Source organism: Cryptomeria japonica, chromosome 3, assembly GCF_030272615.1.
Source record: "Cryptomeria japonica chromosome 3, Sugi_1.0, whole genome shotgun sequence".
Lineage (NCBI taxonomy): Eukaryota > Viridiplantae > Streptophyta > Pinopsida > Cupressales > Cupressaceae > Cryptomeria > Cryptomeria japonica.
In genome coordinates this window covers 893,825,605-893,969,783 of record NC_081407.1, presented here as the reverse complement: position 1 = coordinate 893,969,783, position 144,179 = coordinate 893,825,605, and the positions used below count along the sequence as shown (strand labels likewise).

Sequence of the window (144,179 nt, the reverse complement as noted above, 5' to 3'; positions counted from 1 at the left end):
AAAACTTGGCTTCTGATATCAGGTCTAGTCAACAACTTTTACTAGTCATAATACATATGTCGTGGGTTTTTAGCCTCAGCTCTGAGTGGAAGTGGGCAATCAAGATCCAAGTTCCTATGTGTTCTATTCTATATTCCCATATTAATTTCATTATGTATCCAAGACATCAATGCTTTTAACTGAATCTCACCAATATACAGTAAGGTATTCCATTCATTGTCAGAAGAGATACCATAATTATGCAAATAAAATTCACATAAAAAATTCTTAATGGTTGTAGAAGAGTTTTGGTAAACACTATAAAACTCCTGTGGAGTATTCAAAGAAGGGCTAATATCCCTAACAATGCATTTGAGTTTAAAACATAGATATTGTTCCTTCAAATATAAAGCATAAACTCTCGACGGAGCCCTGCACTGCATTAACTCAAGAACCATGTTTGCTATAGTATCTACCTTGGTTTGCAACTCAATAATTTGGTTGCCCCTCTTTTCAATTTCTTTTTCTTGCTTATCAATTATCCATGTAGCCTAGCCTTTTCTATCTCCCACTGTCTATAAAATGTGAGTGCAATGGATAAGCTAGTGAGATATGAAGGGATCCTGTGAGTAGTTACCTGAGGGCTTGAGATTTTATCACCTGGTTCTTCAAATTGCTATGCTACTTGTGCCAAATTTGACATGTTTTCTACTCCATGCCCTTCCTACAGTTGACCCTCTTTCTGAGTTTTGTGCCCTAATTTTGACAATTCCACATAAATGACTTCACTCACATCTCCTATTGCTTGAGTTATTTGTTTAACCCGATGACTCCTTCTTAATGGCATTTTTTGAGTGGTTGTAGGAGGTTCTACTATAGTAAAGTTCTCCTTCATTTTTTTCTTTTTAGTTGCAGGAGAAACTTGTGCTTCTTGAGGCCATTCTACGGTTTCTTCCTCTACATTGCCTTTTTCTTTTTCTTTACCTTTTCTTCTAGAAGATGCAACTTCACTTTGAGTTTGAGTGGAGGGTTGCCCAATATTTGGCTCAACTACTATTTCTTCTGAATTAGGAAAAGCTTCTTCGGCAATAGGAGGTTCAGCTACTGCAGGAACCCCTAGGAGACGAGGGTTCTCCAATATTTTCCTCTTGAAATGCTATTTCTTCTGCAGCAGGAACATCTTCTTCCCCAAATTGCTCTATATCCTCGAACTCTCCCCATGACATCTGTGAGACATCTCTAAGAGACCATTCTACCAAAAGTTTGATTAATCCATGATGACTAACTGAACAGTTACTACCCCTTTATGTTTCCTTTGCAATAAAAAAGATAAGATAATACAAGAAATTCAGAATATTCATCCTTCGGCCATGCCACAGATGACTCAATAAATAGAATGCAGATTGGAGTACCTACCATCACATGTTATATATTTCATCACATAAAATGCAACATGCGGTCATTCTCCTAGAAGAGATGTTCATTTAGTTCCTTGCTTGTCCACACTTAGAGGTCTATCAGCTAGGTGAGTAAACTCTGCCCTTGCACTTCTTGCATCTTTTGCCTCGGGAAAGAGTTCTCCATCCTGCAGCAACTCGGTGACTTCGGCTATTTGTTGCTTTGTGGCTATGATCCATAACCCTTTGACAGAAGCCTCCCCTTCACTGAATGTGTTCATGAATTCATGCGCAATTTTGCTCATTAAAATCTGTCAATTTTAAAATATAATCAATCCATCCATAGGTCCAGAAGTAATGTTCACATTGATTGTCCTGCAGCAAGGTGTCACAAATCACATGCTCATGACGGATAGGTTCTCCTCCAATGGCTAACTTGACATTCAAAAACAATCACCACAGCAAAATGAAAGACTGAAATATCCTACAAAATTGAAAATTCATGCCCCGTAATCTTTTATTTATGCTTCAGTACCTTTCATCAACTATGGTGGCAGGAAAGGTATACTCACTCATGCTACAGGCTTTCACATTAAAAATGATATCAAGAAAATTTAACACATTATGGACAAGGAACGTGTCCACACATGTGAAAAAGGATAGAGGGAAGGATATGTGGATTATACGAATTATATTAGGTAATAATCATAATGAAAGAATAAATGTATAATTAAAAGAAAAATAAATAATACACATACCTGTAGTCGTACTAATTAATGTTGCAATAAAATGATTAGTTATTCACAATATGAGATGAGGTGCATGAAGTGAATGATGTGACAAAAATAGAAATGAAATGGGATGAGGTGAACGAGAAAATTATTAGTGGAGAATTTTTTTTCCATAAAGTATGGAAATGGTTATTACAAAGGAACGCATGAGGAATTTTAAGACTTGAGACCAAGAAGGCCCCCTGCAGAGGTTGCAGGAACTGTGCCAAGAATGTCCTCTTCAGATGCTGCAAGAACTATGCCAAAAAGGTCCCTTGCAAAAGCTGCAGGAACTGTGGCAAGAAGGTCCTTTGCAGAAGCTGCAAGAACTGTGGTAAGAATGTCCCCTGCATAAGTTGCAGGAACTATGGCCTACACTTGGTTGTCAAATTGCTGCAGGAACTCTTCTTTTGTTGTAGGCTTATGATAAAGGTGTAGTCGATGACCATTGACCAAGAGTTTGAATCTGACTGGGTCTATTGTTGTCAACCGAACTGCTCCATTTTGAAAAACTTCATCTATTTCATATGGGCCCAACCAACATGTCTGTAGCTTCCCCATTGTATCCTTATATCTGAAATCATATAACAATGCCCAATCTCCAAATTTAAATTTTCTCTCCTTGATATACTTATCACGCCATTTAGCTCGTTGATGTTGAATATTTTTTGTATGTTGGACAACCATATTTCTCAGCTCATCTAGAGCATTCAATTGCATGATGTGGTCCTTTTGTTCTTTTGAGAGAGTCATATCCAATTGTCGAGCTGTCTTAAGAGTTTTATGCTCAAACTCAATGGGCATTATGGCTATTTTTCCATACACCATTTTAAAATGTGTAAAACCAGTTGTTGTCTTCCATGTTGTTCTATATGCCCAAATGGCTTCAGGAAGTCTATTTGACCAATATTTCTTATGAAGAGCTATTATCTTGGTAAGAATAGCTTCTAAATCCCTGTTTGTAACCTCTACCTAACCATTTTCTTGAGGATGGTATGGAATAGATTTCTTGTGTTTGATATTATATTCATTAACCAATGTTGCAATTAATGTGGAAGTAAATTGTGGTCCTTGATCTAAAACAATCTCTCTTGGGACTCAATATCTGGTACATATTTCCTCATAGATAAATTTGGCTACCTTATTATCTCTTGCATGTGTCATTTCTCTTGCTTCCACCCATTTTGTAACATAATCAGTGCATACTAGAATATAGGATTTTTCATTGGAAGGAGGATCAATTGGTCCAACAAAATCCAATCCTCATTTGTCAAATGGTGCAGCCAATATTTGGGGATACAATGGCATTTCATCAGATCTGGTAGGCCTACCCATTCATTGGCATCTATCACATTTTCTAGTATATTAAGTTACATCTTTATACAAAGCTGGCCAATAATATCTCATGTTAAGGATCTTAAGTGTTGTTCTTTTAGTAGTAAAATGTCCTCCACATGGCTCATCATGACATGCATGAAGAATATCATATGTTTCATCCTCTCTGACACACCTTCTTAAGACCTGGTCAGGTCCAATATAAAAGAAACAATCAACAATCTAAGACAAATTAAAACTTTTCTCAACTAACAACCTTCCTTCTTTAGGAGAAAAATGAGAAGGCATCTTATTAGCAACCAAATATCTTTCAATATCAGTATATCAAGGAGTGTGAGCTTTTATCAAGAACAAATGTTCATTTGGGAAAGCATCATCTATAGCTTCAGGATTATCCTACGATTGAAGCCTAAAAAGATAATTTGCAACTACATTAGCTTTACCTGGTTTATCAACAACTGTAATGTCAAATTTCTGCATCAATAGTAACCATCGATCCAATCTTCCTGTAATTGAAGGCTTGTTCATGAGATATCTACTTGTTGTATGATCAGTATGCACATAGATTTGATATCATGTGATATAATGCCTGAATTTGTTAAGTGCATATATTGCTGCCAACATCTCCTTTTCTGTGACAGTATAATTAAGCTCAGGTCCCTGCATGTTTTTGTTGATGAAATAAATTGCATTCTCCAAATTATCCATCTTCTATCCCAAAACTGCTCCTATAGCATAATCTGATGCATCTGTATGAATACGAAAAGGTAATGACTAGTTCAGACTCTTGAGCACTAGTGCTTGAGTCAATGCATGTTTGAGCTTCAAGAAAGCTTCATGGCATGCAAAAGTCCAATCAAACTCCATATCCTAAGTCAAAAGACAATACAAAGGTCCTGCAATTTTACTAAAATCTTTTATAAATCTATGATAATATCCAACATGACCAAGGAAACTTCAGACATCCTTTTTCTTTGTGGGGGCAGAAAGGTTTTGAATAACTTCAATTTTGGCTGGGTCAACCTGTATTCCAATTATAGAAATATGATGACCAAGAACTATGTCTTCCTGCATCATCATAAAGCATTTTTCATTGTTCAAGGATAAATTGTAATCTTCACACCATTGTAAAAAATTCTTTAAATTCTCCAATGCCTCTTCAAATTTTGAACCATAAGTGGTAAAATCATCCATATAGATCTCCATGTTGTCCTGGGAAATATCTGAAAAATATGCTTATCACTGCTCTTTGAAAAGTAGTTGGAGAATTACACAACCCAAAGGGAAGAACATAATATGCATATGTTTCCCAAGGGAAAGTAAATATAGTCTTTTCCTGATCCTCGGGAGCAATTTGAATCTGGTTGTAACCACTGAATCCATCCAAGAATGAAAAGTATCGCTTCCCTGCCAAGGAATCTAATACTTGATCCACAAATGGTAATGGAAAATGATCCTTCCTAGTTGCCAAATTCAAAGCTCTGTAATCTACACATACCTGCCATTTACCTCCTTTCTTTGGAACTATGACTAGAGTTGACACCCACTGACTATCTGATATAGGATAGATAAATCCAACATTTAATAATTTATGTAGTTCCTCTTTAACTATCCTCCTTAATGCAGGATTGATTCTTCTCTGTGATTGTCTGAGTGGTCTACATTCTTATTTGATATAAATATGGTGTGTACAAATCATAGGATCAATTCCTTACATATCTTTGTAATCCCACGCAAAAGCGTGTTGATGACATTTGAGCAATTCAACTAGTGTTAGCCTTTGAGTCTTTGTGAGTTGATTGTTGATATTCAAACATTTATTTGGATCAACTTCCACCTTGACAGTAAGATCGACCTAAGCTGCTTCAAAAAGACAAGAAGTGCGGACTTCCTATGGTAACAGAGTATGCAATATGTCAGTGGTTGTAGGAAAATGCGATGTTGTAATACTTGATGTTAACTCCTGCGACTGTTGCTCCAGATTATACTGATTTGCTAGAATTTTAGAAAGGATAGAATCGTCATCCTGGAGTCGTATGAATGATTCTCTATTAATCATCATAAGATGATTGAAAGAGTTGACTTCCTCCTCTAATTCTTCCCCCGCGTTAGGCCAAACAACTTGTTATTGATCAAGTTGGGGATGAGAAGGTGAATACAGAGCTAGAGTTTTAGTAGTATTTCCATCAAAAATAGTCATGTCCCCTGATCGATATCCAATATATGCATCGGCTGTAGCAAGCCAAGGTCTCCCTAAGATAACCGGATATCCCCCCAATGTATCTTTAGGAGACAAGATCATAAAATCTATCGGATATTCCCAGGAGTCTAAAGTAACGACAACATCTTCAATCATACCATCAGGCTGAACCGTGGAACTGTCAACAAGCTGCAGGACCGTAGGAGTAGGCTTTATACTGGTTATGTTAAGTTTTTGCATAATGTCTCTTGTCATTACATTGATGGCTGCTCCTAAATCTATTAAGGCATTTTTTATCTGAGTGTCATTGATGACTATTTTCACAATAGGACTACCAGGGTCAAAATATTTAGGAATTGAAACTTTTCCCAGCATAATATCAACCAGTTGACCCATTACATGCACTGTTTGCATATCATTTTTCTTCTTGCCAGGTTTTCTTAAACATGCCTCTTTAATTGCCTTACCATAAATAAGAACATCCACAATAGCTTGAAATAATGGAATCTTAACACATATGTGTTTCAGTTGATCAATGATATCAAAATTTATATCCTCTTGTTGAGGAATCTCTTTAGCTTTCAACCTTTGAGGAAATAGGGGTATTTGTTGACTCTGGGGAATTTGGGTTGTTGGGCTAGATATTTCCTTTTCCTTTTGTATTTTAGTTATAACTAGAGGGGATGGGTTAGGCAAAGTTGTCATGGATCTATGGTGAATATCACTTATAGAAAGAGAATACGTTGGGTACTGATTAGGATCAGCTGAATAAACTTCTTGATGTTGTTGAGGCTTGCTATTAGGATTTGGTATGGGTTGAGTGGGTAGCTGAGTGGGTTTAGGCAGAATGATATTAGTAGCAGGAGGGGGCATTATAGCAGGTTGTTGAGACTTTTGAGGTTGTTGATAACTAGAAGACTGATTTGTCCATTACTGACCTCCTCTCCATTGAGGAGTAGGTTGCCAATTCCCTTGGAATGGTTGCTAGGGTCCCTGAGATTGAGACCAATTTCCTTGTGGTTGTTGCCACTGTGGAGTTTGATTGGCAAAAAATTTCCCTTGGCCTTGAGGATTATACCAACTTTGACAATTTCCAAAATTTTGAGCATATGGAGGTTGTCATTGATTATTTTGTGCATAGGAATTTCCACTATAACTAGAAAAAGAAAGTGGATCTGGAGGCATACCTTGTCTTGGAAAATTTGGCCTTCTTTGAGAAACATATAAGACTTGTTCATCATCTCCTTGTACTTCCTTGAAATTAGGAACTTCAAGATTTGCAACCATCTTACATCTACAGTCTCTTTTCTTTTGTCTACAATTTGCACAGAATTCTGCAAGCATTGCATCAGCTTCCTCATGCTTCTTCTTAGCTTGAAGTGTGTCTAACTGAGTAGCCATATTGTTTATTATATCCTCTTTAAAATAATTCAAAAGGTGACTGAGATCCATTCGCGAAACTCCATTATTGGACATTGATGAAGACATTCCCGGTTTGAAACACCTACTCTTCTTAGAAGAAGATCTAGAATACTTCTGACAAATTTGACCAATGGCATTCCATGTTGCTTGAGTTATATCACCACCTCCCATAAGGTCTAAAGCATTCGTGCATTCATCACTGATTCCCCTCAGAAATATCAACTTAAGAGAATCTTCATTTAAAGTACTATGCTTGGACTTCTTAACATTGAATAGAAATCTCTCCAGATAATCTTATAGACTCTCATCCTCCTTTTGTGTCATTCTAAAAATATCATCCCCATGGCGGTTAGTCCCACTACAATAATCTTTATATTTCACAAGAAATAACTATTTCATCTCATCCCATGTAGTGATTGTACTACTCCCTAGACTAATAAACCATCTCAAAGCTAATTCTTTTAAAGTGGAAGGAAATATTTTGAGTTTATGGGCATTTGTAGTATAATCATAACTCCTATAGAGGACATCAAATTCAAACAAGAAAGTATCAGGGTCCTCTGTCACCAATCCATAAAATTTAGGAAGAGAAGAAGCTAGAATGTTCTTGAGATTAGCATCATCATGCAAATCAGAAATGGGGAATTCAAATCTTGGGTTCACAATTGGAGGTGGGTTATTCCCATCGGGGGGTGGATTTCCTTGCATTGGTCTCTGAGGAGGAGTTACTGGACAAGGGTCCTCTTCAAGAGGTCCAAAGAGGAAATGAAGGTTGTTCTTAGAAAGTTCAAATTCAAGTGAGTTCAAATTATCTAGGGCTTGGTAAAGTGCAGCAAAAGGGTTTACATCTGGTGCTTCATATGGATTGATTCATGTATGATTAGAATGGTTAGGAAGGAATCTACCTTGAGCATCTCTTCTTCATCTATGCATGCAGATTCATGAGAATTACTTAAAACAAATTGAGCTATCAAAACCAACTATACTGAAAACTTTTAAAAAAATCATAACTATGACAAGTTCTTAGTTTGACACCATCCCCAGCAACGGTGCCAAAAATGTTTGCCTAGCCAATAGGAACAATAACTAGAGCTAAAGTCTTAACCCAAAGATTGGTCATCCATTTTGAGTAGCTATCATTTCCATGAATGAGTTTCATTTACTTGTCAATACAGGGACGTATTACTTGAAATGGGTCTGCATTGTATGTGCACTAAGTTCCTGTGATAGTCATTCTGCACTATTGCAACAACTAAGTCTATTTGAAATAAACAAGCAAAAATATAACAACTAAATGGCTAGAGGAAATCTTAACATTAATATAAGATTCTAACTAATAATTGTTAACTAATATCAGAGCTAACAAACAAGAATTACTCTATCTACTTTGCCTGCAGGAATAGTCACATGATCTGGTTCCAGTGACTGCAGGAACAGTCAGTCGCTAGAACATCTACTACAGCAAAAAGGAAACTTAATCTAACAAACACACAAGAATACTCACCAAGTGGGCCCCCTTGGATGAGTGTATCTAGACTTAAAAGACGATTCTATATACTCAGAATAACATAGCTTTTATTCATTATTTCTAAAAGTTGATACAACACATGGGATAAGAGAAATGCTTCTAATTCTGGAAAACGTCGCCTAACCTCTAAGAAGAGGTGCAAGTTTTTATGTATAATAAAATTATAACAAACTTCCTATTACTTAAATCATGCCCATGAAATTAGGCAGAAACATTTATGATTGCAAGGAGAAGAAGTTAATCCACAGAAAACGTGGAAGTCAACTAAACCGCAACCAAGAATATAGCATGTCGGCGTTTACTAGATTGATGCTTGTTGGAGACAAACATAAATAAATTTAGTATCGCCTCACTATTCCTTTGCCAGTTCTCTTGCACACCATCTTCTCTGTTGTTTTAAATGATCAACCACCCTGAAATATCTCCAACTTCATGACGTGATTCTCCATTTGGCTTAAAACAACTGCTTCTGCAACAACTTATTTACTCCTGCATTAAAGGTTAAAACATACAAGCATACATATATATCTATTTCCATTAATCACAATATTTATACATCCACACATGATATTACCTATAATAATCTACATGGCGATAGGAAATGAAGTCAAAACAATACAGGGTTCAGTGGTTTTAGCTATCATTCAGTATGCACATAGTCAAACTTTAATACATCACATGACTCAAACACTGTCCCAATATGCAGCTTAAAACATAGGAAAAAATTATTAGTTGTAGAAATAAAAGAGCTATTATTTTATGTCATCAACCACTAATGTCCAATTTAATATATTTTCTTACATTAGAGTTATAGGTTTTAACAAGGAACCCTATAAGCTACCCTATTACCCAAGTGACAAAATTATATTGTTGGAGCTTTGTGTTTGAAATATGAGGTTGTATGGTTGTCATTGGTATCAAACTTGGTTTTCCAAATGGATTTTGGTCCAGATATGCTCCTAGTCATTGCAGTTGAGTTTCTAGATATGCTCCCGGTTGTTGTAGTTGTGTTTTGGGTTGTAGATTGAGTTTGATATTTTGGTGTTGGTTGTGCTATTTTGACTATGCTTTACAAAAGTTATTTGTTTCTATTTTCTGGTAGTACACGTGTCTATCAGACTAGTCTAGAAATGGTTTAGTGGCCTTCATATATCTTGTAGTTTGTGTTGTGGTTTAGTGGATGTGATCTTGTGGCTTGTATATTATTCTCAGTGTGCTTCTCTGATGGATTCTATGTTCCGCGAGAGAGCTATGTTGATTTGTGTTTGGGATATTCAGTTGTGTTACAGTTTGGTGTGTCTGATTGGGTATCTTGATTGGATCATGTTCTTAGGTCTGGATATGCATTGAAGAATGAGCTAAAGTATTGTTATGCATCTCACCATGGTGTGTGGAGATTCATGTGGCATAATATGCATTGAAATATGTCTTTTGACTGATTGTTTGATGTGTTCTATTGCCTATCTACATGTTACGTTCAATGGTGACTTTGGAGAATGAGTTAGCATGTGAAAATCATTGGATTCATCTTGGAAGGATGTGTTATGACTTTTTTAAGTCCTCTCTTTCTCCTGGAGTGGACCGCTTTGAGTATTTTTGGTTCGGGTGGCTTATTTTATGCAATATTGCTTATTTAGATTATGGCCAACTCTCGATTAAAGTTTTTGATTATCTATCTTATATTTAAGGAATAAGATTGAATGAGTTGTGTGTGGAAATGTGTGTGAATTGATTAGAACTGTATGCAAATTATTTGCAAGCAAATTTGAGTTTATGAATGTACAAAAATCAGTTTGTAAAGAGATTTGAAGAAGATATATTCATGAAGACAGTGTGCAGAGACAATGATAGAGTTCATAGATGTTTTCCATAATATTGGCTGCTTGATTCTGATGCTCAAGGGAAATTGCATTTTTAGGAGATCTTTCTCATATCATTTTTTATATTTCTTCTATTGTTGAATGATAGTGGGTACTTTGGCAGTATTTTGTATCTTTCCCTGAAGTAGTGTGCCTCAATTGTGCAAGTCCATGTATCTTTCCCTAAGGTGGCGTGCCTTAGTCTACAAGTTCTTCAGGTGTTGTTGCTCCTTGGAAATGAGCTTAAAACATTATAATCATTCATATTCATATTGTGAGTTAGATTCTCATTGTGGTTTTTCCCTGTTTGACTTTTCCACATAAATTTGGTGTTCTTGTGTTGATGGTTGATGTGTTTTTAATATTATTGTTCATTGGTTAAATGTTATTTATAAATTATCTATTTTGAAGTTTCAGATTGATTCAACCCCATTTTAGTCCTACCTTGGGTTCAATAGTTGGTATCAAAGTGTTGGTTCCTCTTTGGAAAGATTAACCACTTGAGGTAGATCCGAAATGGCGCATAAACTTCATCTTAAAGCATCATTGTTTGATGGAACAAACTTCTCTTATTGGAAGGATACAATGGAATCCCATTTGGAGGTTGTGCAGAATGGAATATGGGATATTATCAAGACTGGTTATACACCTCCATAGAATGGACCTCAAACTACATATGAAATTAATAATAATGAGACAAATGCAAGATCTAGGACAATAATATTCAACTACTTTAGTGATGCGATATTCGATAAAGTTAAAGGATTGAAGGAAGCTAAGGAAATATAGAATAAATTATGTTATGCATATGAAGGAGATCCAAAGATAAAGAAATCTAGGTTGATGAATATAAAATAGAAATATGAATATTTAAGAATGGTTGATGATGAAGGTGTTGAGAACTACATACATAGAGTGAATGATGTTGCAGAATTTATCAGAGTTGTTGGTGGAACATTAGAATAAGGCAATGTCATAAGGAAGATTTCATTGACACTGACTAAACCCTACAAACCTGTGAGACATGGACCAACTCTGATACAATGTGAGATTTTACCAAGATCAAGAGGCAATGGAAAGCACATATAAGAGAGAACAAAATAGATGATAGGAATAATCTGTATTCTATCAAGAGAAAATACTGATCAACTGGATCATCAATTGTTTGTTGTTCCATACAATGAATATGAGCCTCCTTATATAGGCAAGGCTATATGAATATGTGAGCACACAAACATGACATGTGGCTCAATAAGAAACAAGCGTAGGTAGGAAATAGGTGTGGGTAGGTAGGAGAAACAATATAATATTCCACATGAGGTGGATCACCCACTGAATGTGGAGTGCAACAACAAGATCAACACCATAAAAGGTGGAAATTCTCCTACACACACTATCCCAATGTGGCACAAACACCCAAGTGTCTCATACCCAAACTACTATGAAATGCATTTCCTAAGTAAACTTAAGTAAAGTGTAATAATATCCATGATGAATAATTATTTACACCAACACCCCCCCTTAAGTGCAACTTAGGGGAATGCACTTAAGTCTACAATGCAACTAAGCAATGCAAGATGGGTCCCGGCTACGAGGCCATGTTAGGTACCCATGTACAAATGCAAATGCAATCTCCCATAAACGGGGAAAGAGAGAAAAACCCAATGGGAAAAAACCCTCCCCCAAAAGAGAGATGAAGAAAGCACACAATGCTCTCAATGATGAATGAGAAGAACAAAACTGTGTCCCCCCATAAGAGAGAAGAAGACACCATGAAGCCCCTCCTCAATGTTGAATCTCCTGCAAAGATGGTCCAATGATGATGACCAAAATTCCTCCCCATAAGGAAGAAAGAAAGCCAATGTTGCACCAATAATGTCAAAGTGTGACAAAACCAAGTACCAAGTCGATGACGATGAATCAATCGCTGCAACAAAAAGAAGATCAGGCATGGAGACAACCTGTTGTGAGCATCATCTAGATACTCTGAAATAACAGAAATACCAGTACAATCCAAGTCTCACGGGAGCCATGCACAAATGTGTACAATCTAAGTCTCAACTAGAGCCATGCACCAAGTCTCACAAGATATTCCTAATCTATGTGTACAAGAGGATTACATCAAATATGTCAACAATGACAAGATACAAAGAGGTGTGGCACTTTATGATAGTGCGAGTACAACATTGCTCATGCAAGAGCATACAACATGATAGTGCAAATCTGGAAACATGAAGATGATGCCACCAAGAAGCCCTGTAGAATATTGCAGAAAAAGATGCCTCTGATTGGGATGTGGCCAAGAGATATAAAGGAGCAAATCAACCCCTCCCCTTGACTGCCAGTTGGAAGCACTGCAAGACAGGTGTGAAGTGACAAAAAAAAAAAGTGTTCCCAATTTGACTTATTAAATGATGTTTGTGTTTTTAAAAGATTTTAAAAATCTAAATAAAAACAATTATCATGCCCATGCGAAAAAAACTTTATTAAAAAATAAAGAAAAAAATGCAAAAAAAGGCGATAGTCATTTTTTTTTCAAAAAAATGAAATGAAAATAAAACTTTAATAAAAAGTTATTAAAGAGAAAAAAACTTTATTTTTTAATTATTAAAAACTTATTTTAAAAAAAAAAAAAAGGTACCCCCCCACACGGGGAGGGGCTCGCAGACAATTGCGGGACCACCGTAGGTACACTGTGGGGCCGCAATGCTTGCGGTTACCCGCAGTGACTGCAGGGCTGCAGGTACACTGCGGTTACCCGCAATGAATGCGAGACCGCAGTACTGCGGTGACCGTAGGCTGCGTCACCCGCAGCACTGCGATGACCCCCCCCAAATTTTTATTTTTTTTTTAATTAAATGAAAACAAAAAAAGCCCCCTTATTTTTTAAAACAAAATTTTGAATTTTTTTTATTTTTTTTATTTTCTGAAAATAATTAAAAAATGGAAAAAATAAAAAAAATATTTTCAGACTTGTACCTACAAGTTCGTACGACAGGCTAAGAGGGGAGATTTTTTCAACTCAGGGTGACGAAGGCCGATTTTGACGAATTGACAGTCAATCTTGGGGTTTTTGGGCCTTCTGAGCGCAATGGCGATGACGGATTTGACCAAAAATGCTCCAAAATTGCAGATCGCTGTTGGGACAAGTCACCACCCTCCACCTTCAAACAGCTCTAGATTCGGCCTCGGATGTCGGGTTTGGATGAAATAAAAGGCGATTCTTACTTTCTCAAACCTCCTCAATCCAATGGTGACCTTAGATTTGACCCAACAAGCTCTAAAAATAACCTGCAATAGAAAGCTCCAAAATGCAAACCCCAAAATTCTCTCAATTGGCAAACCAATGGCACTCTAATGGCTCTGATACCATGTGAGACATGGACCGGATCTGATACCATGTAAGATTTTACCAAGATCAAGAGGAAATGGAAAGCACAAATAAGAGAGAACAAAATAGATGATAGGAATAAACTGTATTCTATCAAGAGAAAATACTGATCAACTGGATCATCGATCGTTCGTTGTTCCATACAATGAATATGAGCCTCCTTATATAGGCAAGGCTATATGGATATGTGAGCACACAAACATGACATGTGGCTCAATAAGAAACAAGGGTAGGTAGGAAATAGGTGTGGGTAGGTAGGAGAAACAATATAATATTCCACATGAGGTGGATCACCCACTGAATGTGGAGTGTAACAACAAGATCAACACCATAAAAGGTGGAAATTCTCCTACACACACTATCCTATTGTGGCACAAGCACCCAAGTGTCTCATACCCAAACTACTATGAAATGCATTTCCTAAGTAAACTTAAGTAAAGTGTAATAATATCCATGATGAGTAATTATTTACACCAACAAAACCTAAGAAGTGTGCAATTGAATAATGTCATGACCTGAATAAATATTCGATTGATCAACTCATTGGAACTTTGTTTGCCTATAAAATTGGAGAGATGAAATAAATTGAGAAAAGAAAGAGGTTGGATTCAATGTTTCAAAGCTAGTAGTATATGAACCGGAAGAAAATGAGAATTTGGATGAGATTGAAGTGAACTTTGTAAGAAGACTAAAAAGAGGAACTGGAAAGTACAAAGGTAAGTTACCTGTGAAAAGTTTTAATTGTAGTAGAATTAGTCATTATGCCTCCAAATGTATGTATAAGGAGGATTACAAAAGATTTGATGACAATGAAAATAAAAGTATATATAGAAGACATGATTTTAAGAAAAGTACATATGATAAAGGGGAAATGAATGTATGTTATATACAGATGCATTCATCTGAAAAATCTTTATTGTTGGCTATAAAAGAGAAGAACCAGGATAGGTCTGAAAGATTAGAAGGAAAGGAAAAGTTGACAAGAGATAAGACTGCATAGCATGCTAAAGTAGAGCTGAGATCTTGGATAATTGATTCTAGATGTTCAAATCATATGATTGGTGATAAAGATAAGTTCATTAACCTTAATAAGTACAATGGTGGAACAGTGAAATTTCTTGGAGAAGAAGCTACACTTATTTGTGGAATAGGAAGCATCACAATTGATGGTAAGCATAAAACTGATGTTTATTGTGTTGAAATTTTGAGACATAGTTTATTGAGTGTTAGTTAGATGTGCAATAAAGGTTATGAAGTTTTATTCAGTAATACCGGATGTGTAATTAGAAAAATTAAAAATGAAAGAATGGTATCAGAAGGTATTAGGACAAGTGGAAATGTTTACTACACCAAGGACAAGAGTAGAAGCAAATGTTTTCTGACACAAAGCAGTGAATGTTGGTTATGGCACAAGATGATGGGACATGTCAATTTTGAAAACATGATAAAGATTAGTAACACTGAAGTTGAAAGAGATCTACTTAGGAAATTATCAATCCTCCAGATACTATATGCAGGGAATGTCAACTTGGAAAATAGACAAAGAGGAGATTCAAGTACAAGGAATATTCTACTTCAACGCCCTTGGAGCTAATTCATACAAATCTTTGCAATCCTACAAGGACAAGAGGATTTAATAGTGAAAGGTATTTTATGTTACTTATAGATGACTATTATAGGATGACATGGGTTACATTCTTGAAAGAGAAGTATGAAGATTTTGAAAGGTTTAAAGTGTTAAAGTCAATGGTTGAAAATCAAGCAGATGCTAAAATCAAATGTTTAAGATCTGATAGAGGAGGAGACTTTACTTCAAATGAAATTGATATTTTTTTGTGAGAAATATGGAATTAGAGGGCAATTTTCTACCTCATGAACTCCTTGACAAAATGGAGTTGTAGAAAAGAATAATATAACTGTTATTGAGATGGTTGGGACTATTTTGAAAGATGCCAACTTGGCTAATGTATATTCGAAAGAAGTTGTGCATCCTACTATTTACATTCTTAACAAGCTACAAATAAGAGTAAATCATACTAAGGCACCATATGAGATGTGGAATGGAAGACCTCCTAATACAAAGTATTTTAGAATCTTTGGAAGTAAATTCTATAGTAGAAGAGATGAAGACAATCTTGGAAAGTTTGATACCAAAGCAAATGCAAGAATATTTTTGGGATATGCTATGAACAACAAGGCTTATTGGTGTTACAACAAGAGAATAAACAAGATAGTGGAAAGATGAATGTGAAATTTGTGAAGAATGGGATCAAGTTGCTCTTGAACCTATACAAGAGGTTGATTTTGAGATTATTAAAGTTGCTCTGGAAGAAAAGAGTGTCTTGGAAGATGGCAAAGAGAAAGAGGTTGAAGAAGAAAAGGAAGTACTTGACATCTCCCCCTATATATGCTGCAATCTCGCCTCCTACTTCTTACAAAGGGAAGTAATTGACATCTATTTTTCAACCCAGTATACCTTCTCCTATTCCTCCTCCTTTGAAGGAAGAGAAGAAGCATATGTCCATTGATCCCAAACCTTCACAACCCTCGACTAAAACTAAAAGAAACCATTGTGCAAGAGAACGCTGACAGAGACATCATGCTAAGGCTCATTAGCTTGCTTCTCAACCTATTTCCTCCCTGGAGACACCAAATGTTGACTTAGTCCTTTTTGTCCAACCTTCTCCTAACCCTAGGGAGGAAGTTCAACCTAAATAACCAAGATTAAAAATGCTTAAGAAAGATGACGGTTCATGTTCTATTCATATTAAAGATCCTATTTTTATTAATCTTGATGAAGAAATGGATGATAATGATGATCATGTTGACAATATCAATTATAATTATGATGAATATGAGCTTGTTGATGTTGACAGTGATTTATCTAAACAATTTTCAAAACCATTAATCCTAGCTCCTAGTAATAGACAAAGTGACTCATCATTAGAGCATGATCCTTGTTTGGAACTTGCAGTAGCTCCATCTACCATGCTCAAAGTTTCTCTTGCATCTTTGTCCACCTTCCCAAAACAATGTTCAACAATACTGGGAGGTGGATGATTTTCTTTATTAGCTTCATTCGTGTCATAGATTCTCTTTCCCTCTCCTCTCTTGCTTGTTTGAAACATTATTCTATTTGCATCTCACTTCTTCTATTTGTTGTCCCTTGTGTTGTCTACTTGGGGACGATGCAAAGCATCAAGATTTATTTTAGTCTCTTCCATGTTAACTCAAAAGACACGTGTACCTTTCTTCCATTTTGGTTCTACTTCCTCTGGGGGATAAGGTCAGTTCAATGCAAATATATTTTCATGACATACATTATTTATCATAAGAGCATGTTGACCACAGAGTTAGTAGAACCCTTATGTGCTTTGTGACTATTATCCTTTGATTTTTCCTTTCTTGAGGGCATCTTATTGTGGTAATGTGCTTGTCTTTTGGATGCATGCTACCTTAAAGTAGTTGATCTCGATAAGGCATATTCAATTGCTTTAATATGGGGGCATACACTCCGCTGAATGTTTCATTTTATGCACACACTATCAGATATCTCAATACTCAAGTTACTTGGAAAATTGAGCCTTTTTCTTTGTAATTTTGGTATTTTTCTTTTCATGACTCATAGTAATCAAACCTTACTAGGCTAGTAGTCATGATATTCTCTCTCTTTCTATTTTGATATACCTTTTATCTTGATGTTGAAGTAGTAAGATCATAAAGCCCACTGGGGGCTTAGTATGAATTATCTCCTTTGATGTCTCGATGAAAGATTTTCAATGCAAACCTTTGTACTTTATTGAGAGTATCCTTAGTCTCATACTCCCACTAAAGTGGGGGCTAAATGTAGCATCCTAAATTATACTCCCTTACAATTTCATCCTCATTTGGGCCCTCACCTTGGCGTTTGTCTCTTGAGGCCTGATCAGAGCCTTGATTCTACTCACACCATGCACTAAACTTAATTTTTCAACATACACACTATCTCCCCTAAGATTTTTGTATCCCTAATTGGTTTAAATAGAGCGCTAGTGCCCTGGTCCTCCCTATCAAGGCCCATTTTGGGGCCTCTTAATGGTCATTTGAAATGAGTAGGAATCTTGATCTCGTGTTGGCTCATGTCAAAAAATTAAGTTATTTTTCGACTGACACTTGTATAAAAGGAGGTCTAACCCTCTCATTTTGATATATCCAGAAAAATTAAAGGAGGTCTACCCCTCTCATTTTGATATATCCAAAAAAATTAATCACACATCCATCAAGCAAACAAGCATTCAAATTCAAGTGAGCAAGTAATCAGTATTCTTTCAAACATTGGAGAAAAAGTGAAGTCAAGATTCAAGCATTGGAGATGGCATTCATGTTCAATGTTTTATGAAGACTACATGAAACCCCAATTATTTGTGAAGACAATCAAAATTTCATAAAATGGTATATTATCAGTGTTTCAAATGTTTTCAACATCTCCCTTAGAAGGAAATCATTTCCATTACAACAATTCATTTACATTTCATTTCTATTTCGCGGTTAAGTCCAAAATTGGGGTTTGACCTAAGGCAAACCCCTATTCCCAACCAATTTCCCTTCTCTACTATGTGTAGGAGTAAGTATGCAGCTATAATTTTTAGGATCAACATTATTCACATAGACAAATAGATTCTCTTTTAGACAACAAAAAGTTTAGTGGACTAGAGAAACAGGCTTTCTAGTCTCAACAATTCAGGATGACCTTTTGGGAACATATCTGAACACTCATTTATCACTTAGATCTAGGTTTGTGGCTCTGTTTGACGACTGCAACTCATTGTTTATGCATAATTACTTCAATTTGCATACATTTACCCTAATTTCAACATTTCACAATTCAACTTAAAAGAGGGAATCAAAACTTAACCAATGAATCTAATTAGAATTCTCAAGCCTATCCTTGTTGATTTGAGGCTAGATCTATTGGATTCGCCCCTTTTTAATGTAAATGGTCCCTAACCAAAAATTAATGGTTTTACTACATCATTGAGTGAGACCCTAATTTTTCACCATTATAGTTCCTTAATCCCTTACTATTTCAGTAGCTTACTGATTCATATCCTTGCTTCTTTAATGTACAATCAAGTTAGCAAATCACATGTCCATGCATCATTGTACAAAAAACACATTATTTAAAGGGAACCACACTTCTTCTGTTCAAGCAACACTGCCATCTAACACAATATATTGTCATTGAATATCAAAATACATCATAGTTACTCATCAAACATCATTGTTAAAAGGATATAAAAAAATGTTTGTTCCATTTCATAGTTACACATATTCAACTATGCTTGGTAACATATTAATTTTACTTATTGCTTGTAGATGACGAAGGGAGATTGAAGAAAGAAGAATGTTGTAAAGAAAAGAGCATCCACAAGGTTTCCTCCTCACAAACCTTGTAGAAAATAAAACCCCACCTCCAAGTGTCACTAATAGACAACTCGTAGTAACAACAGTGAAGGTTATTACACCTTAGAGGCCGCCAATAATTTCAATGCAACATAAGTTGTGCTCTACCAGTGACATGGAAGGGGCACTCAAAGGTGTTCAGGATAATGACATGTCAGTAAGGGTCACCTCAAAAAAATGGCACATCCCAACCATCACACTCTCTAAATGGCTAGGTGGTCTCATATCCACATACAAGAAAGGACCCTCAACAATCCTCACTAGCAAGGAAGGAGATCCAATTTTTGAATGGTGCTATGAGATAGAAACAGTTGGTCATGGATTGGAGATTGTAAACTTGAAGGCAGAGGTTGCTCAGATTTACCAAACTAGACCCAACCCTTTCAAGAACAACCTACTTGGGAAGTCTTGGTGGTCAGGTTTTAAGGCCCGACATTGAGAATTCACATTTCAAATAGCTAAAGGCCTTGACAAAGACAGGGCATTAAACCTCAAGCTAGTAGTTGTCTCTGCTTTCTATAAGGCATTGTCAAAAGCATATACTGTAAATCCATATGGTCCTACTCACATATAGAATTGCAACAAAATTGGTGTCCAGGCAGGCAAAAATAGGGCAGAGGGTATTGGGTAGAAGAGGAAGAAGGAGTACCTCTTACATAATTTTTAAGAGTCGAGAATGGATTACAATATTCTTTCTTGTGTTAATGCTTCCAGGCAAAGCATTCCAAGATTCTACAAGGGCAATAGGCAGTTACAAAATTACATCTCCAAATGTGAACCGGGTGCTTGCATGGCAGCCTAGTCAAATGCATGGATGACAAAGGAACTATTCATGAATTGGTTGCACCATTTCAACCACTCTGTTCCAGGTGGTGTTTCAGCCACCAACAGGCACTTACTAATTTTCATTGTCCATGGCAGCCATGTTGCACTAACAACCATCTAGGAGGAAAGGATGTTAGGTTTGATCTACTAACATTTCTGGCCCACACCTCTCATAAAATTCAACCCCTAGATGTGAGTGTTTTTTCCCCTTTCAAAAAATACTTCAAATTAGAACGGGCATCATGGCTTGCAAGGTTTCCCAATGTTGAAACTAGGAGGGTAGAACTTGAAGAAGTGGGCAACAAATCATTGACAAAAGCAATGACAATTTATACCATTATAGAAGGATTTAGAAGGACTAAGATATGGCCCCTCAATCCTGATGTGGTCGCAGATGACATGCAACCCACAAACACATTCCAAATTAATGATGGTGAGGGTGCTTCAGCAATACAAAGCATACTTATCCTATCTGGAGTTGTTGTTTTAACAGAAGATGTTGCACAAAACATTGCTCAAAATAGTCATCCACCAATTGATAACATGATGGAAGGCCAGGTAGAGAATTCTGGATGACACTCCTAGTCTTCTGTCAGAGCCAATACCTCATAACATGGTGGAAGGTCAAGTTGAGATGGATGACAGTCTTGGTCTTCCCTCAGAGCCAATACCACTATCGTGGTTGGTGGATGGGGCGATGAATCTAGGTATTGACTTGCAAGTATAAGAATAATGGGGGACTTTCACTTTCCCATCACCACCCATAGCTATCCCACTGAAGCTAGTCCATCGCCACGTTGATTCTAGCATTTCACATTATTGAAATGATGCAGATTTCATACAAGAATCAACAACATTTGGCAACCTCGAAGAGGAGAATATAGAGACACAAGTAACGGAAACCTAGGCTTCTCAATCAGCACTGAGAATCAACAAATTCTTAAAGCTACCCCTGCACATTGTGAACCAAAAACACAGCATGGGGAAGGATAATGGAATCAACTCAAACTGACAATCTCATCTTTTAACATCAAATGATTACACAAATCTTTAGATGGAGTAGGATCTGAGGAAGAAAGAACTTGAGGACATCAAAAGCTGAAAGAAAGAGAAGATGATGGAGAATAAGGTAGAATGTGCTTTGGCAAAGGAAAAGAAGGAGCAAATGAAAGAATATAAAAGGAAATTGTGTGTAAAGAGAAGGAAAGGATCACAGAACAACAAAAGAAGGATAAGGAGGCCAAAAAAGAGCAAGAGAATGCAATGAAGGAACAAGAGGTAGAGGAAAGGGCCATTCAGGATAAGACAACGTATTTGGAAAATAAAAGTTGGTTAACCAATATGTTCACTCTATCCACTCCCATCCCTGAAAACCATGGCGTAATGCAAGATATGATCATCATCAACATTCCTAACTTTTTAGTTGCAATGAATTATCTAATTGGTTTACAATCCCTTAACTTCTCTGCTCCTATGAATTATATTGTAGGGCTTCCATCACAACTGACCAACATTGGATATTGCAACCCAACTCTACCGCAAGTGATTAGCACTGGATATTCCATCCCATCTCCAAATCAACTAAGTAGTACTCCATAACCAACATCAGGGGCTGAGAATATGGTTCCCATTGCATCATCAAGGACCCAACATGCATCACTGACCACTCATTTTCCTCGGTGGATGAATAATTGAAACAACAATGGAGGATCTATAGAGGCATACTCTAATCTTTTTGGTTTTTGAAATATACTAGCAGATTTAAACTACAACTATGTGTTTCTTATGTATGGATAGGACATGTTTTTTGTTCCCAAATATGTTGAATTTCTCTCACTTATATGTGGATGTAATCTGCAACCCCTGAATGGATGATTCGACCAAGGTGTCAACAAGTGAACTATTTGTTATGAATTTATGTATAGGACATGCTTTTTGTTCTCAACTATGTTGAATTTGTGTCAACATGTGCACTGTGTTATGGGATAACCTTTTTTTAAAATTTTTTGGCTTGTTTGCCAGTTATGACAAGATGATTCGTCCAAGGTGTCGAAATTTTGCCATTTTGGGGTGATGACTGAAACTAGCCATGGCTCACCCCGTCAACATGCGTGGTGTACCCCCTGAAATGGACATGGTGGCCGCATGGCATTCCATTACATGGTCATCCTCCTATCCCAATTGTTCACATTTAGTAATTCCAATCACCCTACACTCTTCCTTGCAGTGGCATTAACCCTGCATCCCTCCTCCTTATGTCCACCACATAGCTCAAAAATTTTGAGAAGAAAAACATTCAATGCTCCCAACTACTCGCCATTTGAGCCAACTTTCCTTTCATTATGTCTCCCCATGAGTAAATTGTTGGACTCATTTCACACCATAACACATTCACCTAGGGTTTGAGAACATGCTCGCTTCAAAAACCATGCAAACTCTTCGTGTATATGGTACACCCTCATTGGTGGGTAATTGACATCCATTGTGAAGTGGTGGTGCAAGGAGAACACAAACACGTGTTTAATTGTGTAGACACCCAAATCCGTCCACTTAATTAAATGAATACTTAGCATGTATTTGATTATTTAACCATCAATCAACTAATATTTAATTAATTCACCCTAACCCTCTTCTCCTATTAACTAAATAAATTATTTAATTTATTTGATTTAATTCATTTAAACCATATTCTGACTTTTAATTAAATAAATCATATTTATTTGATTCAATCCCCTTTTCACATGTAATTAAATCTACTTTTAATTAAATACCCTCTTCACATTTAAATAAATCAATATTTATTTAAATATCTATCTAAATGCAAGTTGCACTAATAATTTAAATAAATAAATTTTATTTCAATTAAAATCCTAAAAACCCTTCCCACTTGCATGCTTAAACCTCTTCTAGATTCTTCCAATCAGTTCCTATTTGCCTAATTACCCCTTAAACATTTGCACATTCCTTAAGAAAAGGGTCACTTCTCAAAAACATGCAAAGTCTTCAATAACCATTAAAGGCTTTATTCCTTCTACAAGCTAACCTCCAAAGTCTTCAATAACCATTAATGGTTAATTCACCTTCTACCCTAGGTTAGAGACTTTCGTCTAACTTAACCATCCTTTTAACTCATGGGTCTCTTCAAGCATTCATTTCTTTGACCATGGTTATCCCTTTAACTCTTGCACATTATTTTATCCTTTGGATAAAAAGATTATCCATTAACTCAACCTTAACCAAACCCCCTAGAGTAACCCTCATGTCCCCTCAGACATTTAATGCCTCTTCTCTCTCCTCTCAAGCCTTCTTATGTTGACACTTGTCAACATAGGATTGGTTTGAAAGTGTCACTTGGATTGATGATCATTCCATTCTAGCCCTTGATAAGATAAATCCATATCAACCCTTCATTTGACCTTTTACTCTATAAACATAGCTCATTTCTTCATTGTTGAGGACATACACACACACACATAGGAGTTATCCATGCATTATCATTGTTACTTAGAATTTGAGTGTTTTTTAGGAAGTCATTGTATTAGGTTCTAGCTCTTTTGGACTTGTTGGAATTGTTATTTAACCTATAATACTTCATTTGCATCCTCATTCAACACTTGACACAATTAACCATCTCCCATCCTCCATTTGACATCCCTTTTGTGCCAAGTACTCAAACTGGAGGAATACTCAACATAGTAGCAGGATCTTGGAGAGGAGGAGGATAAGAGCCATGGCATAGGGAGCATCATGCGGAAGTTAATTTGGTTTTGTTCATTCCCTAATTAGCTTCTTGTTTAACTAATCTTTCTTGATATGTTTTGAAAGGGTTTGAGTTCATTATGTTTATGGTTGAGCATGTTGTCCAAATGATCTCATATTGGTTTCCCACTAATACCCCTTTTCATGGCATCAAATTGTGTTGTAGACCACTGATTTACTAGAAGGCCTTTTAGTGTTCAAATGTTTTGTAGAGCTCACCCATTCGGTTTGAATGGTTGAGTATAGCACAATGAAATAGTAAAAGGATATCAAATAACTGCATGTTCTCATCGTGATGTTGTATATGAAATAAATCTTGTTGGAAGTGTTGTCCACATGTCTATGTGTCTACTTCATATAGATGCAGTATTGTCTATCTCTCCTAGGCATTTGCAACCTTAAGGCCCAACCTAATTTTAGAAGTGCAACAAGGACACAACCATTTGAAAGTTCTTATAGTATTAAATTGTGTTGTAGAGCTCCCCCATTCATTTTGAATGGTAGAGTGCAACAAAATTGAACACTATAAGGGTTTCAACTAACAACATGTCCTGGTTGCCTTGAAATAAATGTTGTTGGAAATGATGTGAACATGTGTATGTGATGTACCACAGACATGTGGATATGATGAAATCAGATATATACTTTCAAATGAGATACCTACTTTTAGTTTTGTTTGTAAGGTTATGTCTATGTGTACCTGTCTATGGTTTCTTTTTGTTTCCCAATTAAAATCAGATATGTGCACAATTAAGAACAATTTCAATTCAGATTAGATATGTGCACAATTAAGAATAATTCAAATTCAGATCAGATATGTGCACAATTGAGAATTAATCAAATTAGATATACAATTGAAATAAGATATAGTCATCAAATCAAATTATTGTTTCAAATCTACATGTTTTCATCTAGATGGATAATGAAAATCAGATATTCAAGCACAATTAAGATTAAATGAAATTAGATATACAATTCAAAAAGGACATAAAATTCAAATCAGATTTACATTTTGAATATGTTTGAATGTTTTCATTTTGTTGTGCAATTCAATTCAAATATGAGCACAATTGAGAATAAATCAAATCAGATATACAATTCAAAAAGGATATACAATTGAAATGAGATTTACATTTCAATTATATCTATGCTTCATTTTGTTTCGCAATTCATATCAGATATGTGTACAATTAATATTTTCTTAAATCAAATATACAATTCGATTAAGATATACCATTCAAATAAGATATACATTTCAAATATGTCTGTGTTTTCAATTTAATGCAAATGTGAAGAATAAACGGATGATGCCGATAATTTAATGGTAGTTGTCAATATGGACACAATTTAGGTATTGTGGATTTGCCAAATGGTTATCCAAAGATAGAGAAGTTACCAAAATACAACGAGTATATTGTAACGTAAATTCCCATGGAAACTGTTTGCCAAATACAATCACCTGTATGTATAAGGTTTACAATTCAAGTCAGATATGAACTTTAGAAACAGTTACTAACAACTTTTGGGAAAGTACAATAGTTTTAAAATAGTAATGATTTCGAAATTTGAGAAGGAGATGAACATCAAGAAAAGAATAGAAAGAACATTTCCTTCAGACAATAAGAAAGGGTTTAACAAACTAATACTATTAATCAAATTGAAAGGTAACCAATGATATTATTTCATAGTTATACATATATGAACATACATATTCAAATGCATATATGCACATACATATGTGTATACACACACACACACACACATATATATATATATACATGTATACATCTATATGTACATATACATGTATATGTATACATACATATACATGTATATATGTATATGTATATGTACATATACATTTATATGTATATGTACATATACATTTATATGTATATAAGGTTTGGACGTTTCTTCTAATTTGTGGTTACTTGTTCAAATAGGTATATGTATATAGATATGTATACATTGGCCTGACAACATTATACATATGTGTGGGTGTCAAATTGGCAACTTGTTGACACCTTGGCAGAATCATCATATTACAAGTAGCAAATAGCATTGTAAAGAGGGTCTTTGAAGATATTGCATTTTGGATAGTTGAAGTAGGGTGTGCACGTATAGGCTCCCAACCCCCACAATATATATAGGGTGTGCACGTACAGTTTCCATGGGAATATACTTGACAATATAAAACAATGTAAGACTATAAAGCAACAAGGACAATAAGGAAGGGTTTAAGAGAGTAAATAAAGCATGTAGATGAAAAATGGCAAGGGCTTAGAAATCCATAAATATATACATGGTTTAACAATGTAAGACTATAAAGCATAAAGGATATAGAATAGTAAGGAAGGGTTTAAGAGAGTAAATAAAGTATGAAGATGTAAAAGAGAAAGGGCTTATAAATCCAAATACATACACACACAATATATATGTACATACATACATATGTATACACACACACACACACACACAGACACATATATATACACATATGTATGCACACACACACACACACCCACACACACACACATACATATGTAAGATAGTAAGGGTTAAACAATGTAAGACTGTAAAGCAGTAATGCAATATATATATATATATATATATATATATATATATATATATATATATATATATATATATATATATATATATATATATAGTAAGGGTTTAACATTATAAGACCATAAAGCATAACTGAAAGCAAAGTGCAGAAACATAAACCAATTAAAAATGCAACCATAACACCATAATTTTTATGTGGAAACCCAAAAGGGAAAAACCATGGTGGGATTTGAACCCACAATATTATTATACTATGGCTAGTAGTAGAACAATATTACAAAAGGGGAATGCACTTGCATAGGCTCACTACCTAGAGCTCACTGCTCAAATACAAAACAGGGCTACAACTCTAGAGGACTCACTATCCTACAAATGAGATATATAAGAAAATACAATGTCTAAACTGGAATACAATGTCTAAAAAATGACAGGAATTAGTTCCGGTTAAGCTCAAAATGACCCGCTACCTCTAATCTGGAAAACTACTCTATTCTGCTCTGCTGCCAAATACTGGATCATCAAAACTCAAGATGTGCACGTGAAACTACACTTAATCTCTCTAAAAACAATTTCCCACTGCCAAAATAGATCTCCAACTAGTTGGCTTCTCAAAACAACAAATGATGAAACGTGTAGTGATGTGACGACTCAATCTTTCTACAAATCTGTATTTCGAACCTAACATATGATCACAAGCTTCCCATAAGTCAGCCCAATCACCTCGAACTCATCAACATCCACCGAAATCACCTCAAGGAATCTGGACCACACGCTACACCATCAAACATGAAGATAACCTTGTTCTTCCTTCAATATCAGATACTGGACCAAGAAACTTGCACTAGAATCAACACCGGAGGCTAGAATTGCATGATAAGTTGCCTCACACATCCAATCAACTATTCCAATCACTGCAACAAGAAATTAGTCATCAAAAATGAATAATTCTTACCGAATCTATACACTGTGTTCCACCAACCAAACTTATGCTACATGAATAACCAAACTTACTTAAGACTTCCAGTAATCCTAATCTCCATATACTGGATAGGATTACTAGGTTGAGTTGCCATCAATGACAAACCCTAAGTAATTTCATGCATCAAACATCATCAATCTTCACTGGAGCATCACCGAAAAAGTCTCTTGCCAACAATCCTCCCTTTGGCATTGATGGCAACACTGTGAAAAATGACAAGTGTCCAACACTCCAAAACTGCAATCAATCAAAAAATATGAAAGTCTGTACACTCAATTGGATCCCACTAAGAATGTGCACCATTTTTCACTACTCTCTCCCCCTTTGTCATCAATGGCAAAGGCAGGGATCCACCAAGACTTATGTACAAAAGTGTATGCAATAATTTACAGGAATTTGAAAATATCTGCATAAGTTACCTAAGTACTTCAAATATTCATTATATCCTCTTAGAAAACTCCAAAACATTGATTAAGGCACTAAACATGTATGCATGAATTTCAATGCCTTTGAGATCTGATGGTACCAGTTTACCCAAAGCATTAACTACATCCTACTGGGCTCCAAGAAAAGTGTCGAAATGGGGAGTGATTAGACTCCTCAATTCTCCCACTCTGCTTATCATCTGATCCTTTTCCTTATTCAAGCCCTTTATTTTATCAATGAGATCCATTATTTGGGCTTCAAGGGTACTTGGAAAGACTAAATGCGGGATAAATGATTGTGCTATATTGACTAATTACCCTTCAAGATCTCTTATTTTTAAGTCAATGTTTGCAAAAAACTTAGGCAAAAAGAGACATGACTTGAATATCTTACTGCCTTCATCTAATGCATCTTCTACACTCTTTACTGCAATCTTTAAATTGACTCTATCTCCCTCAACCACTTTCAAAATTGCTTGGTATTCCATCTCATTAAATCTTTTCCTAACCAATTCATCTGCAATCTTCTCTAAAGATTCGACATGGGATTCAACAACATTCAACATATCCTTAAGCTTATCGAAGGGTGAGTCAACGAAATCCTGCTTGAAACTTGGCAAAATTTTCTCTATCACATTGGTTGCCAGAGATATCACCTCTTTTTCTTCAGATCGAGACTTTAATAAGTCCTCACTTGCCTTGATTTATGCAAGGGTGGCTAATTTCAGTGCTTGAAGAGGGGATAGGGTACTCAAATATACCAGACCATGAGAAAAGTCATCCTCATCATCTGTAATCTACTTTCCTTTGTCAGGAACAGTGGCTTTTACCATGGTCACTAGAGCCTTATCATTCTTCTCTTCACCCTTCTCCTTCACATATTCTTTTGTATTTACATCCTTTTCTCCTTTCTCACCATCGCCTTCACCCTTTCCTACATCACCTATCTCCTCAGCTATCATCTCTGCAATGATTTCTATCTTTGAAGGATCTTGTATATCTTCACCGGAGTTGTCAACTGCGTGATTTGCAGTGGAGTCATCTACAACTTCCTATCCAACTGAATCAATCTGTACAGATGGTTGATCCTTCTTCTCATCGAGAACATCTTTCAGTACTTCCAGAATGGAAGTGTCTTCAGGTGCTTTCTCTTCCAGATGAGTGGGCTGATTGACTTCATACTATTTTTCCTTCAAAAACTAAGTCAAAATTTCTTTGGTTTCTTTACTTATTTCATCAGTTTTGCCAAGCATGATTTTATTTACTCTCCTTTTACTCCTAAACCTATCATTTGCAACTAAAAGGAGTCTTTTGACTTTATCCCTGGAAATAACTGAACATATATTCACCAATTCATATTCTTTTATTCTCTCATCCTCTAGTGTAGTTGTAGGCCTCCTTGCATCCAAAACATCATACAAGCTTTTGGGAATCAATGATGATAGTTCTATTGAGACTTTACTATAGGTATTCATATACTTTACAACTGCGTCTTCTAAAATCCTTTGCTCCTTATCATCGCAGTTCTCATAATATACAAGCATATTTTTCAAATTACCCTCCTTTACAATTTCATTTACAACCTTATCTAATGATTTCGGGGGTACAATAGTGTAAGGTCCTTCAAGCTTACCAGATTTAAGAGCTTCATCTATCTCATATTTCTACTTCTTTCTCACTCTTGTTCTACCAAATTGCTCTCCTTGTGTTTTTGGATTCTTAGCAGATATAGCATCACCGAATAGAGGTTTTCTGACTACTCTAGCAAATGTAGTAGTTTTCTTCACCTCTCTGACCTCTTCATTTGGTTCAATTTCTTCCTCTCCTGCTACATACTTCCTTGCAAATTTTTCTTTCTTCCTCTTCTTTACTCCACCAGTTGATGTTGATTGTGGCTTAGGTGGAGGGATTGACTTCTGCACACCTGAGGTAGGTGCAGACTTGCTTTGCTTGGCCTTGGATTGCTTGGGAGGAGAAGATACTGGTTTAGATTGTGGCTTCACCATATCTTCCTCCTTCAGTATATTTTTCTCTCTGGCCCTTTGATGTAGGAGCATCCCCAGTCAATGAGTAATCTTGCATCATCCAAAAATATTTCCTTTCAATTTTGTTCTTGTCTAGTTCTTTATGTCATTTTCTGTTTTCTTACCGATTAGCACTGGTAGTTGCTTTATTTTCATGGCAGATCTTATTTTTGGTTTCCAGGTGGGTTCATGTGCTTAATTCCAGATTTCCAGTTCATTTGGGTTCTTTTTCGATCAATTATTGCTTCCGGTTGACTGTTTTTGGGTTTCGGGATAGTCCTTGTGCTTACCGGTTGGTTTTCCTTCATTACCGACGCGATTATTGGTGTGTGGGTCCATCTTGGGTCTTGTTCAATGTTCTTTGGCATGTGGCCGACCTTCTTGCTAAACCGCACTTTGTGGTTGTTATTTTATGGAAAGATTTATTTAATTCTTAGGGCTGACCTAGTTACACGTTTCATTTTCCTACTTTGGTAAATGTAATCTTATGAGGCCGACCCAAATATGTTCCGGTGGGTATGAATATGATGTTATGTAATCATTTGTAGAGGCAAAGGAAGTAGAATTGAGAATAAGGATTGAGATTTACATATTGTGATTTGGTTGATTCTTAGAGTCTCAGATTGGATTGTATCTGGCTGATAGCCTACATGTAACCGGTTAATTACTAGATGTTATTTGATGATTATATGATGATTTTCAGATGATTGCCAAAAGTTCTAAGGCGTTAATATGATCTGTTTATGTAATCTTCTTATGTTTTCTTGCTAATTTTGTTGTGTTGCTCTTGTTGCGTAAGCCGATTGATTCTCATTGAGAGTTTCACTGGTTATGGTTGCATCACCCTCTGCACTGCTTCTTAGGTTATGCCCATTTGTTCAACAAGTTCTTCAACTTCCTTTCTTACTTTTCTTTTTCTTCTGTGCCCAGTGAATTTATTATGCAAGTCCAGATCCTTTTCCTTCAAGGTGCCAAATCTCTCCTCTTTCTTGTCCACTAGTTGGCTCAACAAGTGTTGAGCATATGCATCAAGTGTGACTACATCCACCTCATACCCCATGGGCATGATCCATATAGTTCTTGGCTCAATTGCCTCCATATGACACTGATCCTTGTCAACCATGAAACAAATAGTTTTCTCATATTTTTCCACACTGTCTTTAGGAATTCTCTCTCTGCTTTTCATAGTGGCTTGAAAAGTTTTAAAATAGCCCCATAAAGCTGATTTTTGCATTACTTTGTCACCCAAACCCAACAATCCTTCCTTGATTAGTTTATCATAAGCCCATTGGACTTTTCCAATTCCAAGGATCTCATTCATGAAGTAAAGTGCTAAACAGACAATTAGGGATCCAAACTTGAAGACATGTTTCTTATCTTGATTTATCTTCTTCAAGTTGATCATTAACTCATTGAGGAGTACTGCACAAAGATCATACCTTTTGTCTTCCTTTAGCATTTGGTATGCGGTGACTATGGCAGTACCGGAGACCGAGTTTTGTTTGCTAGACTGGTACACCTTGTATCTCATCACCATTGAAGCGAATCTAACATCATGCTCTATAATGTCATTGATTGTCATTGGCTGATTGTCATATTGGGAACCGGTAATGGCTATCACAGTAGTATTTTGAACTTTCCTCAGATTGGGGATCTCACCGGTTGCATTCAAACATGTAACTGATTGGATGGATAGCTTTGTTATCTTGTGAGGTTGGTCTAACCATATGAATTCATCATGAACTCTGCTCAGAATATATCAGACCCATTATGATTCATCGAGCATCAAAAAATGAAAAAATTGCACAAAACCCTTATCCTGAAGTGCCTTGAATTCAAGCTTTAGATTTCCCAAACTATCTGACATATGCTTGTTGTAGAATGATAGCATATCCGCATTACCCAATTATTCAATGTTACAGTGGATATAAGCCCTAATATCCTCGTTGTAAAGAAAACCATACGAGACTGAAGAAAATGCACCTTCCAAATCATCTTCAACAGATTTAAATGGATGCCTCTTGAATATAGGCCTTGCTCTCTCAAAAATTTCCACCACCAAAGGAGTTGCAACACCAGATGCAAATGCCATGTCGAATTTAGGGTATGAAAAGATTGCTTGCAAACGGATAAATACCTCTTTTGATCTCAACTAGATGTTAGAAATCTTTGAATGATCGCCTCTAGCTCGATTATCACAACTCAAACTTGTTCGCCTTGCTCTTCAGCTCTTACTCTTCATTCACAATATGAAAAATGAATGACTGAAATGCCCTTTTTAACCTAATTTTGAGTTGTAATAAATGCTCAACATTAAAGTCTTCTGGATACACTGCTTTTCATCATTTCATTCACCAGATTATCACACTGCCATAAAATCTTTCGGTTATCAACTGCATAACTGAACTCCATCATCTGCAACCATCCTTGACCGATTGTAGATCTTCACAAGGGGGTTCTAAAGATTTGCATGATAACCTACCCCCTAAGGCAAAAATGCCCTAGTTACCGGATGAGGTTCCAACATCGGATTCAGGTGTGGAGCCATTTTGCACATTTGAATCTTCCTTTTTCACCCACATCTTCTTATGCTAATCTTTGATCTTTTCTACTTTAGCTTTGCCCTTATCATCTGATTTATTCTTGTTCACCGGAGTATTCTTTCTTCCGCAATATCTTGCAGTATGACCAAACTTGTTACATGCATGACAAACAACTCTTCTTTGCATAGGTTTGAAGTTCATCTGATTTGGTCTCATCTTGCATTGGTTAGATATATGTCCAAACACCCCACAAGCATAGCATCTCTTATTCTGAACGTTATTTATCACTGTTCTACACATGTTTGACTTATGACCAGAGTTGTTGTATATGAAACATTGACCGGTAAAGGTAGGACCATTATTCATCACTTTATTCATCATTCCATTATTCATCCTACTTTCGCATTGACTTTCTATATGACTGAATCTATTGCAAATAAAACATCTGCCATTGAATTTATAGGCATTAGGCTGTCTTACTAGAGGTTTCTTGTTCTTCTAATAATTAGGTCATGCATTGCTTTGTCCAGAAATGGAGGATTATCCCTTTTCAAATCCAAGTCCTCATGTGTCTTTTCCGTGTCTCTGATTTTCTAGCATCTCATCAAGCCTTGTTGAGCTAGACTTGAATTTTTCTTTGTATTCATTAGCAGTAGTAAGTTCATCTCTCAGAATTATGACTCATCTCTGAAGTTCTTGTCCATCATTCTTAGATTGTACTAATTCAAGCCTCAATTGATCAATCTCATAGTTCAGTATGCAACATTTATCTAACCTATCTTTCAATGATTGAGTCAAGCTTTCTTCATTCTTCTTCCGGTCCTCAATCTCCTTTGTTAGCTTCATCACAATGGATTGCATCTCATGCTTCAATACTACATTCTCTCTAGCAAGCTTTTCACATTCATCTGATTTGCCTTGACTTTAAATGCTTTGCTCTTCTTTCTCCTTAAGTTTGTCCATTAGCTCCTTTCTCTTTTCTCTAGAAGTGCTCACTTGTTCTTTCAACGTCTTAATGAATTCTTCAGCTGCACTTAGGTTTCTCTTCAAGGAACTTACTTCTTTTCTTGTTGCATCAAGATCTTCGAGTGCCACACTAAGCTATCTTTGCAAACCGAAGTCCATTGATTCAATCTTTTGGATCTTCCTCAAGCTGTTAGGCTTCCTTGGAGGAACTAGGCTTTGATACCAATTGTTGGAATCAATGAACACTGAGAGGGGGGGGGTGCTGAATCAGTGTTCTGCAATTTACAAATTTATTAAGCTGATTCTTTAACTACCAGATGCAAATAACCGAAAACAAAGTGTAGAAACATAAACCAATTAAACATGCAACCATAACACCATCATTTTTTACGTGGAAACCCAAAAGGAAAAAACCATGGTGGGATTTGAACCCGCAATATTATTATACTATGGCCAGTAGTAGAACAATATTACAAAAGTGGAATACATTTGCATTCAAGCTCACTGCCTAGAGCTCACTACTCAAATACAAAACAGGGCTGCAACCTCGGAGGACTCACTGTCCTACAAATGAGATATATAAGCAAATTTACAATGTCTAAATTGCAATACAACATCTACAAATGTCAGGAATTAGTTCTGGTTAAGCTCAAAATGATTCGTCGCCTCTAATTTGGAAAACTACTACATTTTTCTCTGCTACCTAATACCAGATCATCAAAACTCAAGATGTGCACATGAAACTGCGCTCAATCACTCCAAAAATAATTTCGCAAATCTACCATCCTCTAAAATGATCATCCAAGTTAATCTTATATATACACACTGCCAAAATAGATCTCCAACTAGTTGTCTTCTCAAAACAACAAATTACGAAACATGTAGTGATGTGACGACTCAATCTATAATGCCCCGCCAGGAACCCCAAAGGAAAACCCATAACAAGGGTGAAACATTTTTATTCATTTTTAAGTATAAACATAATAGGTGCATAAAACACAACATGCACGATAACACAAGTGGAAGACTTACACTAGAATTCCTTAAGGGTTACCAACGAAGAATTAAAATGAAAAGACAAATTCCACAATTAAGGTTACTCCATTAACTCAATGATCACAAGAAGCCATATGCAATAATATATTACACCATTGAAAGCTTGAAAGGATACGATATAATTTCTCTTCAATAAGCATGTACACATAACATAAAGGAAACTGATAAATAACATCCCAATCTAAGGATTACATTGCTCTTCCAATACATGGCTTCTCAATATACATAGAAAGATACAACTTAACCAAATACAAGGTTACAAAGGATCACGATACAATGAACAGATAGGTCTCCAAATAACAATAATCTCCAAAACATGAGATAAGCATGAACCACGATCCACAGAAACACCTGCAAAGACAATCCTTACATGAAGGTACGAACAAGAAGATCCAATGGGAAGTGGCACTACCACCCAACCATGTAATTTCCAAAATGGAATCACCCCACCGTGTTAGGAGATAGCTAAGGACCCTCAAGAAACAGAAGCATGACATGGTCGACAAAACAATACGACTCCATGACAACACCAAGAGACTCCACAATAATCCAGGTGACTCAACATCACAAATACACAAGTGAACCGACATCACAAAACACAAGTGACCCTAAAGAGAGAGTGTCATCACATAGCTTATGATGGTTACCATGGTCGGCCTCCATAGGTCTTGACTCACTATCCTAGTAACCTTTCCCAAACCTCCGGCTCCAACTAAGTCTCATGCAGACCCTACCAACCTTTTGTGAAGACAAGGTGGTTAGTTTGCCATTCCAGGCCTTCTCACTACATTATGAGCCTCAATACAAGCACTCACCTATGCGTGAGGTGCAATATCTTTATTAATGTTTGAGAACTACCCACCTAATCAATTAATTAGATTATTACATATTATCTCACTTTCGAAGGCTCATCCTGCCAACCTCTTTGGGCGCAACCCCCATTCAAAAGCCACTCTCTCAAAGGACACTAAATAAACATGGTCACTCCATGAGGACCCTATGGCGAAGCAGATAGCCATAACACCACTATTCATAAACAAGTGGCCAAAAAAATGATATATCAACTCTTGGTTAACCATAAGGCAAGACACTACATGGTTAAGACAACGAAGACATCATATATCACCTGGTCAAGGTACCAAATACGCCACCACATGATGACTGAACCACTGACCAGAAATAACACAATATAAGTCTTGCAAGGAAAGCTAATTTCACTAAGTCTGCACTCAGACAATCTTTGAGAAAATCAACATCATAAGCACTTGCAACCTCATTGATTGAAAATTAAATAAAACACTCTTTTAACATTCACATCTATTCAATTTCCAAATCAATATTCCATCAAGGATAAAATTCACGTCAAATACTCAACCGAATAAAAACATGAATTCCTAACAGGCATTTAATTCATTTCCATAATTTATATCCAAATTAACCAATTTGAATTACTAATTCATGCCTTGATTTCCAAAGATAACTTTATTAATCCACCTAATAAAAATCATTATTTTATTTAACATAAAAACCACTTTAAAAACAATTTATTTAATAAAAAATAAATTCATAGAACATATTGGTTTGTACTGGTAAGGGCACAAGGTCAAGCAGGGGTCAACGCCAACCCGCAGTAGTGCTGCTATTGAGGCCGCAGACACTACCTGCTGGTAGTACTATTGCTGACTGGTACCAAGCCTACTGACCGGTAGCAGTCCTACTGACTGGTAGTGCTGGTACCGCCGGTAGCACTGCTACCGACCGGTAGCAGTCCTACCGACTGGTAGCAGTCACTATCGACCTTCATGGTGGGAGTATCCCACCACAGGGCAAGGTAAAGTCCACGATAAATAAAAATTCATACTTCTTAAGCATTCAGAAAAATAAAATGATACTAATTCGTTTAAACATAAAAACGATTCATTTCCAGATCATTTCACGGGCACACACACATAATGCCAAGATCCAAAATTCAAATGGATATTTACCAATACAGTAAATGGTGAAATACAATCACACAAGAACCCAAAATCTTGGGCAATAAGATAATAGGAAACACACAACCAAATCCAAATCATTCTATTCCAAATAGAAGAGGTAAACCAAGGAGTTGATTTTCATAACAAATAACAAACAACAAATAGAGAAATGATCCATTTCTTTCCTATAAGCAAACACATGATATAAGCTTCACAAAATCAACAATAACAGGAATTTCTTCTTCCATTCCAATTATTCCACAAGATTCTACAAGAAGATTTGCATTTCTTTCATACACAAGAAGCAATTGAAAAATCGAATTTAAATTTCAAAACAAGAAGAGATTACCCAACCTTGAAGCAAACTAGAAGCAAAATGGTGGAAAATCCCAATCCTTGCAAACCAAATCAAATTCCAGCTCCTCTTCCAGAATGTTTTTCCAAATTTCTCTTCCCAATTTTTTGCCTCCTTCCCATGAATTTCCAGGAATATATGGGAAAAATAATTTCAACCTAAACTTTCTAGGTTGAAAGTTTTCTCCACCAACCAGATTGAATTATTTAAAAAGTAAATAACAATAAGATTTTCCTCTTTTCCAACAATTAAAATGAAAAAGTCAAATGGAGAGGTAAAAAGAAAAGCTTTTAATTTTACTTTCTATTTTCCATAATACTTTTCTTCAACACAATCATTTAACATTTAAATGGCTGGGCAATTATTTATTTCCTTCCACAATATATATTAATACACTTTACACAATGAAATAAGCCATTTAACCATTTAATCTAGAAAATCATTAATTTAATCAAATCAATAATCTCAAAGCATAATAATTAACTAATTACGCCAACATAATAGCATTATCCATTCAATTAAATAACCATTCAGATGAATGAAAGCACACAAAATGAAGAATGATCAAATGATGACTCACAAATGACCAAACCAAAGCATTATGACTCGCATACTAGCCAGACGAGAAAGACAACCGAATGACAACATTCACACGAGTGTAACTGCAGGTCAAGTCAGGGTCCAACAACTATCTCCTCCACTCCCATCGGACATATAAGGCACGCTCAGACCTATGAAACTGTTGGCATTGTGTTGTCATTGATGTCAACTAGTGTGGGAGGATCATCGGTAGAAGAGATGTACGTGCAACACTGTTATGAAGGAGTACAGGATGTGATATCTTGGATATCACCTTGTGTTGCAGAACACCGATAAAGATAAGGAAGACGACCTTCAGGAGTCACCAATACACAAGTCAGTGCCTGACTTGTGTGATGAGATAGAGAGGTGTTTGAGCGGTTGTTTGTGATGAAGAGGCAAAATGTTATCTGAATCACATCAACACTGGAAGAGAAGAATGAACCGGTGTGCTGTGAGGTTGCAGAACTACAGGACCCTCACCAGTTGAAGATGCAGTCATCATGAGAAGCAATGACTAAATAGTGAGTGTGTCCACACCAGATCACATGTGCATATTTGAAAATATGCTACACAAACATTGAACCCACATGAGCAGATGACAAGGTGTTACTCCACCAAGTAAGTGGGGCTTATCTCCTATATGCATTAAGGCATTATAGTTTAGTGAGATAAGAGTGAAGAGGTAAAAGCAAGGACTTGAAGGATCACACTAGATCCACCGGTGAATCGAGGGAATGTCTTAAGTGCATGAGATCAGGGTTATGCACTAGACCGACAGAGAAGGCATGCTGAAGAAGAGTGATATGTTTGTCATTCAAACAAATCAGTTGAGCAGATACAGTCAGAGGAGAAAGATCTGATCGATGAAGAAGTCTAGTAAAGGTTGATGACTGGTGTCATCAAGAGTGACAACCAATATGTAAGCCCACTGGTAATATGAGCAAGGTGCAGATGCAGACGACTCTCCACCTTGGGGAAATGAGAAAATGAGTTTGCTCAAAGAAAGACATGTCTGAGGACTGGTCAAGGTGTTCCACCCACAGTTCAACAGAATACAAACATGATGAGATTACCGGTTGAGTGGCTGGTCGGTGATCCCATTTGGATCAACATGAAGTGCCAAGCTGGCAGTTAGTTGATGTGGATGTCACATGGAGTAAATGTGGCAAACTTGTGTGTTGGATAAAGATGGAATGTACATTGACAGGGTTGTTGTAGGGTTGGTCGATTTTAATGAAAGGTCACACAAATCACAAGACATGCTGCAGAGCAATTGCAGGGGTTTGAGGCTCGAGGTCTGGAAGACAACTACGAGTCAGCTAAGAGTGATTGAGAAGATTGAGACGACAAAGGAAACAACGTGACAGTTCTTTCATGATTGACCGAGGGATAAACTATTAGGGTAAAAAGCAAGTCGTCAGAGATGGAAGGTGTGATCTAGGAGATGCAAATGTGGTGGAGTTGTGCAATCGGATGTCAGAAAGATCAGATCATGTAAGATCTAATTGGATTTGGTTTGCCTCAAGGATGGTGAGGAAACCCTAACCACCTAGATTTTGAATTGGTTTTTGGAGGGAAAACCTGGCTATAAGTGTGGGGGTTGAAGAGAATGTTAGGTGTTGCTGAATAGTAAAGTATTGTGTGATTGCGAAGTTGAAGACTTCTGCAAGTAAGAGCAAATCAACCAAGTGCTCAACAAGAATCTGTGAAGAGAGTGGGAGTGAGAGAGAACCTGGTTGAAGCATTCAACTGGTTGGAGAGAAGAACCGGTAGTGTTCATACCGGTAGTGCAGAAGTGAAAGAGGTTGTAGAGAAGATAAACAGAGAACTGACAGAGAGTAGAATTGGTGAAAAACAGAGCAGTAAGGAGGAGATTCAGTGAGAGCAGTACATAAGAGAGATAAACGGGTAAGACTTACTAGTAAAGAAGCAGCAGGTGAAGAGCAGCAGAGAAGTGAGTCGGTGAAGCAGAGAAGGTATGTCGGTGAAGCAGAGAAGGTATCTCATCGATAGAGTAAGATATATATAATGGTTGCAAGATTCACTTGTAACAAGATAACCACTTATGTATTTGATGTTTACATTGTGAACACTGAGTTGTAGCTCGGTGCAGGGGTTGTAGCTCCTTGGGTTGGTGCCCTAAAGTCAGGGGTTGGTGCTCCTTGGGTTGGTGCCTTAAACTTTGTAACTGTGTTTTATTGTGAGTTTGGATTGGAGCAGTAGACTCCAACAACATTGCTCAGTGAGGTTTTTCCCATCTTGGGTTTTCCTCGTATATGTTGGTGTTATGTGATGTCCCCTTGTGAGTATGTTTGCATTTAAGTTAGTCTCCTCCCTAATTGGTAGGCTTGCATTAAGTTAAATCTAGGAACCAATATGCTCACAAAGGACTGCAAAAGAGAAAGAGATTTGAGAACCACTGATTCACCCCCTCCCCCTCTCAGTGGTGCATTGTGTCTAACAGAAACCAGCTGGAGTCGATACCCCGTACCTACCTGATACTTGTACTTGCAATGTCCTGCACCAAAGAACCACACGTGCATATATATATACATGACACGCACACTGATGAAGGAGAATCATGACGTTCCCTGTCTCATCGGAGTGAGTGAAGGAAAATCATCTCCTCGCACCCCATACACATGCAAACACACAACACATATAAGGTAAGAGTGTCAGTCCATGATAATGATCCATAAATAACATTAATCGTAAGCATCGAGATACTGCATAAAATCATACACCACAAATCCAAATAAAGCATGAAATAACATCACATAAAAATCTGAATCCATATACAATAATGTTCCACTGAAGTCAATCAAAACATACAAAAAGAGTATGAACAAGGAGGGGTACTACACAATCCTTCTACAAATCCTTATTCCAGACCTAAAACATATGATCACAAGCTTCCCATAAGTCGGCTCAATCACCTCGAACTCATCAACATCCACTGAAATCACCTCAATGAATTTAGACCACACGCTACACCATCAAACATGAAGATAACCTTGTTCTTCCTTCAATATCGGATATTGGACCAGGAAACTTGCACTAAAATCAACACTAGAGGCTAGAATTGCATGATAAGCCGCCTCACACATCCAATCAACTATTTTAATCACTGCACAAGAACTTAGTCATTGGAAATGAATAAGAGAGAGAGAGAGAGAGAGAGAGAGAGAGAGAGAGAGAGAGAGAGAGAGAGAGAGAGGGTTTAACAATATAAGACTGTAAAGCATAAAGGATGTAGAATAGTAAGGAAGGGTTTAAAAGAGTAAATAAAGCACGAAGATGTAAAACATAAAAGGCTTAGAAATCCAAATACACACGTATACACGTACACACACACGCTATATATGTATATACACACACATGCACACACACACATACACATATATGTATGTACATATATACATATGTATATACACACACATACACAAATGCACACACATACATACACATATACACATATATGTATGTACATATATACATATGTATATACACACACATACACAAACGCACGCACACACATACACATATACACATATATGTATGTACATAAACACACATAACATATGCACATACACACACACACATACACACACATAGTATATATGTACACACACACACACACACACATCTATATCTATATATTTACACACACACACACACACAGAGATATATATATATATATATATATAGAGAGAGAGAGAGAGAGAGAGAGAGAGAGAGAGAGAGAGAGAGAGAGAGAGAGATGTACACACACACAGATATATATATATATATATATATATATATATATATATATATATATATATATATATATATATATATATATATATATATATATATATATATATATCTGTGTGTGTGTGTGTGTGTGTGTGTGTGTGTGCATATAACATTAAAACAATAAGGATGTAAGACAATAAGGGTTTAACAATGTAAGACCGTAAAGTAGAAATAATGTAGAACAACGAGGAAGGGTTTCAGAGAGTAAATAATGCATCAAGATGTAAAACACCAAGGACTTAGAAATCCAAGGAAATACATATATACATATATGTTATATAAATATATGTATATATGTATTTTGAGTAACGATGAAATTGAAAAATGTAGTAAAAGTAAGGGAAAGGGAGGTAGAGTTAATGCTAGTGCAAGGAAGAGTGTACGGTGAAGGTGACTAATTAACCCTAGTTATATCATTGTGACCGATAAAACACAAAAACAAAAATCAACATAAACCCTATCTCATTAAATAAAACCCTAAAATTAACATTGATCCTTGAAAATCGATAATGTTTTTTAGAGATTTCATAAATAAACCCAAAAAACATAAATAACAGTGAGCATTTTTTTAACCAACAAAAATATAATGTGTAACCTAACAATGAAGCTTGAATAGAAGAGGCATTTTCTCTTTGTGATATATGTGTGTTTATGAACACAGATTGTAGTGTTCATAAACACAAAAAACACAAAATGTTTGCAGAACAAGCACCCACAAATGCCGGGAACATTAGAGCTACAAATAAACAAAGTGCGGAAGTTCAAAATTAGTCAGAACGATAATCCAAACAAAAACCCACAAATGTTCACAAAAGTAATCAAAACACAAAGTGGAAAACCAAACATTGCAAATAAAAGAAAATAAAAAGGGGGCCTTAGTGAGGAATAATCCTCACCTGGGTTGAATGTTGGCACCCAAAACACCCACCGATCCTCCTCCTCGGGGTCGTGCAAGCTCCCTCTTGTCGAAACTTACAAGATGCAAACGAGAGGAAGTAAATGCATCAAATGAAGTAAATGCACATAAAAAAGAACCGATAGCATTTATATGAGCGTGTTTACCTAAAGGGTTTGTAGGGTGTAATGATCGCTGAAACGCTGAAGTGTCATCCTCGCTGAAGGTGTCACTTCCATGGTATTCGAAACGAGCATTTTCTCAAACCCAGGTGACCATCTTCTGGTGTGAAATGAGACATACAATGGCGAAGAAGCGGGAAAGATTGGAAGTGAAGTTGGCTCAAATGGCAAGGACTTGGGTGCTTTTAATGTTTTACTGCTTGAAATTTGTGAGCTATGCATTGGATGTAAGCCGAACGAACATGAAGTTAATGCGACTGCAAGGAAGAGTGTAGGGTGGCGATAGTTACTAAATGTGAACAAGTGGGATACGAGGGTGGCCATGTGATGGAATGACACGCGGCCACCATGTCCATTTCGAGGGGAAAATCATGCACGTTGATGGGGTAAGCCAAGGCAGGGTTCGGTCAACGCACCAAAATGACAAAGATTCAACACCTTGGATGAATCATATAAAAACATGTGACAAATAGGTACAATCTATGTGAACGACGAAAAAAAGACCGAAGATCCACGTGACCTCAACATGACCCCCAAAATAAGGTGCACATGTATTGGCTCCTCTCCCCTACCATGACCTTAAAAAAGTTGTAAAGAGTACTTAGAAGTACTTTGAGTTTCGACATTTTATCTGGTTATGGACACTTCGCCAGGTGGTGAAATCCAAACCATCAATAAACTATCAAATGACAATCGAAATAAAGCGGAAGTCCAGACCAAAAGCTTTGTTCGCAGAGGATTTGTGTTGCTCGGTACGAAGAAGCAGCTTTAAGCATTTCATGTGCGCAAATATCCAAGAGCAGTAAGTTATATTACAATAAAAACCTGATTAAAAAATTTGCGTATACTTCCCTGTACGAAGTTTTCAGATTGAAATCGTCAATGAGTTATTTGTCTTCTGGTGTTTTATAACATGATTAATTTCATAGAAATTCAGCTATTTTCAGCTCTTTGCGATGGCTGAAACGATGTTTTTTTTTATAATTTAGGGAGAGTGTTATTATTTCTTTATTATTGTTTTTAAATCTTTATTATTAATTAAATATTATGTAAATTTGCTGCGAGATCTTTCTTTCTTCCTTGAATTACCGTCGTCGTTTGACCGACAGACGTTTACTTCTTTTGACATTCCATTTAGCATAATCTTGCTCCTCACGAAATATTCACAAAGAATATTGTTGAACTTTAGGCACTGGCCTTGTAATCTTTGGCAGCGATAAGGTTGTCATTTACTGTTAGGGTTTGCTGAAGCATTTAAGTGCGAGGCAAGATTGTCTTTAAATCATAAAGTTTATGCAGTTTTCTAATTTATAATCTTGTAGCTGTGTTATCATTGTGTGATTTCCTTAAGTTTCTTATTCCAAGTATTTGCCGGGAAAAAGGGCGTATAATATTTATATCCGTTGAATTTGTATGGTTCTTGCCTTTCTAATTAGATTTATGTGCTTTGTGCAGTATTTTGTCGAGTTAGGCTATCGATCAAGAGGCGTGGCAGCGATACAGTTGATTAAGGTTTAAGGGGTTTTGGTTGGAGTAATCATGTTCAAGAAGGCCAGCGATGTTAAAGCTCTACAAAGGCTATCTGGTGCGGACCGAAAGAAGCTGAGGCGGAATATTCACGAAAGATTACCATTCGCATCAGACGCAGATTTTGACGTCATTCTTCCGCCCAAGGTATGCACCGTGCATTGCCAGAGGTTACATTTGATTGTATGACGAATTCAGGGTATAGGGATAATATTAGCAACAACACCTAAAAGTGCTATTGAATGGCTGATAGGCACAAATATTTACAGTAATTTTTTTTCAGAGTATTCTGTGCAGTCCTTATCCGGCAGGGATATAAATATTTGTGCCCATTGATCATTCAATAGAACTTTTAGATATTGTTACCAGTTTTATTATTCTCCCCCACTACTGCCAGTCCTACTGGAGACAACACTGCAATTTTACCAGTTATTCAAAATATTCCAGCAGTGTTTCTAGTTTGTCACAGTATTCAATGACCAGATAATCTGATCTTTGAGCTTTTTAGAATCGATCAAGAAGACAATAAAGTGCTCAAATGCTCCACACTGTTACAATAATCTATTCATCTTCTGAATTTAACCATTCATATTCTATCACGGCCATCTGGCTTTCATTATAAAACAAATAAAAACAATTTTATTTAGACGAAGCTTTCCTCCGATATCAAGAATGTTGATTATATGTTGGGCTATTAGCCAAATTAAACGTTAGATCAAAGCAAATTGAGATCTTTAAGATCGTAAAGATAAAAAAAAAGCATGTTTAAATATCAATTTCACATATTCACAAGAAATTTAATTTGTTTTTTATTTAAATATATTATTTTTTGGGGGATTCTATTGGGGCTCCTGCCTAAGAAGAATGTATGCATAATATTGATATTGGAGAAAATGACCATAACGGTTGACAAATGAAGCCCAAACCAAAAACTGGCTAACCACCTAAAACTATCCATCACCCCAATAAAAACCAACTACGCACATGTAGGACCAGAAAGGTCACCACCCTGCAACGAAAAAACACCAAACACAAGCAAAAAGAGTCCATAAAAACCTAGCAGAAACCTTTCAACATCTGCCACAGATCAGCCTGTAAGATCTTCTACTGTCACTGAATTCTGAAATTGACCTGCAGAGAAAGAATCGCCAGATGCCATTGCATCCAGTGTTGGGAAATTGATGTCATGTAATGTAATAAGATCCCTGCTGGTTCTAACTCTCCTGAAATACTATTGCCGTTGTGTTTTTGGATTTTCAAGGTTTTTGAACAATTTTAAAGCAAAAATAACATGTGCCAGGCAAGAATTGCACATAGGACCAAATAGAAATGAAAATGAGAGCAACTCAAACTATATTATGAATAAGATAACTGCTACAATAAATTCTACTGCTAATTGCATACCTGTAGGTCCTTAGCTAATTTTAAATGAAGAATTCTGGTGTTTGCCAGCCAAAACTGGGAAACTGACTAAAATTGGTGTACAAGACCAGAAAGTGATTTCTCTGAGCCAGAAAGTTGATGGAATAGCCTGAATAGGCTAGGCGTTGGGAACTGTGCACTCAGAATACAAATTAGGGAGGCGTTTCAGCCTCCAGCCAAAAACGTCCTTCCTAGAACTCCCACGTGGCAAGCTGAAAGTGTATGGCCAGCAAAGGAGAAGTGTATGACTGCCTTTATTGAATTCAAAATGTTGCAAATGGGATGTCTAAACTTGAATGCCCCTCTTATTATTCAAAATCTGCAAATAACTGAATAAATTAACATTTGATGAAGCACAATTAGACTCCTGAATGAAGCCTTCACAATTGCAATAATTCAGTTGATCTTCCACAGCCTCACAATCATAGATCCATGAAGAATTTCCGTTCTCCAATGGCCAAACCTCTGAAACCCTTGTCAAGGAATTCCACAGAGCAAAATAGAAGCAATGTCAAATAATCAATAATGAGTTTGAATTGCCTTCAATTCCCTTATAACCCCAAAAGCACAAATTCCAAGAAAGTACGCCCAAATGCATTTTTAAATACATTAAATGTATTTAAATCACTTTTCAATAGTTTAAATTCATCTTGGACGCACTTTTACATTTAAATGATTTAAATTCACTTTCAATATTTTAAGTGACCTTTTAATTTTTTATAAAGTCACTTTATAATATTTAAGTGGCTTATAATTTTAATAAAGTCACTTTATGACTTTATAATATCCATATAAGTTAATATTAATATCTCCCTCAATATTCAGTCTTTTGACGTGTTGTCAGAAGCTGGGGTCAACATTGAATAACCCCCATGTGTCCAGGTGCCCTGACTAAAAATATCACAACTGCCAGATTCTCTCAACTAAGCCCCCATACACTGACTACAAAGGCCCTGGAACTGGAACCAAGACTGAACTGAAGAAGTGGAACTACCATTGAGACTCTCTATCCCTAATGTTAGCCTACGAGAGTCCAAATAATAGGCTAATCCCTCGAACTCTGATGCTCACGAAAACGGGGACATTACATGTAACATTCCCTGGCACCTTTGCCATCTGAAAAGCTTCCCAGCACTGAGGTAGGAATCATAAAAGCACTTGAAACCGGTGGCCTTTATTGTAGGACACCATTCAATTACCCATGACTTACCCCACATCCTCACAGTAAGCCACAAGCACCAGCAGCTTGTCAAAACCAGCTGTTATTCTCTGCTTTCGTTGGGTCTCTCTGCCAAAGGTTCCCTCCCACTTGTACAATTTTACTCATAGGCTAATCCACACTGTCATCTTTCACAGGCACCTCTGGACCTCAGCACCTCCATATCCCCAAAATAACCCTTAAGCAGGAGACTAAAAGCTATAGTCTCTGCACAACATTTGGCACTTCATCTGCCAATTTAGAGACAAAATCCTCTTGAATGGTAGCTTTCAAATGGGGGGGCCTACAACTTCCAGACTATTCTCACCAAGCATGGCCTTAACAAACCCTAATGCAACCATCTTATGGAAGTTAAAAATGGCATACAGATGCTTATCAGACACTTTGTCATGCAGATAAGAGTTGCTTTCTTTATGAGACTGCCTACGATGTATCATTCTGAAACCAAGCAAGCACCCTGCCAGGATCCAAATTGCACACCTAGCTACCCAAAGCCAATCTACAGGAAACCTTTGATCATATATATCACAAAAGACCATCCACCAAAGCATCACTAATATCTGCTGCTCCTACATGTCATCCAACACATGGAGGCACCATACACAATTCAGATGAAGGATAATTAAAAGTACTCCTTTGCTACCTTGGGAACTAATGACTGCTTAAAAGTCTGCATGCCAGATTTTGGGATGAGGACCGAGTGTTCCAGGGTTTAAATTTTTTGTTTGTTTGCAAGCCTTAGTCAAGGAGAACTAAGTTTGCTTTATTGGTCTGCCCCACAGTTAGCCAGAAAATCTGCTTCTGCTTTAAAAGCGCTACAACAATTTTAAAATATATCTTCCTTGAATTTGTGGTTTAATGACTGAGTCTCCTCCAAAAATCTTAGAACTGTGCACAAACCTTCCTTAAGTGTATTAATCACTACAAAGGAGTCCCCCTTAACAACTAGCTGCAGAATATCTAAAAAGGATGGCAGTTCAATTCCCACAATGCCTTCACATGCAGTTTCATTATTGGTGCAATGTCCAAGGAAGAGATCGTCTGTTTAATCAAACTATCATCTTCCTTATGTAGAATAACAACTGCACTCACACATCCTTTGTTACTCCTAGAGGGGGGACACCAAAGCCACCTTCTCATGTTGTCCTTGCTTCCTATTAGCTCAAGGAAATGATGAGTATTTATTTCTCTCTTAATTCAAGCCTCCTTACCCTTTAATGGGGAACATTCAATATATGAAGCCCCTCTCCCTAAAAAACCCAACAAATCATTATCCAAAGCAATACTTAGACGTACAAACCAAAAAGAACTGAAAAATTTACAGTGGAAGACAAGTTGCATCAGGCCAAGAACAATTATTCTGGTAAAATGTACATAAAAAAATATATAGGAAAATTTGAAAATATAGCTAGCCAGTTTCCTAAATATTTCTAGAGTCCAAAACAGCAAAAAACTTAAATACTAAAATATTCTGTTTGATTATGGTAAGTTATACACTTGGATTCTTCCTGGGGAGAAGCCCATTCTATATATGATTTTCTTTCTTGGGCCTTACCTGTCATTAATAAGGTATACCTACTGCCTTTGCAAAGCTTAAAATTTGGATACAGGCGGTAGTTATGTATAGACACCAATGATCTAGTTGATTTTAATATTTTACAATTTACTTTCTAAGATAACATTAAGGTAAATGATCACTTATACTGTTATACATTTTGCATATTCACTATTGACTGTAAATGATAAATGTACCATTTATGGAGAATAAACCTAAAACAGATATGGTTGTAACTGCTTCGCTAGTGAAAAGAAAAAACAGTGAGAAGTAGAGTTAACTGATTCGGCTGAGTCTTTAATCTGTATCGTAGTGACCAAAGAAGATAATGGATAAAATTGAGAGTGTTGAATAACAGAGAAACCAATAGAATTGATCCAGGTGGTTTCTGTGGTGATTTTCCTTGACAGCCACCCCGCATCATCTCCAACATGGCTGGATTTGTGGTTCACCAGGGATGTGAGCACTGAGCTTAGAGAATAGCCATGGAAATAGAGGCCCATAAACTTTAAAGTAAAGGCCAGGTCAACATAGTCTGTTGAATTTGATACCCTGATCATTTCTTGTCCCTCTTCTAGTACTGCACCTTAATCCAACAAATACCCATGAAGGGACCCTCCTTGATTGTTTGGCTCCAACTGCAGCTGCAACTTGAGCCTTCTCAAAACCTGTGGTTGCTGCAGATTCCATACTATCTGACATCTTGTTTGGGAATTTATTTTGTGGAGAGATCCATCTTTGTTGTAATTCACTGATTGGCCCATGTTACTCCATATGAATCACTACAGTAAAAAATGGGAGCCATCATGAATTTCTCTGTCAAAGTGTGTATGTGAATGAATGATGATTGTTTTGTTCTGTTTGGTAAAGGTCACGGGATAAATATAATGATATGCTGCACCTCCATTTCTTAAAATAGTTGTCATACCATTGACAACATAGTCACCATCGTGACTGACAAAGCATAGAATTCATTGGAGCCCATTGAAATTGCTGCATTAAACCATGCTGCAACAACCTGTTGACGTGTATTTTGTACACAATCATACACAGAATAAAATACCCAAAGGCATCTTATCCTCTCTTGAATAAAGTCGCTAACTGCTGAAGATTCGCAAAAAGGATCAGTTAGGATGACTCCAATGTTCTTTTTGGTAGGGTCTCTACGTGTGGATAAGCACCAGTGGTCGTTGTGATTTGCTGTGTCATCAAGGGGCCTTACGTTGCCAAAATTTTTGCTGAACTAAACAAGCTTTTCAAAAAAATAACAAAAGGATAGGGTCTGCAAGAGGTCTAATCTAGCCTAACCCTAAGAATGACTTAATGTGGACAAGGCTTGGTGAGATTCTACCAACTTCAGTTTTGCCATAAGCTAACAACTCAATTGAAATTGATGCGATCTTCTAAGGTAACAAATGATTTTCAATACATCAAAGATCAAAGATACTACCACGAAGGTACATATCCAAGATACAACAACGATTGAAGGTTAAGTGATTCAAGTATTCTTCAGTCGACCACGCAAGGCGTTCCTACAATCAGCAAGAAGCTAGTGGTTTGGAAAGCGAATCCTACCAAAGATCAAGTCCAACACTTCGTCCTTCGAATTAACACACTACTTTGATTGAGAATGATTCAAGAAAATTGAACAACCATGAAGATAACTTAAGAGACTTGCAACAAAACACCATAACTTCAATATTTCATTGATCTCAAAGTCATCATGTACAACAATTGTTTGAATTCTTTCTTCAAAACTCAATCTTGCTACAAAAGTAAATTGCTTCTAAACTCTAATCTCTCTAATACATCAAACTCTCTCTCTTTCTAATCTCCTATTTTCTAATTAATAAAAATGAAATGAAATGAGGGTATAAATAGCATCCTCAATTACAATGAATGGTCCAGATCAAAAGCAGATCAACGGTCAAGATCATGACACCTAAACCCTAATTAGGGTTTGTTACAAATAGCCTCCTTTTTACTGAACAATATTAAATGCATAGCCAAATATTAAATTTGGCACAAAAACCTAGGAGACATAGACCAATGACAATTAAGGTGCCATGTCATCTATAACAACCTTTCATCTAGAATCTTATTCCCTTTCCAATGCTCCTTTTTAGCATATGCAATGAATCTTGATACGATTCCTTCGATCTCAGCAATTGGAATCTCGAGAAGATTCTTCATTCTTTCTTCCAAATGGATGACCTGATCAAATGCCTCAAGAAGAGCTACGTCCCATTCAGGTTCATGTTCCTTAGTCTTTTCAATCAGGAGCATAGTAGCAAACATCTGGTCCTGTTGCTCATCTGTGATATTAGCGTCCTTGCAAAAGATGACCTTGATTCTATCCTCCAATTCCTGCAAATCCACATCTGTCTCAACTTCGATCCTCCTGCCAAGAATGGTACGAAGTACCTCAAATACTCTGTCCTGGATCGGGTTGATCACCTCCTCAACATGGCCGCACCTGGTACTGATGTCCTCAAAGAGAACACTCTTCATCTGGAGTAAGGTTGACCACTGAAGCAAACTGTGAGGTCCTCCATCCATGATCTTTTCCTACGCTGAGACCTTTCTCGATGTTTGTCTGACCACTTTCAAGACAGGAATGATAACATCTTTGGTATGAGCAAAAGCGGTTACTGTTATCATCAAGTTGTGGATGATCTCAAGAATCTGGATAGCTCTATGAATAGTCTTCATCATCCTTGTTGCAAATTCTACGGCAACTGTATGAGATTTGTCCATCCAAGTACTCATACGTTGGACCATACTCCTGAATCTCTCTGCCTCATTAATTGATTGAAGGGGAAGTGCCTGTACTGGTGATCTTGTTGGATCCTGACGTCCTAAAGGCTCATTGAGATGGCTGAAATATGTTCTCCATGCACCGACCTCTCTCTCAAGCTTTCTATTCTTCTCCATTTCTTCTCTAAGCTTGTCTTTCAAGGCCTCAAATGAATCGGTGGCATCGTCCATCGTCTGTTCGGTTGTGGATGGACCTAGCTCAAATGTCTCTATATCATATTCCTCTGCTAGGATCTCCCCTTCATATTTGTCCACTGCCGGTGTAGCTATCTGTAATTTTCTGGATCCAGTCTCATCTCTAATCATCTTGGACATCTTGGTAGCTTTCCTCTTTTCTGTCACTTCCTGAGAACGTCCAACAAGGCTCTCCAAATCAATTACATTATCTTCTTCCTCAATCACGATCACCTTAGTTAATCTTTCCTTCAACCAATCTGGGATGGCCGATCTTGTCTCTTTGACCTGTATTTCCTTATGCAATGTTTCTTCTTCTCTGGGAGGAGATGTTATTTCATTATCTTCTCTATCTTCATGTAGCTCATAATCTTGGAGAGATCCATCTGGTGACCCTTGCGGTGCCTGTCCTTCTTCCTGCCTATCATTCTGTACCATCGACTCCATAGATTCTTCCACTTCAAGTGTTCTTTTCTCTGGTCGAGAAGATGTGCCGGATGAACGATCTCGGTTGGCCCCTTGCTTCTTCTTGGAAGATTCTCTCTTTTCAGGTCTCTCTTTCCTCTTTGAACCTCTTGGATGGAGATTGCCTTCACTTGCACTTCGAAGGTTGCCTTCAATTGAATTTCTGGGATTAGGATTGCCTTCGCTTACACTAGCTCCACCTTCGGCTGGTTTCTCTTCCAAAGTGAAAGTCATAGCTATGCCTTGTTCTCTCAACTTCTGATGCTGCACATCGACCCATCTGCGAGTACAAGACAAAACTGGAGCCATCAAAGCATCTGGATCCATGACCTCAGGCTCATTCCAATCTAACCTTATTGATTTGCTTTCTCGATCATAGGATGATTGGAGATGTCTGCCACTATCCTGAGCTTGGTCGGCCACTCTGTAAATCTTGCATTTCCTGATGAAATCCAAAGGCAATCTAGAATGCATCTTTCTTTTCACTTCAAGATCGTCTAAGAGATTCATCATAAAATCTTCTATCTGGTACTCATGTTTAAACTTCCTACCGACTGTCTCCTCTATATATCCATGTGGATCAAAGCTCTCTCTCAAAGCAAAGAATGAAAAAGAATACAAAGCTAACTCCCTCTCTGCGTCATCCATGGCTAAAGCATTAGGACATACCTCAACTGAATTGCCCAATATGATAGGTATAGGAATTCCATTTCCATGTCTGTGTCTGAATGCCTTCGCATAAGCTGCCAACTGTCTTGTTACTTCAAGTAACACAATTCTGTCTGTCGGATATCTCGGCAACATGTATGGAGGTGAAGGACATCCATGAACTCTGATATAAGTAAACTTCGGAAATTGGATAAACCAAGCACCGTACCTCTTCACTAGTTCCTGTGCATCCTGAGATAATTTGTTGTGAATCCCACCTTGCAACGTCCTTGTGATGTTCATCGTGAAGGTATCATTAACTAGCTTGTAGTTGCTTCCTAGCGGATGATGCAAGTGGACATAGGAATCACAAACTCTGACCTTGCTGGGTCCTCTTCCAATCACTCCTCTGTGAGGTAGTCCTGCGTACTCAAAGCTCCTGATCAAGGCATATATGATGTATGAACTCATGTAGAAGGACTTAGTAGCTTTGAGTCTCCTCAACTGTACGTCCAAGCAATGGCTAATCATCCTAGCCCAATGAATTGTTCCTTTTCCCTGAACTATCACCTGGATAAAGTAAAACATCCACTTCTCAAAGTAGAAGGCCTGAGGGGTTCCTGTGACTCGGTTGAGCATCGTAATCAAATCTCTATACTCCTCCTGGAAATCAATCCTATGTGGTGTGTTCGGGATCTTGCTCAGGCGAGGACGACTCTTGAGTAGCCAGTTCTTGTTGATGATGCTTAGGCAAGCATCTGGATCATCTTCGTACATTGACCTGGCTCCTTCTATGCTCTTGTATATCATATCCCTGTGCTCTGGAAGATGGAAAGCCTCACTTATAGCTTCCTCTGAAAGATAGGCCAAAGTGTTTCCTTCCTTGGACACGATCGTTCTGGACTGAGGATCATAGTGACGAGCACACTCGATCATCAACTCATGGCACTGTACTGCTGGAGGAAAGCCGGCCGCCTTAATGATGCCACTCTCAATTATTCTCCGGGCGATAGGTGATGGCTTGCCAATGTAAGGGACCTCTCGAAACTTCTTCATGCTGAAGTTGCCCAAGTTGGTATCTCCAATGTTGCTCCACTTCGACACGATCTTGGTCTCCACTTCTTCAGTCTTTTGATCTTCCTTCATGAGAGCTGGACGGCTGGTGGATGCTCCCGCCTTCGGGGTCGCCATACCTACACAACATTTCATAATAAGTAACTAGACTTTGTAATGTATAGCATAGATTAGATTAATTTTAAGAAACTTCATGATAAGTCCTTGAGTTATCATTTCCTAAAAAACAATTGAGCTATTGGAATTCAAAATTTTAAGGCAATGACGATCAGCAATTCAAAACAAAAACAAAAATTCGCCATACCTCACTTGAGAGCTAACTCTAAAATGCAAAATGAAGAAAATCGCCTAGGCACAAATCAAAATTTGATGTCTTCAACGTAATCTTTCTCAAGCGAATGTCCACCTTAGCAATTTCGCCACCCTTGGGGTCCTTGAAGTAGTCTTTGGCAATTTCGCTCAACTCTAATCTCAAGTTCGCACTCCCCTTTGAAAATGTTTCACACCACTTTGATGAAGTTCGCACCTTGTATCTTCTTGGTGAAATTCGCACTTCCCCAAAATCGCATATGAAAGATGATAAAATGATAATGTGAAAATGAAAATTTTCACCCTCCCTTTATAAGCGCTCACCTCTCATTACCATATAGGCCGACTTTTGCAAAATAAGGTAATTGAAAAAAATAAAAACCAAGGCCGACTTTGCAAATCAAGCGCTCCAATTCGATTTTCAAAATAATAATTAATTAATAAATGCCTTTATAATTAATTTTTTCGATTTTTAATAGGCAAAAATAATTAATAAATGTTTTGCGCTATATTTAAATGCTATTTAATTGAATTTTTCAATTTATCGATTTTTCTAGCATTTAATAAAATTCAAAAAATTGTGTTAGCGCCAAAATTGGGAGAGGTGGAAAGATGCAAACCATTATCGCCCTGGTCCTTAACTGAGGGACAGGAGCGAATTATCCTTTTATCCTTGATTTTTTTACCTTTGACGTTCAAAACCTCCATCTTCACATTGAAACTGGCATTTTTGTTAGGAATTTTGAGCTTGATCGTCTTGTTCTGTGGATGAATGCCTCTTATGACCATTATCGCCCTGGTCCCTTGGCGAGGGACAGGAGCGAACTTGATGTTTTCTCCTTGACCTTTGTTTCTATGATCACCAAATTTCATCATGAGGAAGAAACAACGTTAGCCTTTCATTCCATGCTTGTTTCTCTTGTCTTTAACAAGGCATTTTGATGTTTGGAGGATTATCGCCCTGGTCCCTTGGTGAGGGACAGGAGCGAACTTCATGCTCTGGCCAACATTTGCTATCTTTCAACCTTTGCTCCTTGTTCATCGCCTTGCAAATGATATCTTTGACCTTGTGTAACTTGGCTTTGACGTGATCTTGAAGGATAATGAGTGATTTAATAAAAATCGCCCTGGTCCTTGCCTGAAGGACAGGAGCGATATAGTTTCTTGGTTCAATTTGATCACCTTTTGATGTTTGATTTTCTCTCATATCATCTTCTTAAGATACCTTTGACACTTTGCAACCTCGCACAACCTTGACTTAGCGTGATTTTTGAATGAACTGGCTAATAAAATGAATATCGCCCTGGTCCTTGACTGAGGGACAGGAGTGAACTAGGACATAGGATGCAATTCCTTCGTCTTTAGCGGTCCTTGTAACTTTGTTCTTCGTCAAGATGCTTCAAACATCATTGCCACCTTTTATCCTGACTTGGAGTGATCTTAAATTTGGGTGGAAGGCAATATAACCAATATTTTGCCCTGGTCCCTGGCTGAGGGACAGGAGCGAATTTGTTCTTGTAGGCTCCATCACACTTTGCTAACTTCCAAAATTATCTTCAACGGTCTTCTTGTGCACCCTTTCATTGATCCTTGGCCTGGAGTTGGTTCAAACTTGGCGAGAAATTGACCTAAGGCAAAAATCGCTCTGGTCCCTGACTGAGGGACAGAAGCGCCTAGGCCAATTTGAGTCTCCTGTTGATGTCTTGTAATCTTCAATTTGTCTTCAACGGATTCATTTCACCCTCCTTTCTTGCCTTCAAACTCAAAACTTGCTTGCTTTTGCTTGAATTTTGCCCTATGAAGAATTTCGCTCTGGTCCCTGGGAGAGGGACGAGAGCTACCACTGAGTTCGCCCTGGTCCCTGGCTGAGGGACAGTAGCGATTTTGCATTTTTGGTCCATTTTCCTTCACGAAGGCACTTCCAAATTATATTCAACTGATGAAACATATCTCCTTGGTTCTCCTCAAATCGTCAAATTGTTCAAATCCTGCAAGGACAAGGCAATGTTTGATTTTGAGCTCCGGTCCTCCACTGAGGGACAGGAGCGATTTTTACTCCTGGCACATTTCCATGCTTGTGAAATTCTTCAAATTATATTCAACGGAAAAATCATGCCTCCCTTTATCACTTCCAATTCGAAATTTGTCTTGATCCTGCAGAGACAGTAAGATTTTGAAAAACAAGCTCCGGTCCTTCACTGAGGGACAGGAGCGATTTTGCTCCTACAGGCCAAAATATCAAAATTTTATGGGTTTAATCACTTCACAAGGCAAAAACAAGTCATTTCCAATGCCTGGGATCAAATATCAAAATTCTCAAAATTTGGTCAAAATCACTCAATCGGACAAAAATCAAAAATCTCATCATTCACACTTAGATAAAATCGGAGTTGCGCTCAAAATTCCAACTGAAACTAGACAAACTCACTTAGCCTCTGGCGAATTCACTTTATTCAAAATTGCATCCTACGAGAGGAAGCTCAAAAAGCTCTCAAGATTGACTGGATTCTGGCCTGAAAATGACAAAACGGGAAACCCTAAGGCTTGACCCTAATCCAGACAACTGACAAACTACCAAAACCCTAAAAAGCAAAGCGAAAGGCGAGCAAAAACGAGCAAAAAGAGGGGGTCCCCATTTTAATGGGGCGATGTGTGAAATGGTCACAACACAACCCCAAAAGCATAATTCAGAGCAAATTCAATCATTCCTAATGCATTCTTTTAGTAGATTTTTATAGGTCTCCTTGTTCAATCCAATAGATCAAATTCGATTGGGTTCTGGTGATTCAATTCAATCAAAAGCAGGGAATTGGGCAACCTAAGATTGATTATTATCGAAGGAAGGTCACTTGGAGACATGGGGTATGGGTATCGGTACGGGGACAAGGCCTCCATTCAAATCAGGGTATGTGAATATGTGAATCAGGGTAAGACTATTTAATATAGTCTCCAAATGTAGGTAAAGGAACATTGATGTTGTTCTTGAAATGAAATTTGCAGCCATGATAAGCTATTTCCATATAACCTCATGAGAGAAAAATATAGAAACAAGCTTTCAAAATTTACAATGCAAAAGAATAGACAAACATACCATCAAGGTGACAAAAAATGTACTCTAGGAAAACTCTCATGAGGGAAAAACCTAGTGTGCAAAAGCACTCACACACTCAATGTATTATCTCATGAACAAAAATTACAATACACTTGCAGGGTATTTATCCAAAGCTTCTGAAGCATCAAGCTCCCTACTTGCATTCCATGTGAACAAGCAAACGAGATTCATATAACCACACATCCCAATCCCTGTTTCCTCTCCTCACATATGCAACTTACAAGAGATTCTCAATCCAACCTTAGCTAACAAGCCAAAGGTTACAATAGCCAATTAGCCAACCTTGACAATTACTTATGTGCTTGCTTCTATAGGAATAAGTTTCAACAAAACCACCAAGTGGTATTACATAAACCATGTGTCCAATACCAGGAACTTACAAAACCATGCTTCCCTCATTTATTTTTTGGTACTAATTTTTTTCAACATTAAATATTTTTCTAAGGTGCAACCCAAATTAAAGATGTATCCCAATGTTACATACAACATACAAAGTGACCCCAAGAATGTCTAATCCATATGATGCATGCATCCCTAGATCCCTTGGGTGAACCACAAATAATGCTGATTTTTACATTATGCAAGGTGAACAACACCTTTTCCCAATAGTCTCCCACTCGTTGTATACTGAGATGTCCCTCCTATTAACTTAACTGTTATAACTATTTCTGCTAGAATAATTTTCTGTTATATTCCTTCTGTTAGGACCAATATTCAATGATAGAATTAACAACCCACAAGCTTTGAACCAAGTCTGAAAGAAAACATATATAATATTTGCTGCTACAACACATTGCAAGTTTGATTCAATCATACAATACGCAGATCTGAATACAACTCTAAGGGTTTGTGATGTCAAATTTACATTTACTAGTAAACTGTATTCAAATCAGAACCAAACCCTACACACATGAAGCCTCATTTTATTCACAAACAGCTTGTTTTTCTCTTAGGGGGTGCAAGGAGTGCCCAAATCTGAGTATGGGTGGTTGTATGTCATGATCCTTTCCTAGCTGGATTGATCAGCAGCAAAAATGGGGGTGTTTTTTAACACCATTATAAAAATAAAATAATTAAAAAAGAGAGCAAAATTTGAATTTCCAGTTTGGGCTCTTGTGCCCTTTTCTTGTAAGAATATACGTTGTTTTGGTGGTTTAGCATAGTTATTTTGTCTTGGCATGGTTTTTGAGGTACAACTCAAGATGCAAACATTAGCTGTCTAACCAGGTCAGGATGAAAACCTTGATTTGGGATTGTACTTAATCCTCTCATTCCTTGCTGTTTTACGTTAAATTTTTAAAAAATTGCAAATTCAACCCTAGCTGCCTAAACAGGTGGAATGCTACTGTTGGAGTGAAGTTACTAGACAAGTTTGCTTGGCGGTTGGCCGCTAGGTCACTTGCTAGGCACTTATATCAGTAGATCTAGGCCATTGTAAGCAGGTACAGACCTTCCTAGGGTCTTGGCTCTTACATATCGAATTTTGTGGGGGTTCTGAAGCTTCCACAGTCCATCATCAGCTCAATGAAGAGTGGCGCAGAGATCAAAACAGTGCTTAGACTTGGAGGGGATCGACAAAAACATGCTGCCTTGAATGGTTTCATGCACATAGGGAGGTCTGGGCTAGGTGTTTTTGTAGAATTAAGTGGACAGTGACAACAAATCTACAAAGTTTGAGACCAGACAATAGGAGAATTATGGCACCGTGCAAGAGTAGTGACCCAACACCAAACCCTAGATGCCATCTCTTGTCAACATAATTGCCATTGTCAGATTTCTATATAAAAACTATAATTGCAGCGCCAAGTTGACCAATGAGAAATTTACATTTGGGGATTGTTGATGGTGTTTTAATGCACTATGCAACACAAAATAAAATACTAAGTATTCTATCCTCTCTTGAACAAAGACTCCCAAATGCTAAGTTTCGTGATCATGTGGGACGACTCCAAGGTTCTCGAATGTCAGGTCTTGACGTGCTCTTGGATAGACTCAGTTGTATATGATGTGATATTGTTGGGATTACAAGGTGGGGTTACGCTGAATGCTTGAATGCTTTGAATGATTGCTGGAATGTGTGATTTCACTTGATTAAAAAAAAAAGAAAAAGGATAGGGGTTTAGGAAGCTATTCTAACTCTAAGAATGTAAGAGCAATGGACAATTTTTGGTGGAATTTAACTAAGTCTTGCTTCGACATGCAACAAACATCTCCACAAGGCTAGTGCGATCTTCTAAGGATAGCTCGATGATTTTCAAATCACCACTACAAGCATAGACACCATCAAGGTGATGCATATCAATGAAGAAGCGATAATTGAAGTTAAGCTTGGCTAAGATGAATCTAGTTGACTACGCAAGGCACTTTACCATCGGCAAGGTGTTAGTAGTATGGATATAAGAATTTCACCATTGATCATACATAAAGTTCTTCCATTCATCTAAATATCCTGAAAATTAAATGAGAACTAGAGACCATGCAAATTGTTGAATCAACATATCAATTTCACCATATCTTCAATGAAGTTTACATGTCTTTTGCAACAATGTTTAGGCAACAATCTTTGCCTTCTCTTCCTACTCTACTCTAATTATTTGTTTGCTACTACTTTTATCACTATTCTCCCTATTCTTGAACTACTACTACTAACTTTACAAATGAAGGAGTGGAGCCTTATATAGTGCTCTCATTACAATTCAATGGCTCAGTATGATTCACAATCAATGGCCAAGATTGAAAGATAGAAACTCATTGCGAAGCATTTAATGTTCGACCAATGATAAAATTACATTTGATGGGATGCATTTCCTTCTTTGAAAATGCAACCAATAGATGACGGCGGTAGGTGCATCAAACTTTGTGCCCATGTGGTAGTTATCTTCTTTATAGGATGAGTCAGGTTCATTGAATCTGGACGCCTTATCTTGAAATGATATGATTGGATAAGTGATAATTGGGCGCCACCTCAGCTTGCTCGATCTTTGTAACTCATCACAAGTTGTAGTTGTAAATGAATGAGACATATCTCTTGATACTCAACATTTCCAAGCTCTTGATGTGATGATGACTTTGCTCAAATCAATCTTCTAACTTTGATTAACTCTTCTTGTCTTGATCACTTGCATTCTTGAGCTTTTTGTTTGGCTATACTGGCAATGATTCTTGGATTCCGAAGGAAGTTCAAGATTGTGAAAAATTTCCATCCTTGAATGCTTGATGTTGATTGCTACCCTTTGTCTTGATGTTACTTTTCCATTATTCCTCACACTGATTGCTTGCATCAGACCCTGTCATTGCCCTGAACGCGTTGTCATTGTCTTGGATAGATCTCGTTCTTGTCTCGAACGCCTTGTTCTTATCTAGGACGCAGTATAGCGCAATGTCTTCCTTTATGAGGATTTGTCGTGCTCCGACCATCCTTCACTTGTAAGAGTTGTTTAAGTTAGTTTTGTGAAATGATATGAATGAATGCTTGCAAAGTGAAAATTGATAACCTAAGGTATGAATTTCAACTCTAGAGCTTGATGATTCTTTGAAATTCTAACATTGCCTTAACCCTAGATTGAAAAACTTGAACACAATCCTCCAAATTGATAAGTTGCGCCTCAAAATTCATTTGAATGATTAAAATGTGATAAATTGAAACCTCTTGTGTGAACAACTTCCTAGATGGAATAAGCAATGAATTGGATCAGTCTGGAAACATAGTCTGATTTTGGTAAAAATGATCAAATAAGTCTCATTTCAGACCTGCGAATTGCCTCACAACAGACTGAATCTTTAGTTTGGTGGTTCTTTTGGCCAAATTGAACGTCCTTCAAGTGAACATACCCTTGATTGATCGCTGGATTCTATCAGATTCTGATGTAATTTCAATAGTCTTATGTCCACATTGCCTCTTGATAGCAATTCGCTGTGATCAAATGATGGTGATTGAAATAAATACACTGGAAAATGAACACAATTTTCTGTCCTTGGTGATTGCTGTGACTGTGAGTTTGATGCAAGCTTGATCACAGGCCAAAAGCAGGATTGTTGTTCTTGGTTTGAATTGCTGCCAAGACAATGCACCAATTTGAAGTGTTGGATCACAAATGTGAATTGCTGGACTTTGATGCAGAACTAGCGACTTCTCTTGTCAAATTTCGCTATTGGTTAATGATGAATTCACCGATATTCACAATGTCACTGTCTTCCTATGGCAAACTTGCTGATCAAATGGAGTTAATTGGCTGCCATTGATGACTGATTTTGACTCCTTGATGATTTTGCTTTGATGACATCACCTTGGTTGCCAATGAATGCACTTGATATCCTTTCAAAAAGCAAACTCCCTGCTGATGCTGATCGGATTCGCTGGTGTTTGACAGTTGCAATGATGCTGTGCCCAATGACAAATTTGCTGACTGGAAGTATCAATTCATTGCAAGCATTGATCTATTCCTACACTTTAAACAAATTCGCTCCATTGTAAGTCCAACTCGCATCTTCAATGGGTTCGCTGTGACTATGTGTAATTCGAACTTGGGCTGGATGATGACCGAATACTAACTGCACTTTGTCCTGATCAAACACAAATCACTGATCCTAAAATCAGAATCGCTTTTTGCCCACGAACTGGTCATAGCTTCAATAAGGATCGCGCGAATTCAATATTACTCTAGACAAACATAAATCAATGCTTATAATGAGTTTGCTCATCAACCAATTTGCTGATGAAAGTGTTGAAATCAAATGGAATCAGAAGCGATATAGATAAGTGTTGATCAAATGAAATAATCAACACTTGTTTATAGGGATTTAGAGAAATCTTGGTACATCATCACGGGTGCCTGGCAATTTCATTCAATGCATTGTAATTAAAACAGTTGGCGATTTGGTTGCACTCATTCAATGCTTGCATAATCATCATTTTCGAACTTTAAATGAGATCACCCTTTGTCAAAATCGTTGTGCATTAAAAATGTATTTGTTTTAAATCTCCACTTCCATTAAATGCATTACAACTATATCACAAGATGCAATTGCCATATATTAAATGTGTTGCAGCTGATACCAATAAAGGATCTCGACTTTTGCAATCTAAATCATCAAATGTGATCACTTGGCTCCATCAAATTTAATGCGTTGCATGGATCGGATCAATTCATTGTCATCAAATTGAACGTTTTCTCTTATGTAATGATTTCCACTAAATGCGTTGCAATCAATATTTGGAATTAGTTTTGAACTTCTAAACTCAAACTAAATGTGTGTATCCAGATTGTAACTTGATGTGGTGTCAATCACACTTGCATCGCACAAATAAACTTCCCAATTCACATGTATAGCTTGCACTTATTGAGCATGTCATCGTTTCCTTGTTCATTGCATTGATTGAATGACTTGCATTGTTTTGAAGTTTAAGGCGTTATCCTCTTTCTTCATTCCAAGGCGAACTTAGTTTGCTAGGAAAGATTGCTCTACCCATAGATCATCATGGTCAAACGACAAGGCGTTCTAGCCTAGAACGGATAGCTTTCTAGTTTAGGACAACTGATGTTCTAGCCTAGAACGGATAGTGTTCTAGCCTAGAATGGTCTGTGTTGTTTATAACTAGGTAAGAAGGGTTCGGATTGCCTTAAGGCAACATCCGAACCCATATAGGACTGGGTCCTATCCTAAAAGGGTAACGTGTGTGGTTTGTAACTAGGAAAGAGGGTTCGGATTGCCCTAAGGCAACATCTGAACCCCTTCCCTTAAGCATAACGTGGAGGACCGGCCCCAAAATGGGTTAACGTGGCCCTAAAACAAAGACCAGCCCCATTCACCACGCCACATTAAATTGGCGCCAAAATGAATATGTAAATGGAGGCCGACTTAAAGGGTATGTGGGTTAAATGATCATATAAATAATGATCATTTACCAAACACAAACACATTCTTATTTCCCTCTTGCAAAGCGAAATACCTCTGCAACTAAGCATGCGATATTGAGAAGTAAAACTGGGCGAACTCATCCAAGAAGGTCAAAGGCATTGGTTGTTCCAGAATTCTGTTAGAGAGCAGATTTGATGCAGACTTAGAATATTTAGAAGGGCAGATCTGACCATTAAACATGCAGATCTGATAAGAGGCTGAAGAGTTCAGCTAAGTATTGTATTGGTACAATTCAGATTGAATACATAATCTGACCTGTGGGTCTTTAGTGCTGGGTTTTTCCTCCTTGGAGGTTTTCCCAGGGTATTTGTGTTTGTCTTGTATGCACTTACTTTCATTCTGTCATTACTTTACTTAATATTAGCAAATAATTAAATACCGATAATCTGATTACTAATCTGGGTCACAAAAATTAACAACGTGCCCCCAAGACAGGACCAGCCCCATATCTCCACGCCACACTAAATATGTACCACGCCACAATTAAATCAAATTGGCGCCAAAATGCATTAAGGCTGACTTAGGAGTTATATGGGTTAAGAGCTCATATAAATAAAGATCAAATGCAAACTCAAATCATTCATTCGATCTCCTCATGCAATTAGTGAAATAGCTCTGCAACTAAAGGTGCGAAATATAGAAGAGGACTGTGCGAAATATAGAAGAGGACTGTGCGAATTAGTTCAAGAAGATAGAAGGCATTTGGTATTCCTTGATGTAGACTTGGTGTAATTAGAAGGGGCAGATCTGATATGTTAGAAGGGAGCAGATCTGATATGTTAGAAGGGAGCAGATCTGACGAGTCAAGCTAAGTATTGTATTGATGCAATTAAGATTAAATACATAATCTGACCTGTGGGTCTTTAGTGCTGGGTTTTTCCTCCTTGGAGGTTTTCCTAGGGTATTTATGTTGGTCTCTTGCTCTCTTGTTTTCATTCTTGCATTTACTTGATTATGGTTTACTTAATTTTAGCAAATAATTAAATGCTACAAAGCTGATTATTGAACTAGGTCACAAATTTAACATGGTATCAGAGTTAAGGTGTTACTAACTTCAGATTTTAGTAAATCATTTGTTGCATATAGTTGCTGTTTGTTTTCAGATTAAAATGTTAGGTTTGAGGGTTGAAGATAGACTTGATAGAGCCCTTGATTTTGCTGCTTGGAAAGTCCGTATTCTATTGATCTTTGAAGAGAATGATCTGCTAAAATTCGTAGAAGAAGAAAGGCTGTCCCCTCCTGAAGATGTTGAAGAACTGAAGCAGTTCAAGAAAGACTCCCTCAAGGCTAGGAAGATCATAGTTGAATCTGTCAAGAATCATCTTGTCACTGTCATATCAAAACTTGCCTCTGCTAGGGAAATGATCAAACACTTGGAAGGGATGTATGAAGTCAACAACCTCAGCAGGGCTCTTGCTCTAAGGCAGCAACTTCTTCACATGAAAATGAGAGAAGAAGACTCAATCATGGCCTACTTCATGAAGATCAATGAACTAAAGGACAAGCTAAGTACTCTTGATTGCCAAATTTCGGATAAAGAACTTGTTATGATTGCATTAAATAGTCTACCTGATGAATGGGAACCATTCATTCGTAGCATTGGTGGAAGAGCTGATCGTCCCAACTTTGAGCGTCTTCAACTTGATTGCATTGAAGAGGAATCTCGAATTGAGGTAAGAGGAAAACTCAAGAATTCTCACAAAGATGATAATCATGTTCTCTTAGCTAAATCTAGGAAAGGTGGACATTGGAAGAAAGAAAAGAGAAGCAAAGATTTTAGATTCTCCTCCTATGATCCAAGGAAGAAGTCAAAAGATTCCTCCCACATTCGTTGCTTCAAATGTGATAAGTATGGTCACTATGCCAGAGATTGTCAGAATGATCCCAAGGAAAGGGAAGTCAATTTAAATGAAGTTGCTGAACAAAATGAGGACTATCTTCTTATCTCTGCTCTATCAAGTAATGCTCCTATAGACACATCTCAGGTTTTCGTGAGCATCTTTCAGATTTGATAGAAAAGAATACCAACCTTCACGTGGTAATCGGTGATGATGCTCAATACTCAGTAAAAGGTTCTGGTACTACCTCTTTAAAACTAGATTCTGGTATTTCCTTACAACTCTGTGATATCCTTTTTGTACCTGGTATTAAAAGAAACCTTATTTCCATTTCTGCCTTAGAAGATAAGGGTTTGCAAATAGCCTTTTTTGAAGGGAAAGTACTTGCTTGGTCTAAGAAATCTAATTTCAAAACTGCTCGTGTTATTGGAAATAGATGTGATAGTTTATATAAGCTTGCAGCTAATCCAATTCAAGCTCTCATCCATGAGGCCCCTGAATCATGCGAGCTATGGCATAGAAGACTTGAACATCTACACTTTCAAGCCCTTCCCACTCTCGGTAAAATGGTTAAAGGTATGCCTAAACTTAGTTCATCTCATGATGATGCTTGTAAGGGTTGTGCAATGGGTAAGAATGTAAAGAACCCTTTTCATAAAAGTGATAGTAGGGCTAAAGAAAAGTTAGAGCTCATTCATTCAGATTTATGTGGTCCCATGTCTGTAGCATCTCCTAGTGGCTTCCTTTACTATGTTATCTTCATAGCTGATTTCTCTTGGAAAACATGGATTTACTTTCTTAAATTTAAAGAGTCTGAAGAAGTCCTAAACAGATTTAAAGAATTTAAAGCCTTGGTTGAAAACACTACTGGAAATCAAATTAAATGTTTAAGGTTTGACAATGGAGGTGAGTACACCTCAGGTAGTTTTTATGATTTCTGTATTAAGGCAGGAATTAAGAGGGAGTTCTGTGTTCCCTACAATCCTCAGCAAAATGGAGTTGGTGAAAGAAAGAACATGACCATTGTTGAAGCTGCAAGAGCCATGATTCATGATCAAGACCTGCAACCCTTTCTATGGGTGGAGGCATCCAAAACAACAGTTTACATTCAGAATAGATGTCCTCATCGAGCTCTAAAGAATGTAACCCCTGAAGAAGCCTTTACAAGAATCAAACCTGACATCAGCCACCTAAGGATATTTGGGAGCCTTGTGTATGTTCATGTGCCTAAGGAAAAACGAACCAAGTTGGATCCCTCTGGAAAGAAAGGCATCTTAGTGGGATACAATGAATCTTCCAAAGCCTTCAGGATCTACATTTCAGGTCAAAGGTATGTTGAGGTAAGTAGAGATGTAACTTTTGAAGAAGATATTGCTTTCAAAAGATCTAAAGGTTCATTATCTGATAATAATGATATGGTGATTAAAAATCAAGACTCAAAAGTTGATGCTAACCCTGAGATACAGAAGGAGTCCACTGACCTCCCGGATCAGGAAGTTTAGGATGACCCAGCAGAACCCATCGACTCTACAGATATACCTAAGGATATTGTGGTCTGCAAGAAGAGGCCACTTTGGGTTAGAAACACTATTCAAGATGCTGAAGGATTTGTTGCTCCCAGAGGAACCTTTAGAGATAGCAAGAGACTCCAAAATCACGCCAACTACATTTCTGTGATGTGTAATATCATTGAGTCTGAACCTCTCAATGCCGAAGAAGCTATGTCCCATCATGCTTGGAAATCAGCCATGGATGAAGAGTATGGGTCTATCATCAAGAATGATGTCTTGGACATTGTGCCCAGACCCAAAGGTAAGTCTGTTGTTTCTTCTAAATGGTTGTTTAAAATTAAGCATAATGCTGATGGTAGTTTTGAAAAATATAAAGCTAGATTTGTAGCCCGTGGTTTTTCTCAAAAGGAAGGAATAGATTATGAGGAAACTTTTGCTTCTGTTGCTAGATATACTTCTATTAGATCCATAATAGCTATAGTTGCAGCCAAAGGCTGGGAGCTGCATCAAATGGACGTTAAGACAGCCTTCCTCAATGGTGTCATTGAGGAAGAAGTCTATATTGAGCAACCAGAAGGTTATGTAATCCATAAAAGAGATTCTCATGTTTGCAGGTTGAAGAAAGCCTTATATGGGCTCAAACAGGCCCCTCGTGCTTGGTATGAAAGAATTGATAAGTACTTACTAAGCTTAGGATTTCGTAAGAATGATGCTGATGCTAACATTTATTTGAAGATATATAATGATGATATGCTCATTTTGGTTTTGTATGTGGATGATTTATTTCTCACTGGTGAAAATAAATTAATTATAAGATGTAAGAAAGAATTAGCCTCAGAATTTGAAATGAAGGATTTAGGTCTAATATATTACTTCCTAGGGTTAGAAGTATGGCAAAAGCCAAATGAAATTTTTCCAAGTCAAGGAAAGTACACTATTGATATTCTGAAAAGATTTAGAATGATGGATTGTAAACCCATGTCTACTCTTATGGAATCTAACTTAAAGAAGTTAAGTGTTTCTGCAACTAACTCTGATTTTGCAGATCCATCTGAGTACAGGCAGTTGATTGGATCCTTGATGTATCTAGTCAATACTAGACCAGATATCTGTTATGCTGTGAATGCCCTCAGTCAGTTCATGTGCTTGCCTAAACTTGTTCACCTGGTTGCTGCCAAACACATTCTAAGATACCTGCGTGGCACTATTGGTTATGGGTTGAAGTATTTACTTAATACCTCAATCTTCTTGGAAGGCTATTCAGATTCAGATTGGGCAGGAAGTGTCAAGGACCGGAAAGTACTTCGGGTATTTGTTTCAATTTGGGCTCTGCAGTAATCTCTTGGGCATGTAGGAAGCAATCTTTGGTAGCATTAAGCACTACAGAAGCTGAGTACATTGCAACATTTGTTGCATCTAGAGAAGCAGTGTGGCTTCACAAACTTCTTGTTGGATTATTTGGTCAATCTAGTGGTCCTACCACCATCCATTGTGATAATCAAAGCTGTATAAAGATGTCAGTAAATCCTGTGTTCGATGACCAATCCAAACATGTGGAAACGCACTATCACTTCATTCGTGATATGGTGCAAAGAGGCACCATTCAACTAAAGTATATTAGCACAGATGAACAGGTTGCAGATATTCTTACCAAACCCTTATCCAGAGTGAAGTTCGAATACTTCAGAGACAGACTTGGTATTGTGGAAAATGAAACCCTGGTTGAGAGGGAGCTTCAATCTCAATGACTCTATCTGCAGCGTTTTGATCATTCTTTGCTTGTGTGCAAGAATGAAAAATATCCAATCTATGCTTGTGTGCTAGATGGAAAATTGTAATTATGTAAAGACCCACTTGTGTATTACACTTTCTATGCTTGTGTGCTAGATGGAAAATTGTAATTATGTAAAGACCCACTTGTGTATTACACTTTCTATGCTTGTGTGCTAGAACCATCCTATGCTCGTGTGCTAGGTGGAAGATGTAATTCTATGCTTGTGTGCTAGATGGAACTCTAAAGGTTCAGATTATGTATTCTCTTTTTCCCTAGTTAAGAGGGAGTGTTGTTTATAACTAGGTAAGAAGGGCTCGGATTGCCTTAAGGCAACATCCGAACCCATATAGGACTGGGTCCTATCCTAAAAGGGTAACGTGCCCCCAAGACAGGACCAGCCCCATATCTCCACGCCACACTAAATATGTACCACGCCACAATTAAATCAAATTGGCGCCAAAATGCATTAAGGCTGACTTAGGAGTTATATGGGTTAATAGCTCATATAAATAAAGATCAAATGCAAACTCAAATCATTCATTCAATCTCCTCACGCAATCAGTGAAATAGCTCTGCAACTAAAGGTGCAAAATATAGAAGAGGACTGTGCGAATTAGTTCAAGAAGATAGAAGGCATTTGGTATTCCTTGATGCAGACTTGGTGTAATTAGAAGGGGCAGATCTGAAGAGTCAAGCTAAGTATTGTATTGATGCAATTAAGATTAAATACATAATTTGACCTGTGGGTCTTTAGTGCTGGGTTTTTCCTCCTTGGAGGTTTTCCAAGGGTATTTGTGTTGGTCTCTTGCTCTCTTGTTTTCATTCTTGCATTTATTTGATTATGGTTTACTTAATGTTAGCAAATAATTAAATGCTACAAAGCTGATTACTGAACTAGGTCACAAATTTAACAGTCTGATCATGCAATTGTATAAATACTCTAAGTCAAAGGACAAAACGGTTCTAGCCTAGAACGACTGGTGTTCTATCCTAGAACAAGAAGCTTTCTAGCCTAGAATGACTGGTGTTCTATCCTAGAACAAGAAGCTTTCTAGCCTAGAACGACTTGATCATGCAATTGTATAAATGCTTCTAAGTGAGAGGATGAAATGGTTCTAGCCTAGAACGAATGGTGTTCTAGCTTGGAATGACTAGTGTTCTAGTCTAGAGTGACAAACTTGTTTTCCATTCCTTAGCCAAATTTTGGATTTCATTTCAATAAGAGCGAGCAAAGATGTGAAACATTCACTTCTAAACCATGAAAATTGACTGACCACACTAGAGCCAAATTTTGGATTTCATTTCAATTAGAGCTAGCGAAGATGTGAACCATTCACTTCTAAACCTTGAAAACTGACTGACCACACTGGAGACAAAACTTGATTGGCCCTTGACCAACTACATTTCTTCAAATGAAAGGCAAATAGCTAAAGGACTCGAAAACTATTCTAGAAAGCAAAAAAGTGGGGGTCCTGTTGACGTGTATTTTGTACACTATCAAACACAGAATAAAATACCCAAGGGTACCTTATCTTCTCGAGTAAAGCCTTTGATTGCTGAAGATATCGCGAAAAAGGATCAATCAGGATGACTCCAAGGTTCTTCGTTGTAGGGTCTCTACGTGTGGATAAGCTCTCTGTGGTATGATGTGATTTGCTGGAATCACAAGGGGACTTACATTTGATGATTGAACTTCTAATTTGCTTTGAATATTGCTGGAACACAGGCTCTTACTGCCTTAGATTTGAAAAACGGAAAAAAGACGAGGGCGAGGAGAGGATCTAATCCTAATACTAAGAATGTAGGAACAATGAATGATCTTTGATGAAATTCTAACTAAGTCTTGTTTTGACATCGCAGGACCATCTCCACAAGGTTAGTGCAATCTTCGAAGGAAAGCTTTATGATGTTCAAATCATCACTGTAGGCATAGACACCATCAGGCTGATGCATATCAATGAAGAAGCAACAATTGAAGTTAAGCTTAAGCTAAACGATTCCAGTTGACTACGCAAGGCAAGTCTGCAATCAACAAATTGCTAGTAGTATGGATATACGAATTTCACCATCAATCAAGCATATTTCTTCCACTCATCTAATAACATGAAATCAAATATGAGAAGTATAGAGACCATGCAAATTGTCGAATCGACCCATAAATTTCACCATTTCTTCAATGAAGTTACAAGTCTTTTACAACAACATCTTGGCAACAATCTTTGCCTTCTCTCTCTACTCTACTCTAATTGCTATTCTATCAACTAGCTAATCACCTTCTAACTACTCTCTATCTACTAACTGCTTCCAACTATTTCTATATTATATTACCTTTACAAATGAAATGCCAGGGCTTATATAGTGCCCTCAATACAATTCGATGGCTTAGATCGATTTGAGATCAATGGCCAAGATTCAACAATGAAAACCCTAATTAGGGTTTGTTACAACCATTACATAACATTTAATGCTTGACCAATGATAAAATTGTATTGCTTGGACACATGTCCTCTTTGGAAAATTCCACCAATGAATAGCCGGGGTAGGTACATCGAAGTATGTGTCACCTCCCGTGAGTTAGGTACATTGAATCTAGACATGCTGAGGTGGACCACACTGACTGGAGAAGTGATGACTAGGATGCCACCTCGTCTGACACTTGTAACTTGGTAGATATTCAACTTGATGTTGTTGAGAAGCTAGCTTTAATTAATTCATCTGGAACTATCTGCTTCTTCAATGAACCCTTGTTCTGACTTCCTTTTCTTTGATGTGCAGGACAATTGATGTACCTTGCCTTGGAATACTGGATTGGAGAAGTCGCCCTTGATGACGTTACTCCAAAGAAGGCCGTCCTTGTCGATGCTAGACTGGAGGAGGTCACCCCTATCTTGATGATGCTGGATCGAAGAAGGTCATCCTTGTCGATGCTTGATCGTCCTTGATCTGGCTTGATTTTCCAACTTCGGGATCTCCACTTGATGCCTACACAAAATATTAAAGTTAGTCTTTTGAGCATCAAACCTTAAAGCATGAAATTTAAGACCTTTCAAAGGTAAAACTTAAGATATTAATCTGAAAAAAAGCCATGATGAATCAAGAATTACACATTTTCAAATTAATAATGAATGGAATTTGGATCTTCAAGACTTAGATTTTACAAAATTGCAATGGGATCACAATAAGTCTTGAATAAGAACTTCAAAAATGATTCTTCATACCTCCTCCTTTGAGTATTTAAGTACAAAACCTTGAAAAAATGAAGGAAGAAAACCAAATTTTGATGGACAAGCTTAGATTATAGTCCTCCCTTGGATGAATTACGCCTCCTCTAGCTTGGAAAAGAACAAATTCCACTTGCCTCCTCAAGATCTGGAAATTCGCCTTCAAATGTCTTCAAAAAAATCTGGAAATTATCCTCCAAACTAGCAAGAAAATCGCCTCTCCAATTTGCTCCTCCAATTCGCATTTTAAAACAATGAACGAATGATTTGCATTTGTCTACAACACTCCTCTCTTATAGAGCGCTCACCTTCTTCAACCATGAGGCCGACTTAGCAAATAAAAGGTGAAATAATAAATAAAACCTCAAAAGGAGTAGGCCGACTTGTCAAATAAAGACAAAATAATGCCTTGTGCGCTCCACCTTTAATTTTATAATTTCGCAAAAAAAATTAATTTTAAATGTCTTTATAATAAAAAATCGATTTTCTAATGCTCAAAATTAATTTACTAAATACCAATGCGCCTTTTATTAAATGCCAATTTAATTAATATTTTCAAATATTTCGAAGTTGGCAAATTTGGCATCTAATGCGACTTGGAGGATATCAATGTTGGAATAAGGCAAAAAATAATGAATGTCAATAACTTCGCTCTGGTCCCTTGGAGAAGGACAGGAGCGCTCTTGCATTTTAAGCCTTGCATTCCTTGCTTTCACGTTCAAAACCTCATCCTAGGCGTCCACAATGGCATTTTTTATTGGAACTTTGAGTTCAATTCACTTGGTCTTTAGAAGGAGCGTGCTTTAGGACATTTTCGCCCTGGTCCCTTGGTGAGGGACAGGAGCGATTTTCCACTTTTGTCCTTGATCTTTATCTTTTAAATTGCTAATTCACGTTGTGGGGTAAGCAATGATCCCCATTGTTCATTCTATGCATGTTCAACTTGTTTCTGCGAGGCAAAATAGGCTCTCCCAAGATTTTCGCCCTGGTCCTCCAGTGAAGGACAGGAGTGCCTTTTACATTTGAGCCTAGGATTGTCAATTTTTGGAGGCAATTCCTTGTTCACCACTTTTTAAAAGACATTTCTCATCTTGCACAACCTTGTCTTGGTGTGATCTTGGAAGGAGATTTGTAGATTTTGTAAAAATCGCCTTGGTCCCTTGGAGAGGGACAGGAGCGCTTTTGCCCATTGTCATCAAAATTTGCAACTCTCGCATCTCAATTCCACCTCAAGGCATTTTAAACATCATTTCAAATTCGCGCCTTGGCTTAGATTTGTCCAAACTTGGCGAGAAGGACTGGATATTAGGTTTTTCGCCCTGGTCCCTTGGAGAGGGACAGGAGCTATTTTGCAAATCCAAGCTTATCCGTCCTTTGTTAGCCTTCCAAATTATATTCAATGGATAAATCATGTTTTCCTTGGTCTCTTCAAATCATAAAATTGTCTTGATCCTGCAAGAACAGTGCAAATTTGAAATTCAAGCTCCGGTCCTTCAGTGAGGGATAGGAGTGAATTTTGTCTTCTAGGCCAAAATGCTTCACTTTTCACCATGAAATGTCTTGGCTAAGGAAGATATCATCTTGTTACACGCCATGAATAAGAGTTCAAGTCCAAGAAAGGTCTAAAAATGTGTATATAAAGAAAATCGCTCTGGTCCCTTGGTGAGGGACAGGAGCGCTTTTACCTTTCTAGACAAATACTCCATCATTTCATTGTCTTTGATCAAGTTTGGATGCTCTATCATGCTCATTTTGTCCTTCACCATGCCTTTGATGTTTCAATTTGACCAAACAAGGCCAGGAATGACTCAAATAAGCCCTTTCGCCCTGGACCCTTGGTGAGGGACAGGAGCGATTCGCCTTGGACCCTTGGAGAGGGACAGGAGCGCTTTTCGCTCTGGATCCTCAGTGAAGGACAGGAGCGAAATTTGACTTTTTGAACTCTCTATCAGGATAATTTTTATGGAATATAACATTTAAGTATAAGAACTTATACTTTAAGTTATATTCCATATATACTTTCAGGATGTTTGAGAGTGGTTTCAGACCTCCAGGAGTTATATAGCAAAATCTAGTTTTTGGAGGTTTTTCAGTTTCCAGACTTAGTCAAATTTCAGGATCAGGACATTCAGACTTAGCCAAAATTTCAGGATCAGGACATCACTCAAGCCGAACTTGCTTATCCATGTGATCCCTTGGGCGACACTCAAAATGCAAAGGCTAACTAACAAAACCCTAAAAGACCAAAAAACAAACCCTAAAAAGCAAAAAAGCAAGGGTCCCCATTTGCAATGGGGCGATGTGTGAAAACATCACAACAGGTCCCCATTTGCAATGGGGCGATGTGTGAAAATGTCACAACATGGACACTTATCCTTTTGAATATAAACCAATAATAAAATATTATGTGCACCTAGAAGCTCTCTTGGATAAGTCGGGTTCATTGAATCTGGTCATGTCGACTTGAATACACGTGATTCGCTGATGAAGGTGAGTAGGTGCCATGACAACATGCTGGGAACCATGTAGACTCAGTAACTCATCACGGGCAATATTCTCAAATTGCATCATTTTGTGATCAAGGTTCTAACTTTGCTTAACTTTTCTGAAACTATCTCTCCTTGATCATCTTCTTCCTTGCATGTACTTGCTTGGGAATTCACCTTCTTGAAATGGATGGACTCCCTTGTTGACAATTCTGTCATTCTTGAAATCTTTCACACTTGAACTTTCTAACTTTTGATTTTGGATTTCTGGAGGAAATTCTTCCTTCTACATTTGTACTTGAACTTTGATCTTTGAGGGCTTGAACCTTGAATGCCTTCAATTGGATGTCTTGAATTAGACTTCTTCACCTTGGGTCTCCATGCTTCCTAATGTCCTTATGTTGTCTTTGGATTGATTTTATCATTTTCTGACTTGCCAAGAATGCCATGTTTTATCAAAATATCTCCTTAGGACCTTCAATTGTATGTCTCCAGTCATTTCTCTTCCATGGGTGCATTTGAGATAGCCATAGAGATTATGTCTTTAGATGTGAATCCACTTGTCAAGGGAAATTGCGCTCCTAGGCGCAATTGAGCAATGAAGGAGGATTTTTTTTTCCTTGAGTTGTTTATCGCTGACACATGTGAAATTGCACTCCTAGGCACAAATGAGAGTCAAAGGAGGATTTTTGAAACTAGGAGGTTGGAGGAGGATTTTGAGGTGAGGAAGGAATTCTTGATCATGATGAATTCCCTTTCCTTGGCGCATTTGGGAGGCAGTGAAGGATTTTTGGATTGTTGCCATGCCTTAGCCAGATTTCCTCGCTTTAGTCCTTCACTTCAACTGACTTGGATCTGGATATTCCTTGTTCCTTCATTGTCAACGTTCATTTGTAGCCCAAAAAAAGACTTACTAAAAATAGAAATTGCTAAAAATTGTAAGTTTGTCCAAACTCAAAATTAGGCCAAACGGAGACCCAATGAAATTTAATAAAAATAGAATTACTAAAAATAGCCATTGCTAAAAATAGTAAGTGTGTCCAAACTCAAAATGGTTAAAATTGAGACATGCTAAAACTTACTACAAATTGTAAGTGCTAAAAATAGAAACTTTTGCTAGAAGCACTGAAAACACCACCACCAAGCCCCATGAAGGATTTTTCCTTGCTTGGAAGAAATTCCTGCTTCCTGCTTTGCAATGACTCTTGGAGCGCAAATAAGACCTTGAGGAGGATTTTGTCCTTGGGGCAAAATCCTGTTGACGTACTGAATTGCTTCCTTGGGCGCAATTTAGGGGTGGAGGAGGAATTTGTATCATGAGTGCAAATCCACCTCTGTGAAGGATTTTTCTTATACATAGCCAAATTTTGGCTATTCAATTTCATTCCTTCATGTAGACCTATCAACACTGTTGGTTGAAAATTTCGTACTCTTGGGGAAATATACAAAATTGTGGTTTCAACCACAGTGTGTGAGTAAAACTCTCCTAATTAAGGGAAAGCTCCCCCTATCTATCTAAAACTTAAAACTAAAATAGGATGGAACAACAGTCTTTTTTCTTTTTTCAAGAAAACCAGTATCCTTTTCTCTTCACAGAAATGTGATAGCAATTTAACATAAAACAACAGTAACAACTTTTTGAAATGAAGTTTCCTGAAAGCTCAAAGATTTCCGTCACTTCCTTCGAGATGAGACAGCAATATCAAGCTCAAAGTCTTGACTATGTGAAATCCTATCTACCCTTTTCTATTCTAATGATATTTAGAACAAATTATCACAGCACAAAGTCTGAAATAACTTATTTCTTTTTACGTGAAACAATAAGGAGTAGTAAGAGCTCAAAGACTTACAGCTATTTCTTACAAAATCTACTTCTAAACTCTCTTAATAACAAGTGCAAGCACAAAGTCTTACAACTTTTCTCAATAGAACTTCTACTTTAACTAAATTAATGTCCAATACTTGCAGCACGAAGACTGCAAATCAGATTCGATTAAGCTCTCAAAGAAACACTTGCAAGAAAGATAATATGGAACACAAACTCAAGAATGTAGCACAAAGACTCAAAGCTTGAGCAATTTTCTTCTATTTCTTTCAATTCTTAAATTCACACATGAAAGCTCAAAGACTTTTTTGCTGTAAATTTGACAGAGTTTTTGCTTGCTTTTTAAAAGATAAATATTACAATAGACTCCTCAAGTATTTATAGAAGAGGAGTCTTGAGAAAAAGGTGGGAGGATCCTAACTAACTTGAGAGATTCTCTCAACCACCAAGACTTATTCAATAACTAACTATGACTTATTCCAATTACAGTCCTAATTGAACACAACTTGTAGTTGCTTTACATGTAATTACAAAAGTGCAAGTAATGACTTGACTCGCAAATTTCAAAATGTTTTTACATGTAACTTGTCAAAAGAAAAACTACAATTAAGAGATTACAATTTTGAAAAATACAACTAAGTGTTGAAAAACACTGAAGTTGCAGCATGTGAAGACATGAATCCTTTGAACTTCTGGATGATCGTTCGTAGCTCAGCGGGATTTGGCTCGTGGGTGTTCTTGGCAACAACCATGGTCTTCACAATGGTGTCATGGCATTGAAGAAGCATAGAGTCGTTCTTCTCCAAAGTGGATTGGATTTCGTGCAAAAAGATTTGATGTTTCATCAAAACCTGAATTGAGGCAGCTGAAAATTGTTCGCTCCTCCACTCATTATGAATCCTCATCTGTAGATCTGCGAGCACTTCTTCTTCTGGTACCAATTCTCCATTCTGACCCATGATATTGCAAGAGGCCTTCTCACAATGAGAAACAACACCTTGAAATACTTCAGCTCGCAATCTTATCGCATCATCAATCTCTTTAATGAGGGATTTGAGAACAAGGGCTTTGTTCTCTAGAAGTTCTTCAAATTCCAAATACATGACCCTTGAAGGAATAATGGCATTGTAATGTCCCCATCCTAGTCAGGGACTTGGGATTGAGGAGTTAGCTTATTTTTGGGCCCTTGTAGGCTAACAGAGTATGGATAAAGGGGTCAGTAATGCAGTATCTTGAGGAGTGGTTTGTCTATTTGTTCTAGTTCAGTGTTGAGTTCAGTTCCGGTCTTCGTTTCATCAGTTTTTGACACTTTATGAGGATTTCCTATTTTTTAGGGAAAAATTGCTAAAAATAGACATGGTCCTATTTTCATTGGCATGGCGAACTGTAATTTGTAGAGTTAATTTGTAGATCTTCTTGTAATTTTTTAATTATTAAGATGGTCTTTTAGAAATAGACAGAAGTTGCAGAAGAGGGTTTTTTTAATTTGCAACACATATTGAATAATACATGAATTTAATCAACTGAAACAATGAATTGGAGAATTTAGAAGCATACCCGTAGGTTCTTAGCCAATTTATTGAAAAGAAATAATAAATCAACAACTTACAAAGGTCTGATTATTCTGGAACAATTTAGATCTGCTCTTATTTAAATACTAAGGCACCCAAATAGTGGAAGATGGTGCCAATAAATGAGCAAGCTGTGTGTTTGGGAAAAGAAGCCTCCAAACCACAGAAGAATCAACAACAAAACAGTAAATAGGAAAACCCTACAACAAATCTGCCTTGTAAGAAGCCAAATCTGCCCCAATTCAATTCAATCTGACTTCTGAATGAAGCCAACCAAGTTGCAACAATTCAATTGATCTTTCACAATCTCAAAGCTACTGAATTCTGAAGAATGCACGCTCTCCAAAACAGGTCCAAACCCTAGCCGCCATAGCCAAGTGCTCAGAAGAAAATGTCAAATGCTCAATATCAAGAATGAGGTTTAATTTCCATCTTGGCTACCTAAATACCCAAAAGGTGCCATTTTTGGCAATTAGGGATTTAAAAATAATAACTTGCTTTTAGGGTTCCCAACTTAACCCTAAAAGTCACGCCTAGCTTAGGAGATAATAAATCTTCACTTAAATAAATTTAAGTGATGTACTTTATGATTTTATATTAATATTTCATTAAAATATTAATTGCCTGTGGAACCACTAAAAAATTCATCTCTCTCACATTATTGTTCGGAAACTGAATCTGTCGGAAGCTAGGGTCACAGTTCACCATGCCAATGAAAATAGGACCATGTCTATTTTTAGCAATTTTTCCCTAAAAAATAGGAAATCCTCATAAAGTGTCAGAAACTGATGAAACGAAGACCAAAACTGAACTCAACACTGAACTAGAACAAATAGACAGACCACTCCTCAAGGTACTTCAACTACCCCTTTATCCATAGTCTGTTAGCCTACAAGGGTCCAAAAATAAGTTAACTCCTCAATCCCAAGTCCCTAAATAGGATGGGGACATTACAGGCATGCTCCTGAAGAACACTCAACTATTGTTGAGGTATTGTGCACCAAACTGTCAAGCTACCTTTAACGCTTTCCAAATTTTGTTTGAAAGTCTTAGAGGTATGATTCAATTTTTCTCTAATGGTCTCCAACTTAGACATCATTTGGAATATGTTTTTCAGCACTTGCGCACACTGATCATGAAGTTGATATACCCAAGAATCCAACGCTTGTACCTTCTAAGCAGCTCTTTCAACTCCCCGAATTGATTCTCGTGAACTAGAAGAACTTGTAGGATTATTCCCTTCATCAGCAGGTTTCGTAATTTTATAAACAGCTGCAAAAGTTGCCTATTCTCCTCTTCTAGTTTGTCTTTCTTCGCTAGAAGTTCATCATACCGCTATACTAGTGAAGCTACGGATTGTTGGGCATCATGCTTGACCACTTTATGTTTTTGTTTACCAAATTCTATCCTCATAACCCTGTAATCAGCAGCTTGCATTTCCTCACGTGGCTTATCTGCAAGAGGCTCAACAATTTCTGCCACTTTCATCTTGTTGTTGTCAACAAATACCCTTGAGATTGTCTTGGCTTTTTTAGCAACCTTGGGCCTAGATTGCTTGAGTTGCTGATGATCAAAGACATCAGGAGAGATTTCCTGCTTCTTCCTCTTTGGGGTAAAAGAACTAAGCCATGGAGGTAAGACGACTAGTTCTCCTCTAGTAGCTACCGAAGACAAAGGAGAAGTAGTTTTTGTTTGAACAGCCGTGGTCACCCTGGGAGGAGTATCTGTCTGGATGGCAACCATGGTTTGCTCGGTAACCAAATGGCATGAAGATTGTTTCATAATCTCTTCAAAGCCGGAAGTAGAGGTATCAATCTTTGACAAATGAATGCATGCGGGAGTATCCTCGGAGATTTCCACCAAACTCTCTTGTTGATGATCAAGAGGTGGCTCAATTGCTGAAATAGGAACGACATTCTGAGGAGACTCCTCCACTATTGTGTTAAGAGGAGATATAGGCAGCTCCATGGAAACAGAGGAGGGAATCTCATGAGGTGACTCCGAAGCTAATGACTTAGGAGCATCATCGGATTGTTGTCCTTCCTCCGGATTATCAGGATCAATCACATGAATGTGAATTTGGGATTTTTCTTTTCCACGAATTGTCGCCTCCTCAGGAGGAAGTATTATTGCCCGACTATCCCGCAATTTGATCCTAGTGCTTGAAGATGATGCATCTTCCTTGTTGTCAATCTGAATCTCAGACTTACGTCTAAGAGGCCCTGTAGAGTCATTTTCTTTTCCAACCTTGATCTTGATGAGTCTGACACCATTACCTTTGAGCCAAGTGTTGGTGTTAGCTAGGATAGGCTGAAATCTTTCAAGAATGGAAGTGCATTCTTTATGTGACCATTGGATTAAAGGAAGTGGGGCTTCATCAACCCTTCGTGAGACATACTTTGGATCAAGCACATTCCCATCATCAATCATCCCTTGCGGAATGTCCACCAGGTTCAAATCAATAACTTGCTCAAGGGTGAGCTTGGAGTAGTCCATCTTGAGAACTTCCATTTCTGTATGGAGATCCACCCAGATATCCTCAATGCGATGCACATGTATGAAGGACTTTTTGATCTTTTCCTTCATACCTCGGTAGTCAAAATCTGCCCTCGACTTAAACCTTTTGAGTTTAATCTCTTGCATCTCGGTCTCCATAGCTTTGGCTTTGGTGGATGTGATAAGGGAGTACCGACCAATCTTTAATGGGTTGGTTGTAGAAATCCCCATCCCAATCTTATGTTTGATAGATTGATGAGCATGCACAGCCATGATCTGTCTTCCCAACTCCATAAGAATGATCTTATTGATCGAGTATCTAGGAAGCATGTATGGCTGCCCACTGTAGCATCCGACTCTTATATAAGTGAAAGTCGGGAATTGAAGGAACAAGCAACCATACTCATTCATTCTTTCCCATGCTTCATCTGACACCCTTTTATTCTTTAGAGTCTTGTCAAACTGGCACATAAAGTAACCGAAGAATGCATCTTGAACCCTCCTGAAGTGTAATCTGCTGGGTCCTAAGGGCAGCTGATAATAATATTCCCACACAGGTATAAGTGAGCGATCACCCTTGGTAGAAAGACCAGGGAAATGTCTAAGTGATGCTGCCAAATACACTAAATATGAATTTATGTAGAAAGTCATGGTAGTAGGGATTGCTGCAAGTTGTTCGCACAAAGCATCACTGATAATCCCTCCCCATGATATATGATGGGATTGCCTTATGAACATGGTAAACTGATACATCTAGGCTCAAAAACATTAGAGTGCTCAAGACCCATCATCCTGCTGAGGAGAGTAATGATGTCTCCAATTTCCCACTTGAAGTCACAACGGTACAACTTAGCCCACCTTGTGAAAGCGGCTCGTGGTTCATGAATCCACTTGTTAATGTGGCGTTTGTAGTCTTTTTCCCTCTTGACATAGTACTCAGCTGCACTATCTTTTGAAATCTCCATATACACAGGTGCTGATGGTATTTTGAAGACTTTCTCAATAGTATCCGCATCAAGGCGGATTATTGCCTCACCATCATCATTTCTAATGGTTCTTGTCTCCTTGTCGAAGTGGTGAGCGCAAGCGAGAACAAATTCAGGTTCTAGGGCAGCCACTGGAAAAGAAGATGCATGATGAATGTGGGTGTCCAACAACCGCTGCATATTACTATCTTGCGGATCTTCCACCCTTTTAATGAATTTTGACATGTCAACATGCCCTATCTCCGTATCCTTGATATGATCCAAAGGAGAGGAAACTTGTGAAGGGGAAATTTCATTCTGGTACTTGTCATATTTATACTTCATTTTCTTTGGAATGGGAGATGATGGTAAATCTGACATTGAAGAACAACCTGGTATGCTGTGATGAAGACTTAAAGTGTTAAAGCAACATCATAATCAGCTGCAACTAACATTTTTCCTTCTTCAAATGGGAAGAACTCCAACCCTTTCACTTCACAACTTTGTGAGAGAAAGATGGGAAATACATGGGAATGCCGGAAACTTGACTTTGACCAATTTCGGATCTTGGGAAAGGTTTTACAAGTATACAAGTGGGGAAGAACGAACATGCAATCGAATTTTTAAAACCCGAATGCAAATATACTTGTAAAACAAAAAATAGAGAAGTGAGTGAAAAATGAGATTTTGACATGTGGGAAATGGCGTGAATGGAATGTACGGATAAAGGTAATGAGTATGAACAAAAAAGGAAGGATTTTGGGAAGATCATCTTCAAGAAAATGGGAAGAACTTTCAACACGTAATCCGGTTCTAAAATCTCGATTTTGAAAGAATGGGTATTTTTCATCTTTGAAACTTGGAATTTCAACAAAAGATGGTTAAAATATTACAACCATAAGGGAAGATCAATTATTTTCATCCTACTTGTAATCGGGATTTAAAATCCCAAATACAAGTAAAGAGGGAAAATGGGGAAGATCAATGCAATTCACAAATTGCTTTGCAAAGGGGAAAATCTCTCACAAATCCGATTTTAGGGCAAAACCAACATATATACAAATTTACAGCTAGAAAGATCAAATAAGAAGAGAAAATAAACAATGCAAGAAAACAAAACCAAAAGAAAACTCACCTTGCTTATCCAAGATGCCTCTTCAAGAGATGAAACAATCTTTGAATGGAGAAGACAATCCTTTAAATAGAAATAGATTCCAAAACCCTTGCCACGTTTTTCCAAACTCGGATTTGGAGAAAGAACAGCAAAAACGTGTTACAAAGTGCAAGAAGAATGAGTCAAATCTTTAAGGAAATACCACGTAGGAGAGACCCAAAGCCAAACGCCCAAAGATGGAGTGAAGTTGTGGCATCAAAACCCCCAAAATGTAGCACGTGAAAAATGGTTTTGAAGAGGTAAAACACAGTAAATGAAGTGTAAAACGTTTACCAACGTGTTTCCAAACTCACAAAATCTGCCTTGCTATCATTTAGCCTCCTTGATCCATGAATTTCTCCACAAAAATCGGGAAGAATTTGTGGTAAAATCGATTTAGGAGAGGAAAAATACTTGGTCGGGTTCTTGGAAGTGAACAACAAGTTTTATTTTGTATGTAACAATGAAAATCGGGTTTCTCTCTTCATATTGCAAGTTTAAAATGTCACTTTTCATTGCACAAGGCAAAATCGGGTTTTTAAAACCCTTTAGCAAGTTTAAAATGCCTTTATTTTCATTCATAAGGCAAATCAGGTTTTGTGAGAGAAATACAAGTTATAATAACCTGTAAGAGGAAAATAAAATCCCCTCAACAAGTTTTAATAAGTTAACTTTGAAAAAGAACTTGTAATGGGGATTTAAAATTCCCTTTACAAGTGACTAAGAAAATAAAACATGTAATAGGGAAATAAAATCCCTATTACAAGTTAAAACACTAAAATAGGAACTTTATAAAAAAATTACAAGTGACTTATAAATTATATCTGCTCCAACTGGGACCACACAAAGGGCAGATGGGACTGGAAGAGCTCCAATTACAAGTTAAAACACTAAAATAGGAACTTTATAAAAAAATTACAAGTGACTTTTAAATTTATAATTTAAAATTAACTTGTAACTTATCCAAAAAGTTCCTATTATGACTTAAAAAGTAAAAAACATCAAGGGGGAAATAAAAAGTAAGTTACAAGTTCTAATTTCATAAAGTGCACTTGTTATTAACTAAAAATTTCCCTACAAAAACTAAAACAAAGGAAAACATTAAAACATGCAACTTAAGGAAAATTTCCCACCTGCAGTCAGGGAGAAAAAACATGAAATTGAAGGAAAAACATAGCAAACGAAACCAAAATGCGATGAAATTTGAAACGTGGTTCGAGGATGGACTGAGGATTAAGCCAGTCCAAGGGCAAAGCAAAATTCTGCCTCGGGAAGCATGCCATAGAGTAAAATTTTCATTTTTTTGACAATTTTTTAATGTAATGGTCCATCATTTTTGAAAACAAAAATGAGGACAACAAACACAATCAAATTTTCATCAGTTCATCTTTCTGCTAGTGAATTCCTTGTTCTACCATTGCATTCTCTTCCTTGGATGATGATATCATCTGCTCAACAAAGTCCTCTTCTCAGCATCCAAAGTCTTGTTCTCACGTTAAACCTGAAAAGACAAGAAAACACTGTAATCTTACAAGTATCAATCAAGTCATAAGTTAACAAAATGCAAAGTTCAAATGATAAGTAATAAACACAAATGCAATTTGAAAATACTTTGAAAACCCTAATTGTCGACTTGATGATAACTGTCAAGGCTCTATACTCTTTAAAATCCATTACATACTTTAGGCATTTCATCACCTTCAAAGGCCAACATTTAGACCAACAAGACCTTATAACTCATTCCTTAGGGTCGGGAGATGACATTGACCACAAAAGACTTGGTTCATTCGGTGAAGAGAGTGGGGTATTGTTGTGACGTATTCACACATCGCCCCATTGCAAATGGGGACCCCTGCTTTTTGCTTTCTAGGGTTTGTTTTCTAGGTCTTTTAGGGTTTTGTCTGTTAGCCTTTGCAAGATGAGTGCTGTCGAGGGGATCGTTGGATTGCAGGCTTTGCTTGAGCCAGGGTGAGTCCACAGGGCCCCAGAATTAGGGTTTCTTTGAGAGTCTTCCTTAGGGCCTGGTTTTGCTCTTGTTACTAATTGTGTCTTGCTTGGTGAGTGAGTATCATTCTTGAAGGTCCGAGCTAGGTCAAGTTGGTGAGTGATAAAGTCTGGAATGTCATCCTGATCTTTAAATGTCCTGAAATTTGGCTAAGTTTGGAATGTCCTGATCCTGAAATTTGACTAAGTCTGGAAAACTGAAGAATCCTCCAAAAACTAGATTTTGCAATATAACTCCTGGAGGTCCGAAACCACTCTCAAACATCCTGGAAGTATATATGGAATATAACTTAAAGTATAAGAGGAAATGTCACTTATACTTAAATGTTATATTCCATAAAATAATCCTGACGAAAAGGCTAAAATGTCGAAATTCGCTCCTGACCCTTCCAAAGGGTCCAGAGCGAAAATTCACCAAAGACTCAAGATCTCGCCCAAGTCAAAGAGTGGTCGAGCAAGTTTGCAAGGATATGGAAGGAAATGGATCTAGGATCGAGTCTAAGACAAAGTCAAGTCAGTTTGAAGGTGAATTGAGCCTAGAATAGAAATTTCTCTCTTGACCCTTCCAAAGGGTCCAGAGCGAAATTCTTGAAAACACTCATTTTCCCCTTTGCTAAAGTCAAGACCAAGATGGAGATGAAAGGAGAGTAGTCTATGTTTGCCTCCCAAAGAAAATTAGAGTTGAAAAAAGCAAGAATCAAGGTCAAATCATGATTTTCACTCCTGACCCTTCCAAAGGGTCCAGAGCGAAAATCCTTGTAGCTCTTATTTCCTTCTTTGTTTTGGCTAGGTGTTGGCGTGATGTAGGATAAATTGGTATGTTCTTGCCTTGGGAGGGAGTTGGACACTTTGAAAGATGAAGATTTTAGCCAAAAAGTGAATTTCGCTCCTGACCCTTCCAAAGGGTCCAGAGCGAAATTCATCATAAACCTTTTTTGCTCCCTTGTTTTGGCTTGAAACCTTGCTCCTTTGATGGAAAATGATCTATATTTGCCTCCAGGAGAAAATTGAAGTTTAAAAAATGAACAATCAAGCCCAAATGGTGATTTTCGCTCCTGACCCTTCCAAAGGGTCCAGAGCGAAAATCCTCCTAAGGCTCATCTCCTCCCTAGTTTGACCAAATTTTGAGTTGCAAGGCATCTTGAAGGGAAGTGTGGACATGTTTGGACTTCGGAAATGTTTGAAAGCCTTGAAAAAAATGAAGGATTCTAGCCAAGAAGGTGAATTTCGCTCCTGAACCTTCCAAAGGGTCCAAAGTGAAATTCCTTACAAGCCTACCTTTTTGACCTTGCTTGGGCTTAAGACTTTGTTCCTTGCATGAGAATGATGTTTAGTTACCTTCTAGAGAAGATTGGAGGTGAAAAGATGAAGGATCAAGTCAAGAATGAGATTTTCGCTCCTAACCCTTCCAAAGGGTCCAGAGCGAAAATCCTCCTAGACCTCATTTCTTTCCTTATTTGGCCAAATTTTGATGTCCAAGGTATGTTGAAAGAGAGAATGGGCATATTGAAACCCTTAAGGACGTTTGAAAGAGTTGAGGAATGAGTGTTTTAGCCAAGGAAGGAAATTTCGCTCCTGACCCTTCCAAAGGGTCCAGAGCGAAATTCCTTACAAGCCTATATTTTTTACCTTGCTTGAGCTTAAAACCTTGTTCCTAGGGCGAAGAGAGATAAGATTTTACCTTGCAATGAAGATTGGGTTTGAAAGAATAATGATTTTGGTCTAAAAGTGAATATCACTCTTGACCCTTCCAAAGGGTCCAGAGCAAAATTCCTAAAAACCTTTATTTTCTTAGCAAGATCAAATCAAACTTGGGTTTCTATAACTTGGATGTGAGAGGAGAAGTGTTTTCTTGCCTTTTAAGGTGGATTCAAGTTGAAATGATGGAGGAGTGAGCCTAAAACAAGATTTTCGCTCCTGACCCTTCCAAAGGGTCTAGAGCAAAAATCCTAAAACCCATCATTTTCTCCAAAATTTGTGCCAAGCCATGCCTAGATTAAGGTGATGGAAGCCCTTGAGATTGCCCTTGAATGGATTTTTGTCTCAAAAAATGATGATTTTGGGCTAGAGGAAGAATTTCGCTCCTGACCCTTCCAGAGGGTTTAGGGCGAAATTCATTATTGGTCCTGTCCGTGGCCATGATTTCTAGTCACTTTGAGGTCAAACGAAATGTTGCAAGCATGGGAGAGGGATCCAAGGATAAGAGTCCAAGTAAACAAAGTGAAAAGAATGGAATTGAATGAGGATAAACAAGCAAATCATGAAATTCGCTCCTGACCCTTCCAAAGGGTCCAGGGCGAAATTGTGCAAAACCTATCTTTTCCCTCAAATTTATGCCAAGTCTAGTGTGGGTCAAGATTAGAGGTGTCCTTAGGCATGTTCTTGAATTGTCAAGAGTCATCAAATATGAAGAAATGAGCTCAACACAAGAAATTCGCTCCTGACCCTTCCAAAGGGTCCAAAGCGAAATTCCTAGGATCACCCTTTTTTCCTTGCAAATCAAGTCAAGTTTTGGGTTTTTATGGCCTAGATAGGAGTGAGGCGATGTGTCCTTGGTCTTGGAGGTGGATTGGAGTTGAAAAGATGAGGAAATAAGCCTTAAATAAGATTTTCGCTTCTGACCCTTCCAAAGGGTCCAGAGCGAAAATCCTAAAAACCATCTTATCCTCCAAATTTTGTGCTAAGTTAGGCCTAGACTAGGGTGAGAGAAGCTATTTGGAATGCCTTGGAAAGATGTTTGACCTTCAAAAGTGTGAATTTTGAGCTAAAAGGTGAATTTTGCTCCTGACCCTTCCAAAGGGTCCAGAGCGAAATTCTTCATCTACCTATTTCCTCCTTGTGTCAAGTCAAGACTTGGAGTCCTAAGGCGAAGTTGAGGTTAAATTGATGTTACTTTGCCCTACAAGATGAATTGAAGTGAAGAAAATGAAGAGTTGTGACCTTAAAGGTGAATTTCGCTCCTGACCCTTCCAAAGGGTCTAGAGCAAAATTCCCAATTTCACTCAGATTGCTTATGATAAAGATCAAGGCGAAGAGTTGGTTGTGAGGTAATGTTGAAAAGAGGTCTAAATGAGCCAAGAATGCAAATTTCGCTCTTGACCCTTCCAAAGGGTCCAGGGCGAAATTCTTATGAAGCCTGTCCCTGGAAAGAATCTTCAACAAACTTCATTTTGATGTCTTCTTGTTGATGATTTAAGGTATAAAATGCTATGTTGAAATGAATTTATTATGTGTCCTTAATCATCTTTTGGGTTTGTTTTGCAGAAGAAAGAAGACCATAACAAGGACGACCTTTTCGGTCTAGCATCATCAAGGACGACATCTTCCAGTCCAAGAGGAAAGAAGACCATAACAAGGACGACCTTCTCTAGTCCAGCATCAACAGGGACAGCCTTTTCGGTCTAGCATCATCAAGGACGACATCTTCCAGTCCAAGGTACATCATCCATCCTGCACATCAAAGACAAAGGAAGATAAAGCAAGGGTTCGTTGAAGAAGCAAATAGTTTCAGAAGAGTTAATTAAAGCTAGCTTCGCAACATCATCAAATTGAACATCAGCCAAGTTCTGAGTGTCAGGCAAGGTGGCGTCCTAGTCATCACTCCTCCATGTTGGGTTGATCCACCTCAGCATGTCCAGGTTCAATGTACCTGACTCATCAAAGATGACACAAACTTCAATGTACCTACCCCGACTATCCATTGGTCGAATATTCTAGAGAAGACATGTGTCCAAAGAATGCAATTATTTCATTGGCCAGAATTGAGTTTGTTGTAACAAACCCTAATTAGGGTTTTCATTGTAAAATCTCGGCCATTGATCTCAAGTTGATCTGAGCCATTGAATTGTATTGAGGGCACTATATAAGCCCTGGCTCCTCATTTGTAAAGGCTAATAGTTAGTCAATAGTTGATAGTAGGTGAATAGTTAGCTAATAATGAATAGTCAGTTGACAGAATAGCAATTAGAGTAGAATAGCAAGAGAAGGCAAAGATTGTTGCCAAGATGTTGTTGTAAAAGATTTGTAAAACTTCATTGAAGAAATGGTGAAATCTATGGGTCGATTCAACAATTTGCATGGTCTTTATACTTCTCAGATTTGATTTCATGTTATTAGATGAGTGGAAGAAATGTGTTTGATTGATGGTGAAATTTGTATATCCATACTACTAGCAGTTTGTTGATTGCAGACTTGCCTTGTGTAGTCAACTGGAATCATTCAGCTTAAGCTTAACTTCAATTGTCGCTTCTTCACTGATATGCATCAACTTGATGGTGTCTATGCTTATAGCGATGATCTAAACATCATAAAGCTTTCCTTCGAAGATCGCACTAACCTTGTGGAGATGGTCCTGGGATGTCAAAACAAAACTTAGTTAGAATTTCACCAAAGGTTATTCATTGCTCCTACATTCTTAGTGTCAGAATTAGATCCTTTCCTCACCTTGATCCTTTTTCTTTTTTTTCAAAATCTAGGCTAGTGAAATCTTGTGATTCCAGCAAATCAGACGTTCAGGTCATCAAGTGTAAGTCCCCTTGTGATTCCAGCAAAATCACATCATACCACAGAGAGCTTATCCACTAGTAGAGATCCTACATAACAAGAACCTTGAAGCTTCTCCGATTGATCCTTCTGCGATATCTTTAGCATTCGGGAGCTTTATTCAAGAGAGGATAAGGTACCTTTAGGTATTTTATTCTGTGTTTGGTCATGTACAAAATACACATCAACAGGTACCCATTTGCAATGGGGCGATATGTGAAAATGTCACAACAATTAGTACCCAAGGGGTTAGTGTGGATGAGGAGAAGATCAAGGCAATAAGGGATTGGCCTAGGCCCAAGACATTATCACATTTGAGGGGATTTGTGGGACTTTGAAACTACTATAGGAGGTTTGTTAAGGAGTTTTCACGACTTGCAACCCCATTGATAGATTTGAGGAAGGGGCCTTTCTATTGGGCACTTCAACACAAAGAGCTTTTGACAAGCTCAAAGAGGTAATGAGTTCATATCCTATTTTGGCTATTCCAGATTTTTCACTTCCTTTTGTTTCAAACTATGATGCTTCATGAGAGGGGATTGAAGTAGTTTTGATGCAAAATAGTCACCCTATAGCATTTGAGAGTAGGAAGCTCAAAGAGACGGAGATGAGATTCTCTATTTATGTCAAAGATATGTTAGCCATCATGCTTGCATTAGCTAAATTCAAACAATACTTGGTTTGTGGTAAAAAACGGATCAAAATAGTTTGAAATTTTTCCTCAATCAAAAGGATTTGAATGATAGACAACAAAAATGAGTAAGCTAAGCCTATAATATAGACATTGAATAACAAGCCTATGATTTTGACATTGAATATGCTAAGAGAAAGAGTAATGTGGTGGCTGATGTACTCTCTAGGAAATATTATTTTTGTTCTATGACTGATATATTTGTTGATTGGAATGTTTCTATAAGATCTGAATATGCTGAAACCACATCTGTTATTGACATTTTGGATGGAAAGCTACAAGATGACAGGTACAAAGTGGATGATGAGCTCATTCTTTATAAGGACCAGGTGTATATTGTACTAGAATCAAAGGTGAAGTAGAAAATTTTGGGGGCATATCATGGCACACCACTTGCTGGTCATCTAGGGTACTACAAGACATACAAGTAGGTAAGGGAGCATTTTGCATGGGTGGGGCTCAAATGTGACATTTTGAGGCATGTTAAGCAGCATTTGGTTTGTCAACAAAACAAACAGAGCATGTATTTCTAGTTGGCTTGTTGAAGCCCCTATCCATTCCAAATTAGAAATGGGAGAGCATCTCCATGAATTTCATCATAGGACTCCTAAAGGTGCAAGGTTAGATTTGAATCTATGTAGTTGTTGATAGACTCATTAAATATGCTTATTTTTACGCAATATCTTCAAAGTACAAGGCTGCACAAGTGGCTGATTTGTTCTTTAAAGAGATTTTTAGACTTCGTGGCTGCCAAGGAACATTTTAAGTGATAGGGACAGCAGATTTATCAGCTTGTTTTGAATAGAACTCTTTTGATTGACATGCATGAAATTGACACCAAGCACCAGATACCATCACCGAACTGATGGGCAATGGAAATTGTGAACAAATGGGTAGAATAATGCTCAAGGAACTATGTTGTAGGATAGCAAATAACTCCGGTTAAGTGGCTCCACCTTGGGAAGTATTGCTACAATTCTACTCACCACATCAATAGGTATGATTCCCTTCAAGGTACTCTATGTTTATGATGCTATTTCATTCATGATTCTTTCAAATAGTATAGTTCTTGGGGCGAGAGATTTAGTTCAACACAGCTTAGGCATTGCGAATGCATTCAAAGATAACCTACAACAGTATCAAAATCAGCAAAAGGTGTATGCTGATTGCCATCAAATTGAAAGGCTTTTTGAGGTGGGGGACATGGTATTTTTGAGGTAACAGCCCTATATACAACCTTCCCTCAAGGGAAGTTGTGTGGAGAAGCTTAAGCCAATGTCTTGTGGACTATATAAGATCATTAGGAGGGTTGGTAATATTGCATATTCAGCTGGAACTCCCAAAAGACAATGGGATTCACCATGTTTTCCATTTATCTTGTTTAAAAAAGACACTAGGACAGCAGTTTACACCTTCATTAGAGCTGCCACCACTTGATGATGAAGGGAAGTTGATTTTGGAATCCAAGGCTATTATTTATCCGAGAGAAAAGAAGCTGAAAAACAAGGTTATTCTAGACTATTTGGTGAAATGGAAGAATCTTCCACTAGAGGATGCTAAATGGGAAGGAGTGAGATTTCTGAGCATCCAAGTCTGAAATTGTTTGAGGGCAAGCAATTTGGGGAAGGGAGGACTGTCATGACCCTTTCCTAGCTGGATTAGCTAGTAGCAAAAAAAAGGTGGTGTTTTTTTAATGCCATTTAAAATATATTATTAATAAAAATAAATATAAAAATAAAATGAAAATAAAAAATAAAGTAAAATTTGAATTTCAAGTTGGGCACCAAACTTTGGGCCCTTGTAATGCAAGTATATACTTTGTTTTTGGTGTCTGAGCGTAGGTATTTGGATATGGCATGAATTTTGGGGTACAACTCAAGATGGTCAGTTGGGATGCAACCCTAGCTGCTTAACCAGGTTAGGACGAAAATATTGATTTGGGATCATGCCTAATAATCTCATTCCTTGTTTTATAATTAAAAAATTGCAAATCTAACTCTAGTTGCCTAACCAAGTGGAGGCCATCGTTTTGAGTGAAGAAACTGGATAAGTTTGCTTGGTAACCTATAGCAGGCTAGGTCAAGAATAGATGAATTGAGTTAGTGAACAATTGCAATGCCATTCCTTATTGTATCTTCCCCTTGTTTTGTGAATTTCTTCTAGCATGTGAATTAATGGGTGGTTTGCCCTTTTTATTGTAAATTTTTTTCTTGGATTTGGTGATATGAAGGCAGCAATGATTTGGAATTGAATCTGTGTTCAATCAGATTGCCACATAATTCCCTCTTTGGTGCCCTCCAAAAATTGTACGACCTTTTCAAAATGATGATAGGTTCTTGCATAGGGAACACTTGATTACATTCCTAATCTCCCTTAGTGCTTGTACTCCTGAAATTAAAAACGAGATCACAAATATTAGCCCAATCTGCAAACCTTGGTTTGGATTTGCCAAGGTAGAGGTAGGATTTTGTCCTAACCTCACAAAGTGCAGTCAAGGGGTTTTGTCCTTTCTTTCATAGTAGAAAATTATTTGAAATAGATCAATTAGCAAAAACCAACTAGATGCCTCAAATGTGCTCCAAGCTTGCATTTATACCTTCTTGTTTTGGTCCCCTAGGACCCAAATTTTGCATGTCAAGTTTGAAAACTTAATTTTAATTCATATTTTATATTTTTTGTTTTTATTTTTATAATTTAATATAGTATTGAAAAACACTATTTTTTTTTATAATAATAATATTAATTAGTGTGAATAGAGGGGACATGACAAATACATTGCTTAAGAGGTCAAAAGTAAGCTCAAACATCAAGGGAACAACTTCTATCACCATCATGTACCATCAAGACATTAAAGTGCCTCAAGTGCTCCATTAAGATATTTGTAACAATAACCAAGGTGACGATCGTTTCAAGCTTGAACCTTCTCATCCTTTATCATGCTAATGCACGAAAGATAAGATCTAATCCAAAGAGATGCCGCACTAACTATTGTATAAAAGCATGAATCTTGCCTCGAACCAATATCTAAACACAAACAATGGTAACAAACATGCTTGAGTATCTGCCAAGAATTAATCACCATTGGTGGAATAGCAACCACAACTTGTTGTTAACTTTTTAGTTCCTTGTAATATTGTTTAAATTGGTGAATTTAAAGGATAAGCTAAATTTAATCAGATAAATAAGATCATAATTTTAATGTTACAAAAATTTAAAATGTAAACACATTTGAATTTCAAAATTATAGGGAATTCCATCTTTACTGCAAGATAAGCTCTCTTACTGTAAAATTTGAGATTATCATGGACACCTGAATTTGTCAATTTTGCCCCAAGACTTTTGCTGCAAGCTGTATTGGATGCTTCTTACCCATACAGAGTTGCTACTGCTTGCAGTTGTCCACAAAGTCTTCCTCATTATTACTATAGTAAAATTTTGACCATTTTCACTTGCTATACAAGCAACACAACACACTACTATACAGCATTAGAAGCAACACACCACACTACTATACGGCATTAGAAGCAACACAACACAAAATATGGTTAGCCTTATATTTCCTGAACTGTTGAACATGCAGAGAGTATTTAGTGAAACACCACTGACATCCTCCAGAAAAAACGTTGGGGCCAGAGGTAAATAATTTGACTTGTTGGTTGCCTCCTGCTAAAAGAAAGTTATAATAAACGGTCATTTCAAAGGTTGGTTTATCTATTCACCTATGCCACTTTGTCTTTTATTTCCTACAACTGTTCTTGTCACTTTAATTTCCTCATTGCCTTCCATTCTTTACACAATGTTTATGTTATATAGCAACTAAGTTTTCTTGATCAATAACATCTCTATTAGAATATTAAAATAATGTTAATTTTAGTATTAATGCTCAATAGTGTATATTCTATTTTAGTTAGATCGTCTACAATCTTCTCAACAGTTTCTTATTAGAAACTTGCTATTCTTGTAAATACTCTTGTATTATTTATGAGCGTCTTGCTCATTCTGTTAAAAAATCAATTCTTTGAAATCCATTGCGTGTCTCGCACTATTTTATGGTATCAGAGCTTTAGGAGATTTTTTTTGGAAATTTTTTAATTCTAATTTCCAATTAGTGGAAATTTTCGAAATTATTCCAGTTAATCGTAAAAACTCATCTAGGGTTTTTCATTTTTTTTTCCTAGCTCTTGTGACTATTTCGTGGGTTTGTATAGTCGTGATTTTTCGCGACCCGTGGTCTTCCGCAGTGCTATCTGCTAGCAATTCGGGGTGTAGGTGACACGATTTTTTTTTCTCGCATTCTGCATCACGTTTTTACAGCGGTTTTTTTTTCTGTTCAGCGGCGTTCGTGGCTCTGTGCGTGACTTACAGATAGTTCTTGTGGGTTCTAAAACCCGTGTGGACGTCTATAGGGTTGGTGGTGCGACTCTCGATTTTTTCCTGTGCCAAATTTTGTCTGCAAATTATTTGGGAATTTCATGGTTCCCACGACCCTCTGATTTTTTCGATTAAGGCGTCTACCTTCAGTTTCCATCGAAAATAAATTTTTCTTGTAGATTCTTGGTGGGTTTTTCGAATCCTAATCTGGGTAGTTGTCCCTTTTTTCTGGGTGCCTCGATTTTCGAGCCAGTGGATCCAGATTCCGATAGCAAATTCCTTTTGGGTTTTTTGCAAGGATTTTTGGGTTGTCTTCGGATTTTTTTGGGTTAGTCGAATTTTTTTTCTTGAAATTCGTGCTAGCAGTACTTCATTTTTTGAAGTCTGTACCTGCATCTGCCTCTGTTTCTACAGTGGGATTCAAAATTTTTGAATTTTGTGCCCGCGTCTCTTCTTCGTTTTTTTCATTTTCAGTGCATTGGGATACGTGCAAATGGCTTCTCTAACCAACCTGATGTTAGAAGGCAGTCAACGCTTTAATGGCAACAATTACAACATCTGGAAACAACATATGTTGACCATTTTTGAATATAGGCGTCTTGACTAGCTTGTTTTGGGAAAAGAGTTCAGTCTTGGTACACCTGGTGCAGATCAAGATAAGTTTGATGAACGCAATCGAGAGGCAGTTATGCTTCTCAAACTCTTCGTGATTGATGATCAGTTACCACAGATTCCTTCCGACAAGATAGCTTTCAACATCTGAAGGAATTGCATGAGACATCCGACAAGAGCCGAGCATTCTTTCTGAAGAATCAACTGTTCTCCATTATGATGGATGAACGCATGTCCTTACAGGAACACCTCACGAGGATTAAGGACATTCGAGATCAATTCGAAGCAATTGGTCGGACTATGGAGGAAGAAGACATGGTAGTAATCACTCTGAAAAGTCTTCCGAAATCGTATGAACACTTCATTGAGACTCTCAATATTACTTCAACTAATGTTGACCTGAAGTTTTTAGAATTGTGCACCAAACTTCTACAGCAGGATCGCTGGAAACAACAGTTTGGTAGTGGTACTACGTTAGCCTCCTTGGAAAATGCCTTCATAGCCCAATCCTTTCACAAGGATAAAGGCAAATTTTAGTCCTCTCAGTCTTATCAGCAGAAAGGCTCTTCTCAGACACAGGATGGTGCTAAGAAGAAGAATGTGCAGTGCAATTACTGTCACAAGTATGGCCATATGAAGAAAGATTGCCGTCAGAGGTTCGCTTCTGAACAAAAGAAGCAGGGAGGGTCACACCAGAAGGCGCATGTTGCTGAACATTCCGAGCAGAAGGAGTCTGCCTTTTATGCCTTTATGGCTAAGAGGTCTTCAGATCATGCCCGGTCTTCTGCTTGATACATCGACTCTGGTGCGTCATGTCACTTTTCTCATCGGCGTGATTGGTTTACAGACTTCTCATCTTTCAGTGATTCCGTTGTATTTGGCGGAGGTGAGGAGTATACAGTTGTTGGCAGAGGCATTGTTCAGATATAGTTTGGTGGCAAAAATCTCATCTTCTTGAATGTGTACTATGTTCCTGGTATGGAACTTAATCTGCTCTCTGTCAGTCAGATTATGAGGAATTCTCCTCAGCTAGATGTGGTGTTCAGTGCTTACAAGTGTTCCATCATTGATCGGGAGACTCGTCTTATTGTTGCTGTTGGTCTAGAAGATCATGGCCTATACAGGCTTCTTGACATTGGTGATTCTCCTGAAGTGGCTCTGGCAGCTCGTGTTTCTCCTCTTAGCACTTTGTGGCATCAGAGATATGGACATCTCAACATTCAGTATCTCTCTCAGCTATCTCGGGAGGGACTTGTTTCAGGGTTACCTGATATTCAGACTCAGCATCTTCGAGTATGTGGCGCCTGTCAAGCTGGCAAATAGCATCGGACTTCATTCACACATGGAAAGTCTTGGCGCGCATCTAAGGTACTTCAATTACTTCATGCTGATATTTGTGGTCCTATGAATACATCTTCTGTTATTGGTTTCAAATACTTTTTTCTTATTGTAGATGATTTTAGTAGAAAGATGTGGGTGTACTTTCTTAAACACAAATTAGATGTATTTAGTATCTTTCAGAAGTTTAAGTCCTTAGTTGAAAAAGAGTCTGGATGTAGCATCATTACTCTTAGGACAGATAACGGGGGGGAATTTTGTTCTTTTGCATTCTCCAACTTCTGTGATACCCATGGCATCAAACGCCAGTTGACTACACCCTACACTCCTCAGCAAAATAGTGTTGTTGAGCATCACAATTGTACGGTTGTTGATATGGCTCGTTCAATGTTACAACACAGGAGTGTTCCGAATAAGTATTGGGCTGAAGCAGTGTTTATTGCTGTCTACCTCCTTAACCGTTCACCTACTCAGGTTGTTAAGGGGAAGACTCCAGAAGAGGTTTGGTCTGGTTGGAAGCCTAAGATCAGCCACCTGAAGGTTTTTGGCTCTGTTGCCTATGTTTGGATTCCAGATGCTAAGCGCTCCAAGTTGGATTCCAAAAGTCAGAAACTCATTATGACAGGATACAGTGATCACCATAAGGCCTACAGACTGATAGATATAGACACTGAACGTCTTATCTTTAGTCGTGATGTTGTATTTGATGAAGACAGAGGATTCTTTCAGTCCCCTTCTTTTGAGCAGTGCTCTAAGGATCAGCCTCATAGTGTTCTTCTTCCATTAGGCTCGCCTGAAGGGCGGGATGATGCAGAATCCATTTTCGATGATGCACTACCTGAGTTACCTCCGGAGAACAATCCTTCTTTTGTTGTTCCTGTTCCTGATCCCGAGCCTCTTCCAGCTCCTCCAGATGTTAGCACTTCTACTCTTCGGCCTAAATGGTGGGCCAAGACCATTGGTGATCTCAGGGATATTGAACTCATTGAGGGTAGAACCTCCCGTAATAAGAGCAAACAGCAGCATACACTCAATTTTGCTCTCATGGCTAACATACACAGTGTTTTTTGAGCCTCAGACATATTCAGAGGCTAAAGGTATACCTGAGTGGGAACAGGCTATGGAAGCTGAGTTCCAGAGTCTTCAGAAGAATCACACTTGGGCCCTTTCTGATCTTCCTTCAAGGAAGAAGGCCATTAGCTGCAAATGGGTGTACAAAGTAAAATACAAAGTTGATGGAACCCTAGACAAGTATAAGGCTTGTCTTGCTGCTCGTGGGTTCTCACAGAAAGAAGGCATTGACTACGAGGAGACTTTTGCTCCTACAACCAAAATGAGTACCATACGGCTCGTTCTTGCCTTGGCAGCCCAGTTTAGTTGGAAAGTCCATCAGATGGACGTCAAGAGTGCCTTTTTGAATGGTGACTTACAGGAAGAAGTCTACATGATGCAACCTCCAGGATTCAAGGTTGCTGGTCAAGAACAGAAGGTCTGTAGACTAGTCAAAGCACTCTATGGTCTGAAACAAGCTCCTGGGGCTTGGTACATGAAAATTGATAAGTACCTGACAGATCATGGTTTTCAGCGGAGTCCATCTGATGCAAACCTGTATATCAAGCATACTAGTAATGATGTTCTGTTTGTGGTTGTCTATGTGGATGACTTAATCATTACTGGCAGTTCAGCACATTTGATCACTGGGATCAAACAGGATTTGTGCCGCACCTTTGATATGACAAGTTTGGGACTTCTCCATTACTACTTAGGAGTTGAAGTCTGGCAGAATGAGAACAGTATCTTTCTCTCTCAGTCTAAGTATGCCAGAAGTCTTGTGGACAGGTTCAGAATGCAGGATTGCAAACCTGCCTCTACTCCTATGGAACTCGGGCTCAAACTTTCAGCTCAGTCATCTTCACGAGTTGTGGATGAATCTTTGTTCAGGCAACTAGTGGGCAGCCTCATCTATCTTACTGCCACTAGACCTGACATCAGTTTTGCAGTGAGCTACATTTCACACTTCATGACAACTCCCAAGGCTGATCATTGGATAGCAGCGAAGTGTGTGCTGCGTTATGTGAGTGGCACTCCTGATTATGGACTTCTGTACACTCGGAGTCCTGATCCTACACTCAGTGGTTACACAAATTCTGATTGGGCAGGTTCGGTTGATGACCGTAAATCCACAGTAGGGTATGTGTTTAGTTTGGGATTTGGTGCTGTCACATGGACTAGTAAGAAGCAGCAGGCAGTGGCTCTCTCCTCGACAGAAGCAGAGTATCGGGGAGCAGTTAAGGCATCTTGTGAGGCGGTTTGGCTTCGACGAATACTTGCGGATATGCATGTCTCCCAGGCAGGTCCAACTCCCTTGTTCTATGATAATCAGGGAGTGCTCAAACTCGCCAAGAATCCAGTCTTCCATGAAAGAACCAAGCATTTGGAAACTCATTGTCACTATATTCGACAGCTGGTTGAAGATGGATCTATCCAGTTGCTGTATGTTCCTACCTCGGAGCAGCCAACAGACATCTTCACCAAGCCCCTTGGTTCTGATAAATTTGTAAAATTCAGGGGGTCTATAGGTGTAGTTAATAGATTGAGCATTAAGGGAGGGTATTAGAATATTAAAATAATGTTAATTTTAGTATTAATGCTCAATAGTGTATATTCTATTTTAGTTAGATCGTCTACGATCTTCTCAGCAGTTTCTTATTAGAAACTTGCTATTCTTGTAAATACTCTTGTATTATTTATGAGCATCTTGCTCATTCTATTAAAAAATCAATTCTTTGAAATCCATTGCGTGTCTCGCACTGTTTTAATCTCATTGCATTGGCTGTGTGCATTTACTTTGCTGCATCCCAATGGTTTAGATGCAAGCAATGCAATCAACTGAAAATTATATTAGTCAATCTTGACAAACATTACACATTTGCATGCCACTTCTTTGAAGGTTTGATAAAATCTATTTTTCATGTTCTTAAAATTTAGAAAAACAATAACAATTTTGGAGGATGAAGGAAATGTATGTTACAAAGGAAATACATGCCACAAAGGAAATGCTCTATCTTGTTTGGTGTTGCTATTATTATAAATTAAAAGTAGTCTTTCCAGACAAAACTTTCTTCAGTCATCAAGAAAGTTGAGTGTTTATTAAATTATTAATAGATAATTTATTGGGCATGTTTAGTTGCAGCTTGTTATATTTGAGTTCCATTACAGGCAGAAATAACAATTGAAAAGTTCACTTTTTGCATTTAATTTTGAAATTATCAATTGAGAATTTCTTGTGGTTGTGTAAATAACTTATTTAGTTACATCTGCATCAGATTTTTAAATTATCGATAGATAATTTCTCGGATATGTTTAGTTACTGCTTGTTATTTTTGAGCTCCATTACTGGCAGAAAGAACAATAGGAAAATCATTTTCCTGCATTTGTTTTTGAAATTATCAATTGAAATTTTTTGTGGTTGTGTAAATAACTTACTTAGTTACTGCTGCTTATTTCTTGAGTTTCATTGCAGGCAGAAATAACAATCACAAAGCTCACAAATCGCGTGCATGTATATGCAGTGGAAGGAGGACCTCCAATGATTTTTGATGTTGATGGACGAGGAGCTGACATTTTTCCAACAGGTGCTTGCTGCATTTAATTTTCACTTTGCAATCTAATTTGTGTTGGTTTTACATTTTGTATAATCTTTATCCACAATTATATGATTCCACCATTAGTATTTGTCATGCCCTCCAGTTTTCTTTTTATATTTGTTTTATGAAGCTACTGTCATTGTTGCAGTCAACCTTTGGTTGTTAATATGCTTGCATGTATTGTTTTAATCAGTGTTTTATATAGTCTATTTTTATGTCACCTTGAGACACTTTTTGAATCCTCCATCACTATAGGATTGAATGGGTTCATATAGAATAATAGAACTGAAGTAAGCTGGGAACATGTAATGAGAGTTATACCAATTTTTCCTTAAGAGGGTTGCAAAGAATGATTTTTGCTCGTGTGAATCTGTATATTGATAAACTTCTACTTTTCAAAACTTGATTAGCCACAATAGCAATACTTCAAAACTTAATCAATCACAAAGGCAAGATCTAGCAAGTAGAAACACAAAAGAACACACAATTACATGGAAACACCTGTGGGAGAAAACCACAACAAAATATTGCTTTTGTATTGAAAAATTCTTACAAATTTCGTAGACACCAACCCACAGGAAACACCAATCTCCTCTAGAAGATTTTGTAGGCACCTACCCACTGGAGACACCAATCCCCACAACTGAGCACCGACTTAGCAAGAGACACCAAAGTCTTTGAGGCACCATTGTCCAAAAGAATGAACTGATAAGTGATAGATCTTCTTCTTGAAAGCAGCTGTGATCTACTTCCACAAAACTGCTCAAAAGGTTGATTCAAATCTGCTCATGAACTTCAATAATTTCTGCGTATAGTTCTCAGAAGCTGCTCCTATTCTTACACAAATTCTTCTCATAATATCCGGAATAATTCTGCTCATTGTTATTATAAAATTGATCTATACAATGGAGAGGAAAGGCTCTATTTATAAGAGATTACAAGACAATGTTTTTAAACAAAATACTCTTTAACAGAATGCAGAAAAGGAAACTTCCTAAACCAACTAAGATGACCATTATAGAAACGTTACAATATTTTAATACCCTCCCTTAATGGTCATTGTACTAACTACCCGACAAAAGACATGACGAAAACTGTAGATCTTTTGGTTTCAAATGCAAAGAAGGCTGCCCCCTTTTCAGAACGCTTTGCAACATTGAGTCTGTTGTTGAGACCCTCCTTGAATCTACAGAACTTTTGGAGACGACCAAGATAACCACAATCCTGATGTTGGGTAACAAAACTGCCCCTTCCTTTATCCAAAGACATGGAGATCAACAAAACTGCCCCTTTATCCAAAGACATGGAGATCAACTGCTCAAACTAAAACCATGATTTTTTTGGAAAAAATCACCAAACCTGAAAAAATAATTATAAAACCAAACAAATAATTTTTTTTAGGAAAAAAATTATAAAACCCAATAAATAATTTTTGAGGAAAAAATTTATAAAACCCAAATATAATTTTTGAGGAAAAACATTATAAAAAAAATAATAAAAACCTAGATATAATTTTTGAGTAATTTTTTTTCATAAAAAGCCAAATATAGTTTTTGAGGAAAAAATTATAAAAACCCAGATATAATTTTTGAGGAAAAAATGATAAAAACCCACCACTTAGAAAATTACCAAACCGGCTGTGATAAAAAAAACCCTTCATCGCACAAAGCACGAACACCTTCGAGCTAGAAACAAGGTACAAACAAGGCATGAACAAGGCATGATTCCACGAAATAGAAAACCCTAGCCGCGAGAAGAAACACAACCAATCGCGGTAGGAAGAATACAAACCCGTTGTGAGTTCACATTGTAGGAAAACCGCCCCAGTTGCATGTTACGGAGGTGAGGCACACAAAACATAGAACCCTGTCGTAGGCATGCAGAAAAATGTAGAGAGAAAAACATCAGTCGCAAAAAAAAACCCGCAAAAAAAGACCACGCGCAATCAGAAACACAATGATGTGACACGAGTAGGTAAAAACAGTGCGTGGAAAAAGTAGTACGAGCTGAAACACAGACATGCAATTTGCACACGTACACGACCATGAGAAAACGGAAAAACCTCATGAAAAACGCGTTTTACAATCCGGAAAACTAGCAGGCAGAAAACACACATCGCAGGTAGAAGAAACATGAATGCGTGATCAGGCCACAAAAATAAACCTGCGATTTCTCTAGATAGAGCCCATGAAAATTTCCAAAAAATAAACAGCTCTTGAAATTTTTCAACGATTTTTTTCATAAAAAAAAAAGTTTCTTGAAAAATTCTGGTTAGGGCCTTAAATTTTTAATAAAGAATTCGCCAAAACTTAAAAAACCCCATCAACCCGCTCTGATACCAGGTAATTAAAAATTTGATCTATACAATGGAGATGAAAGGCTCTATTTATAAGAAATTACAAGATGATGTTTCTAAACAAGAAACTTGTTAACAGAATGTAGAAAAGGAAACTTCCTAAACCAACTAAGATGACCATTATAGAAACATTACAGTATTTTAATACTCATAAGGTCTGAAATAATCTTCAGAAATTCTGTTCACATGGGCTCCTTATATCTGTGCTCTGAAAGTCTGCTCAATTCTGCCTTCAATAAGAAAAATATTCAATAAACTTCTCACTTACTAACCTTTAAACCATCCTTCATTTATACCTCTTTACCAAAAGTTACAACTCTTCAAAACAGGTTGGCGAGCATGCATTTACTTTTTATTTTATTTGTTTTCAATTACATTGCCCAAAGGGGGTGTCCAAGCCTAGGAGGTCAGTCCTCTTTGGGAAGCCCAAAATATGTCATTTCATTTATTTTAAATTCCTTGAATGGGGTGACCAAGGAAGGTAAATTGGCTCCAAACAAAGAAGCAGTTATTGCATTTTGAATCTTCTCCAATTTGGTGCAAGACATGGGTTGGCCTATGTAGGCTATAATTAATTGATTTTACAAATTAATTACACCATTCTTGTCAAACAAAATCTCGATAATAGTGCCATGAATCTGACCTTCATCAAATGCACTTTGACATCAATGACAACAATTTATCAACAGCAATGAGCAAATAACCATTTTCTGAATGATTTTCTGCCATGCATGATAAAGTATTGGATCTGCCAAGCTAGATTGTCCAATGAATGTAGCTCTAATGTGTTTGACCCTTCAAGATTAAGAAGGTAACTAACTGTGAATGTGAAACATATTGAATAATACAGTGCACTGTATTCTTGTTGGTACTTCAAGAATGTGCACTTTATGCATAATTTCCAGTTTCAGAAACATTAAGTAGCCAACCTCTCTGCTTCTATTCTTGGATAGATGGATATTGGCATTGAATCTTCTGATCCAAACTTTGAGCTTCTTCCAATAGTTGCAAATAAGACCCTGTCCTGGACGTTAAATTCAGTTGTACATGATTAAGCAGAGTCTGTTCAGAATGAGAAATCACATTCTTCTATGTCGATCTGTGTGATGGGGGTGAGGAAAGAGGCCATTCTCTGTTTGCATATATCCATTATGGGCAATTACATGTCTTGATTGAAGGTATGAACGACCACAGCCTTGCTTTCTCTGAAACATTATGGACTGGGTAACCTGTAATTTGCTGCTTTGCCGTTCGAATACTCTTCTGCAAACTCGGCAAGATTTTTAGGTTCCACAGCAACTCTTTGTCTGATTTAGTGATCAATTTTTATTTTTTAATGTTTGTCCTACGTTATTGATCTTGGTACTAGTTCTGGTTTGGGTTTTGGGGTTTGGTTCATGGATTTGGTCAAAAAGAATTTTGGGTTGGGTTTGCCCATACAAAAACATACGAAGATCAGAAATATATACATATTTGTGGCGGTAATTAAATTGAGGATATTACATATCATCATATAATAAAGATATTTACCTTAAAAATAAAAAATATTAGAATGCCAATCAATCAAACTTGAATACCATGATATATTATAAAATGAAAAATAATGTCAACAAACAGCCATCACTGATTAGGCTTCAGTATCATATGGATTTTCATAAATATCATCATCACCATCCATCTATAGATATTGGTATGTTAAAATAACCACAAGTGGTGCTATTGGCACTTGCATGGTTGCTAGTTGGCTTGTCCTCAACATCAAGTGCAGCAAATTGGGAAGTGGAAGGATCCAATTTAGTATGCTTCAGCTTGATATCGCACTTCCTCATCTCTCCTTCCTTGTAGCCACTTTCTTTGTGTGAAAGGAGGCACAAGTTGGAATACATGTACTCTAAGTCATCTACCATTTTTGAGTGTAATCAGTTGTGCGTTATTGAGTGGATGGAGTAGTATGTGCTCCAATTCCTTTCAGATATAGATGAACTATCAACCTATTAAGGCAAAGTTAGAAAATTAGAGCTTTAAAATTCTAAAATTAAAATTCTAAATATAAATGAAACTTCAAAGGTAACTTTGAAAAAAATTATAATTACTTATTTGCAATAAAATTTTGCTCGCAATAGATTGTAGGTGTGAAAATATTTTGTTGTACAACAATAATAAATCATTGGTGTGTAAAAAATCCATGAACTCAATCTTGGCTGCATCATGTAAATTAGGATCATGAAACAATTTATTAATTGTTGCCTTGTACTCTTCCTGACTTTGAAATCTCTATGTGGGACAACCCTTGTTGGCACAATAGGGGTTTTTGTATTGTTATATTTTGGACTCAATATGAAGGTGAGTGGGTTGGTCATTGTGTTCCATCTCCCTTCAATTTTGTGTACCTAAAGAAAGTTTCTTCAAGATTTTGCTCTTTCTCATGTATGTTGGTCTCCGTCTTTGCAATCATTCAGTTGATGCTATCATATATCTCTTCCAAACATTGCCTATCCATCTTAGTGAAACAAATTATACTCAAATTAGCTTGGTGAAATTAAGGAGATATTCAACACGATTCCACCAAATGTCATCTAAAGATTATTCACTTAATATTTGCTGCTCTCTTAGTGCTAGGTTGCCTCCATATGGACCATTTTTGGTTGATTACCATGTTTGAAAGTGCTTTCTAACCTTTCACAAGTCATCTAAAGACGATTGTGGAAGCAAAACAAGTCTCAACAAATTATTTAACAATCAAAACGAAAGAAAATTAAAAACAAAGAAGAAACATAATTAAGTTACATAAGTTTTACTCAAATGAAACTTAAGTATTAATAGAAATTTTATTGTTTCACTTAAGTTCAGTAGCTCCATTTTCGATATGCTCCGAATATGCCTTGTGATATGTGGTGGTTGTTAATAAACATTTGGATCTCTTCAGCTTTGACATACACTTGTTTGATCCAATCCATTTTGCTACCAATTTTTTGTAGGTTGAGGGAGTGGACAACACAAGGTATCCAAAAGATTTGTGAATATTGCTTCTCAACTGATAAACCAACTGCTCTACAATATTTCAAGGCCCCATTGCATCAATCACTATCATGAGGATTTTAACATTAAATGCACCATCCTTCACCTCCGCCTCACAATCCATTGCTCTCAAGACATTGCCTCTTTAGGGGACACTACAAAGACATCGATTAATGGTTGAATTTTTGCATCCTTTGATCCATTGAAAACCATGGACACTCTTGTTTTGACCCACAAATTCTCTTTGGGATTCAATGAATCCTCTACAAGATTCACCTTCTTTTCCATTAAGGTGTTGTGCACCTTGTCAGAATTTGGGCCGGTATCTTTTAGAGCCTCAATGATTTTTTCATTATTTGTTGTCAATTTGGTGAACAACCAACATTGAAAGCTAATCAATTTGCAATTTTGCATAGATACATCTCACAATGTGTTGATCGGCAATCTCTTGAGACTCATTATGAAATGCCACTTCCAGTGGTCTTTTTGGTCTCTTATGTGTAAGGGCTATGGGCTGTTCTTTGAGTGTGACAAAAAATGGGTGGTTCTCTACAAGCTGAGGATTAGATGGGAGAGGAGAGGGCCTCATTCCTTAAGATCCTTTTTATGCCAAATGATGATTTAATCTATGGCTTGTTCTTCATTTGCTTTCTTTTGATCACTAATATATTCTATGAAGTGCTCTAATGGAATGGTTTCATTTTTTCGTAGGCAAAGCTTTGATGCTTTTTAAGAAATGACACACAAATGGGCTTTCAACCAATTGATGAGATTGAATTCCCAATACCACATCTATTTCAAATCAAAACATAATCCCCACCATTTGGAACTTGTTGTACCATTTCAACATATTTCCAAAGAAGAGAATATGGGTTTGTTTTTGGGTAGATCTAGAATTGGTTGCCATTGTAATTTGGTTTCTTATGGAAACAAGTACGATAAACAACACTTTTAAAACAAATGAAAAAAAGGTATACAACCCAACTCATTTAAAAAACTTAAGCATATGCCCCAAATTCATAGAAAATGATAATAATACAACTTCAAACCAAAACAAGTGAGTTCATTTGTAAAACAAAAATGAAGGAAACAAAAAAACTAATAAAAACCTACTCTTGCAAAAATCTCCTTGATGGCAGACGCAATCGGAAGTTATCAACCGAGAGATTGACAGGAGAGCAGGAGGAGATTGCAATCGATTTGTCCAAAGAAATGGCTAAGGACAGTGAGTTTTGGGAGGAGCAGGCGGTTATTGCCAGATTTATAGGCCTTAATTGGTCTAGGAAAGCCATAAAGGAGTGGGTGGAAAAGAACAGGGGTTGCATAGTAGTTATAAAATTCATCCCTAAAGGCTTTTTCGTTGTTATTTTTTAAGAGGCTGCAGAGAGAGATAGGATTTTGAATCAAGAAAATTGGTTCGTTGATAAACATTCGGTGTATTTGCAACCTTGGACACTGCATTTCGATCCCCTTCCATTGGCAGTTTACTCTTCCCCTATTTGGGTGAGGCTTTACAATCTACCGATAGAATATTGGGGTGATGGTTTCTTGGGAAGGATCGGTATAATGCTTGGTACTCTTCTGGAGATTGACGTGGACGATGAGGAGGATCTCTGCAAATACGCAAGGTTGAGGGTGGCTGCTGTTAGGAGGATTCCTGATTTCATAACGTTAGTGACTTCAAATGGAGAATGGAAACAACAGGTAGAGGTTGAAAAGGAGGTTCGACAATGTTCGAGATGTGGTAGCAAATTTCATGGTGTTGATGACTGTTGGATGTTTGTTAGGAGGACCAGGCCTTCGTTCAGGAGACCAACTCAAAATTGGAGGAAAAAGGAGGAGTAGCCTTTAAAAATGCCATTTGATGCAGTTGGGAAATTGGCAGAAGAAAATGTTTCGAAGAAGGAACAGAGGAAAGCATGTTCGCCCTCTGTGAATGTGAACAGAGGGTCTGCAACAGACAATGTTGTTGTTGACACCGTTAGGGCTGAGGCAGTTATTGGCAAATGCTTGCGACCGGATTTGTCCGGAGGTGGGCAGACTGAAACGGTCCCTTCTACTCCTCGTATTATCCCGTCTTGTAAAGGTTTATCTGACACAGAATTTGAAATGGACAAAGGTTCGGAGGATGATTTGTTTCAGGATGAAGAATTAGACTGTGTTGATTCGAGATGTATTAGCCAGTCGGCTAATGTATTATTGGGGAAGGCCAAAGGATTTAGAGGGAGACGGAGTAATTGGTAGAAAAGGGAAGATAGAGCACATGAAAGGGGGATTATCAGTGTTTATGATTTCATGAAAAAGGCCAAGGGAGAGGGCATCTCCCTTGGAAAGAAATGAGAGTCACCTCATGGAATGTCAGGGGTCTGTCGGACCCTGACAAGAAACGCTTGGTTAGACGAGCGTTGTATAAGATCTCAAGTGAAGTGTTGTTGCTTCAAGAAACGAAATTGAGTCTGGACAAAGCTTTAAGTTTCTTACATTCTTGTAAGAATTGGGATGGTGTGTTTCAAGAGGCAAATGGTGCAGCTGGAGGTTTGGGGATTATGTGGATCCTTGATAGCATTAGGGTCGATTTGATCGAGAAAGCTGATAATTGGATGATTTGTCGGGTAACTTGTCGTAAGAAAGATATGGAGTTTCCCTTGGTTAATGTCTATGGGCCTTCTAAAACTGCTGATAAAGCAAGAGTCTGGTCAGTACTCATTGATAAAATCAAGCTTTTAGGAAGTAAGAAAGTGATTGTGGAAGGCGACTTTAACGCTCTTCTTGATTTGGATGATAAAGTGGGAGGTTTGCAGATGAATAATAAGGTGATGGAGGATTTCAGTGACTTTGTTCACTCCAATCATCTTTGTGATGTTATTCCCAAGAATGGGCGGTTTACGTGGACTAACAAAAGAGCCAATTTCACCAGAATTTTTGAAAGGCTCGATAGATTTTTTGTAGGAGAGTTTTGGGTTGATTCAAGTTTCTTTCTTGAGTCTAGCATTCTTCCCCTATCTCTATCGGACCATTTCTTGGTGCAATTGAGGTTGTCCGAAGAGGGTGGCAAGAAGAAGGGCAACTTTAAGTTTCTCTCTATGTGGTGGAGGGACGAAAATTTTCTTCCTTGTCTTGAAAGGTGGTGGTTGGAGAGCAACTGTTTTGTTGGAACCCCAAGTTTCTGTTTTATTTAGAGGCTGAAATTTGTCAAACAAAAAATCCAAGTATGGAATGTTGAATCTTTTAAGAATGTTTTTGCTGAAAAAAACACAATTGAAGTAGAGTTGGTACAGTTGAATGAAAAAATGATAGCTTTGGGGATGTCAAATGTGGACTTTGACAGAGAGAAATTGCTTAAGAAGGAACTGACAGAAATCCTCTTAAGAGGAGATTTACTGGAGGGATAAGTCTAGAGATTTGTGGATTAAAGAGGGGGATGCCAATACCAAGTTTTTTCATGCTTCGGTTAAGGCGAATCGAGCTAGAAATAGAATTGATAGAATTCAGGATTTGGATGGCAATTGGCATTCTTCAGTTGAGGATATTGAGGACATAGTTGTCAAACACTTCAAACAGATTCTAGGGGAAGACGATGGTTTAAGTTCAGATCTTTCTTCGTACATGCTAGATGCTATTGATAAATCTATTTCTGATGTGGATAATAAGTTTCTGATGAGCCCATTCTCTGTCACAGAGGTCAAAAAAGCCACATTCGATTTGCACCTGAACAAGGCCCCGGGACTAGACGGGTGGACTATGGATTTTTTCCAGAATTGTTGGAATTTTATGGGGGAAGACATTTGGAGAGTTGTTGAAGATTTCCAGAAAAAAGGAAAATTTGTCAAGGAATTGAACAACTCCAACATAGCATTGATTCCAAAAAAACAGGATTGCTGTTCGATGGTTGACTTTCGTCCAATGTCTCTTTGTAACTCAATTTATAAAATCATTTCCAAATCTATGGTGAATAGGCTGAAGAGTTTGATGGACAAAATCATTTCACAGGAACAACATGGTTTCACTCTTTGGCCGTGAGATCATTGATAGCATTATTTTGACAGCAGAAACTATTCATTCAATGTGCCAATCAAATTTGAAAGGTATGATTATTAAATTAGATGCCAGTAAAGCATATGATCGGGTTTCATGGGCCTTTTTGTCAGCTACTCTAGCTAAGTATGGATTTGATAAAAGATGGGTGGATTGTATTATGCACTGTTGCTCGTTGGTCAAATTTCCCATTATTGTAAACGGGTCTGTTTGTGGTTTTTTTCAAGCTACTAATGGGTTGAGACAAGGAGATCCTTTGTCTCCTTTTTTGTTTGTTCTGATGGCGGAGGTCTTGGGTAGAAATATCAAGAAGTTGGTTAGATTAGATCAATGGCAGGGTATTAAAATCCACAACAGTTTATGTCCCATTTCTCATTCGCAATTTGGGGATGATACTGTTTTATTTGGGGTGGCCAATGAAAGAGAAGCTAGCACAATCAGAATGGTTCTTAATGATTATGAAAAAGGTTCGAGTTAATGTATGAATAAGCAAAAATCCATGGTTTTCTTTATCAATGTCAAAAGGAATGCTCAAAATAAAATTTTGAAGATTTTGGATTTCGCTTAAGGTGATTTCCCAATGATATATTTGGGAGTGCCTTTATTCGCAGGGAAGATAGATAAAAACTTTGGGAAGATGTCATTAATAAATGTCATTCCAAATCTTCATTATGGAAGAATAAGTGGCTTTCGCAGGCTGGCAGGATTCAGATGATAAAGTCAGTTCTTTCGACAATTCCCACCTACTATATGTCTTGTTACAAATTGACAAGCAGAGCTGCAATGGCTATTGATGGGTTGCTCAAGAAGTTTTTATGGGAAGGCGCTAAAGAAGATAGGAAAATACCTTTAATCAACTAGGATACAACTTGTCTGTTGAAAGAGGAAGGAGGGGCTGGTTTGAGAAAGATGAATCTCCAAAATTTGGCATTGGGTGCCAAATTAGCTTGGAAGATGTATAAATTTCCCCATAAGGGTTGGTTTAAGATTATGTCTTGCAAATATCTGGACTTGTCGGAACCGGAAAGAATTTGTACAGTTGCTAACTCTCAAGGAGGATCCCAGATTTGGAAATTTATCTGGGAGAGTAGGAAGATTATCAATGATCATCTTTCCTGGAAAAATGGAGATGGAAAGAAAGCCAAATTCTAGCAAGATTCTTGGAACGGTGAAGTGTCATTGGCTGAGCAATTGGGGGACCAAGATTTGGTTAATCAAGTGGAGTTTGTTTCAGGCATAGATGAAAAACTCGGCGAGCAATTCAAAAACTCGCGAGTAATCGCGATCCATAATCCCGCGCGAGTTAATCGCGGAAATACTCGGGGCGATTTTTTTATATACTCGCCGCGATTTTTTTGGCAAATAATCGCTGTTAATGGCCAAAACCCGCCCGAAACGCGGCACAAAATGCGAGAAAAACGCGACTTAAGTCGCAGGCAAAAAAAAAACCGAAGTCTTTATTCCATTTCGTGGCTCGCGCGACTCCGGAAGGCAAAAAACGCCACGCGATTTGCATAGGGTTTGCATTTGCACGCACGACCAGGTATCTTTTTGTATTGTTTCATTTCGAATACACAGTCATTTGAAATGACTGTGTATTACACAGTCAAAATGACTGTATTGTTTGCATTTGCACGCACGACCAGGTATCTTTTTGTATTGTTTTATTTCGAATACACAGTCATTTTGACTGTGTAATACACAGTCATTTGAAATGACTGTGTATTACACAGTCAAAATGACTGTATTGTTTGCATTTGCACGCACGACCAGGGATCTTTTTGTATTGTTTTATTTCGAATACACAGTCATTTTGACTGTGTAATACACAGTCATTTGAAATGACTGTGTATTACACAGTCAAAATGACTGTATTGTTTGCATTTGCACGCACGACCAGGTATCTTTTTGTATTGTTTTATTTCGAATGACTAAGACTGTGTAATACACAGTCATTTGAAAATGACTGTGTATTACACAGTCTTAGTCATTTCAAATGACTGTGTATTACACAGTCACAGTCATTTCAAATGACTGTGTAATACACAATCATTAGTAATTAGTAATTACAATTTACAGTCATTTCAAATGACTGTGTATTACACAGTCATCAGTCATTTGAAATGACTGTGTAATACACAGTCATTTGAAAATGACTGTGTATTACACAGTCACAGTCATTTCAAATGACTGTGTAATACACAGTCATTTCAAATTTTCAAATGACTGTGTATTACACAGTCATCATTACACAATCACAGTCATTTCAATTTTCAAATGACTGTGTAATACACAGTCATTTCAAATTTTCAAATGACTGTGTATTACACAGTCATCATTACACAGTCACAGTCATTTCAAATGACTGTGTATTACACAGTCACAGTCATTTCAATTTTCAAATGACTGTGTAATACACAGTCATTTCAAATTTTCAAATGACTGTGTATTACACAGTCACAGTCATTTCAAATGACTGTGTATTACACAGTCATCATTACACAGTCACAGTCATTTCAAATGACTGTGTAATACACATTCATTTTCAAATGACTGTGTATTACACAGTCATCAGTCATTTGAAATGACTGTGTAATACACAGTCATTACAGTCATTTCAAATGAGAAATGACTGTGTATTACACAGTCATTTTCAAATACACAGTCATTACAGTCATTTCAAAATTTCAAATGACTGATGACTGTGTAATACACAGTCATTTTCAAATGACTGATGACTGTGTAATACACGGTCATTTGAAATTTTGAAATGACTGTGTAATACATAGTCATTTTCAAATGACTGATGACTGTGTAATACATTAATCATTAATGTACATTGTAATTAATGACTGTGTATTACACAGTCAATTGTGAAATACTCATAGTCATTTGAAAATTTGAAATGACTGTCAACTGTGTAATGTCAATGTGTATTAAAGTATTTCATTTAAATTTAAATTTGAAGTTAAAAACTTAAAAAAATACACAACCAATTAAAAATTTTAATTTTAGAGAGTCATCTATTTTGACTGTAAATAAAATACAGTTATACAGTCATTGTAATTTTTGGATGTTTGTGATTTTTTTTGGTAACAATGTTATTTATCTCTAAATGTTGCCTCTCTTTTGCTAGGTTCTTTTCCACATCTTTTTGAAAGAAAATGGATTCAGCTTCTACAGTTAAAGTTGGTGGCAAAAAGAGAGACCCTTGTTGGAAACATGGGAGATCAGGTCCAAAACGAGGAGATGTTTTTTGCAACCATTGCAAAAAAATTGTAAAAGGTGGCATTAATAGGTTCAAATATCACCTTGCAAAAATTCAATGCCGAGATACCACAAGCTGTACGGAATGTACTGAAGAGGCTACGAGAGATGCAATAGCAACGCTTGAAGCATATGATCAAAGGAAGGCAACAAAAAAGAGAACAGCAGAGGCAATGGCAGCCCCAAGGGCAGATTTGAGTTCCATGGGGTCACATACAGATGTGGGGACATCTGGTTCTTCCCTTGGGCCACGGATACGAGCAAAGGGAACTTTGGACAGCAACATGGAAAACTTCTTTATTCCATGTAACACTCCTGGTGCACAACCTGGATTGCTTGGCACTGCATGGAATAAAGAGGCTCACCAACAAGCCAAGGTGGCGTGTGCTAGATTTTTTATCTACAACGATGTTCCGTTCAATGCTATTTCTAGTCCATCTTGGGACCAATTGGTCACCGCGTTGACTGTGGCAGGTAAGGGGTTCAAATCCCCAAGCCGTTACGAGGTAAGTGGACCGTTATTGCAGGATAAGGTCCAAAACACTCATGCATTAGTGGAAGAGCAAAGGACTATTTGGGAAAAGAATGGCTGCACCATTCTTTCTGATGGATGGACAGATGGTAGGAACAGGACACTCATCAACTTTCTAGTTGCTTCAGGAGGACAGTTAGTATTTTTAAAATCAATTGATGCCTCCAATGAAGTGAAGAATGCGGAGACCTTGTGCAACATGTTGGATGAAGTGGTGATGGATGTGGGAGTGCAGAATGTCATCCAAGTTGTGACTGATAATGCAGCTGCATATGTGGCAGCCGGCAAACTTCTAATGGCTAGACATCCGACATTATTTTGGAGCCCTTGTGCTGCCCATTGTCTTGACTTGCTCCTTGAGGACATAGGGAAACTAAGTTGGGTAAAGAAAGTGGTTGAAGATGGAAGGAATATCACCAAATACATCTACAATCACACATGGGTCCTGAATCTTATGAGAGAACACACTGAAGGTAAGGATCTTGTGCGGTCGGGGGTCACACGCTTTGCTACCAATTTCCTCACCTTGCAGAGCATACTTGCTACATTGCCCAACCTGAAGCGGATGTTCGTGAGTGAAAGATGGTTGGGGAGTCCTTATGCTACAAAGCCTGAAGCAGAGAAGGTTGTGATTGCCATTTTTGATACTAATTTTGCCAAGATGGTGGAGGAGATCATCAATGTAAGTTTTGAAACTTTAATTGATGATTTATTATTTAATTTTCTAATATTTCAATCTGCTGATTTTGTTAGATTTTTTATATCTAGGTGTCGGAACCGTTGGTGAGGTTGCTACGAATGGTGGATGGGGATCATAACTCCATGGGGTATCTATATGAGGCCATGGATAAGGCCAAAGAGGCGATTCAACACTTGTATGGGTCAAACAAGACCAAGTATGAACCCATATGGCGCATAATTGATCGGAGGTGGAACCATCAACTCCACCAACATATTCATGCTGCTGCCTACTTCTTGAATCCCAAGTTTTTTTACTCTCCGAGTTTCAAAGCAGATGCAGAGGTTAGAATTGGCCTTGACACATGCATTCGGAGATTAGTTGATGATGAGATCCTTCGAGACCTGATACTTGATGAGTTGCAGAGTTATAAGAAGGCCTTAGGGGAATTGTTTTCTTCACCTGATTGCAAACGTAGGAGAGCCACCTTACGACCAGGTAAAAAAAAACATATGTTTAATTTTTACCATTTATTTCTCTCTTTAAGATTATTGAAATCTTTACAAGTTATAAATCACATTTTGTATCCTTGCAGATTTGTGGTGGGAAGATTATGGTGCCACAACGCCTAATCTTCAAAAGCTTGCCATCCGCATATTATCACAGCCTTGTAGTGCTTCTGGTTGTGAGCGCAACTGGAGTGTTTTTGAGAACATCCACACAAAAAAGCGCAATAGGTTGACTCAACAACGCTTGAATGATCTTGTCTATGTGCGGTACAACATTCGATTACATGAGAAGAAGGTGCTAGGGCAAGATTCACATGAAGCACTTGACTTGGATGACATTGATCCATATGCAGCAGAATGGGTTGCTTCTCCTGATGATGTTGATAATGATTTGGATCCATTCCTTACTAATGAGCAGCTGAGTGAGTTGGAGAGGGCAGGAGAGGAATGGGATGCGGAAGTGGCAGCACGTGAGGAGGAGCAGGAGGTTGATCATGCAGAAGAGGCACCTGTTAGTGTTGAGGATGTTGCCACTACTTCAGCACCACCCACCCAGCGGCCACAATCTATTTTGAGCTTTAGTCGTAGACGCAATTTATGATTTCTTATTTTCATAATTTCATTGATACCAAACTTTGAACTTGATATGTAATCAGAATTTCAGAGGTTCTTGTTTTGTGGTCTATGACTCTATAACTCTATGAGACTATCACTATGGTACGTTGATATGTATTGAACTCTTATACATATGTTGCACTTGGTTTTTGGTTTATGCTATGATACTTGCATTTGTTGCTATGTATTACCAAAAAAATTTGATTTATATATCATGGAAATCATATATGTTATACAAATTTGGTGTAAATGTGTGTTTTTGAATTATATATATAAAAAAAATGTATTTTCAAATGTTCGATAAAGTTGCCGAGTTTTGCCGAGTTTTTTGCCGAGTTTTGGCGAGTCCCGAGTTTTTAAAATTTTTTGGCCTTGCCGAGTTATTGCAAAATCTGAGTTTTTCATCTATGGTTTCAGGTATATATGTGTTAGACTACGTTGCTAGTGTCGATGCCCATTCGAATCTTGTCGAATGGAAAACTGTTGGTGATTGGCATGCGGGAAACAGTAGGAAAATAGTAGATATTTTGCATAACCGAAGGACTTTCTTGTCAGAGGAAGTAGACATGCTTATATGGTCAGCTGCCAAGTCAGGGGAATATAAGGTACGTCTAGGTTACGAGCTTCAGTGAAAGAGGGAGAAAGATATCAAATGGCCTTTGACTCTGTGTTGGGATAAGAGAGTTTTACCTAAGGCTGGTGCATTCCTCTAGATTGCTATTCATGGAAGGATTTTAATGAGTAACAGGTTAAAATCAATTGGAATTTCAAGGCCTAGCAGATGTGTGATGTGTAAGGTGAACGAAGAGACCTCTGAGCATCTCCTTTATGGTTGTCCATTCACCATTGTCTGCTGGAATTGGCTTTTGGAGATGTTGCAGTTTCAAACAGTTAGTAGCCCCCTCATTTAAAGATTTTTTAATTTCATGGCCAATTCAAGGGAGATTTTCCAAATGGGGAATTCTGTGGGTAGTTGCACCATCCTTGGTGGCTTGGCATTTGTGGAAAGAACGTAACATACGGATTTTTAGAGAAGAAGTTATGGAAGTAGATGCTCTCATTGAAAAAATGAAAGGGGCTTTGAAGAAACAGTTAATGGCAAGGTTCAAGGCAGGAGTTTCAGATTTTTTTCTAGATGGGATATGGAAATGGAGCAAAGGTGGTGTTTGAAACAGAGTAGTAATCATAGAATGTTAGATAAAAAAGCAAATAGAATTGATGCAAGATGGATGCCTCCGCCAACAGGATGGATGAAGTTGAATTTTGATGGAGCAAGTAAAGGGAATCTTGGTCTTGCTGGCATTGGGGCCATAGTTAGGGACGATTGGGGTGATTTGATTGGAGCATTATCGGGACCAACAGGTATAGCTTCCAACAATATTGCAGAAATCTCAGCGCTTGAGGAAGGTTTGAGATGGGTGACTAAACATGGAATCTCGAAGGTGATAATTGAAGGAGATTCCCTTATAATTTTGAACGGAGTTAATAAGAGTGCTTTCACAAATTGGAGATTGAATTTGCGGGTTCCAAGGATTAAATATCTCCTAAACCAATTGTCGGACTATCAATTCCTTCATACATACCGAGGAGGCAATAAGGCTACGGATATATTGGCAAATCTAGGGATTGTACAAACTCAGACATGTAAATTCTCTCGGGATACTGTTATTACGGGGCATCTGGCTCAGATTTTGGATTTAGACAAGGAGCGGATCCCCAAACAAGGGGTCGGATAAACAAGAGAAATAATGGACTGGGGAGTTAAGTTGTCTATTCTTTCCAATTGGTAAGTGTTCGATGGCAAGAGTTGATCGGTCGATAGCTTGCGAGGTGTATATTGTAGTTGTTTGATCTCTTTTTATGACTCGTTGGAGATAGATGTTGACCAAGAGTACAATTACTTGATGGTGGACTATGTGTTCTCCCTGTTTTTTCGGCACGATTGTCTGCAGAGGCGGCGAAACCTTATCATTTCACAGGTAGAGGAATATGCTTGGTACTTTCCAAAAAAATCTGTTTTTTCAATAAGTAGAGGCTTCTCTTCTGTCTTTTACCAGTCGTTTGGAATGGTAAGATGGTTCACCATTTTGGTCTGAGCTGCATGTGTCGAGAAGAGACATTGTCTGAACAGTGTGAGCGACTCTTTGTCATAGATGCGGAAGGGAAGGCTGTGATCGAGGCAATTGTAGAGGATTCTCTCAGCCATGAAAACATTGGTGCGATGGTTTCATGTATGAAACCATTCTTTGTCTGCTCATGGACATCCTCCCTTTAAAGGAAGCATGTGTAGAAAGATTGCCTGGTTTGGTTTGGGAAGTGGATGCAAATGCAGTTGGTAGCGTTGTCATGGAGCTGGAGGAGGAATGGGCAAGCATTCTGGGTCCTTACTTTAATCCAGCGCTGTTCCTTTCTGAAGCTGAGGATTCAGACATAGAAGGGGAAGATTAGGAGGTTGCGGCAGCTCTGAGGGAGAGGAAAGTGAATTTTATGTGTAATGCTTGGGATGCCTTCCGTGTTGGGGTTGTGAATGGAGAGTTGGGATCATTTCAACGGATGATGAATGGGGAATTGGGTTGGTTGTCGGATAACAACATTGAAAGGGTGGCGACGTTAGGTGCCAGAGGGGCTACAATTCTCAGGCTTTTGTAAATGCTTAGTCCCTCTTGTCTTGTTGGCTGTCTGGTTTTGTTTTTTGGTTTTGGGCTATTCTTTTGGGCCCGACTCTATGTAATCCCTAGTTTTCTTTCAATTAAAGGGCGCTATCCCCAAACTAGATAGCACTTGCTTAAAAAAAAAAAAATCTCCTTGATGGCAAATGGGATATTGCACATGCATAGGAATAGCAAAACTACTTTGGAACTTTCACCAACTAGTCAGCTCTATTCATGTGATGGCAAGCAAGAATAAATAGTTTTTGTATTTTGTATTCACAATGGGGTAAACTAATTTGTTTTAGTATTTCAAATGCTCTAGAATGCACTTTGTAGAGTTAGGAATTCCATTTTATGCATCCAAGTCAAAGTTAATTGGCTAAAACAATTATATATGTATTGTCATATCCCTGCCATGAAGGCATTATTTATACTAAACCAAGGAATTGAGACTGAGGGAAGTTGACCCCATCGGCAACTTATTCAAGGTTGACCCAAAATAAACGAAATAAAGATGGCAGTGATTGTGTTAACAGGGCCGACTGGGATTATCGGTTTGGGTGACCCAGATTAAATATAAATCCCTTATAGAGGCCAACTTAGATAATTTATAGGCTAACTAATATTAATTTCAGCAATTAATTTGTAAAGACCAACGGAGATTAATCCTTGGGTAACATAGATATTAAAGGGGTTAAATAATAATTTGAGGAAACAATCCATTGAAGGGATGTATCTCTTACAAATCGAAGAGTTGTGACTTCTACCGTGGAAGGTATAAAATAAATAGAAGGATGAATATCAAGCGATCAACATCAAGCAATCATCAGGTAGAACTCAGAAAACATATATTACCCAGCAGCATTTATAATTATCTAACAGTGTGGTATGAAGTATAATGCATAACGATTTGGCTGATATGTTATTGATCTTTAATGTGATAAGATATAGAATAATGCATAAATAACATATTATTACTGTTATATCTATTTCCACGTGTATTATTGCTCATGCTATGATTCTGCATAATTATTAAGATTCCCTTAAATTTCTCATCCAATTAATCATCCCATTTTGGAGGGGAGATATTGCATATGAGGAAGTGTTGATGTGTATTTTGTACACGACCAAACACAGAATAAAATACCTAAAGGTACCTTATCCTCTCTTGAATAAAGCTCCCGAATGGTAAAGATATTGCAGAAGGATCAATCGGAGAAGCTTCAAGGTTCTTGTTATGTAGGATCTCTATTCGTGGATAAACTCTTTGTGGTATGATGTGATTTTGCTGGAATCACAAGGGGACTTACACTTGACGACCTAAACGTCTGATTTGCTGGAATCACAAGATTTCACTAGCTTAGATTTTTTGAAAAAAGGGAAAAAAGGATGAGGGCGAGGGAAGGATCTAATTTTGACACTAAGAATGTAGGAACAATGAATGACCTTTGATGAAATTCTAACTAAGTCTTGTCTTGACATCCCAGGACCATCTCCACAAGGTTAGTGCGATCTTCGGAGGAAAGCTTTATGATGTTCAGATCATCGCTACAGGCATAGACACCATCAGGCTGATGCATATCAATGAAGAAGCGACAATTGAAGTTAAGCTTAAGCTGAATGATTCCAGTTGACTACTCAAAGCAAGTCTGCAATCAACAAACTGCTGTTAGTATGGATATACAAATTTCACCATCAATCAAACACATTTCTTCCACTCATCTAATAACATGAAATTAAATCTGAGAAGTATAAAGACCATGCAAATTGTTGAATCGACCCATAGATTTCACCATTTCTTCAATGAAGTTTTACAAGTCTTTTACAACAACATCTTGGCAACAATCTTTGCCTTCTCTTGCTATTCTACTCTAATTGCTATTCTATCAACTGACTATTCACTATTTCTAACTATTCACCTTCTAACTACTATTGACTAACTATTAGCCTTTACAAATGAGGAGCCAGGGCTTATATAGCGCTCTCAATACAATTCGATGGCTTAGATCAACTTGAGATCAATAGCCAATATTTTATAATGGAAACCCTATGTTGGTGTAAATAAATATTCATTTTGGATATTATTACACTTACTTAAGTTAACTTAGGATAATGCATCTCTTCGTATTTTGGATTTGAGACACTTAGGGAAGTGTGCACATAGGGATAGAGCTTGTAGGAGAAATTCCACCTTTTGTGGTCTTATTTTGTTGTTACACTCCACATTCGGTGGGTCATCCACCTTTTGTGGAATATTATATTATTTCTCCTACCTACCCCTAGTATTTCTTACCTACCCTTGTTTCTCATTGAGCCACATGTCATATTTGTGTGCTCATACATCCATATGGCCTTGCCTATATAAGCAGGCCTATATTCATTGTATTGGTTAATCCAGTTGATCGTTTTGCATATTGATGAGAATACAGTTTGTTCTTGTCATTCTATTGTCTCTTTTATGCTTTTCATTGTGCCCTTGATCTTGGCAAAATCTTACATGGTATCAGAGCTATTGGGGCTTCATTGATTGGTTTTTGGAGACATCGTGGAAGGCTTCTATTTTCGGATTTGGGGATCTTCATTTTTTGTGGCGTCATACAGCGATTTGGACATCATCGTTGAATCCGGAAGGCCGTTTCCAAAAATTTTGACTATAAAGTCTACCTATTTTGGTGAGAAATTTTTTTTTCCCATTTTGGCTATTATCGTACGGATTTTGAAATTTTTTTTCCAAAATTTTTTTGAAAAAATCGAAAAATAGCGATCAAAAATTAAAAAAAAATAAAAAAAAAGGTTTTTTGGTGCTGTGTTTGGGGGTTCGCAGACCCCCCCGTACCCGCAGTTTGTGTAGCAGGTCGTACTTGCGCCGCCGCTGAGCAGTTTCCCACCGGCCAAAGAACTTCGGTGACCGCCCAGCCTCCGACCCTGCCACGCGGAGCCCAGTCGGCTACCAGGACCCCGCCATGTGGCTCACACACAACAATCCGTACGCCACGTCACCCGCCACGCAGTGCCATGTCAGATCTGTACGCCCTGTCAGTCGTACTGCACAGTCATCTGCCTAGTCAGCAGTCCGTACAGTACAGACGCCCAGTCAGCAGGGAGGCGAAGTTTTTGCGACGGTCATACGACCATCAAATTTAACACAGTGAATTGCTGACGTCAGTGCCACATCAACACTTTTTGGAAATTTTTTGACCCCTCTCCATTGAGCTTTTCAGTTTTACAGTCCAACTTTGAAAGGCCATATCTTGCTCATTTTTGCTCCTTTTTTGTGCCATTTTTGGTGAAATGGGCTAAAATTTCGTGATCTTCGCAGTGGTGTGGTTATTTTTTGATTTTGGTGCACAGGTTTTTCGGAATTTTCGGATTCTCTCAGCTGTACCTGTCTAATTCTCAATTCTGCAACTTCAAAGGCCTTGTTTGAGCTCATACGACCTCCTTTTCAGGTGCCATTTTTTTTGAAAGTACTTATTTTTTCATCTACTTTCATAATCTGTGATCAGATTTTAGATATTTTGGGTGGAAATTGTACTTTCAGATATTGGTCTTATTTGGCCTATTAGGTACTTGTAAATTGCTTGGGTCTTAGTTAGATCTCTTGCATTATCAGTTTGAGACTTTTTTGGCCTTATTGAGGCAGTTGTAAAATTGTAAATCAGAAGTCCACTTTGCCATTTTTTGCAAGTGGCCCATTGTATACGCACTAATTATAAAGTGCCAAATCATCACATTTGGGGGGGGTTCTTTGATTGAGTGAATTTGGGGGGGTATCTTGTGTGATTGTGCCTCTCTTTGTGCTCTTTCCATTTTTGTTGCAATGAGTCCTAATAAATTTCCACCTTTAACTCCACATAATTATGCATCATGGAAAATTAAAGTATGGAGTAAATTAATGGAAAAGGGTCTCACACACTACATAGATGGAACAATAACAGCACCACCTGATCCTAAGGTTGATCCAAATGCTCAATTAGAATGGCTCACAAAGAATTGCATGGCTCTTGGAACTTTACGCAAGTATGTATCAGATGATCTCATTTTTCACATTGAGAAGTGTAAAACAATCAAAGAGGCTTGGGATATGTTTCAGAAATTGTATGGACAAGTTGATGAAATCAGAGGCTATCAGATTGACAATGAGCTCACCAACTTGGATCCCAAGAGTTTTGATACAATCCAAGATTATGTCACCAAAGCAAATGAGCTAAGAGCAAAGCTTAAGGATTGTGGAATTGACAGAAAGGATGCTCAGTTGATATTCAACTTGTTGGACAAACTTGCACTAGAATATGCAGCATTTGTGTCTAGCTTCCAAACTTATCGTTTGACAGTGGGGAGTTCTTATGTTATGCCTTCATTTGATGCTTTCACAGAAAGAAATGTTAATATTGGAACAATCTAAGTTGTTGAACATGGCGTTTCTCAAGTCTTCAAAGTCCAAGGCTTTGGTGGCTAATCAAGGGAATCAAGGAAGTCAAGGCAAAGATTCCAACAAGAAGAAGAAGCACTCTAAGTCTAAGCCACACCAGGAAAAAGGGCAATCATCCTCTCCATCACAAGGCGATTTTTCATCCTCTTACAAGAAGGGGACACCACCTAAGAAGGATAAACCAACTTGTGCATATTGCAAGAAGTATGGTCATGATGAGCATCAATGCCATGCAAAGCAAGTTGATGAGTTAACCAATCTTCTTAAGAAAAACAACATCAACTTGCCATCCACCTACACAAAGAAGGATTCATCTCTTTCCTCTTCCTCACAGTCTAAGGGAAAAGGGCAAGCATTTGTGGCTACAACAGGTTCTTCACAGCAATGGATACTTGACTTGGGTGCCCTCATATCACATGGGTTCTACAAAGGAGTAGTTTTCTTCATTGGAGCCATCTAAGGTACCTCACATTTACATAGGTGATGATACACAAGTAGAGGTTGAAGGGAAAGGTTCAGTTGACATGGATGATGGAACATTTGAAAATGTTCTCTATGTTCCTAACTTGTCTACCAACCTTCTCTCCATCTACCAAATCACTCACTATGGGAATGGGAAAAAGGTTGAGTTTACACCAGATTCAATTGTGGTAAAGGAACTTGATGATGATGCCTTGGTAGCAGTGGGACAAGTCAATGACAACTCAAGGCTTTATTCATTCTCCCACTTTGTGCCACGTTCACCTTCTAGGGCCTTGCTTACTCATTCAAATTCAGAAAGTAAGCTATGGCATGAGCGGTTTGGTCACCTCAACTACCGCTATCTTCAGCAGCTCAGCACTAAAGACATGGTCACAAGTCTACCTCGAATCAGTTTTTCAGAGGGTGTATGTTCAGGTTGTTCCATGGGCAAGCATCCCGAAGAGAAGTTTGATAAGGGGAAAGCTTGGAGAGCTTTGGAAGTTCTTCAACTTGTTCACAGCGATGTAGCAGGTCCATTTCCAGCACCTTCATTTAGTAAGGCCTGCTATGTTCTTACCTTCATTGATGACTACTTCCGCTTCACTTGGGTCTACTTTCTCATTCATAAGAGTGAAGTATTTGACAAATTTCAGGACTTCAAGACTCGTGTGGAGAAGCAATTAGGGAAAGTGGTCAAGATTCTTCGCACAGATAATGGAAGGGAATATGTGAACAAGAGACTTGAGGATTTTTGTACATTTGAGGGGATTGATCTTCAGCATTCTGTCGCATACACTCCATAGCAGAACGAGGTTGCAGAACGCAAGAATAGAACTCTCAAAGAAATGGCTAGCTGTATGATACATGCACGTTCTCTTGATCTCGCCTTTTGGGCTGAGGCTATCAGTTGTGCCACACACATCCAGAATCGGGTTCCTCACAAAGCTTTGCAAGGTATTACTCCTTTTGAAGCTTGGGTTGGTAGGAAACCGATTGTGAGACATTTCAGAGTCTTTGGGTGTCCAGCATGGGCTCGCATACCTCCGTAGAAACGCAAGGCATTGGAGTCTCAGAGTCGGCCTTGCATATTTGTTGGATATCCTGAGGGTGTTAAGGCATACAGATTGATGGATCCAGAGACACATGAGGTATTCATTGAGAGGAGTGTTCACTTTGAGGAAAGCTCTCCTAGCTTAGCCTCTCTACATCCTCCACCTTCCTCCATTATGGATAGTGATGTTAGTGATTCAGATGATGAAACTCCTACAACTCTGACTCGCAGGGTTACACCTCCGCAGGGTCCACTTGCAGTTGAGGAGCCTCGTTCTCCACCTCCACCTAGACCTCGTTGGGCTCGACAGACACTTGAGTCTGCAGGTTCTCTTGTTGGGGATCCTTCGGATACACGGAGAACTCGATCACAACATCAGGATCTTCCACATGCATTCATTGCTACCGCTTCCAATCCACAGACATTTAGGGAAGCATCAGGGGTTCCTGAGTGGGACCAAGCTATGGAGGAGGAGTATAGTTCCTTGATGAGGAACAACACATGGGATTTAGTCCATCTCCCTAAGGGGAGAAAGATGGTTCGATGTAAGTGGATCTATCGGACCAAGTTTGCAGCGGATGGTAGTGTGGATAAGTATAAGGCTCGGCTTGTTGCGAAAGGGTTCTCGCAGGTTGCAGGTGTTGACTATACTGAGACCTTTGCACCCGTAGCCAAAATGATCTCCATTCGTTTGACACTTGCTATTGCTGCAGCTCATGGTTGGGCTGTACATCAGATGGATGTGAAGAGTGCTTTTCTTCATGGTGATCTTGATGAGGAGATTTATATGGAGTGCCACAGGGTTTCATCCAGGATACTTCCTTGGTTTGCAGACTAAGGAAATCTCTCTATGGCCTTAAGCAGGCCCCCAGGGCTTGGTACGCCAAGATGGATTCCTTTCTTCTCTCCGCAGGTTTCACCAGGTGTCATTCCAATCCGAATGTCTACATTTTGTGACAGGATGACTCTCACTTGATACTTGTGCTCTATGTTGATGACTTGATCATTACAGGGAGTACTTCATCCATCATTAGTAGGGTCAAATCTGCTTTGCATGACAGATTTGCTATGACTGACTTGGGTATTTTGCACTACTTTCTCGGAATAGAGATTTCACAGTCACCTTCCGGGATTACACTATCGTAGCCCAAGTATGCTCTTGATCTACTTGCACGCTTTCATAAGCCTACCCCGACTCCCTTTCTTTCAGGAGTCAAGCTTGAGGCTCAGTGTTCTTCTCCACCAGTTGATGCCACTTTGTATCGTCAGCTTGTGGGTAGTCTCATCTACTTGACTCATACACGCCCTGATATTTCATTTGCAGTTGGCATGGTTTCCCGCTTCATGCAGGAACCACACGAGCTTCATTGGAAAGCCGCCAAATGCATCCTTCATTACATCCAGGGTACACATCACTATGGGATTCACTATGCAGCAGGCACAGGACTTCGCTTGGTTGGTTACACAGACTCTGATTGGGCTGGTGATCTAGTTGATTGTAAGTCTACTTCTGGTTACAGTTTTCACCTTGGTTCGGGGCCCATTTGTTGGCAGAGCAAGAAGCAACATGCTATTGCTCTCTCTTCAACTGAGGCTGAGTATCGAGGCGCTGTCAACGCAGCGACTGAGACCATTTGGCTCCAGCAGATCCTCACAGAGTTTGGTTTCACCACTCCACGGCCGACAATTCTACATTGCGACAATCAGAGTGCTATTGCAATCTCGAAGAACCCGGTCCAGCACCAGCGGACCAAACACATCGAGATCCATATGCACTATATTCGAGAGCTCATCCAGGAGCAGGTCATTGATTTACAGTATTGTCCTACAGCAGAGCAGGTTGTTGACATATTCACCAAACCTTTCACCGAGAGTAAGTTCCAGCAGTTGCGAGCTCTCTTGGGGGTGCGGGATGTGTCATTAGGGGGGGTCAGCTGACTTCTCCTTCCTCTCTTATGGGGGGGGCTTTTTCCTCTTTGAGGTTTTGTCCTTCTTTGAGAGTCTTTTGTACATTCATCTCTCTTTTGGGGGGGGAGTTTTTTCCCACTCGGTTTTCTCTCTTTCTCCATTTGTGTGAGATTTCATTGCATAGTTTTGCTTGCATATTGTACATGGGTACCTATCATGGCCTAGTAGTCGAGACCCATCTTGCATTGTTGACTTGAGTCTTCATTCCTCTAAGTTGCACTTAAGGGGGGGTGTTGGTGTAAATAAATATTCATTTTGGATATTATTACACTTACTTAAGTTAACTTAGGATAATGCATCTCTTCGTAGTTTGGATTTGAGACACTTAGGGAAGTGTGCACATAGGGATAGAGCTTGTAGGAGAAATTCCACCTTTTGTGGTCTTATTTTGCTGTTACACTCCACATTTGGTGGGTCATCCACCTCTTGTGGAATATTATATTATTTCTCCTACCTACCCTTGGTATTTCTTACCTACCCTTGTTTCTCATTGAGCCACATGTCATATTTGTGTGCTCATACATCCATATGGCCTTGCCTATATAAGCAGGCCTATATTCATTGTATTGGTTAATCCAGTTGATCGTTTTGCATATTGATGAGAATACAGTTTGTTCTTGTCATTCTATTGTCTCTTTTATGCTTTTCATTGTGCCCTTGATCTTGGCAAAATCCTACACCCTAATTAGGGTTTGTTGCAACAAACTCAATTCTGGCCAATGAAATAATTGCATTATTTGGACACATGTCTTCTCTGGAATATTCGACCAATGGATAACCGGGGTAGTGTTGTGACCATTTCACACATCGCCCCATTGCAAATAGGGACCCTTGCTTTTTTGCTTTCTACGGTTTGTTTTTTTAGGTCTTTTAGGGTTTTGTCTGTTAGCCTTTGCAAGATGAGTGCTGTCGGGGAGATCAATAGGATAGCAGGTCCTGTTGGAGTGAAGTCCTGATCCTGAAATTTGGTTAAGTCTGAAAGTCCTGATCCTGAAATTTGGCTAAGTCTGAAAGTCCTGATCCTGAAATTTGGCTAAGTCTGGAAACTGAAAAAACCTCAAAAAACTAGATTTTGCAATATAACTCCTGGAGGTCTGAAACCACTCTCAAACATCCTAAAAGTGTATATGGAATATAACTTAAAGTATAAGTAGATGTTATATTCCATAAAATTATCCTGACAGAGAGTTCAAAAAGTCAAATTTCGCTCTTGACCCTCAAAGAAGGCCCACAGCGAAAAATCGCTCCTGACCCTCAGAGAGGGTCTAGGGCGAGATTTTGATTTCCTTCATTTTGCAATGGAAAAGGACTAAGTTTTGAGCATGAAAGGGAAATGAATGACTTTCTCCACCCACCTAAAGAAGTTTTGGCTAAAAATGATGAAAGACTTTGTTGAAAACAGAAAAATCGCTCCTGACCCTCAGAGAGGGCCCACAATGAGAAATCTTATAAGGGTCATTGCTAGCCTTATTTCGTCGACTTAAGATGTCAAAGGTATGGTGAAAGATAGAATGAGCATAATGAAGTATCCAGACTTGATCAAAGATGATAAATTGAAGGAGTTTTGCCCAGGAAAGGTAAAATCGCTCCTGACCCTCAGAGAGGGTCCACAACGATTTTCTTTGTGTGCACATTTTTGGACCTTTCTTGGACATGAATTTTTATTCATAGCAAAGAACAAGATGACATCTTCCTTGGCAAATTGATTTTTAGATGAAAAGTGAAACATTTTGGTCCAGGTAGCAAAAATCGCTCCTGACCCTCAGAGAGGGTCTATAGCGAGATTTTCAAATATGCATTATTCTTACAACATCAAAGTGATTTTATGATTGGAAGGGATGAAGGAAAGCATGTTCTATCCGTTGAATATAATTTGGAGGATCAACACAAGAAGAAATCAACCCAAAATGAAAAAGTCGCTCCTGGCCCTCACTGAAGGCCCACAACAAAAAATTGCTCCGAACCCTCAGAGAGGGCCCACAGCGAGAAACCTAAAATGAGAATTTTTCATCCAAGTTTGAGGAAGGCTAAGGCTAGGCATGGGTTTGAAACGATGTTTGAAAAGCCTTGAAGTGAAAAGAAATTGTTGAGAATCAAAATTTTGAAGGCAATTACAAAAATCGCTACGGACCCTCAGAGAGGGCCCATAGCGATTTTCCAGTTTTCTCTCCTTTGTTTGAAGAATTGAGACAAAATCTTGCTTGGACAGGAGGAGGACGTGATATGTTATGCCTTGGAGGTGATTTGAAGATTAAAAGATAAAGGAATTTGCTTGAAACCAAAAAATCGCTCCGGACCCTCACTGAAGGCCCACAACGAGATTTTCAAAAAATGCATGTTTTCTTCAAAATGGTGCTAAGGCAAGGTTAGGATAAGGAGAAGAGACCTCCAAAAGCATGATGAATATTGTTTTGCCTTTGAAACTTAATGATTTTTGTCAGAAAATAAAAAATCGCTCCTGACCCTCAGAGAGGGCCCAGAGCGAAATTATTGAAAATCCTCGTTTTACCTTGCAACAACAAAGCGAATTTGGATGGAGTAGATAAAGGAAGGATGTTGCTTAATGACGAATGAAGTTTCAATGAAAAATGATGAAGAATCAAGCCTAAAATCAAAAAATCGCCACGGACCCTCAGAGAGGGCCCATAGCGATTTTCCAGTTTTCTCTCCTTTATTTGAGGAATTGAGACCAGATCTTGTGTGGATAGGAAGAAGAGATGATATTTTATGTCTTGGAAGCAATTTGGAATCCAAAAGATGAAGGACTAAGAGCAAGATTGAAAAATCGCTCCTGACCTTCACTGAAGGTCCAGGGCGAAATTGGTGATATCCTTCATTTTTACATTATTGAGCGTTGATATTCCCTAAAGTTCACCAAGTTGCTAACTTTGAGGCCTTTGGAAGGGCTAAATCAAATTCGCATTAAATTAAAGGCATTTTAATTTAATAAATTAATTTTTAGGCCTTGAAATAATCAAAAATCCATCTTGGAGGCATTAAAATTAATTTTCAAATTTTAAATGAAGGTGAGCACTCAAATACATTTATTTGCTTTTACAAGCAAGTCGGCCTTCTTTTGAGGGGGATTTTATTTCATTTTCATTTCCCTTTTGGCAAGTCGGCCTTGGAGGGAATCAAGGTGAGCGCTCTATATATGGGTGATGCTTTGTTCAAGTTTAATCATTCATTCATCCTTTCCTAAGTGCGAAATTGGAGAGCTATTTGAGGAGCGAAATCCAGAGGTTGAAGTGCAATTTGGAGGAGCGAAATCTAGCTAGAGTGGAGCGGATTTCTACTAAGTGTTGAAGATCAAAGAGGGTGGAGTCCATTCTTTTTGAAGCTAGAGGAGGCGTAATTCATCCAAGGGAGAATTTTGATTTAAATTTTGCCTAGCAAAATCTATTTTTGCATTATTTCTTAGAGTTTAATACTCAAGGGGAGGTATGGCGAAATCATCTTGACACCCTTGTTGAAGATTTGATTTTTGGACATTTGTTTTGAAAAATCTAAGTATCGCATGGTTAATTAGGAAATGATAACTCAAGATTTATCATGAAGTTTCCTAATTAAAATCTTAAATCTTCCTTTTGAATCCTAATTTCTACACTTCAAGATATATTACTAATTGTGAAATGTTGTGTAGGTGTCAAGATGGCGACTCCAAAGGCAGGAGCATCTACAAGTCGGCAGGTTCTCATCAAAGACGATCAAGCAAGGATAAGGGCGACCTCCTCCAGTCTAGGATCGACAAGGACGGCCTTCTTCGGTCAAGTATCATCAGGAATGACTTCTCCAATCTAGCATTCCAAGGCGAGGTATGTCATCATCCTGCACATCAAAGACAAGAGAAGTTAGAGCAAGGGTTCGTTGAAGGAGCAGATAGTTCTAGAAGAGTTAATTAAAGCTAGCTTCTCAGCATCACCAAATTGGATATCTACCAAGTTACAAGTGTCAGATGAGGTGGCATCCTAGTCATCACTCCTCCAGTCGGATAGGTCCACCTCAGCGTGTCCAGATTCAATGTACCTAACTCATGGGAGGTGGCACAAACTTCGATGTAACTACCCCAACTATCTATTGGTCGAATTTTTCGGAGACGTCATGTGTCCTAAAGATGTAATTTTATCATTGGTCAAGCATTAAATGTTATGTAATGGTTGTAACAAACCCTAATTAGGGTTTTCATTATTGAATCTTGGCCATTGATCTCAAATTGATCTTAGCCATCGAATTGTATTAAGGGCACTATATAAGCCTCGACTCTTCATTTTGTAAAGGCAGTTGGAACCAGTTAGAAGGAAGGGAGTGAATAGTTAGAATAGTGAATTAGTCAGTTGATAGAATAGCAATTAGAGTAGAGTAGAGAGAGAAGGCAAAGATTGTTGCCAAGATGTTGTTGTAAAAGACTTGTAAAACTTCATTGAAGAAATGGTGAAATTTATGGGCCGATTCGACAATTTGCATGGTCTTTATACTTCTCATATTTGATTTCATGTTATTAGATGAGTGGAAGAAATGTGCTTGATTGATGGTGAAATTCGTATATCCATACTACTAGCAGTTTGTTGATTGCAGACTTGCCTTGTGTAGTCAACTGGAATCATTCAGCTTAAGCTGAACTTCAATTGTCGCTTCTTCATTGATATGCATCAGCCTGATGGTGTCTATGCCTGTAGTGATGATTTGAACATCATAAAGCTTTCCTTCGAAGATCACACTAACCTTGTGGAGATGGTCCTGTGATGTCAAAACAAGACTTAGTTAGAATTTCATCAAAGATCCTTCATTGCTCCTACATTCTTAGTATCAGAATTAGATCCTTTCCTCACCCTCATCTTTTTTTCCTTTTTTCAAATCAAAGCTAGTAAAAACCTGTGTCCCAACAATATTCAAAGCAAATCAGATGTTCAGTCATCAAGTGTAAGTCCCCTTGTGATTCCAGCAAAATCACATTATACCACAAAGAGCTTATCCACACGTAGAGATCCTACAACAAAGAACCTTGAAGTCACCTTGATTGATCCTTTTTCGCGATATCTTCAGCATTCAGAGGCTTTACTCAAGAGAGGATAAGGTACCCTTGGGTATTTTATTCTATGTTTGATAGTGTACAAAATACATGTCAACAGGTAGGTACATCGAAGTTTGTGCCACTTTTGAGGAGTCAGGGACATTGAATTTGGACACGTTGAGGTGGACCAATCTGACTGGAGGAGTGATGACTGGGATGCCACTTTGTCTGACACTTGCAACTTGGTAGATATTCAATTTGATGATGCTGAGAAGCTAACTTTAGTTAACTCTTCTGAAACTGTCTGCATCTTGAACGAACCCTTGCTTTATCTTCCTTTGTCTTTGATGTGCAGGATGGATGATGTACCTTGGATTGGAAGATGTCGTCCTTGTTGATGCTGGACCGAAAAGGTCGTCCCTATTGATGCTGGACTGGAAAAGGTCGTCCTTGTCTTGGCTTGATCTTCTTTCATCTGCAAAACAAATCAAAAGATGATTAAGGACACATAATAAATTCGTTTCAACATAATATTTCACACCTTAAATCATCAACAAAAGATATTAAAATGAAGTTAGTTCAAGACTCTTTCCAGGGATAGGCCCTATAAGAATTTCGCCCTGGACCCTCTGGAAGGGTTAGGAGCGAATTTTGCACTTTTGGACAAATTGCATCATGTCTTTATTCCAAAATACCTTCCAAGGCAAGCATACACTAGTCTTTTCTCCACCAAGGCTTGGGAATCCATTTCTTGATGGTCATTGTGAGCAATTTAGGTGATACACTGGGAATTTCGCTCTGGACCCTTTGGAAGGGTCAGGAGCGAAATCCAAGCTTTAGGTCTCAATTCCTCATTTCCTTCACTTCAATTCATCTTGCAGGGCAAAGTAACATCATTTCATCCTCAACTACGCCTTAGGACTCCTAGTCTTGACTTGACACAAGGAGGAAATAGGCAGATGAAGAATTTTGCTCTGGACCCTTTGGAAGGGTCAGGAGCGAAATTCACCATTTAGCTCAAAATTCACACTTTTGAAGGTCAAACATCTTTCCAAGGCATTCCAAATAGCTTTTCTCACCCTAGTCTAGGCCTGACTTAGCACAAAATTTGGAGGATAAGATGGTTTTAGGGTTTTTCGCTCTGGACCCTTTGGAAGGGTCAGGAGCGAATTTTTTGCTTGTAGCTCACTTCTCCATCATTTCAACTTCAAATCACTTCACAAGGCAAGGAAACACTTCTCTTCTCTCATCCAACTCTAGTTTGACTTAATTTTGCAAGGAGAAAAAGGTGATTGAAGAATTTTCACCCTGGACCCTTTGGGAGGGTCAGGAGCGAATTTCTTCCTTTAGACAAAAATCATCATTTCTGGAGACAACAATCAACTCAAGGGCAATCTCAAGGGCATCTTTCACCTTGGCCTAGGCATGGTTTAGCATAAATTTGAAAGGAATATGTAAATTTTAGGATTTTCGCTCTGGACCCTTTGGAAGGGTCAGGAGCGAAAATCTTATTTTAGGCTTATTTCCTCATCTTTTCAAATCCAATCCACCTCCAAGACCAAGGACACATCGCCTCACTCCTATCTAGGCCCTAAAAACCAAAAACTTGACTTGGTTTGCAAGGAAAAAAGGGTGATCCTAGGAATTTCGCTCTGGACCCTTTGGAAGGGTCAGGAGCGAAATTCTCATTTTGGCTTCAAAATTTGCATTCTTGGTGACTAAAATCCACTCTAAGGCAATCCAAATGACTTCTCTCACCCTTGTCCAGGTTTGACTTTGCTCAAATTTTGGAAGAAAAGATGGTTTTTAAGATTTTCGCTCTGGACCCTTTGGAAGGGTCAGGAGCGAAAATCACTTTTTAGGCTTATTCCTCTATCATTTAAAGTTGCATTCACCTCAAAAGGCTAGAAAACACTTCTTCTCTTACGTCCAACCCAAGTTTGACTTGATTTTGTAAGGGAAAATAGGTGTTTGAAGAATTTTCGCCCTAGACCCTTTGGAAGGGTCAGGGGCGATTTTCATCATTTGGCTCAATTCTTTCAAACTTGATAATTATTGACCATTCAAGGACATGCCTAAAGACACCTCTAATCTTGACCCACACTTGACTTGGCATAAATTTGAGGGAAAAGATATTCTAGCATGTTCGTCGATCATTTCATCTTGAATTCACCTCACAAGGCAAGGAAACACCTCTCTTCTCTCATCCAACCCAAGTTTGACTTGATTTTGCAAGGAGAAAAGGTGATTTTAAGATTTTTGCTCTGGATTATTTTATGGAATATAACATTTAAGTATAAGAAAGAAGAAAGATATTCTTATACTTTAAGTTATATTCCATATATACTTCCAGGATGTTTGAGAGTGGTTTCGGACCTCCAGGAGTTATATTGCAAAATCTAGTTTTTGGAGGATTCTTCAGTTTTCCAGACTTAGTCAAATTTCAGGATCAGGACATTCCAGACTTAGCCAAATTTCAGGACATTTAAAGATCAGGATGACATTCCAGACTTTATCACTCACCAACTTGACCTAGCTCGGACCTTCAAGAATGATACTCACTCACCAAGCAAGACACAATTAGTAACAAGAGCAAAACCAGGCCCTAAGGAAGACTCTCAAAGAAACCCTAATTCTGGGGCCCTGTGGACTCACCCTGGCTCAAGCAAAGCTTGCAATCCAACGATCCCCTCGACAACACTCAAAAAGCAAAGGCTAACAGACAAAACTCTAAAACCTAGAAAGCAAAACCCCACAAAGCGAAAAAAGTAGGGGTCCCCATTTGCAATGGGGCGATGTGTGAATACGTCACAACAGGAAGGCAAGTAGCTAGGAAGCCATTCTAGTAGAGACACCCCAAGTGGGCTGGGAGACGAATGATGGTGGTCATTTCGTGCACCTGGGCTGGATGGAATGGCTTGAAGCACCTTGTATGATCTCCCAATTGGTACTCCATGATGACAATGAGTTGTTTGGGTAGAACCTTAAAGGAATCTCCTATGTACATTCTGAATATTATAGTGATTAGAATTTGTGACATTGTTGGAGTATATGTTTATTTATCTTTTGATGACTAACTTGATTGTGGGCTCTAATCAAGGTATTAAGTTGACAATCTATTTTTCTCAGCATCATCCATATTTCTTAAGGGAATTTTAGGGCAAAACTATAGGGAACATTACATATATCTATGCATATATGTATGTATGTATTTGTGTGCGAATACACACACTCTCTCTCTCTCTCACACACACACATATATACAGATGTATATATATACGTATGTACATATGTACATATATACATATGTATGTGTGTGTGTACATATGTATGTATGTAACATATATACGTACATATATATTTATGTATGTACATATATGTATACAATGCATATACATATATTTATAAAAAAAAGTCAATAGGATTTGTCGTGGGTTCTTAGAAATATGGTTGGGTGAATGCACATCGAATGATGGGGTTCACCTAAGTTCATCTGGGATGAACCAATGTGGTGCAAATGGTTTTTGGATATGTTGCTGCTTGCATTGGACCAATATTCAACCTTGGAGTGGATTGTACCTAGATCTGGAGATCTATAGGGAAGAACTGGTGGCATAGGAACTTTTGCTTAGATTTTGACAAATAAATTTTCTAAAATAAAATCCAATATGATTTTAATAGAGTTTATGAAGCTAAAAACTGTATGACTTTGCTGCTAAGCATCTTCCACTCATATGGTCATCATGGCTCATGCTTGTACATTTTAATTGTTAATGTCAATCATGAGTCTTCCAGGTTAAAAAAATGGGAACAATCATCATATATTAGACAATGCTTTTATGCTTTTATTCAGTATTGCCTTATTCCTATAACCCTATCCGTGTTATTGTTCATGGATGTATGGTTAATTATAGATATTTTGGCAAGATTGTCAAATTTGCACTATATTTAGTGTAGTTGGGAAAAACAGGATATGTAAAATTATGTGATGATGAGTAACAAACCAAGTAATGCTTTGGATTTTAGTTTTAAAACAGTGTTCAATGAGGATGCATCCTTTCCAAAAATCTTGTGTTTCTAGGAAAGGGACGTCTTTGAGATGTTGAGACTTGGGGGGGACATCCCCTCACCACCTCGCCATCAGTGCCGTTGTCGGGATGTCTCCAAGATGTTTGGGGGACTCTGAGGAGCCCCTCGACTGTCTTGAGGATGCCTAGGCATCTCTTACAACTAGATGGCCAGAAAGCAATTTTTTTTATTATTGTGCCCAAGGCCGAACCTTAATGGCCTATGGGTCCCATCCAAATCCCACAAACTCTATAAAACACCCTCCCATCCTCATTTCAACTCACAAAAACAAATCAACAAGAAGCTGATAGTGTGAGCATAGTTAGAGTTACAAGTGCAAGGTGAAAGAGTGACAATGAAGAGAGAGATGATTGAGGAAAAGCAAGAAGAGGAGTGATGCCAAGTTGCAAGTATTTTGGAGGAGCTTGATCATGTGGAGTCTAGCAGTTTTAGTGAGGAGGAGTTTGGGGATGATTAGAGGCCTCACTTCATTCCATTTTGTCATTTTGAACATTTGTCATTGTAATCATCATTATGATATCTTGACTCTAGATAATGATATAAATTTCAAATTTGACATTTTCATTGTTTAATGTTAAGTTGTTTTTGATTAAGGATCAAACAGGTTCTGAGGGGACCCAAAATCCCTTGCAACAAGTTTTGAAGGGATCTGAAACCCTCGGATTTAGCACAAATCCGGAACCCAAAGAGGAAAGCTGTTATAGGATACAACATAGACAACCAACAGCCCACCAACGACCTAGCATCAAAATGAAATCATTGAAGAACTAGCTGAAAACATAGAAAGGCCGAAGCCAATCACCTGAAAACTTAGATAATCATGGCCATAGGGGTTTTCCAAGCCCCCTTAACCAGGGTAATGGGTTTTAACAAGGCTCCCATAACCTTAAGCTTGAGTTTGAACAACACTGAGAAAATAATACCCTCCACTCTCTCCACCTCAATAGGAGAAAAAGGAAAGAAATCAGCAAAATGACCAGTCTCAGTTCCCAAACAGCCAAAAGTCAGCACATCATCAGCTTCCCAACAGCATTTCCCAGCATCAACCGCAACATCCACCTTCACCTCAATAGAAGATAGGGCCACCTCTATAAGAAGGACTAGAGAAATCAAAAGATGCTAAGGTAGAGGCCAAAAAATAAGGGGGAAGCCAACCAAGGGGCCAAAAGATATAGAAACATTCATTACAGCCCACAAAGAAGGTACTCCAAACAGCACCCAGGGGACCAATCCACTCAACCATCCTGTCGAAGAGAGCAGAAAGCAGGAAAGGGTGAAGACATGAAAGAGGCAAGAACGAACAACACCCTTCAGGAACAGATCAATAGGTTTGAGAGCAAGACCAAGATTTCCTACCTCCCGAATCTCCACCACATAAGTGGCCTCCGGTATAGCAATAAGAGCACTGCTCACATAAAGGGCATCAACAGCCCTAGAACCCCCAAACACATCTTCTCCAGCCAACCTTGCCTCCACCTCGGAATAAAACAGGATCACCTCCAAAGGAAGACCAAAAGAAGAAATCTTGACATTTACCTTGTGGCTGCCCGAAAAGATAAACTCCATGACCCTCTCATCGAGCAAGACCACAACCCATATGAAAAAAAGACATACACTGCTCTCAGAAGGGCCCAAGAGATCAAAACAAACAACCCCCTTCAGAGCAGAAGCCACAAAGGTCTCTGAAAAAGAAAGACAAAGGGGATAACCAACATCAAAAGCCCAAAAAACAACTGGGCAAAAGAATGGGTTACCATCCCTCGCGAAGCAAGACAGCCCCCAAAACCTCAAAGAATACAGATTGTTTACTCCTTATGGTGAGTTGTTCAAGATCACGGAATAAAGAGGAAGTACACACAGAACATATAACCAGCAACTTCAATTATATTCAGAACATAAATTAACAGTCACAACAATATGGCAGAAGGATGTTTCCTTTATTGCATTCCAAAAACTAGTACATCAACATTATTGCCGGGGTTCCCTTACATGGCAATATATACTACCGGGCGGTTGGCCAAAGTACCAACTGTTGTAACTGACACGGGAACCTACACGGCCGACTCCACACATAACAAAAATAACATAAACTATAACTTAAGAGTTTTTATTCCTAAGTGCCGCCTAACACAGATTCCCATCCAAAAAATAGGGCCCCAAAAGAGCAGCCAAGGAAGTCACAGCCAAGGGCCAAAACCCATTTGGGTCAACAGCATCTCCCAAACCATTGTCAGAGGCAGCGGAAGAAACCACATACGCAGCCCACCAGCTCCACTTACACCATTCCAAAAGGGAAGGAATTTATCTTGTCGAATGATAAGGTCTCCGCTGAAGGAGAGCCACCAGAAGCAGTGCATGATGAAGAAAGAACAGCCACCCAAAACGCAGGAAGTGAAAGAGAGCCCCCGCCAGAGACGTCACGAACTGTGCAGAGAAAGGGCACATCACAGTCTGCACAGCCCTCAAACCCATCGGGATCTCCGGCATCCCCATTGCCTTCATCTTCCCCCAGAGCCCTAGTCATAGACGCCCCCAACCAAACGCTCCAACCGCAGAAGGTACATGTCGCAGGATGCAGCCCTGCATCCAAGCGCTGACAGGGGAAGGCATTCCCACCATCATCGTCATCATCTGCTTCATCTTCTCCGCCATCGAAATCCCCTGAAACCCTCACTCCCACCTTGCCTCCCGCCCTCATTTCAAATAGCTTCGAGAAATTATTTTCGGAATCCCCGGTTCAATGTTAAGTTGTTAATGTTCATTTCAAGTTTTAGTAAGTTCTAAGTTTTACTAGTTTGCCAAAGTTTCATTTGTAATTCTTATACTTCTACACCTTTTTTATACAATACTCTTCCTTAGTTGCCTGTGCAGTCCTCAGTTTTAGTATATTCTCTGGGAGTATGAGTATTTAATGAAATTGAGCAAACTTTCTTTGCTATGTGGAGTAGTGTTAGTGTGCTGACTCTGGCATGCTTTCAGCCACTGTGTTTAGTATTTAAGTGTCTGTCTGTTAGAAAATCATGGTTGAGAGATATTTTTTTCAAGGTATCATTAGCACATTCCATTTAAAATGGTTCATGTTTATCACACCAATCATGCTTACATGGTTGCTTGGTTGTAAGAAGTCACATTTATCACTTGACCAATTCTTTGTGCATTTTCATACTTATCTGACTCATCTATGTTTGGGTCTTTGGTTGTAATCTGAAATTATGTTTTTAGGATTGGAATACAGCATTAATTGTTATTGTGTATGTCAGCATCAAGCATCAACGAATGAAAATCTTGATTGCATTGAATATGGCTTTTAGACTTATGTCTTTACTTTCTGGGATGTAGTTTATGCACTCTGGAAGGTGCCAACACTCCTACCCTCATTTGTGCTCAAAGGTGGGGAAGTTTCACGCTATATTATTGGTGGAGCAGACTTGATGTTTCCTGGTATTGGTATCCCTCCAGAGGGATTGCCTTCTTTCTCAGTTGGGGAGGCCTGGTCAGTTAAAGTTCCAGGAAATGCTTATCCTATTGCTGTAAGTGTTATTAAGTTTCCATTCTGTTTTCTATTGCATTTGCATTATTCTTATTATTATTTTTAATATAAGTCACTCTTTTCATGCCGTGTCAAAATATCTACTCAAATGTGTTATCTGGATTCTGCAGTGCTATAGGATGGCTTATTTATTGTGGTTCTGAAATAATATAATTACAATTGTAGGTAGGAGCTACTTACATGAGTAGTGCAGAAGCATCCAAAGCTGGGTTACGTGGGAAAGCTTTGCGCATCACACACTATTATCGAGATACTTTATGGTGAGGAGATAGAAATGAGTCCTCTAAGATGATGCAGTATAGAAGGTCTAATTTTGTGCACACTTGCCTTGTCTCAAACTAGGGAAGCATTGGTTTGAAGACAGAAATGAGTCCTTCTGTAACATGATGCTTTGTTCTAATTCTGTAAAGTCCAGATTTGTGGAATTTGTCCTTCCTCTAACTAGGAAATCATTGGTTCCAGGGAGTCTGCAGAAGGCCGATACATACCCAATGAAGGATTCCTAGAAGATATAGTTGTAGAAGATCCTGCACATTTTGCAGCTTCTCAGACAACAGAGACACCTGAATCTAAGGCCTTAAATTCTCTAGAACATATACAACAGGGAAGTGGTAATGGTGGTGACGTATATGTGCAGGATGGAGCTGAGCTTGATCCTGATGATGAAACAAAAGTACAGCCGAATGATAAGAATGAGCCTTCAGAACAGGTTGCTAAAGACCTGGAGGAATTAAAGGTGGCTGATAATATTGAAGAAGAAGCAAGTAGCGGCAAAGGTCAGTCAGCTTCAATGACTGTAGAGGAGGTAGATACTCTTTTAGACAAGTGTTTGCTTCAAGCACTGCATACAACTGTGAAAGATAAAGATCTTCCCATGCCTGGAAGCACATTATGGTATGCTTTGGGTTTGAATATTTGAACTTTCCATATTGAATTATAATTACTGATCACTGAAGCTTCTAGATATGACCATGTTTTTCATTTTGGAAATATGCTTCTAAATTTATTTGTAGAATGAACAAATATGATATATTAAATTATAATTTATAAAGAAATTTTATAAAGTAGAGAATGGAGTTTGTTTGAAAGAAGACTTCCATTCTTTTCCACTTTGTAATATTGGAATGAATGCACAAGATTCCAGGTGGTTGAGAAGTCTAGAAATGCGATTTATGAAACTCGCTCCTACATCCTGCAATATCTGGAATTTCTTTATAGCTTTTGAATGAAAACTACCCTGAAATGTGTCACCATGCAATTTTGTTTATTGATATTTATTTGCAAGAACTTATTTGTTAATTTGTCCACAGAAATTTCTGCTTGTTTGGATATTTAGATGGTTATGGAAACAGTAGATCTACAACGAAAATTTTTATTTCAAGAAAATCAATGCATTCACTTTGTTCAAAATTAGGCAGGTACATGTAATACACAACTACTCCTGTGAGTACTAGAAAGCTGGAAAATATTTAAACAAGTTTGTAGCATTTACTTACGAGACTATCTGCATATATTTACAGTTGTATTCTTTACTGTGTTTTTATTTTGGATAATCAAAGGGGATCCATTTATGGGTTACCACACAGAAATCAACAACGTCAAACATGGATAAATTCCCGGTAATCATCACTTACAAGTTACATGATTATTAGCTTTCTCTGGGGAAATTTATATTTTTTAATAAAAAAATATGCATACAGCTAAGCTAGGAAACTTAGAAAAGAGGTTGCCAGTAACTGGTAAGCGCTTTTTCTCTCAACTTCCTGCAATTAATCTTGTAAAACTTTTTGCAATGGACAAGATTTACTCTTTATGATCAGCAAACGTTTACCTTGAAAATATGAAAGAGGAATTCCAGACATATGTATCGTAATGAACATGTACAAAGCAAAGTATGATTTTTTTCCTTATATTCTCCTGAAACATGTTATTCTGAGTCAGGGGACTTATAGACCATAAAAACGGGACACAATTAGGGTTGGTAGATACAGAATCAGAGCTGCACTAAACGTATGATGTGTTGACACCATTGCTAGTGCAAGAGTCAAGTCTATAACAATACCAACAATGCTCTTTTCAAACAGTGTTCTTCGACATATGTGGAACAGAATGATCCTTTGAATGGTATATGGGGTTTTACCAGCAAATCACAATCAGACAACCACGAGAACAAGACTTGATAAGAAAGGATTTTGCAGAGGGCAAGTCCCAACATACTAAATCCATGCATTGTTAGAACAAATATTATGAAATTGATGAAAAAAGCTATTAGTTACATTAAGTTCAATAGCTACGTACATAAGTAATGATGAATCTAAACTGAGAAGGACATCAGCTTTGGAGGCCAATTTCTCATTGATTTAATATTAGTTATGCATATCTTAATACAATTATAAGGATAATCATAACAGCAAGCTTTAAGCAGATATATTAAAACAAATCATGCCTATTGGAAGAATAAGGAAACAATTGAAGATAACATTGATGAGGCACTGTTTGATTGGATACTTTTGTTCTTTCTAGGAAGCTGGTTGCAGCAAAATGATCTGTGCATAAACAATGTCCATCCATGACTAGTTGAGTGAGAGCAATAAAATTTGTGTTCTAAATGCCATCTAGTGTGGCCCAACATATATGTGAAGTGATCCAGCTTAAGTAGTTGTAGGCTTGGTATGATCAGGTTAACAGATAACTAGGAAATCAAAGTTCTTCGGGTTCCTATGTAGTCCTATCTCTAAGGAATCTTCAAAAACTGTCAGTGCTATTGTGCAAAATAGTCATTGGTTATATTTCTTAATGCTTAAAAAAATTGATTCCCTTAATCAAATAAATTTGTCTCTATATTTATCTCGTGAAATAGCTTCTTTTCCTTTTTAGCTTTAGTCAAAGTGAACTTTGTTGTTGATTCCTCCTTGTACTTTTATTCCATGCTTTTGTGGAAGGCTTAATTGCTAGTTTTGTTCTCCAACTGTAAATAAGAAATCTTATGACCTTTTACATCAGTTTCCTGTCAGCGATACCTATTATGTTTGATGGTTCCTGGTCTTTATCTCATTTTGGTATTATATGTGAAGGTCAAACCATATCCTGGCCTGCAGGCCACCAGGAATCACACTAGACATCAAGAAATCATCTCACAAAAAGCTTTCCAAGTGGTTACAGGCAAAATCTTCTCATGGATTGGTATGTACATATTCAAACACATCTGTGTTTGTTTAAATTTTTGTTGGTCATTATGGAGGAGTGTTTCATAGATTGGGATAATTTTCTTGTAATGTGTCTATAAGGGAAGTTTAGGTTCTTTGTAAAAAACTTTTTTGATTTTTAATTTTCTTGCTATGTTATTTAATATGTTTCTTTCTAAGTAGATTTCAGCGAAGGAAGATAAACATCGAAAGGAAGTGATGTTGCTTGCTGTAAATCGTGGAAACCCAGACTATCAAGCATTTAAGCCTGAGAAGAAAAAAGCTGTTCTTACTGAGGCACCTGATACCACTCAAAGTGATGTTGCTCGGTCACAAATGCAACTCGAAGTTATTGAACTTTGGAAATCTACAACCCATGTTAATTCTATCCTGGAAGCCGTTGGAGCAAACCCAAACCAGTTTTATACTGCATTAGAGGCCACTGATATTGTTTTTTCCTATGTTGAGAAGGAAAAATTAGTAAAGCCAGATAACAAGTCTATGATAGTGCTCAATGCTACTTTATGTGATGCTCTTTACAAAGGAACAGTGAAAAAGGGTTCAATGTATCCCACAGAGATCCACAAGAAAGATCTGGGTCCAATGTTTTTGAGCCGCATGCAATCTAACCACCGAGTGACACGAGGAAATGAATCAGTTGTGAGAAAGGGTGGACTCAAAACTATTCAGATAATGACTGAGCGAAGGCAAGGAAATAAAAAGGTTACAAAAGTTTCAGGCATAGAGTCGTTTCTAATTGATGCAGATGCTTTAGCCTCTGAATTGCAAAAAAAGTTTGCTTGCAGCACTTCAGTTGCAGAACTGCCAGGTAAAGTTCATTTGTTATTATATTGTTCTATTTGAATTTTTGGTGATATCTGTTCTGTTCTTTGTGTTCTTGAGATTAAACTCATAGAATTAATAATTGTGATTACATGTATGCATATATCATGAATCGATTTTTGTTTTTACATTTCTGTAAATTGTACTTATTTTTCTCTTGGATTCACTTGTGAACTGGACCTTCTGTGGTTCCCTTTTTTGAGTGTGTGCTACAGCTCTTATTAGTTTTGGGTAAATGCAATTATTCTTAATCTCCACAACCTTCCTTTTAACCTCCTTCTAAACTTAAGCTTCCTTGAGGTTCCTACTTACAGAGCTATTGGAAGCCGTCATCCTCCAGTTTTATCCCATGATCTGCTCATGATCTACTCGTTTATGTTAGTTTGTATAAATCTAACAACTAATTATTTTTGTCTTCTTTTGGAATTTCAGCTTTGGTTAGATGTCTATTTTGAGTGCTATAGAAATAACATGTATCTTTTTATTTTGACATTTCTGATCCACAATTAATGAGGCCTTGACAGAGTGGGATTTTCCTATCATCTTTCTTTTTGATTGAATGATTGTTTTAAAGTTTTAACCACTAATTTAGTGAACTGCAAGCAGTATTGTTGAATCACTTATCTATTGTATTTGATTACACTAACAATATCCAACTATCCACCTTATCAGATTAGTTTATTCTGTTACTGGCATAAGGATGCACAATTCAATTCCTCTAGTAATCTATGAACTTAGAAAATGCACATGATTTCCAAATTTTCTTACAGTTGGTTTATATGTCTAAAATGCCAAACATTTCCAGGTAAAAAGGGACAAAATGAGGTGCTTGTTCAAGGTGGAGTTTTAGAAGACTTAGCAAGACATTTAGTTCAACAATATGGAATTCCCAAGAAATATATAGAAGTTCTTGACAAGACAAAGAAATGAGTTGCTTGTATTGCTATATTGCTCTGCCTGTATTTGTTTACAGAGTTATTATGTAGCCTTGATGCACAGAAGGATGCATATCTGCAGATGTTCAGTACCATAGTTCAGGGGGGTTTCTGAAGATCAATGAGATATCAGAATCAATTTATACAACTGTATTTTCAGTTTGGTATTCTCATATGGTACATTTCATCTTTTCTCAACCATTTGATTATATAAACAAATAAAATGTTTCCTTTCTAAAGAGTGTACATAATTGAAAATAATTTTTTCAAAAGACATAACCGTGTGGGTTGGCTGTTTTTTCTATCAGCGTATGCATGAGGTGGTCAACTATCTATTTAGTGTAAATTTAAAGGAAGGAGCTTAGGAGACAGCTTGGTCTTTGTAGGTGCTGATGGTGATTGGCTTATCACTGCAATGCACTGTTCTACCAATAAAAATAATGCTGGCTTTTTGGATATTACAATTTGCAACAAAATGTTTGCAAATGCCTCCTGCCGTCATTGATTATAACTTTCTTGCAGATGAGAATACTTTCGTAGACCCTGACCACCTTGCATGTTTGTTTGAAGTATTCTCCCTATATTATTAAAATATGATCCTCTGAACTTAAATGCAAGTGGTGTCGGAAACTTGATTATTATGTAATCACTTTTCTTTAAAAAATTTGATGATATCCTATAGTATTTCAAGTAGGAAAATTTTTATGCCGTATTGGGGCTGAAGCAATATCCAGTGCTACGAGTTGCATGATGAAGATTTAAAAGAGAGATTTTGCAACCAACTCAATATTTGTTACTGACCTGATTATCATCAATTACCTATGTTCCACGGTGTTTGAATGAGGCAATATGGCATTTTTGGGAGAGCAGGAGATGGTAGGATTCGTGGAAATGCATTTATGGGATGATAGAGATGATAGGGGATGAAAGGCATTTTTTTTCCGGGGAAGACAATTAAAATATATGAAAAACTTAAATTGTTCTATTTGTAACTAAAACAAACATTTTATATAAAATGTTTAATCTTAAATTGCTATAATTGCATTCATTTGTCCAATTATCTAATTATTAATAAACAAACAACAATAAATAAGCATCAGTGAATAAAATGTAAGAACCGAGATTGGACTAGCACTGGAAAAGGAAAGAAGACAGAATCAGATGAGAATTGTCTGATTTAGCAGTCATAGAAGGTTAAGAAGATGATAGATGGCGTTGGCTTGATAAAATTATTTTGTGGGTTTTAATAATTTCGCCTCAAAAATTATTTGGTGGGTTTTAATATTTTTTTCCTTAAATTTTTTTGAGAGGGTTTTATAATTTTTGTTCATAAAAAATTATTGTAGGTTTTGTGTGATTTTTTGCCTTAAAAATCATTTTGTAAAAGTGTTTTATCGTTTTTTCTCAAAAACGAAGTTTTGTATTTTGATTTGTGTCTCGGATTTTGTGTCTTGGGTTTTTGATCGATTTTTTCCCTAAAAAATCGTGTCTGGTCATCTGTAATTTGCGATGTTAGCATGGGATTTTGGGTTTTGCCTGATTTTTTCATCAAAAAACATGGGTACAGGTGTCCCTGTCTTAGGGTTTTATCGTTTCTTTTTGGAAAAAAATCATGCTTTGTAATCTTTAGTTTTTGGGTTTGGCGATTTTTTCCTCAAAAGTCGTGGCTTCTTGCAGTTTGTTTCGAGGTGTTGTGCTCATCTACAAAAGTTTGTTGAGTGTTTGCAGATTTTTCTTCAAAATAATGGTTTTAGTTTCATCTTCATCTTGGTGTCTTTGGCTAGAGGGAGTGATACCTTTGTTACCCAACATTAGGTTGGACGATTTGTGATGATTTGTGGTGATATCTAGAAGTTTTGTAGATTCTGGGAGGGTCAGTGGCCCAGGCTCTTGTCGTAGAGTGTTTTGAGAAGAAGGGGGCAACCTTCTCTGTTTTTCTCTCGGTTGGTAGAACGATGACCATTAAGGGAGGGAGTTAGAATAATGTATTGTTTCTTTAATGGTCATCTAGTTGTCTAGTTTGCCTAGGTAGTTTCTATTTCTGATTTCAGTTTGTGATTGTTTCTTTTAATACAACATCGGATATTTTAACATGTTTTTAAAAATGGTGTTTTGAAGTATATGCTAGGTGATTCTATCCCTCTAGGCAAATCCACTTAAATAGGCACGTGCATGGTCGATACAACTATTAGTCATGAACTAAGGTATTAGGGTTTAGTGGAAAAGAGATATGTTTAGGCAGAAAAGTGTGAGTTTGAATAGGACACTAGTTCTCTATATTTTTGACTTGTGACTCTTCACATTGTTTATGATGAAGTTTAGTGCATTGCAACGATGGCCGAAATGATACGTGTGAACATGGGCGGAATCAGGTGCTTGCAATGTGGGGTAATTTGTGCCCCAAGTGGGTCAAAATTGGTCCCAGTTATGTCCTGTGAATGGGCAT

At 37.9% G+C, this 144,179-nt stretch overlaps 1 protein-coding gene across 7 annotated transcripts; it reads left to right on the top strand.

Annotated features, from left to right (window-relative positions):
• Positions 1-42,860: 42,860 nt before the first annotated feature.
• Positions 42,861-142,407, top strand: LOC131059727 (uncharacterized). Of its 7 annotated transcripts, XR_009110228.2 has the most exons (10): positions 42,861-43,061; positions 43,715-43,933; positions 98,422-98,533; positions 136,560-136,750; positions 136,936-137,030; positions 137,233-137,664; positions 139,845-139,953; positions 140,139-140,784; positions 141,604-141,910; positions 142,042-142,407. XR_009110228.2 is itself a non-coding variant. In XM_057992754.2 (9 exons), the coding sequence occupies exons 2-9, from the start codon at positions 43,799-43,801 to the stop codon at positions 141,726-141,728; spliced, it is 1,845 nt and encodes a 614-aa protein (XP_057848737.1). In that variant the 5' UTR covers positions 42,861-43,040; positions 43,715-43,798; the 3' UTR covers positions 141,729-142,407. The 7 variants fall into 7 exon arrangements, 6 of the variants coding, with proteins under 6 accessions (XP_057848737.1, XP_057848736.1, XP_057848739.1 ...); XM_057992754.2 differs by having other exon boundaries at positions 42,861-43,040; positions 141,604-142,407; XM_057992753.2 differs by having other exon boundaries at positions 141,604-142,407.
• Positions 142,408-144,179: the final 1,772 nt, after the last annotated feature.

Excerpts from the sequence above, each read along its gene's own strand:
- LOC131059727 (XM_057992754.2), top strand. The coding sequence starts at position 43,799 with ATGTTCAAGAAGGCCAGCGATGTTAAAGCTCTACAAAGGCTATCTGGT. Across the intron at positions 98,534-136,559 it reads AGCTGACATTTTTCCAACAG|TTTATGCACTCTGGAAGGTG; the intron begins GTGCTTGCTGCA and ends TCTGGGATGTAG. Across the intron at positions 137,031-137,232 it reads TATTATCGAGATACTTTATG|GGAGTCTGCAGAAGGCCGAT; the intron begins GTGAGGAGATAG and ends CATTGGTTCCAG.